This window comes from Tinamus guttatus, unplaced genomic scaffold (assembly GCF_059628265.1).
Source record: "Tinamus guttatus ecotype Peru unplaced genomic scaffold, ASM5962826v1 Tinamus_guttatus_pri_ptg000247l, whole genome shotgun sequence".
In the NCBI taxonomy this organism is placed as follows: Eukaryota; Metazoa; Chordata; class Aves; order Tinamiformes; family Tinamidae; genus Tinamus; species Tinamus guttatus.
In genome coordinates this window covers 4,024,694-4,146,589 of record NW_028288781.1, presented here as the reverse complement: position 1 = coordinate 4,146,589, position 121,896 = coordinate 4,024,694, and the positions used below count along the sequence as shown (strand labels likewise).

Below are 121,896 nucleotides of genomic sequence, written 5' to 3'. Positions count from 1 at the left end.
TGTTCAGCTTTGGACTGGACTTTTTTCACCTTGTGAAAAGTTTGTGCTTTCCCTCCAGTCTTTCCCTAGTGTTCATACCTCACATTCCCTGTCTTAAAGGCTTATATCACCTCACTACTTAAGCAGTTCCCTGTGTCTTAGAGCCTCAGGTGTCATTAGGGCTTTTCTTTTGCTTCCGTGCTATAGAGACCCTTGAGAGATTCCTTCTGTTTTCTGTAGACCAGCTCCTTGCTGGCAAACCTGGGCCTCTTAGGAAAGTGAAGTGTGATAGGGCTTGTACAGAACTACTGACATATCCAGTCTGTTACTGTTACATACAGGTCACATCACAGCTTCAGTCATTGACTTCCTGGGCCTTATTTCTGTTATGTGAAAGTGAAAATCAGAGTGTTTGTGTAACTGTCAAAAAGAAGAATTTTAAGGGTGGTAGCAAAAGGAAGGGGAACAAAGGGATAAGGAGTCTTGGGGTTTCTCATAGTGTCTGCCTTAAGTTCAGTGACTAGAAAGGTCATTCCTTCCCACTTCCCTGCTCTTTCTGATCTCAAAATTCGTTAATTTAACCTAAAGAGTAACAGGTAACACTTTACTTGCCACTCATGCTATCAAAGTTTCTAGCTTTCCCCTTGGGTAAGGCACAAATCTACAGATTTATTTCTTTTTTTTCTTTTTTTTCTTTTTTTCTTTTTTTTTAAAAAAAAAAAGCCTTGCACACTTGGAAAGCTATCTCGTCAAAATTTGTGCATCAAAATGTTTCTTTTCCCCAGTGTTTAAGGCCTGTCCCTGAAATGCTACACACGGTGTAGGTCACTTACTATAATAAAAAGCATGTCTGTGCAGGACAAACGGGGCTTTGGTCGGGGTAGCTCCTGCTTCCTGCTGTATGGGACTACACCTCCCAGAAGCACCCGGGCTCCCGACTGAAAGTGAAAATAAACTGCAAGTCGCGATGTTTTCTTTTTCCTTCTCTCCGTAGCACATGTCGTTTCTCTTTTGTTTTCCCGCCTGCAGCCCCAGCGCGTGCAACATCTACGTAAACGCTGGGAAATCGCTCTCTGGAGGAAGAGGTCGGATCGGGACGCTGCTGGAGCAGCTTCCAGGAGCTACTGCTAGGCCCTCTAGAGAAGCCTGCAAGCGACACTGTGTGTGGCTAGAAGTCCCGACTCTGCAGTGAAAGCTCTTTTCTCCGCGATTCCCACATGCAAGTTGATAACGTGAAACCAGCTGCTTTTCCTGTTGCTACTGCCTCTAGTGCAGAAAGAGAAGCCAGTGCTCTCTGTCCCCACCTGCTACAGTTCCCTTTGCCCGGCCCTAGAGCTGCCTGGTGGGTTTGCGTTACAATGTGGGGTTAGGAGAGGGGTAACGTTCAGCAGGAAACATGGAGGCGGCGGGTAAAGCAGATGGTGGGGAACAGAGTCAGCAAGGCAGCGGCACAGACACTCTTGGAGACGCTTCTATGGACCGCTACTTGCGATCTCAGGGCTTATACAGAAAAAGAGTTGCCAAGGATGGATCTTGTCTCTTCAGAGCTGTGGCTGAGCAGGTAACTGTTTTTTTGAATAAAGCTGCTTTACACAAAAGCATGGGAAGTAGAGAATCTCATTAGTGGATGGTAATTAATGTTAAAATGCAGACAAGTACAGGTCAATGTGACAGTTGTCTGCCAATAAAAGGGAGAAGGTGTCCCTTTCTCCAGGAGAGAGACGTTGCATGTGTACAACATTCATGTACCATTAAGAAAATAAGCTTTTTAATTTTGACATCTTATGTTTTTCATGTGAGATTTCAGCATTTGGGGAAAATAGCTTTGTATAAAATTGTGCAGGAAAGTGAATTTGGCAGAAGGAGCTTAAGGGCTTTTTTCTTAGTTAGGTTGTTTGTTGTAAATTTGGAGAAAAAGAACAATATTATTATTCCTGCTGAATTCTCCCTTCCTTGCTTCAGTGTAACGTAAAGAAAAAAGTGATAGTGTTTTAAATAGAAACCAACAGCAGTGAGAGTTCTGGTGCTTATGTTTTGAGAGTTAAAATACCTGCACTAGTATACAAGTGTGGGTTTTCTTTTGCCTTTTTTGTTTTGTCTTACTACTTTCTCTACTAAGTTTTTAAAGATTTAGGCAAGCAAGCATTATTGTTCTGAAAGTAACTTTTATGTTAAGGGAATAATGAATACATTGATCTCTTGATGAACAAACTTCCTCCTCAGTCCACTGAGACTTTTTTTTCCAGCCCTTAAGTTTCTAATACTTGGTTCTTACTGTCTTGAACAGAGAGTAGAATGCAGGTGTTGTATTGGATTCTGAAGTCCTGCCTTCCAAATAAATGTTTGGACAACAGAGCTACACCTCTTAAATCAAGGGAATGTGACACTTTATCCTTAGGTTTGGCTAGTTTTTGGTTTTGACAAACAGTAATAGATTTATTCATCCCTTCCCGCAGTAACGAAATCTTACTTCATCAACTAAAATTATTTTCAGAGGGATCAGAGAAGGACAACAAATATTGCTCTAATTCTTTCTCTCAGTAAATAGTCCTAGAGTTGAATTTTGAATTTAGTATATTTGAGAATTCTGCTGTTAGTTAATCTTTGGCTGAATAATTGAGATTTTACTTGCATAAATACTTCATTTTTGAGCAAATGTCTTAGCCTGGTCTTACTTCTAAGAATATTTATTTCAAAGCAGTATTTACCATCCAGAAGTTGATTATTTATGCTTTTTCCTCAAAAATCATAAGGAATAGTGTTACTTTCTTTCATTTTTCCTTTTACAGGTGTTATACTGTCAGTCTCGGCATATCGATGTTCGGATGGCTTGTGTAGACTATCTTCGGAAAAATAGGGAGAAATTTGAAGCAGTAAGTATATATGTACTTTTTTAATTCTTCCTCCTCTTAACTATTTAAAAATCTTATTTTATTCCTTCCACCTTTGTAATATGTAGAGTTTGTTGTAGCTGTGTGCTAGTTGATTTAAAGTCCATGCTTCTTGAGTCAACTGACTTGTATGGTAGTAACTTATTTTCAAATCTTAGAAAGAGATCTCTATTACTGGGACTAGGAGGATACTGGGAATAGTAGGAGAACTAATGTTCCTTTGAAAAAAGAAAAGCAAAAAACAAACAAATGTACAAAGCTTTTCAGCTCTTTTAGCCTGAAGTGATACCATCAAAATCTGAATTGATTTTACTTTAGTATGATGTACTTATTAAAAATAACAAAGTGTTCCTATTGTGATAATTAACTACTTTTACAATAAATTTGCCTGCTGAACTCTGTTATAGTTGATAACAAGCTGTTGACATTCTTGCTTTCTGGAACTCAGACTGACCTTTTTGACCATTTCTTCCCTTGATCTGCATTGCTTTGTATTTAGATTGTGAGCTCTTTGAGGACAGTTGTCTTGAGTTTCTGTTGGTAGTTTATCATTAGTACAGCAGGTCATAGTCTATATGACTGCATGCTCTGAAAATAAAAAATATAATTAATTTGTACTTTTTTTAAAATACAGTTCATAGAGGGGCCCTTTGAAGAGTACTTAAAATGTTTGGAAAACCCACAGGTATGTTAAACTTGATTATTAATAGAAAGCAGTACTTTTATTGATAGGTAGTTTTTTTTACTTGAAAAAGTTATTGACCGAGTTTGAGGTCTTTGTGTTATGTGTATGTTCCCTATTGTAAGAAGATATGTTGCTTTCCATATCTCGATTTAAACATTTATCTTTCTCTGAAATGAGTATTGAAATGTTTCCAGCCTCTGGGGAGAAGGGAGGAAAAGAGGGGAAAAAAAAAAAAAAACCCTAAAACAACCAAACAACAAAAACCACCCCAGACAAAAGAAAACCCCACTGACTAGCATTTTTTTTAAGCTGTCCTTGAAGGAAGCACTACGTGAAGAATAAAAAGTTACTGATGTATGGAATTTTAGAAACAATAGTCATGGACTGTTGTTGCACTTAGTGCAGGGTTAACAAATCATAAGCTGTAAAACAACACTTGTACAGCATTACAAAATCTATTTTTTTTTTTTTTAAGATAGGGTTTGTGCATATACTTTTCTATTCTAGAAATTGAAGCATGGCTTTTTTCTAGGTCAACAAAGTCTTTAATTAGAATAGCCAACCAGATGAAGTCAGCTTCTAAAGTGAGTGGTAAAAGGGGGAAAATTTGTCTTTAGCCTATTCTATTTCTATCATGTTTTGTTTGTTCCAAGATGTTTAGTTGTAAGTTCTGGTATTCAGATCCTGTGATTATATGCTGTGCCAGGTGGCAAGGCATGCTATTTTCCAGTAGAACTTACATTTTTGATGCAAGAAATTCACTGTAGAGTAACTTTATCTACCACAGGATCATTTTGGGCTGTTTGGAAGTGGTTTGTCCAATTTGTTTTGTAGTGCTCCATGTGTCTGTGCCAAGATACTTGTGTGCTAGTGCTAGTTGTCTGTGTTTTAGGCAGAAGATTTTTAAGCCACAAGGTTCTTGTTCCAGTTGTTAAAAGACCTCAAAACGAGACGCTTTGAAGGAAGAGATTAACATTTTAAAAAGCACTCAATAAATGTAACGCTTCTCAAAAATCACTTTTGGTACATTAGCCTTCTGTTTATCTAGCAAGAGAAAGATTATGGCATTTTTCAAAGTCATACTTAATCATGGCTCTGCATTTCTGTAGCTGTTTTTAGCTCACTTTTTTTGCTCTTACTGGAACAATTATTGTTATTTCAAAGTGCCTTTTAATCCAATCTTATTATTTTGGCAGAAATCCAAGCTTAGTGTCATTATGTTAATTTTTGATATTAATTCCTTGTTTCTATGTATCTACAGATAAAAGAAGTAAAATACTTGTGTATTTGATTTAACTTTTTTTTTTTTTTTTTTAAATACAGGAATGGGTTGGACAAGTAGAAATAAGTGCCCTTTCTCTTATGTACAAGTAAGAATAAACTTTTGTTTTTTTAACTGAGTTCTGTTATGATGAATTAGTTTGTTTCAACCAATTCAGTTCTTTTTGTTAATTAACCATTTGGAAGACAAAAGATATGACAAATTATAACTCTGTTCTCCAGAAAGTTATACACTTAATATATGCACATTAATATATGGTAAATAATATATACACATTTAAATATAAATATATATATATAAAATTAGGGGGAGTATGTATACACACAGCTGTCAAAGTATTGGATAAAAATAAAGTGGACTTTTGAAAGTGACATCTAATCTTGGATCTGAATAACTTTCAATAATGTCACATGTCTCGCCTACAAATTTGTAAAGGTAGAATCATATGTTTTGTAGTTTTGCTAGTTTTCATATTGTAATTTTTCTTGCTACAGTTGTTTTTCTCTTCCCATTTCCCACCAAGTTTCATCTGTAGAGGAATGGAAACTGAGCTGTCTGGATGTTTTTTTTTTTTTTCTTTACACTGTGTTCTCCATTTTAAAAAGCAAGACCTGTTCTTTTCACCATGTAAATGTGAGAGCCCTGGCAGACATGATTTTTTGAGGTGCAGGGGTTCCTCAGGCCGTCAGGAGCAGTCTCTTGGGCTGCCAGCATGTTCCTTGGTGTGTTTTGGCAGCTGGGTGCCAACTGTTGCCCCCAGCAATTCTGGGTGCAGGTCAGCAGCACAGATGTTGCGTGGACTGTTACAGTTGTGGGAACCCTCTCTGGGAGGTGAGAATTGACTAGCATGGAAGCGACCGTTCCCTCAGTGCCCAGAATGCTTAATTTGGGCACTTTCATTTGCTAGTGCGGGTGTAGCCTAGGTAAGTTGCTCACCTGCCAGGAAAGTGCCAGCATTTCCTGGCTCTCTTGACAAAACAAACCTCTTCTTTCTAGTGGTTTTCCAAGGGGCAAAATACTGTGAATTTCTCCAGGTTTACAGAGCCATTGACTTTATGGGCGTTGCTCTGTTTGCCTCCATTTCATTGGTGTGTTTTACTTGTCACCAGCTCAGTGTGTGCTGTGTTAGTACATTTTAGTGGAGTAGGCCAATGTGTTCAGTTACAGTAAAAAGTTGAGCTCTCTACTCAACCTTACTGACTCTACTCTTCTCTAGGGCGTTTTATTGCTTTGCACAAATTACATTTTATCTTCTTTCTTTGCTGGGAATGGTTATAGAAAGCTTTTTTAGGGACAGTGTATGCGAATCCAACAATCAAGACAAATAGAATAAGATGTAAATTTTATAAGAAAACTACTTAGAATCCTTTTAAAAAGTTGGCATAATAATCAGAAGTGAATTATATCAAAAATTGTGTATTTGAAAGTGTTGTTGAGTCGTGATTAATAATGACTATTGTTGCATGAGTGCTTTTGGAGCTTCTCCACTGAAAAGGAAAAATAAATCAAGTTGATTTAAAAAAAAAAAAAAAGTTACTAAACATGGGGATAAAAATATGAATGGTAACTCTGCAAGCAGTATTATTGCTTGGATGGAGAGAGAAGAGTATAAATAACTTGAACAAAAAACAAATGCTGTATTTTAATCCTTATTAGCTGTATCCATAGTAAGTCTCTTCTGTGATGTTGTAAGCTGAGAACTGCTGTGGTAGACCATGAGCCTCCCTTTGTGTGAGGAAAGGCCAAGGTGCACCGCAGACACAGTATTGCTCAGAAGCCTCACATGCAAAAAACGGGCAGCCTGCCACAAAACTCCTGTGGACAAATGTAGATATATATATTTTTAACTATAAGTCTTCGTTGAGAACACAAAACACATCACAAAAGTAAACCTTTTTTTCTGACCAGAGTCAGTTGCAGTAATATTCTTCAGTATTCTTTCACAGTAAGTGTATTCTAATTAGTACTTTCTTTCTTAGGAAAGATTTCATAATCTATCAGGAACCAGATGCTTCTCCCTCACATGTAACTGAAAATGGCTTTTCTGATAAGGTAAAATTTTTAAGACTATGTTGAAAGATTAAGACTATTGTAATTAACAGCAAATAATGTAAAACTTACTATTCAATACAATGAAATGCTCTGAGAATTCAATTTACATAGTTTATTCTGTATATACTATAACTATTGTACTGATATATATGGCTGTTTTTTAAATACATGTTCCATATTTGAGATGTAGTATGCCTTCATAGTAATGTAAACTTTTTAAATTACTGGTGATAACTGGCTTGCACAGTTACCTTTAAATATGGTCAAAATAATTTAATATAAAGAGTGCCCACTAAGTTTTTTTTAGTGCTTTATTGAGACTTTTAGATATTGAAATTCAACAAAGCATGCTGGCTCAGTAAATGGCATTTAAAAAGTACTGTTTCTGCTAAAGTTGAGTGACATAAACCTTATTTATTTATTTAAAGGTGTTGCTATGTTTCTCAAATGGAAACCACTATGATATTGTTTACCCAATAGAGTATTCAGAAAGAGCTGCTCTCTGCCAGTGTAAGTATTGTGTTAGTTGGTTAAAAGTGTCTATTTTCACCAAAAATCTTGATTCCTGTTGGGTGTCAGTTGGAGGGAGAGAAAAGACTGTATGTGCAGTTGTACTACTATCTTAGAGTAGCCCTATTTTCCAAATTAATTGTTGATGATTGTATCATCTTACGAGTCTTTAATTATTACCATGTTGTGTTTTTGAAGCATGATGTGGGGATATACATATATATATATATATAAAGGAAAAGACTTACTTGCTTCTGAGTGCTTCATAAATGTAGCTCATCACATTTTTGTTTATGTTAATCTGTTGTATTATTTCTGATCAGTGTTCTCATTGCAACCCATTTGTAGAATGCCTTCACTGTTTCAACTTACACTTCAACTTGCTTTTCCAAGTTGAATTAATTTGAAATGTTTCTATAATGGTGGTGTAACATCTCACTTTACAATTGCTTTTGTCCTTTCTTCTCTCCTTCCGCAGCTCTTCTATATGAGCTGCTGTATGAAAAGGTTTTTGATACAGATGTAAAGCAAATCGTTGCAGAGCTTAGTGCTGTTGATGTGACAGAGGAAAGTAATGGTAGCAGTGAAGTATCTGCATCAGATTCAGAAGATGACAACTGCAGGTAACTGGGATTTAAAAGTTAAACTGCCTTTGAACAATGCACATGAAAGATGTCCTTTAAATTCATAGTGGGTAGAGGAATCTTAACAGGTTGAAACACTTGTGTTCAACCTAGTGTGATCCCCTGGGAGAACAAGCACACCGCAGGCTGAGCATGGTAACTTCATGAGAACTACTTAGCTTGCTCATGTAGCTTTATGGAGTTACAGAGCCTAATCCAACTTGTGTTGCTCCTACCTCTTGGGGGTCAAAATCTGTCGGAGAGAGGGCACTTGGGTATAGCTAATGGTGGAATACATCTGGAGCTTGCTCCACTTGTTTCACAAAGATCAAAAAAGAATTAAGTATTTTCATGGGTAGTGGTTCTTTTGCTGGGCCTGGGTGCTCCAGCTAGTTGAGTTTTGGCGTACTGATTACTAAAGTAAGAGTTGTTTTGCAATATAGAAGCAAACTTACATTTATGTCTTGGCAGTTTTTCTTCTGTTGTCTAATGCTGTTCTTAAAACTCTGGCTTGTGTAAAATTCTGTTGAAGCTCTGGAACTTATGCTGTGTTAATGCAGCATATTCCCTTTTCCCACTGAAAAACTTTAAAGCTCTTTCTGGGGTCTTTGCTGTAGTACAGAGTGGCATGTGGTAGAAATATTTTTGAGATGTCAGGGTGTGTGTGTGTGTGTGATTGTTGTGTGGTTGTTTTTTTTTCCTCTCTTATGCTGAAAACCTTTAGAAGATTGCTACAGAAAGAAAACCCAAGTTTCAGGAAAGGGATTAACTTCCTTTCTTGTTTGGAAAAGAAAAAAATTTAGGGAACCTTTCCAGTTAAAATATTCCTGCCTATGGAAACAATTATTGTAGTTAAATGTCAGAGTGGAAACCTGCATTCCTTTCTGTTCTTAGAACTTCCCTGTGGTTCTTAACCAGTAGCATTACTCGATATCGATATTGTGATTCTTAAGAAAATGCTCTTCTAACCTCTGTGGCCCCCTTGCAAAGATGATCATTTACTCACTTGAGAATATCAAGCTTTTAATGTCCTGGATTTAAAAGGAATGTCTTTGTGATGCAAGAGCTTTCAGCCAACTTAAGCCAAATTACAAACATTTTTCTACCTATTTGGAGTCCTGAAGTTTTCAGTTTCTGCATGTCTTAAGCTTAAGTCATCTATATCTTTCTGGAAGAAGTGTGGTGTGCTGTGTGTGTTGTGTTTGTTTGTTTATTTCCTCCCCTCCCCCCCAACTGATGACTAGTTAGGTACATGTAAATTAGACATCATACAACTGATTTAGAAAAATATTGATTTTTAATTATGTATTATAGTAATGTAGTTGTTTAAAAATTTAGCTGCTTCATATAAAGAGATGAGTGTTTCATGTAGTGAAATATAAAGAGAAAGATAGATTAGATACTTTTATCCACTTTCAAGATATTTCTTGCCCTGTTTCAAATTCTTTGTAATACAATACTACCCTAGCATCTTCTGTCACTTTTCAGAAGTAAAGCTACAATGGTTAGCGATATGAATGGATTGAAGTCACTTTCTGGCAACAAGGTATTTGTGTTACGGTTTATTTTTCTCCCAAACAACTTAAATTCTGCTATACTTTTTCAGTGTTTATTGTTGATGAAATAATTTTGAGTTCCTATCATACAGTGCTTAAACTACTTAGTTCTTTGAAAAGTAATGTTTGTATTTGATATCAGAAGTGTCCTTTTATTGCTGCTCAGTTCTAAATTTTGTTCTGGTGTGTTTAAAGGAATCGTGCTGAATTATTTCTTCAAAGCTAGTATATATTGTCAGCTTCTTTTTATTTAAGTTTAAAGCTTGAATACTTAGATATTTACAGTTTTTCATTTATGAATCAATGTAATTGACCACTCCAGCATTTCTGTTTCATACAGCACCTTAAGAGCAATGGGAACCCTACCTTCTTGGTGTTGCCTAAGAAAGTTCTTAAATCACTCAACCCATCAGTTTACAGAAATGTTGAATATGATGTTTGGCTGCAATCCAAGTGGGGTAAGTAAATGAATACTTAAAGTAACATCTTTTGCAAGTTGGTATCTGAAGTGGAGCCTTTTTAAAGCATGCTTCTGTAAGTGTTTGGTATAAGTGGTAGTTTGTATTTTAGGCATGGGTATTCCCCATGTGGTCAGTGTGTAGATTTAGAACGTAAACTACTGGGGTTTGCACTTTTATTAAATTGCTAACGTAATTGTTTTAGTATATGTAAAATAATTCTAATATTTCTGTTGATGTATTTACAGATCAGCAAAAACAAGATTTTTCTATTGCTGCTGGCATGCAATACTCAGTTGGTGATAAATGTAAAGTAAGTAATGCTGCATTTTAGGTGCTAGATGACTCCCCCCCCCCCCCTTGGTTAACAGTTTTGATATATCATTTTGGTTTCTTTCTAAATATTTTTTCTGTGTCTTCAACTGCTTGTACGCTTATTGTGTTCATGATTTGAAGCTTACACATAAAAGGGGTGCTGGAGAATGTAGTCTGATCATTACTGTATAGAAAATTGGGTGCTTAACTGCAAGAGTTATGTTAAATAAGATGACTGATTATGTTAAATTATCTTAAATAAGAGGATTTAGGCTTAAGTATGAAAACAAGTATATGTGGGCTCGCCAGTGCGATATGTCCTTACTGAATCCTGGAGAGTGCTAATCCCTGTATGGGAGGTAGGTGCATTTGAGGTAGTTCACTTAACTCGGGAGTTTTTTAATCATAGCTTTTCAGAGGGACCGAAAGGAAATATAGTTTCCATTAATGTTAAGATCTGCAGATGATTATTTGTAAAGTGGCTTTGTTCTAATGTCATTGCTTGAAGGGAATTACTTGCATTGTCATGCAGCATGAGGACCCTTTCAGATGGTAGCTTTAACAGTCCTGTAAGATCTCTGAATGTTTAGTTTTTATAGACAAGTAACACTGATCCCATATAACCAAAACTTTTCTTTGAAAAGTTGCTGAAGAGTAAATTCTGAAAAATTGGTGGTCTTCATGTTCTTAATGAAACTCATGTTCACCAAAGTTTAATAGAGGAGTTAGATACACTGTGCATACACTGTGTGTGTACACTTTTTTTAACTCTAATGGGGTTTTAATGATGAAACTTGGGGGTGACTTCTAAGAGAAAGGTATTTTTGTTAAAACATATCTTTTAAATTGTTTCATGTAGTTCTGAAAGCTTCTACTTCATTAAGTTATTTTGTTAGGAAAGCACATTCTCTCTCTCTCTCAAGAATTGAAACTTTAGCAAAGTTTGCTTTTGATGCATTTACTGAATTGCTGGTGTTTGTTTCTTTGGTCTGCTGTTGCCTAGAGTAAAGCATTTATTTTTAGTGTTGCCAATAAAGAGTTATATCCTCTCAGTTGATTCTTTGAACCTAATCCTTTTTGTCCTTAATATTTTTAAGGTGCGCTTAGACCATAATGGGAAATTTTATAATGCCCATATTCAAGAAGTTTGCTCAGAGAATGGTCCAGTTGTTGTATTTGTAGAAGAGCTCGGAGAAAAGTAAGCATGGTTTTCTTGTTGGTATTTTTTTTTTTTTAAAAAGAAAACAAGGTAGTTGAATTTGATATTTAACAATGTAGCTAAGGAAGAAGAGATCCTTTGGTAAGAAAACTGAAAATTTTGTAAGAATAGAAAGTTACCTTGCACATTGTTGCCTTTTTCGAGTTCAAGTTGAACTCTATTTGCAACATCTCTTATAAACCTGAATGCCATCCTTTCAAGTAATGTAAACTACTTGGACTTCCTAATAGTATTCTCAGGTAAAAATGCCGTTTTTGTTCTGTGTTCTAAAACATCAGTATAATGTTTTTCAAACCTGGCATCTGTTGCGGTATTTGTGGTTAAATTGCCTGTTAAGTGTATTACTTTTCTAAGATCGCTGTCCGCTTCTCTGTCTCAAAGACATTATAATATTCACTTCACAAGTAATAACTGATGAATTTTACTTCCTGCCTCAAAAAAAAGCCATCACATTTTCATTTTGGTATGTATTTATTATCATACAGTATCTATGTCCTGTTGAATGCTGGTTAAATTTTCATAGTTTTATCAGACCATAACTTAAACAATTTTTTTTGCTTTATTCATTGCTTGAGTATAATCATAAAGATCCATCTGCTTTAATAAACATATGGTGTTAATTGGTATTAAAGCTCCCCTCCTGTCTTCCCTGTCTCTGTTGTTTTTTAGGCATGCTGTCTCACTGAAGAGCCTTAAACCTCTTCCGCAAACCTCTCCTATGGAGGGTTGGAACACTGTGCCAGGGAAGAAGATAAAAAAGTTTTTCCCAACATGGGGGCAGAATGCTCAGCCTGGTATGATTTTTACCTGTCTTTCTGCGATGGAATCCTTACTGTCAAAAGTTTTGTCCTAGACGATAAAAAACTCTCTATAATTTATATATATATAAATATATATATATATTTACCTCTGTATTGCAGATGTAGATTGCAGAGGGCTAAAGAATCAGAGCAAGCTGGTGAAACCCCAGTCAGCACTACCTCCTCGACTTCAGCATACTGTGGGAACCAGGCAGCATCAGTTCCTATGTTCTGGACCCCAGTCTCATCAGACCTCAACTGAGCAAAAATCTTCAAGCAGGAATCCTTCCCAAACTGTAAGGTATGCCTCCAAATAACATTTTCCTTACCTAGGATTCTAGCCAACCTTGTTGTAGCCTGAGTGCCTATTTCAGATGCTTCCCACATGCTGTTTTGAAATACACTTATTGCCCTGATTATTGCTACCATCTTTCTGTTAACTGTTCTGTACTTGAATGCAAACAAACTTCTGGTCTGTTTGACCACTTTTCTGCACTGTAACTCCAAATAGAATTAAGGATGCTGACACTTTTGTCATGTTTCCTGTCACCCCCTGTGAAGGCATAAATATCCTAAAGATAGTTCAGTTAAGCAGTTCTTAAAGATCAAACATTGACTAGTTTGTTAATTTTGTATAGTGATGCTTCTGACATTGAATGACTTTTTCTTGCACTTATGGAAATCTTCTTTCTCAACTTTATTTTATGTGGCAATGGATAAATTAGGGAGATGGTGTGGTGCAGAAGGGGATTAAATCACTTGATGTAGGTATTTGATTTTTTTTTTTTTTTTTAACTGTGATCTAATACCTGTAGTTAACTTTACAGTCTTTCTAAATAGTGTCGAATTGAATAAGTGGTGGGTTAATTCTCTTCTATGTTCTCACAACTTGTAATGAGGAGGAAAGAATATGAATGCATATACAATCACAGGAACAATGCTACATAATTACTCTTTCTTTCTTTCTTAATCCTGAGTTTATTTGATACTAGGTGGTAATTGGATTTTCTTGATGAAGTGATGTGGTCTGTCGTTCTTTACAGAAAACCAGATTGTGAGAGAACTGAAGATCTGAACCAGAATAACAGAGATTGTAACTATTTTGGCCTGTCTCCAGAGGAACGGAAGGAGAAACGGGCTATAGAAGAATCTCGTTCACTTTATGAGATTCAGCAGAGGGATGAGCAAGCTTTTCCTGCCCTTTCTAATGTATGCTTTTTCAACTACTAGTGCTTTTTGTTTTCTTGCGTATCCTTGAACCATTACCTGAGAACTTTGGATTTGCAGCTTTTGCATTATAGTGCAACTGCAAAGTCAGAGGGTATTCTCTTTGCATGTCTTCCTACGCTGAAATTTGTGCATCTGCAATACTCTGAATGCAAGACAAACTGTGTAGCGTCTCTTGCAAACAGTTAGTGTCCACTGTGCACAGTTTTTAGGCATTAAAATGTAGTAGAAGTAGAGCTTCCAAAGCCATGAGCTTTTTTTCTTGTGTGTTGCTTATGTCTTGGGAAAGCTCTGCACTCTTCAACAGAGATTAGAATCAATTTATATGTTGCCTTTTCTGCAGAATCAGAGTTTAAAGGTGGAGGCAGAATTTGTCTTGGAGCACAGCTTCAGGTTAAGAAGTAGCTCAGTAAATGGTGATGTGATGCTTGAATTAGTAGAGATGACTGTTGTTTTCCATTTAGTTCACAGAAATCTTGTTTTGCCTGTAAGTGATTTTTTTTTTTCTAGCCTTAAAACTAACTGATGTGAGAATTTGCATAGTGATATAGATAATGAATTTTTGAGGGTTCAAACTTGCTTATGCTCCAAGTTCAAACTTGGATTATGCTGTTGATGGCTGTGTTTAGTTTTTAAAATAAGCAGATGAAAGTTGTTTCTTTCCTTTTTTTTTTTTTTTTTTTTTTTTTTTTTTTTTTCCCCCCCTAAGCCTAGAGAGCATATCTGCTGGGGAAAACATTTGTGGCCCACATAGGTTTCCTCTAAAAATGCGTGGGGCTTTTTGGATTTAAGTCCTTGGCCAAACTGAAAAGAGAACCACTCTGGGGATAAAAGAGTAGATAAAAGATGAGCCTTTGTGAAAAAGAATTATTTGGATGCATCTTCCCGTCCTTAGACTTCAGTCTCCCTCTAGGTTGTGGTTGTGTTGTATGTATGGACCCCAGAAGGAGGCTGCAGTTTTAAAGTGGAAGTTGTCTTAATTTTTAAAAAAGAAGAAAAACTTTATTTTGTAAGGTAACAATATGAATGCTTTTAAAGGAAACCTCTAAAAATTAAGCAACATGTAAGAGTGGATTAATCTGCATGATGCTAAGTTTTTTCTTCTGCAGAGGAATAAGAGAAATACACGTATGAGATGAAGGTATAATAATGTCATATCAGATGGCAAAGTTTGATCAGGCTTCTTTAAAAAAGAAAAAAAAAATCTAATTTCTACTTTTGTCAACTTTACTTTAGAGTCAGTCAGCTTGTCAAGCTGCCACGCAGACTGTTGATAACTTCAACCAGAAAAAGTTCTCAAATAATGAGAGAAGAAACAGCAAGTGGACTGCTGAAGTGGAAGAGCAGAAGAATAAAGGTAATGTGAAAATATTTTCACAAGTATTGTTTAGTTTGTGTGTTTTTTTTTTTTTTTTTTTCAGTTTTGTCTTCAATCATAATCTCTTGAATTTATTCAAGATGAGGCATCTATTCAGCCACCAAATAGAGGAAAAAGAAATGTTTTTAAAAAGCAACACAACATTGTATTGAATTAAGGCAGCCCGAAGGTAGCCAAGGTTGTGCTTGGGGAAGAAAAAGGGCAGGACTTCCCGCTTTGTGAGTGCACCTGAAGGAACAGGCACCTTCTTGGCATTTTTGTAGTGAAAGAGAAAAATGAAAAGCCAAAATGCAGTGCTATCAGAGCTGCCATACGTTAGATTCTGTTGAAATTGGAGCAAGTGTGACAAAGGGGCAGTGGAGGAGTGCTAAGAGTGCTTACAGGGGTTGGTTAAGAGGAAAAGTGGTTTCAAGTTTTTGATGTGGCAGGGTTAAGGGTTAGCATCAAGTGCTACAGGAATGAGGAGAGGAGAATGTATAATCAAGAATTGCCCTCTCCGCTAATTTTTATGTAAAATGGCTTTTGAATAGTCAAAAGTTGTTTGGGTCTTCTCATCTTCCTCTGCCCCTAACTCTTTGTAGTTTCCCTTTGACTGTAGGTTTTTCTCAGTTTGTGAGGAAGTGGAACCTACAAGTCGTTGTTAAAATTTTAGCTTTCAAGTAGTTGGCAGATAGTCAGTAAATCCTTGCCAAATATTGCTGATTTATTTATTTTTATTTATGTTTGTCCTGTTAACTTTGCTCTATCTGAACACTGAATTTGACCTTAGCTGCTTCTGTTTCTTTCCCTTGACTAAATAAAATTCCAACTCTTTGGTCCCCTCATAGCAGCTGTGATTTTTAAATCCTTTTCACCTTATCACTTTAGGAATGACTCTGCTTTTACCATAGTATTTTTATGGCACCTGTGCTGTAATGGGGTCCAAGGAGCAAATCTTTTCATTCCTGAGACCTCTGAAAAGTAACTTGATTTGCAATACGAAGAGCCTTGATCTAGGAAAGGATAACAGCATCCTGACAGATTTTATTGGCGTGTATAGCATGTATTCATTTTCCTATAGTTTTTTGTGGTGCTCTTGATTGCATTGCTTCTGATAACAGGCTAAAATCTAGGAATGAGCTGTATTTTCCTCAAAATATCTTGAGCCCAGTAGGTCCTGGGGGAATTGGGAGTAATTTCCAGTAATCAACATTGTTTTAGCTAATGGTGTGTAGTCTAAGTGTTGCAGTGACAATGCATAGACTAATTTTTAAAAAATACACACACAGCTGCTATTAAATACATGACTGGGGGCGGAACGTGATGGACTGACAAGCAGAGGTTGTCAGATATGAGCCTAGCTTAAAATTGTGTGTGGGGGAAAGTACGAATTTTATCATATGAAGGTTATGCTATGACTGTGTGTGTATTTGTGCCTGTGTCTTTTTAAACACCTCCCCCTAGCCCCCCCCAGATATTTGCTGGAGCTCAAGATATTAAGCTGCTTATATCAGTGGGAAAGCTTTCTAAATCTGTGGAACACTGAAGCATTCTGAACTGATCTTATGCAGTCAAAAGTAAACAAAACTTTAAACTTCTTAGGACTTGCATATGGAAATCGAAGCATTTTCACTCTAATTGATGTACAAATTGGTTTTTTTTTTTCCTTCACTAGGATAGATGTAGGATGAATGATATGCATTTAAAGCAAAGATGTCTGTCTTACTTTCTTGCTTCCCCCAGGTATCACAAAAGCAGTTAACAACTCTTAATAAAGAATTCATGCAGAATTTTGAAAAATCCTGATTAGAGTAGTTGCGTTAAGCTGCTGCCCTAACAACTGGTAGCTTTGGGATCCTTTGTTACTGGGAAAGAAATGAATTTTGTATTTGCTGGATATGTTGAGGTAATATATGGTGAGGTAAACTTTATTTTGAAGGTTTAATTTTTGGAAAGACAAACTTTAACTGGCTTAAGTTGTAATAGCCATAAATGGTGTAATGGTTCATTTACTAGGTTATGTCTTGGTGTTACAGAGTCAAATTCCAGACACATCCACTTAAGTCAGAAGCTTGAGCCAAATTCATCTGAGGTAATCTTAAAGAAAAGACCAAAATTTCATTTTATTTTTTCTTAATGTTATTGCTTCTATAATACATAATTGGCAGAGCGATAGCTGCCTTTTGAGCTGTGACTGCTGCTGCTGCTTTACAACTTTGGTGAAGTTATTCTAAGATTTGAGGCTTTGTATTGCCGTCAGCTTCCTCAGCCCTTTTAACCTATACTTGTGGTCTTTCTGTGCCATCTGAGTTCTCAAATCTAGGCTATCAAGGGCACTTGTGAATCTAGATTTGCAATTACTTAGGCACAGATTGCACTAGTATCATAGAAGATTTGAGGTTTACCAATAGCTACTATGCTAACAGACCATGATCTCTGAACTTTAAGATTCATGGCCTCTGGTTGGGTCTTATCTCTGCTGCCCTTTCAACAAGCAAAATATTATACTAGTATAATGAAGATTTAATGCTTAGCCCATGTCTTATGTAGTATGTTTCAGTATCCTTGAATGTCTTTAAACAAGTTTTGTTATTAGACTAGCCATGCCTGTTGTTTCTAACTTTGCTTTAGAAGAACAGTCAAGATGAGAGTTATCCAAAAGCTGCTTCTCCTTTGGAACAAGTGAAAAAAGACTCCCCAGTTCTTGTTGAACAAGTAAGAAATATTTGTTTAATTTCATTTTTTTTTTTGGTTGGGAGACTTCAGACAAAGGGGAACTTCATCACAGTCAAGTATGTGTTATTATTGGTAGGTTTTTAATTAGGTAGCAATTACTATGGTGATAATATCAAGATGCCCCACTTTACAGTTAAGAATCTGTTGTGTCCAATGTAAAATGGCAAACCATGATAGAAAAGCAGCTGTATCCTTCTGTATTCTGAGATTGAATATTTCATATCTTTCCCTTAAGTTCTTACTGTCCCTCCCTCAGCATGCTTTGATGTCATTGTAATAGTTTGAGGGTGGCTTTTCTTTTGTCTTGTAGAGATTCACAGAGTCTAAATGTAGTGCTTGTGGTACAGGCACTATAGAGCTCAGTGCACAGTTCTTCACACCTGACATCTCAACTCTTAACTCTCAACTCTTATATGTACAGTTTGTTACACTGCTAGTTAACTGTTGTGATAGTGCTAGTATGGGTAATGCTGAGCCATCGAGCCTTTATTGGTGTAGGCTGGGCTACTTAGGGCTCAGAGACAAGACATTTAGAATAATTCTCTGTGATTCTTTTGTTTCACAGAAACTGACTGACTGCTTGCCCAGTGTGACTCCCGCACCAATCTTTTCTGAGGTGCATCTGCCTCCAACAGTGCCTTCTATACCAACCATTGTGCCAGCTTGGCCAAGTGAGCCAGCAACCTATGGACTGCCAGGTTTGAAGAAACATTAATGCACTTCAGAAACCACTAACCCTGGTGCAGGTTTTAACCATCTTGCTAAACTGAAAATCCTCCCAGGAGGGGTAATTTCAAGTAGCTTCACATCCTAAAGGCAAACTATCTAAGGGGATATAGCTACTCACTGCTCAGTTTGTGGAAGTTCTAGTAGATTGTTTGTTTGTTTTTTGAATTGCCCATACATATAACTCACCTGACTCATTATATGAAATGTGAAGGAGATGAATGTCCAGCTATCTAATGAGTCTGGTCCTCAGCTCACTTTTTTGCAAAACCAGTGCAAAACTTGCTCTGTTCATCCCCTGATGTGTGGAATTGGCTTAGATTCAATATTGCTCATTTAGCTAGGCACTGTATCTTATCCCTCTTTTATCTTTCTGTATGAGAACTGTCTTTGGAGTCAGCATAGCATGTTCGCGTGGTACTTTAGTTGCTGTAATTGTCTTGACATACCTGAGTTGACTGCATCAGTGATGGAAGGTGTGTAGCCCAGGCAATCTGGCCTCAGGTTCAGAGGTGATTAAAAATGAGTAGTCTGAACTAGAAGTTTAAAGAAGTATATGCAAGCTCCCTCTCGTTCTTTCTCCCCCCCCGCCCCCGCCCCGGCCTTTGTATTTTTTTAAAAAAAGTATAATCAAGGTTTAATTATTTCTGGGAAGTTTAACTCTTTATCCCTTCTGAACGCAGTTCTCTGCATTTAGGCAAATCTTCCTGTGTTCAACTTCATGACTCAAATATTTCCTCCTTTGTCTCCCAGAATACTTTTTTTTCCTTTGAAGCTTGCTTTCCCACTGTAACTGTTGTTTAAAGCTGTATATTTGAGGGTTCTCCTTTTTTTTTTTTTTTTTTTTTTTTTTTTCTTCTTTCTTCCCCCACTTAGGTATTCCAACTCAAATACCTGCTCCTTCATTGATGCCGGCCCCCCCAACGGGACCTGATTCTGTTGTATCCCAGGCTCAGGTAACATCTGCTCCAGTTGCTGGAGTTCCTGTGTCAATACAAGCAGTTAACCAGCCTTTAATGCCTTTGCCTCAGACTCTGAATCCTTATCAGGATCCACTGTATCCTGGATTTCCCCTTAGTGAAAAGGGAGAAAGAGCTGTTGCACCCTCTTACTCCCTGTGCAATACTGAGGATGACTTGCCTAAAGGTGAGAAGCTCTCTGACCTGTCTTGCACCATTTTTTTTTTTTCTCATGGGTCTGCTTGAAACCTAAATAAAGGCAACTTACTTGTTCTGTCTTGTGCTTTAAGCCGTTTCAAAAGATCTAGTTTTTGCATTTCCATTACTTTGGGGTGGAAGGGGAAGGAAGTGATAGAGTCATCTAGTCACTTTTCTAGTTGTGCATTAACATTGCAGTTTTAAAGTGATTACACCTAGAAATCTGATATAATCATTTTATGCTTGCTGGTTTATCCCACTGTAACTTGAGGCTTTGTGAATTTATAAGACTTTCTTCAAAGATCTATTTCTTTATACAGTAATGAAAATAATATTTGCAGTCAAGTTTGAAGCTTTTTCAACAATTTCCCTACTGATCTGTAAAAATGTGGGCTTTGGCATATTAAGTATATTGCAAAAAAAAAAAAATTCTTAAGGACATTCTGTGTCTACTGCATAGTGACAGGCATTTACTGACAGAACCTGGAAGGTCAGTTTCATAAATGGTTAAAGTGAAATTTGGATTGCAGGTAAGCTGCAGATATTGTTATGGTGACAAAAGAAGAGTTAAAGATGTGCAAGCAGCAGCAGCTTAAAATGCCAGTTTGTTTGTTTTTTACTGATGTGGAACTTTGTGGGGATTAATATTTGTATTAGATGAAATATGATATTGTAGGTCTTCATGGATTTTTCTGTTTTCTTCTGCAGATAAGAATATTCTTAGATTTTTCTTCAATCTTGGTGTGAAGGTAACTTTCTAAACATACTTATGTTTCTAGGTTTGTAATACCATAAAATGTTTGTATGTGATGCCCCTTTTGGAAGCAGTGCAGAGTGAAAGAGAACCCCCCCCCCCCACACACACACACACACACCTAGCTTCATAGCATGTCTGTGTAGTGGTCAAGCCTTTGTAGACCTTTCTCTGTGGAGGTTCCCACAAGCTACTTGCATGTCTGGCCTACCTATGCAGGCTAAGGGCAGTCTTTTAACTTTTGACTTTTTAAGTAATTAAAATAGTGATTGATAGGCATATGGAGTGCAATTTGAGAGGAGGGGATTGTCCAAAGAGGCAACATGTTATCACAGAAGCAACTGACCAGCCCTAACACAAATGGTATAAGTGTTCCTTTTTCCACATTCTCTCACCTCTTCTCTCAGGCAAACCACTTTGGAAAAACTGTTAAGCTCTCAGGCATGTTTCATGAGACTTTGGCTATAAAATGTAACGATTTTCTGTCATGTTTGCATAGGGAGGGAAGAGAATTAGAGGAGTTGAAAGGAGGAAAGTGTTCAGCACAACATACAAAGAAAAACTAGATTGGATAGCTTTATGTACTTAAGTCTTTTTTTAATTTGTTTAATGGAAAATCCATAAGTCATCAGGAGGTGTGATTGCAATGTAATTTGAACAGTGTTTCATAAGCCTATCTGGGATATGTTTTTTAGGTTGTCTGTCATTTTGGTGCTTCAGCACCATCTACTGGTCAAATTACCCAGTTTTAGTAGTACTTCGGTGACAAAATCTGGTTCAGTAGTTTATTTCTGGGACTCTTCTCTGTGGGTGGCACAGACAAGACCATGCCAGGTTTTGGCCTTTACTCCCTGCCTGGTTCTTAAATATTTTCTTTCCTTGTACCTCCAGCAGCTTTGCGTGCTGTTGTGTGGCCTGAAATGTGGACCTTGGCATTATGCTATTAGTATCATCCCTCTTGCACCAGTTGCTGTCCATGTACAGCGAAGTCTGTGCTGGTGAGCCCTAGCACTGAGTAGTGAAACTGTGTCCCTGCCTGCTGAGGAGGGATGGGGGCCATTCCCTGAGATGGGTGACTTGAGTGTTAAAGTCACCCGTGGCGTTGAAAAAGCTGCAGCTAAAAATGTTGTCTCTGGACAGGTCTGGAGTCCAGGGATTTCCAGACCCTGGAAACTATCTTGCCTAGGGATCAAGTTGGTACCCCTTATGAAAAGGCTTTGAGCAGGCTAATGAGTAGGTGTGTGAACAAATATAGGCTTTAATCCTTAAGGATTGTCCTTGGACAGTGGCCTCATTTCAGGTGTCAATGCAGGTCTATTCTTGAGGTGAGCATGTATGTATGGTATGATTTTATTGTGGTGGTGGTGGGGGTTTTTGCTAAGTGAGCTATTAGAGTGCATTAATAATTGTGATATTTTTTGAAGTGAGTTGGAAATTTATATCTTAAAATACATAACTAAAACATGGCTTACAGCATCCTATTTTTAAATTAATTGCAGGAACTGTGTGATCAAGTTTTTGTTAGTGATAACTGCTGCCTGTTCCTGCTGTATTTGGTGCAAACACAAAAAATGGGAACATGATCCTGAAACCCCAGAAATTATTTGAAATTGAGGGCACTGTGAAGCAAACTACTTTCATTTGTCATTAACTGTTTTGAAGTGGTAAACAACCTGTGTGCTAATACATGTACATGAATATTCAATAGACTTTTTTCTTTTGGTCTTTCAGGCATACAGCTGTCCCATGTGGGCGCCCCATTCTTACCTATACCCCCTGCATCAGGCCTATTTAGCTGCCTGTCGAATGTACGCCAATGTTTCCCTGCCTGTGTATCCGCACAACCTCTGGTTCCAGGAGGCTCTGCCGACTCTGAATGAAAATGAAACCGCACGAACAAACAGGCACTTTCCTCCTCAGAACGAGGCCAGATCCAATGGTCAAAGTTCCCACATTGACAGTCGGTCTCCATCACTGCCTCTGATTATACCTACAGCTCAGGTGTCAGAAAGTCGAGGACAAATCTGTGTGGAAGCAGAGGCTCCAGTGCAGACTCTTCACACAAACTATGATGAGTCCTTGAGAGGCAAAAATATGTTCCCACAACTCCCCTTTGGACACAGTCCCTTTATAGGAGCTGTTCCAATAGCGCCTCCTTTCTTTCCTCACTTCTGGTATGGATACCCAGTTCATGGTTTTATTGACAATTCAGCAGCAAGACCTAATGTTGTCCTGTCACCTGAGGAGAAAGAGGCGACCCCTGGCAGCTCAGCGACCGGGTATTTGGCTAAAGGGTGCAGCCCTCCGCTTCCTGGAGGGAGCTGTGTGGAGCAGCCCACCGGGGGCGGTGGCTACACCGTGGCACCGCTGCCTGTGGCTGGTGCTAGCCGTGAATGCAGTGCCCCGAAGGAATCACTGGCCAGAGCATCCAAGTCAGAGCCAACTTGCACTCCCACAGCTTCTGCTAGACAAGCAATAACTGGGCTGCAAAAACGTACCCCGCAAGCACAGGGGCTTGAGAGGCAGGCAGCGATGCAGAAACCTACTGCTCCACTGTTGGCAGAGCCACCAAAAAATGAACTGAGAAGCACCATTCCTAGCCGTAAGGAAAAGGCTGATAAAGCTAGAGACTCCAAGGGTCCTGGCCATGTACACACAGAAAGCAGGGCACAGAGAACACGCGAAGAAAGCTCCGAAGATGAAAGTGAAGTTTCTGATATGCTGAAAAGTGGCAGGTCCAAGCAATTCTATAACCAGACTTATGGAGGAGGCAGAAGGCCTAGACTCGAATGGGGTTATTCTAGTAGGGGAGGATACCAGTTCCAAAAGAATGAGGAAGCCTGGAAGGGACCGCCCAGCAGAAGCAGAGATGAAGGCTACCAGTACCAGCGAAATTTCCGTGGGAGGCCATATAGAAATGACAGGAGAAGGGCAACGCTGGGAGATAATCAGAGGGGGCATCACGCATAGAATGAATGGATAATTGAGAATTTTAAATGCAAAAAGTCATTTGATGTATATGTTTCAGATCTTAATCTTTTTCTTCATTATACGGCCAAGGTCTTAAGTTTTGGTAAGCAAAGACTTGGAGGACATGAACTCGTAAACTTTTTTTTTTTTTCTTGGGGATTACAAAACCTGTTTGGCTTGGCATTTTTTCTTTGATGTCAGATTAGAAAACATTGATATAGGTTTAGTTTTTGAAATTTTTTCCATTAAGGTTTGTTTGCGATATAAGATGGTTAAATGTGTTTCCTAGAGTGAAAAATTAAAGCATTTGCTGTGATCTGGATTCTGAAATTGATGGTAACATTGCACCAAATATAAATGTGTATTTTATCATCCAATGCCTTAGTTCCGAACTGAGCTAAAGGAATTCTCAGCCTACTGCACTGTTGTCTTTGATATGCTTCCAACCCAAAGGCCTTTCATCTCAAATCTGTCAGACTTGAATGTTTCTCTTCTGTGTATTACACATATGGCAGCCAGCTAACCTTGTGTCTTAGGTATGTTGTATATAGTTCTTTTAATATTTATAGGGTCTATTTTTGAATTTTGAAAAGCATTTGTTGAAATCAAAATCAAGACAAGCAGTCAAGAATAGCTGTGTATTAATTGATAGGAATGGCCATTTCCACCAAGAATTCTTAATGCTGGTGCGACTAGAATGGTGCCTACGCCAACTTAATAATTACAAAGACAATAAAAATGTAGATGCTATGCATTTCCAAAATAATTCTGAATCTGTTATAATAGCAGAAGTTTTTTTAATGCCACTTTAACACTAATGCACTGACAAATCCTAGATGTTTTGTGAGGAGAGATGCATAAAATACATGTTACTTTTTTAAGTTTGTATGATGAGCTACTGTTCAGTATTTTTTGTTGATGCAAATTTGTGTTTTGCATGTACAGCTCATTGCTGGAACTACTTTTTTAAAACCAACCTGGGTATAGTTTCCAAGTGTGCTCTGCTTTTCCCTAGAATTCAGAAGAAAGTGGCTTCTGCCGTATATTTTTACACTGTGTCAGAATTCTGGTTGCTGTTTCTTCTGACCCTGGAAGGATTGCTGCAGTGTTCCTCTTGCCTTTGCAGCTTGGATACTTGGCTGCCCAGACCCTGCGTGTGGTGTACACAGTATTCACACAGCTCTGTTGCTCTGTAAAATAAACTGTTGTGTATATTTTTATATCTCTGTATATACTAGTGTAAGAGGTGATGGTACCCTTTTATTAATGTCTGAGATTGTACACCCTTGGATCAGGAAGACTTGAGTAATAGCTATATGTGAAGAGAGAGAGGGGGGAAAAAAAATCCACAACACTTCAGATGCATGCTGTGTATAAACCCCCTAACTAAAATAAATGTTTGTCCTTCCACTTTTTTTTTTTTCCTTAAGTGATATTTATGCAGTGGAAGTCTGTGGCTTTGTTCTGCTGCTGCAAATAGTTGTGGCTACCCCCTCAACTACAACCAATGAGCAGGTAAGAGAGGGGCCAGGTGCAGCACACAGCAGCACAGGCAGGAGCTTTTTGGCTTCCTTGGTTTTTAAATCCCCCCCTCCTTTGGCTGAGGACGAAGTCAGCACTGAAGCCTAAAGTTACTGTGTGTGTGGTGTGTATACGTACACCCCCTCTGAACAGATAGGGTGGTTTCTTTTCATACTTTATAACCTTCTAAGAATGACAGCTTTTAAAGCCTCATCCTCACTAGCAATCACTGAAATTCATTCACCATGACAGCAGGCACAGAGGGCTGTGCAAGAAGAATGGCAGAACCTACTTACAGATCTTTCTCAAGAATTAATGGTAAACAGGCATGACAGTAGCAGGGGAAGACTGTGCTAGTAAATATTTTACATGTCATTTAAAAATTAAGTTATAAGGGGGGGGGGGCGGCAGGGAAGGGGGCTGTGTTCAGCTTTGCTGCTCTAGGATGGTTAAAAGAAGGCTCCAAAGCACAGAAACTTATTTTCCCCACTTTTACAGGTGATAAATAAAATAGGAGGAGAAAAAAAAACGTTTTTGTTGAAGGATGTGTTGGTTGACTGACCAAAACATCTCTCTTTGCAACCTCTCCCTCCCAGGAAGTTTTGGACTTCTGAATCCCCCTATGTATTATATTTATTATACACTGGATTGAGGGGTAGAGCTTCAGATATTTGCTAACCCTTAACTCACCCCTTTGCTCCTGTACCATCTTCGCATCTTGATAAAGCACTTTCTAGATAAGCACTGTTACAAGCACAGCACATCCAATAGAGGTATCCGTTGCAAAAGAGTTAAATGCTTTTAGTATTTTCTTTAAGATTTTATTCAAGTGACCACTCTGCTCTAGCTCTGGAGACAGAGGACAGAAGGCTAAGCCACAGGCATTGTTTCTTTTGCACCTTTTGCATGTTCCTTGCTAGTATGGAAGTGTCAGGGGTCATATAAAAATACACACACATGCACAATTAGTAATTCAATAATATTTGCACTGTATGAGAGAAGAGTGTTTCCATTTATTTATGAAACCCTCATCCAGAGAGATTCAGCTTTTTTTTAAAATAAGATTAGTTTCTGCCTCTTGTTATTCTCTGCAAGTCTTCATCTTACACAAGAAACAGCTCTAAACATTTTTTTTAAATTACAAACTCCAGGCATGACTTGGTACATGAGTACAATGTATTGAACTGAAAAATCTGGAGACACTTTTGCACAATTTTAGGGTTGTCTCTTTTGAATTATTACAATGAAAATACAGCTGTTACCATATCTAAAAAGTGGCAGTTTCTCAGACTAGAATTAACACTGCTAGGGGCCTGCAGTGTTACACACAGCAAGAGAGTTTAAGCTCCAAAAGCTGAAGTGTCCTAAAACCTGATTGAGTGTTTTAGCCCATGACTGTTCAGACTTCAATTTGCATTTGTAAATGCCAGTTACAGAGATGTTCAGATTCAATATTTAGTCATCCAAGAAAAAGTAGTTTCCACTCTTCTTTTGTTCCACATCCTTGGGAAGAAGAAGAATAAAAATAAAAAAGGCAGTGTTACTTAAAATAGTCTTTGGCAGACTAAACATAGAAAGCTGAAATGAAAGGCACTTATCTCAATGCCATTCTACTTTCCTTATTTCTACTACTCTTTTTATCCTATGTTTATTCTTGAGCACAGCAAGACCACCAGGTTAGTTTTCATTTTGTTCCTTATTTTCAAACCAGGCTTTATATTAAACAATCACAGTTTCAGCACTGTAAGTTCTCTTACCTTGATTGAATTGAGCTTGTTTATTCTTGGTCTGTAATTGTTGGGGTCTCTTCTAAAAGTAATTTCAAGTTGAGATAAAAACTTATTCATTCCAGCCAAAAGCGTCTGAGGACTGTTAAAGAAAAGATGACTTCAGAAGTGGTACAGGAATTTCCCTGCTGAATTTTCAACAGTTTTATACTTCTAACTACAGGTAGTTCTGCAGAGCTAGGCAGGCAGCTTTTATCTCCAGCCAGAGCTCATTGGGGTCTCTATGTATTCAGTCCCATAATGTCTCACACAAGAAGCTGTATCTGCTTCTATCCATCATCTTCCAGCATTATCTGAGCAAGGCTTCAGCATGTCTCCTCAGCATTCCCTATATATACAAAACACTTGCACGCACTGCCATACAATTAGTTGCTTTACAAATATGAGCTGCATCCTTAGTGAGGTATAACGAAACAATATACTGAAGCAGTTAAGTGATAACGATTAAGAACACTAATAACCTTGCACATACCAAAAATCAATGCGTTTATTTCATCTAGTAAATATTAAGTACTTAGTAGTTACACTGATTTGAGAATTTGATTTCTGTTAAACTGCTCCTCAGAAAGTCTCTAATTTGCATGAAATCTATAGAAACAGAAGTCAGAAGGGACAGCTTTTACAGTGTAAAGATCATAGCCTATCTACATGTCACTTTTCTCAGCTCATTTTTAATTCAGTTTAAGTGCAGCTTAAGGTTAGGTAAACAATTTCTGTGTTGTCCTTATGTATCTTGCTTACTAATCCAAACAAGTCTTACCTGTTGGCAAGTGTGTTCTTGGAAGGAATACCATCAAAAACAATCACACGATCAGCAAGGTAAGTGGCCATGATAAAGTCGTGTTCTACCACAAAAGCTGTTTTTTTAGCGTGCAGAATGAATCTGAAACAGAAATAAAATTGAGGGAGAGCTGAGTCTAAGTTTATTTTAGAACTACTGAAGATTTCAGGCAGTTTTCTCATTGGGTATAAATTACCGTTTAATGACTCTAGCAGCCATCAGACGCTGTTCAGAGTCCAAATATGCTGAAGGTTCATCGATCAGGTAAACATCTGCAGGCTTTCCGAGGCAGAGAGCTAATGCAACACGCTGCAACTCTCCCCCGGACAGCGTCTGAACCTAGTGAAGGAGAAGGATCAAAAGTAACCCATATTTAATTGGGGGACAGGTACGGAATTCATGAACCAAAGTTAAGATGTTATCTTGGGCAATTAATACCTCTTGGTCAATGATGTTTTCTATCTGAAGAGGTTTCATTACATCAGTTACAAACTGAGGGTGGGTATAGGCGTCTCTGATCTTCTCATGCAGTAGTTGACGTACGCTTCCCTAGTTAAAGAACAATACTACCACTTAGGTTTATACAGCATACCACAAGAAGAAAGAATTAAAACAGCTTTTTATTCATAGCATAAATAAATTCTACCTGTGTATTAAGAACATGCTTTTTGTTGCTCATACAATACTTAAGTAATAAATAAGGTTTAAACATACTGTAGATTTAGGGCTGATCTTCTGTGGCTTGTAGCTGACATTTAGAACTGGAACTTCACCTATAAAAAAGACAAAATTCCTTACGAAAACAAGAACCTTTCCAATATCATCAAAATGTGTTTCAAATTGAAATATCAAACACTACCTCCTTCATCAGGTGTAAGTCTTCCTGCAAGCATTCGGATAAATGTTGTTTTGCCAGTTCCTACAAAAATGTAAGTTATGTTATCTCTGGCATTCAAGTCATGGACAAAACAGAATAAATCGTTATTATTTAGACTACTTTGACAGCTCCTATATATTCACTTCAAGCAAGTAGCACTTGAAAAAGCAAGAGCAAGTGGAAGAGACACTTAAATATACACCAATTCAGACTTACTGCTAGCTCACCAGGTCAATAAACATATGGCTAATCTCAGTTATTAGGATGGGCTAACAAAGTTACAATATCATTAATATCAGTAACTTATTCACTAATTAGTAGGAGCTTGAAGTTTATGGCATTGATATCTTCCTTAGAGAAGAAGCAGCTCAGCCTCATTTAAACCCAGTAATTCATAAGCCTGCCTCCCAGGCTGAAAAGGGGCTTTAGCAGTAGTTTACAACAGTAATTCCACCTACCGTTTTCCCCTAACATCACCATGATTTCAGAATCGGTGAACTCTCCAGCCACTATGGATAGTTCAAATTCTCCCATCTTTTTTTTCATTCCTGGATATTTGTACATACACATCTTCTTCACCTCTTCTTCATTAGCTGTCTCAGCTACTTTAAAAACCAGAGATGCATCCCGAAACCTTAGATTTTCTGTTGGAACGTAGCCATCTAAGAATATGTTTATGCCTTAAAGGAAGGGGAAAACAAGATTTTTTTATTAAACAAAAAAAAGGCTACACAAAAACAAGGTATGATAGATTTTGATTCTTGGCCAAAGATTATCAGCAGATAAGGAGACTTGAGTTTTAAATGGCATGTGAAAATAGGCAACCAAACCTCTTATTTCAGAACACAGAAACCAAATTAAGTGAACAATAACCTTACAAATAAGCTATAGAAGATTATCCTGAAAGCCTGTAATTAGTACAGTGTGTAGAGTTTAAAGGAACTATTGCTGTTGGAACTACTCCTGTCAATCATTTGAAAAAATCATTTACTACTAACTCTCAACAGTGTTTAAGTCTCAATAATCTCTAAGTGTCATCAATTCAGTTGAACACTACATAAGTGCTATGCAACAATCTCCTGACCTTCCTTTACTATTTCTAGGGTCTTTTACAAAAGCTTTGCAAATACCCAAATTGCACTTGCAGTATTAGACAAAGGGCATTTTAGTCAAGGCTTTAGGACCAAGTTACACATTTAGAGTCATGGAAAACAAATTCTGCACAAATTAAACATTTTTTTCAATTTACTACTGAAAAGCAACATGGCAGGAAGAACACATGTTCACATAACATAAAACCCCTATATTAGCACTTCACCCCTTACCCCCGCATAGGATTTTTTTTTTAAATAAGGATTAAAAGCAACATATGGCAACACTTACCTTCTCTTACACTGAAAGGCATGGTAACAACACCGTAAGCGCTTGGCACACCGTACAGGCAGCAGATAAAGTCAGACAGATAATCCAACACACTTAGATCATGTTCTACAACAATAATGTACCTGAAAAACATGGCCACAAGGGTATTTTTACAGTTCATTACAAAACATTTTTCTTACTTTAGTCTTGCATACTTTAAAGCCACGATTTGCATTTTAATATACATTCTTCATACTAAGTAAGAACAAGGCTTACACCTCTGACAAAAAAAGCTTGTTCACTGTACAATAAGGAAGCATTCTGAATGACAGTTAAAAGCTCATCTTAAATTAAACTGACCGTTTCTGTATGCACACTAACTGAAAGGAACTTGACTGGCTGGAGTAAAAAATGCTTGATATATTTTAAGAAAATAACTCTGAGAAACAGACAGAATAACATTATTAGGGTGAAAAAATAATCATTATATTTTTATGCTCTTAATGACAAAGTTTTCCCCAGTGCTGAATTAGTTACTAGTTTCCAAATTGCAGGTAACAAAATATTATTGGTGTATTTTTAATATCTATTAATGTACCATAGGAAGAAGTTAGCACTTGCAGGGCACAGAACTAGATATTTTGCTCTATCATCATCATCATCTATTATTACAGACTAGCAAAACAGATCAAGTTGATGCTTACCTGTCAGGGTTTATTAGGGATCGAATAGTTATGGCAGCCTTCAGGCGCTGCTTGACATCTAGGTAGCTAGAAGGTTCATCAAACATGAAGCTAGGCCCAAAAGAAAAAAAAACGTTTCACTGAATGCAAGTTAAACATATGCAAATCTAGAGGACCTTAAACGTTAACCTTTCGAACACTAAGTCCACAGAACAGGGAGAAGGAGAGAGCACGCATGCAAGACAGAAGTATGTAGTGACACCTGCCTTGAATCTCTGATAACTCTAATAGGAAATTGTTAAACAGTCCAAGTTCAGTATTACCTTGCCAAAAACTGTAACAAAGTTACCAAATGCTAGAGAAGGCTGCAATCACAAATTCCATGCACTCAGTTCTGATTCAGCTTAAATATAACATGAACTGAAAAGTGCAAAAATACCAATTTTAGGAGACTGGAATAAGGACCTCTTCCAAAAAACAAACAAACAAAACAAAACACCCGCACATCAGTCTTTTGATCTTGTATTCTTGCACCCAAGGAGTCAGGAAACAGAGTAGATGGGACAGTAATTTCCTCGTTGCAAGATAAGAAAAGACGGAAGCAACATGTTCCCAAAGGCGGGCAAGGCTCTCCATTCTGTCCCTTAGTTATTCAGAGAGGAAGAGAAGCACACTGTCAAACAGGATGTATCATTTGGGATTAGGGAAAGGTTATGAAGTTGTGATCTTAAGACAGACCTCTGAACTTGGCCATTTCCAGCCAAATGAACTGAAGTATCAGAAAAAAAAAAAAAAAGGCTCTATATGGAAGAAATCTACATCCCAGCTCCTGAGCTGGCAACACAGAAAGTATCCAAAAAAAACCAATCTGTTTCAAACAAAAAGTATTATATCAAACAGGTCCTCTAACACTAAAAGGAAATAAAAAAAAGACCAAAACTCTGAGAGGAACTATCAAAAGCAGTAACAGATGGAACTGAAACATACATATCTGCCTTCTGAATGCACACAACTGCACAAGCGAATCTCTGAAGTTCTCCTCCTGAAAGGTCCTCTACATTTCTTTCTTTCAGATGGGTTAAATCTGGAGGGGGGGGGAAAGAAAAAAAAAAAAAAAAAAAGTGCTATACCCAACAGATAAAAACAGTTCACTACGTTTATTATCTATAGAAACGTAAGTTGCTTTGGCTTTTACCAATAAACATTAACTGATTAATTTGTACTGCTCTTTCCAAACAGACACAAGAGTTACATTCCCATTTGTTTTTCCATCATATATCTTGTGAACACTTCTGGGCCTAAAAATGAACTATACAAATTTTAAAAATGCTTCCCATTAAACCTGCCTGAAAAGCATATTTCTGATTCTCAGAAAAACTAAAAATGCCCCAAACGTTATAGCAACTGGGTAAAGCCAGTATTTTCTTGTTAGCTTCTTGAGCAGCAAATTCCAAAAATTGACAATTTTGCCAAGAAGCTGAGTGGGACTCCCAGACCACCCTCCTGGTAGCAGGACACATCTCTTCCTTTACCAAAGCAAAACTTGGTTTTGGCTTAGCAACAACTACCTTAGCACTGGAATCTGTTAACAGCTGACTCAAAACACTTTAAAAATGGAATGAGGCTGAACTATACAGATTTTCTTCTCAGATATAATCTTAAGCCATCTGAAAAGAGAGGCTTTTCACACTCAGATATTTTCTTTAAATAGGTATTTTGTTTACACAACAGAAAATGCTAATATTTTCCCAGAACTGTAAATGATCAAGATCAAACTGTAACTGCATTTTTTTTCTAGCATTTCCTACAGTGTAACAATGATTGCACTCATTTGTAATCCTATTAAATAGATTGTATCAAGTGACTTCACTATAATCCATTTTGGACATTAGTTCAGATATGCCTACAGTAAGTTTTAGGCTTTACACCAAAACATTTTTTACTTTTTTTTTAAAAAGTTCAAATTAAACCTACTGTTATATTAATGGCAAATTATATTTTTCCAGTAATTATGAATCTCTCAAGTACTTTCAAATTCACTTCTACAAAGCTACTGACCAAGTTGCTGACAAACAACAGTTTGTGTCTTCGTTTCATCCTTTCTATCCAAAATCGACCCCACTGTTCCCTGAAAGATAAATGGAAACAAATATATATTTCAGATAACAGTTTACTTTTCACACCACCTTATATTACTAAATAAAATCCTTAAACATGTGAGAAGTACTACAGAAGAAGCTCCTAGATTTGTTTGCCAAAGTTTCTTACCTTTGCAGCTTTAGGTATCTGGTCCACATACTGAGGTTTAATTATGGCTTTCAGATCATCTTCCAGAATCTTGGTGAAATAGTTTTGTAATTCGGATCCTCGAAAATAAGTCAAAATTTCTTGCCAGTCAGGTGGATCCTATGGCAGAATTAGAGCCTATGTTTATTTCTATTCTAAATACTTTTAAAAAGTTTAATTTTAAAATTCCAAACAACACATCAAATACATTATGCTTGCAAGATGAAAGAAGCCTTGATAAAAGCTTTGTACCAGCTTACAGCAGTTTCCTCCGCAATAATTTCCTTTTAAAAAAAAAAACGAGGGCAGGAGCTCAGGCTTTTTTCAGCTGCATTGTTGCTAGTTATTTCAAGAAAAGAACATTCTAAATTTGCACAGAGACAGCCAAACTGCTTCCTTAGAAAAACGTGATGGAACTGTAAGAGTCAAACTATGCCACAGGAGAATACATTGGTATAGATTGACCTAACTGAACTTATTTACAAACTGCAACTTGCACAGCATTAGCTTTCTAGGACAACTAATCGATAAAATTGGCCTCGCTGATAAAAAGGCAAAACAAAACCAAACCGAAAAAACAAAACAACAACAACAAAAAAAAACCCCACAAGAAACAAACACCAAACAAACAAAAAAAACACCACCACCCGTTCAGAGCAATAAGCAATCACCCAGGGAAAACCACAACTTCTACAGTGTCATTTCATGCAGCACTCCATGTGGTGCTAAATTAGTTTGATGGTAAAATGGTATAGAAACAAGAGTGACACAGCTGTTATTTCCAGACCACGCAGAGAGGAAATGCTTCATGAATTTTAGAAAAGAAGCAAGGAAGACTGAATTCATACCACATATTTCTGTGGTCATAATGATTTGGTTCTTCACACAAAAGTCTGATTTTGGAAGCATGGTAATTCAATTAAATATATTCAGAGAGTCAAAAGTTTTGCTATTTCTGCAATACTACCACCTGAAACAAGAAGTCCACAAAATAATGTATTTTCATTTATTTTTCCATTATTATTTAATGGAAAGTTGTTATTTTTCTGCAGCTTTAAGTGGCTGGCATGAAATAAGTTATTAAAATACCACCCTTTAAGATAAAGAAAACATGAAAAAGGTTTGAGAGTATTTGTTCCTACAATTGTTCTTTTTGGAAAAGAGTAAAAATGAGTAACCTCAATGGTCATTACTGATTTGAAAGTGAAAAAGGTGATAACTGAGACTATTATCTGATAAAAACAATCACAATAGCTATATATATGTATACACACACATATGTAAGTACAAAATTATTTCCAGTCTGTGCTTATCTTTCTGCACATATATACACACATATAAATATTTAAAACTGTATATAACTATTGTGTCTATATATGTGAGAGAAAGAAAGAGAGATTGATTGGTCTATTTGCCTAGACAGAGAAAGATACTAATATCTCTTTTCTCTAATAATATTTTCTCCTTGGACCACAGAGATAGGTAAACAAACTTTTGTAAATATTTTGCTAGCTGGTTTGCTAGCACAAACGCATAGGAAAAGGGCTTCTGGTTTCCCAGGCAGACTAGGAGTATTAAATGTCTGACTCAAAAAAATACTAGCAAAACCTATAAATATTTAGTCCATATTGCACAATTTGAAGGAGCTAAGGACTCTCAAAAATATACAAATGAATATACTGTGATATGTCTTCACTAACAACTTCTTAAGATAACCTTAAGATAATCTTAACTTCTTAAGATTTTATGAGACCATCTTTCGAAATCAAAGGAAAGAAAACCTGAGAGCAGGTTTAACAGAGTAAGCACTCATATCTGCTAGATTTGTTCAGAGAAAAACACGACTTAAAAGATAGAAACATGCTCTGATACTCTTCTTCAGTGTGTTATAATAATGATTTAGTTTGTAAGCCTTTTAGTTCTTGAATGATTATACAAAGTTTCAAAAAAAAAAAAATCTTTTCATAAACATCCCTTTCTTACTGCTGCTGGATTGAGCAGGCCACTGACAGTTAAGAGGTAAAGTGCCAGCATCCTTGCAAACTCTTATCACTTTCAAAGTTGTGAAAATTCCAAGTGAAATAATGGAAAACATGAAGAAAACTAGAGCTATGTACAATGCCAAATCCATTTTACTGACGATACGTACATCATATTTTCCAAGATTTGGCTTCTGTTTTCCTGCTAGAATTTTCAAGGCAGTTGATTTTCCAATGCCATTGGTTCCAACCAATCCCAGCACTTCACCTGGACGAGGGATAGGCAACCTGTACACAACATCAGTAATTTGTGTAATATTAATTTAATCAGACATCAACATTCGATAGAAATGTAAATGTTACAACCTGCTTTCAAGTGTGTTGATATTTCGCCCTACTTTGTTAATCTGCCAATACAGTCTTTCAATTAAATTAATATTCCTAAAAACTAGGAGACCATAAGTAAGATATAAGAACCATCTGTTTAACAGTATGACCACTCAAATTCCATTTCATTATAATGCTTTTAAATAAGAAAAACAGAATAATCAACATTCATAAAAGGAGTTATTGAGATGGTAACAAAAAAACATGCGTGATGTGAGCTTCTAATTAAAATGATCAAGAAGTTGGAATTTACGCATTTTTTACAGTAATTTGAAAAAAAAAATACCTGTGAAGTTTGAAGGCATTAGCACAATATCTATGTGTTGTTTCTTTCTCCAGGTTACTGGGTAAATTAACAATTGACAGGGCTCCAAAAGGACATTTCTATAACAAAAGTAAGATTACATATTATCGGTGCACACAATTTATTAACAAATTATCTTATGTGCTATGTGTTGTACAGAATATATGAATAAAATATTTTTAAAGGAAAATTTTAAAAGTTTCACTTTGTTTACATAGTCAACTTTTTCCAAAAGAGTTCTATACCACGTTTCCTAAATTAAAGTTAGTAATTTCTCTAGTCAGTGTATGATACAAATACGATACACAACATATGTACTATTGCTCTAGTACAATAGTGTTTTTCTAATGCTTTCCTTTGACACAAAAACAAATTTTATTTGTCACAAAAGCAAATCCTTTCCCCAACCTGACAGCTCAGTAATATGGTACAGTGCTTTGCTTCAAACAAACAATAACTGTTAACGAGATCCAATTACTTAGGGAAACAAAACTGCTTTATGCAGTTGCAATATGCATTAGTAAAGAGAACAGCATAATGAAGTTTCTTTTTTTAAAAAAAAATAAATAAAGCAGCCTAACTTTTACCTTGATGCAAATACCACAACCAATACAAAGTGTTTCTGAGATCCAAGCTATTTTGCTCTGTGATGTGACTTCTATGCAAAGTTTTCCTAGTGAAAAAAGAGTAAAATTAACTCCATAAAGTTTATGATTAATCAGATTTCCTAATGGTACTGCTGAATTTCACAGAGTAATGCGCATTAAATAACTATTATGAAGCCTCAAATCATCTAAAGACCTGACATTATTTTTATAAATAATTTCTGCTTGTAGTGATACTCATCTTATAAAAACTTCATAAAACAAAGACCCATAATGTTACTAAAAATAAAACACCTCCCCCCCCCCCCCAAAAAAAACCCCACCAAACAAAAAACACTTTTGCTAGCTCCTTCTACTAGGGATAGGATACTGCTAAAAATTTCTCCAATTATTTAAATACTTTTTAAAACTACTTCTCTTACCCATTCGAACCACAGGACAACTCTTTTTGCATTCTTGACGGCATTTCTTTGGCTTACACTTGTCATGGTTAACAATAGCAATTCTTGTTAGTTTGTCTGCCATAATGCACAGCTTAAACACATACACCAGTCAGATTACGAGGCGAAGGAATTGAAGACTTCCAGATCTTTAAAAAGAAAGCAAACAGAAAGGAGAAAGAGAACACCATGATCACTGGCAACACAGAGAAGGCCATACTCATCTAATGTTATTGCTGTCAGAGTTCAGAGATGTATGATCCAAAACAGTCTTCAAAGTGAAAATTTGTACCACCATACAGAAAAATAATCCAGTAAATGGGAACAACAGACATGCCATGAAGACATCTGATAGACATAAGCTTCATTTGTACTTGAACAACTACACTTAAATTCTGCATTTCCTAATGCAGTATGCGTAACTATAATAAATTACAATAGAAAACTATAATAAATTACAATAGAAAGCATCTTGTTTATTTTTAAATAGATTATTTCTAGAAGACAAAGCTCTTGAATTACTGAAATTACAAAGAAAAGCATATGAGCAACTGAAATTATGACGTGCATTCCTCTACACAACTGCCTGTTGCCTTGCCTGTTAATTCCTGAAATCACCAACTATAGCTGGGGAAGAAGAGGACAGCAAATACTTTCAGTTTTAAGTCTTAACAGATAAAATTGATTTCCCTCTTACTTAAAGAGTACTGGTAAATTTTTTTTTTTTGATCAGAAATACTCAAAGAGTATTGAAAATAATGGCAATGATTTTATCTTTGTAAGAGCAATCCCCCTCTCTGGATAACGCCCTTGTCTTGTTCCTAATCAAAAATAGAGAAAATAACTGAATTATGAGGCTAATCAGAAGTTCACAAAATGTATGTTTGGGACAGATGACAAACATTTTTTTTAATTATGTCTAAAGACAGACCACCACCATGGACAAACTATCTCTAATTTCAGTTTATGAAATTCAGCTAAAGAAAATGATGGCAGTCATCCAGCTGATGATGCCAATTTGAAACCATTTCAATTCAATGTACTATGTACCAGCAGTTCAAGGATATAACAAATCAAGGAATCTTGAATATTCAAATCTGTGCAAGGTCTTTACTTAAAAAAAAAAAAAAAAAAAAAAAAAAAAAAGGATTCCAACAGTTTTTATTAAAGTCCTTTCCATTAGACAATATTTCTATTTTGTTTTTCCAAGGAGTGCCTAATGTGAGGCAGCCCAAGCTCCAGGAAAGCCTGTGTGCAGAGCAGCCCGACTGTACTGGTCTGTATCCTGGGCAGGGCTTTTCCTGCTAGTCATCCTATCTCCTCGTAAACATCAAGGCTCTTTTCTAGAAGTCCCAGGAGACAGACTGTCTACACTAGTAGACAGACCTGCCACATTTCAGGAGCTACCTTCCCTGCACAACTTCCCAAACCTGTGCTGTGAATCAGCTCCTAAGTAGTACAGGCAGCAGATTAGGGCATAAACTCAGACCTCAGCCACCTCACCTTCCAGTCTGGCATCTTCCCTAAGATCTCAGAAGCAGGAGAGGGAGTGGGTTGCTAAAAGGCAAAGTCAAGCATGGCCTGAATCAACTAAGCTTTTCCACCTACTTCAGTGAGCTTTCTAATCAGTCTTGGTGGGAAAAACAGATTAAGGTTTACACTACTACCTGTTGGCTGACCTCTGCTAGTAAAAAACACCACAGCTTAGAATTTTTTACTTTGTATATGGAAAAACTTATTTATATGGGAAAATGCTTATCTATAGCAATGAGCTTTGAAGGGTCCACAAGTCACAGGTGTTAAGCATGCCAAGCATTTCTGAAGTACTTTATAAACAGGGGAAGAAAGAAAAAAAAAAAAAAAAAAAAGACAAGGAGGAAATAGAAGGATTAAACCAGGATAGAGACATTCATTCATGCCTCCCTGATGCAACCTACATGATGGAAGTGCCAGTTTACTGAAAACTCTTAGGAGGTCCTAAGACATTTTCAGAAGAAAATATTTTATGACTTCTATGGCTTCTGCAATTATTTTTAGGACTATATTAATGTCTAGGATAACTGTCCACAAGAAATACAGCCCCCTCCCCAAAACAAAAAATACAGAACAAACTTAAACTCCTGTATCTTCAAGCAATTTAATAAAAACATTATCCAAAACCAAGCTGAAGTTCCATATTTATATACAATTATTTCAGTGGCATTTAACATACTGAATAGGACTGTTTCATTTCACAGTGCAGACAGCGGCATTCTCAAAGCACTAAATATAGGTCAGCAACACATACAATATGTATATGCTACAATATAGCATACCAGTAATTGTTAGGTAGAGTCAGCAGTTTAAAGGCAGGAGGAACTGGTATTCAGAAGTGTTTAAATTCAGTTCCAAATTTTTATGTTCCAAACGATGAAGGAAAAAAAAAAGTGATTTTATAATTTTATTTTTTTTAACTAATTATGGTGTCATACATTAATTTAATGAATTCTGATAGAAAGACAGCAAGAAAACTCTCCAGGATGATAAGGTGGTGACACCAGGAAGAGAATATGAGGAAGAACAACTGCTAGCAAAATAAAGCATGTAACTAGGCTGTTACAAAAAGACAGCAGTTACCTACAATCTGTGGGAGAAATGCAAAGTCTTGCAGTCATATTTATTTCTTCTTTTCTTTTTTCACAGACGTTAAGAGTTAGACACAAGCACAATGTAATTTGCTGAATCAACTCAACTATGACAAGAGCACAAGCTGTAATAGCGCTGATTCAGAACTCAACATGCAAACGTTAATAATGACAGGGAAGAATTAAGCATAATCAGAGACCAGACAATTCAAAGTTTTAAAGGAGAGGTGTCCTCAGAAATGAGCCATACTTTAGTTACTTGGAGAGAAGAAAAAAAGAAAAAAAGGGAAAAATTCTAATAATTGCATCTCACCAAGTCTAGATGATTCATAGTGGTGAAAAAAGAATAAATAGCATTTTCACTTTCCTCTGAAAATCATTAGCCTCCAGAATAACCTTTCAATTCATCTTTAAAAGAATTACATCCAGTTATACACACAGGTACAAGAAAGCTACAGAATAGATATCCAATGGAAACTTAAGTGAAGGACATGAAAAAATTGTTTTCTTCTTATTCACCTGTACATTTACAAAAGCCAGAACAGAAATAATTGCAAATGTTTAAACTACAAACAGAGCCTACTAAGAATTAGAACTAATCTACTACAGCTTTGACATTTGGTTTGGAGACAAAGGTAATGTTGTACAAGGATAACGTTTTACAAATAGAAGTTTAAACCCATCTCAAACCTCTCTAACATTACTGCATTTATCTTGATATTTTGCTTAAAAGGCACAACATTAATACAAAAAGAAAAACGTTAACATGAAAACCATATGGTGAAGTATGCTGACATGACATGAATATGTTTAACTAGTGTTGAATAGTATTAATTATTTTCCTTTAATATGAAGTGGAATGCATAAGAATAAGCTTATAAACCAGTAACATCACCTACCATGGGAAAAGTAACATTTAAGGATCATTTCTTTCAGGCAGCAATTTAGAAAAACATAGTATAGAAACTTAAAGTTGAACTTGAAAACCATCACAGGAACTTGCAGGTGAAGCACCTAAGCGCACCCAAAGAAGAAGTGCTACCCAGGTCCTACAGAAAATCCCTTTCTGTATTTTTTAGGCATCTTGGAAAAAGACAGCCTTTCTTACTATCACATGAAATCTGCAAGATGTCTTTATTGTTTCACCACGGACTTTAACTTTCTGAAAATATGGCAAAACAGGGCTTTTTTAAAACCTCTACCAGAGAAATTCCTCAGGTTTCCTGATTTTCCCCCGTGAGCCGCCAGGCCTCGACAACCCCCTGTGCTCACACAGGGCTCCCCACACCTGCGAGCCACCCCCACGGCTCAGCTGAGATGCACAGCGATCCCCTCCCCTAGCCCCTTACTGTTTTCACCGGGCTGCTGCAAAGAAGGGACCCAAAAATATAAAAATGAGAAAGCTTCTAAGAAAAGTTGCGAGGCTCCACGCGATGAACTCCCGCACGGGGCGATTCCCGCTGGACAGTGCGGCCAGAGCTCCCCCGGCAGGGACAGAGAATCCTGCCCCGGCCGGGCACCAAGGGCCAGGGGGCTCCGCCGAGAAGCCCGTTCCCTAGCCCAGCCGTTATCGGCGGCGCCCCCGCTGCGCGCTCCGTAAGCCGCAGGCCGGGCCCGCTGCTCCCCGGCCTCCCCCGCATCGCTCCCCCTAGGGCCGCCACTGCTCTCTTGGGAGATCGCTTACCGGGAGGGGAAGGGAAGGGCAGGGGAGGGGGAGCCGCCGCCGCCGCGGGCGGGCCGGGCCAGAGCGCGGAACCACGTCGCCTCCTGCACGGGCCGGCGCGCAACGTGCTCCCGCCGCCCGGCCAAGATGGCCGCCGCCCCCGCAGGGCGGGGCCGCGCCGCGCAGCGCACCATAGAGAGCGGCGGGAAGCGCGGCGCACCATAGAGACGCTGGCCGGTTCAGAGCGAGCGGCATGACCGTGGGCTGGTGACATCATCTCCGAGTGACGCCGCCGCAGAGGGGGGCGGGGCTGCCGTGTGCGAGTGGTGCGTCGGTGGTCGCCGCCGCTGGTGGTGGTGGTGGCGGCGGCTCCCGCGGCTCCCTACGCCTGGCCTGCGGCGGCGGGGATCGGCACCGGGCCCAGAGCCGCTGCCGCCGGCCGCCTTCCCTCGCGCCACCACCGCGCTGCGTGCCTAGTGCATGCGGGCACCTGCGCGAGCGCCCCGCCCCCTCCCCTGCCCTTTTAAACGCAGCTCGCGCCGCGCTCTGCGCGTGCGTGTCCAGGCGGCCGTTAAACGGTCAGCGGGCGCCCGGGAGCGGCCGTTGGTTTTAAACACAGCTCTGCAAGCGCGGCTGGAGGCGCCGCTGCTTGAGGGGGCCGTGTGGTGCCGGGGCTTCGCCTCTCTGCCTTCCCTGGCTTTCGCCGCCGCACCGAGGACCAGGCCGGCGCAGGGAGGTTTCGCCGCGTAGCTCCCGCTCTCCTCAGCGTTGTCGCCGCGGCCAGGAAGGGGGGTGGCGCGCGCGGCTCCAGGTGCCGCGGGAGCTGTGGTGGTGCCCGGCGCAGCGGGCGGCCGCATGCGGTATGCGCGCTCGGGTCTCGGAACAGCGGGCGCGCCGCGTTTCTCGCTTGATGCGTGTCTGCTTGCTTGTCTGTTTAAGCTGTGATACCCTCCTGCCTGCCCTAGTTTGCGGGAGGGAGGGCAAGCGCAATCCATGTTTTGGGTCTGTACTGCTGCTTAATTCCCAGTATTATAACTACTGGGGAATCCAGACATAGCAGAATAGCTAAAGACCTATTCTGAATTGCGATTTTAACTTTAATTAAAGTCCTATATAGCAGTTGCAGGGCTAGTAAACAGGCCTGAGTGGAAGCGGCTTCATTTACCCAAGATTGTTTTATCTTCTGGTTGCTGTATTTTCAAAGACTGTTTTTATCCCTTCCTAAGGAACTCTTTCTGTCTGTCTGTCTTCTGTAAGTAGTATGTATGACATCCACTGTACAAGAGACTTGAGCCATTTTTACTATGTTATGGCTCAAATTAAAATTAAGTGTTCAGAAAGATATTAAGGGAAAAAATCTGAGGAAAAAATGTGTGGGAGGTGACTGTTGCTGATATATCTTGATAATGGAAAATAGGAAATCTGGTAAGATACTGCTTTCTGAATGTGTATTTAGATCTTTAAAAGCTTCAAGATCAAAAGTGGCATCACAAAAACAGCAAAAAAGAAGGGGGGCAGGGAAAGGGATAAAATGAGTGCAGCTAAGTAGCGTAAGTCTAAAAGTCAGGAAAGCTGAGGTATAAAATTTCCTTCCTGCCAGGAAGGATAAGGACAACTGCTTTATAAATCATGGGTATTGCAAAAAGGCTGAAAGAGTTAATGCCTCTTTATTTGCTCTTAATGAAGACATGGTCAGATTCTTGTTAGAATTGTGTATAATGAGACAAAAGGAATGCAGGTAAGAATCAAAAAAGAGCTATTTGGATAGGAGAAAAGCTTGGCAAGCACTGATAAAATTCACTATAGAAAATGCGGATAACTAGCTGCAATATTTTCTGAATTGTTAGAGATTATTTTAAAAACCTGTGCTAGTCCAACCTTTAAAGCCTGAAGAAGTCCAAAGATAGCCTCATGTTTTCTGAAGAGTGAGAACAGAAAATATGAGGAATTATGGATCAGTGATCTTAATTTTGATCCTCTGAAACATTCTGGGGAGGTGTGGGAAGAGAATTTTTTTTTTTTAAGCAAGCAGAAGCCTGTCTAGTTTTGGGTTATTAAGAACATTCTATTTTTTTTTTTTTTGATAATAGACAATGTAGTTAATGAGAAAGCAATAGTAGTGGTGTGTCTTGACTTACAGAGGGTTTCTGCCATTGTTTTGTTTGACATTGTTAAAAACATGCTGCTGAAATGTGGTCTTTTTTGACATGCGTACAGCTGCTTGAGAAATTACTTTTCTACAGCTGACTTGCAAATGATTCACTGTAAAACAGGGATATCATGAAGCATCATCCCAGAGAGCTCTGTTTTGAATATATTTTTATTCAGTTTTCTGCAATGGAAACAAAATGTGTAGCTGAAATACTGAGTGTATGGGGTAGAGTCAGAGTTGGAAATGCTCTTAAAATGGAGAGCTGGTTTGAAGTTGGTGAAATTCAGTTCAGTGGACAGGAGATTTGAAAGCTGAACACAGGCAGGAAAGGAAAGTCAAAGGTAAAGTTAGTGGAAGGATATAATGAATAACGAGCATTCTCCCCTGAGGGATACAGCGCATGAGGGATAGAGTTTTAGTAATTTTATTTGTTTATCTTAACATAGATAAGTGTTACTCTGGCATGTATTAGTGTGAGATTTTTATATATAAAACTAGGCAGGTAAATTCTGTTGATTAAGAGTTTTTGTTGGAGTGGAATCTCTTGAGTATGTAGCTCTAGACACTGTAAGACTATTAGACTGTTTTGTTTGTGAAGGGAAGTTGAAAGAAAAGGATACTCTTAACCTACAAACAAGGTGATTGCAAATCAGAGTCCTCAGATATTTAGGTTACTCTATAAAGGTTACTGAATAACTAGTTGTTCACTTATTATAGAACACAAGAAGAAATCATGTCTCTTTCTAGAGAATAATGCTTGGGTTGGTTATTAGGATTTCAATACACTGAAGTTGGCTCTCTGCAAAAGTAGTTAATAGCTTTTGCCAGAGAGGAAAACAGCTGGACAGACATCTGTTGGGTGCAGTCTGATCTCTAACGTCCTTATAGGTCTAAATTTTAATAATTGTGCATATGCAAACTTGGTGGTATTAGAAATTTTAACTAGTGGAAACTGCTTTGTAGCCCGACAAAGTTTCCTTCTACCTGCATTTGAATGGATCCTTTGCAGAAAAGGACCATGATGTGTCACTCTCTTCTGCGTAATGCAGAAGAGTACATGTGTGATCAGTAAAGGATTTGCTTTCAGATATGTTTCTAAGTCTGTTGTCTACGGGTGTATAAGAATGCCTTAATCAAAAGATGAGCGTATAGTACATTGGAAAGTGCCACAATGGAAGTGCGATATTGCTCCTGTCAATAAAACATTGAGATTATCATTAAGGGAGCAACAAGCCTAATAGTTTTTCAGAGTAACTGATTTGGAAAAGGGGGAGATGTTTTCAGTGCTTCTACAGAGGCAATACCTCCTTCTGTGTTGCAGCATATCCCAAAGACAAGGAGGAAGGCTTTTAGACAAATCCTTTCCACAGCCTGAGGCATCACAGGGTGGGGAAGCAGAGGATGAAGAGGATGCTGATTCTCATTCAATTATCTTTTCAGTCTAAGAAAGTTTCTTTTTTTTTTTTAAGAGCTGGTTCTTCTGCTAGTGAAATGCCAAAATGTTACTGGAGTGTGAGGGCCTTGGTGCAGTTCTGTTTTCCCTGTACCTTTATTGGCTCGCCAGCTTTGTAAATTCCTTGTGTATTAGGAAGCTTCAGCGAAGCTATCCAGAATGTATTGTTGCTTGCTAATGTGGTTAATCAGAAGTTTAGTCATGGAAAAATGCACATCAGTAGTCCAAGTCATTAGTTCAAACACTAATGATTTTCAGTCTATTATAATTCTAATGCATGATTTATGACAGTCTTGCTTGCCAGCAGTGGTTTGGAGCTGAAATCTGGATCTTTAGTAGCTTTGCCTGTTGAAAGGAAAAAAGCTCAGGCTGTGAAAATGGGAAGCTTACACTGCACTTCTCGCTGTATATTCCAGGCCCGCAAATGTATGCTTCAAAAGCGTATGGAGCAGTATAATACGAAAAATATTAATCTGGACAGTGTTAAGTTGTTTAGGACTTAATGTGCCTTGAGGCTTGTAAGATACCTCAACATCATGGTCTTCAGAGATTGAGTGCTTTATTTAAGACATGAATAATTGACTTTCTGAAATAATCCAAGTGAATAATGCAATTTCTGTGATTTACTTTCTTTTAATACTTTTACATACTACTTATGTCTTGAGTTTGTTATTAATTTGACAGTAGCTGTTCGTAAGAACAAAGATGTGATTGAGACTTGGAGTGTTTCTGATACAAGTGAAAAAAGGCGCTGAAAGATTTGCTTGTGATATTTAAAAGCTTGCAATTTATCTTTAATCTGGAAAATTAAATTTTCTATATGTGTTTTTAGAAGTAGGAAGAACTGAAACGCTGCTGTATAAAAAGGAGATCTGAAGTAAATGCAAGTCATCTTTTCAATTGTTTTGTTGTCACAAACTAACAAAGTAATTGCTGCAAACTCTGGATCGTAGCTTAAATCAGCTTGATTTAGACTATTTTCTTAAACTCATGAATGTTTAAGATTTTCTCCTAAGCTTTAATGAGCACATACTGGTTATTAGGGTCAGAAATGGCTGTGTGTTCAGGCCACAGAGTCACAAAATGATTGAGGTTGGAAGGGACCCTTAGAGATCATCTAGTCCAACACCCCTACTCAAGCAGATAGTTGTGAACTGCAAGTGTTTTGTATTTCTTTTATCACGAGGAAAGTTTATGTTCTCAGAAGATCAAAATACTTGTTCAGCATTGTATTTTATTGGAGTTATCAGATTTAAACATGTGCACATTTGCAACTAGAGTAAACTTTACAGTTTTTTAATGTAATTTGTTCTATTTATTAACATGTCTGCATGTCTGTGGTGTAACCAGTGTAATAGAGGGCAGTTGCCTTTAGAAGGGGTTATTGTAAATATCTGGTAGAGCTTTAAAAACAAGTAATAAAATATTTAAATATGGTGATTACCATATTTCTGAGAGGTTGATGTTTGAGCTTTCTGCTTGTGGTCTTCTGTGATACATGTTGCTGCTGGTACTTATTTTTTTTGAAACATGGGTAATTATTTCTTCATACTTTTTAATGGCGGTAATGGCTGTAAGCTTGTATGCTAGTGAGTTGCAAAAGAATGAAAACTCTATCTTCTCTATATATTTTTCATTTCCTAAATATAAAATTATTTTAAGTGAGAACCAGGTAGGAGATGTTTAAGCAAAGTTGTAGGTTAAGGAATTCAGATTTCCTATGTCCTACACAGAACTTCTATCTGCAGACCTATTCTTCTGTAGAAAATGCTGGTTTCTTCTGACTTATGTCATTTTTGTAGTGGCTGAGGTCCGTATGGCTGCCAGAGTAGTTCTGTACCTCATTTTTCTATCTTAACAGGAATACTTTTTGTGATTTAGCAGGATGAAATGTACTGACATCTGTGTTAGCAAAGGATGAGAAAGGTTTCTTAAGTGTTTTATGTTTTAGATTTTTAATGTAGTTCCTTGTATGGAGTTTTTCTCTTGAATCCTTTGAGGAGAAAAACAGTCTTTCAAACTATTTGCAAGGTAGAAGGTGCTTTGTAGTCAATGAAAAACAGTTGTGGTGATAGTTTAGGCAAAGAGACTGAGTGTGATTACTTGAGCAGTATATGTTAATGATTCCAGATGAAGTTGTGAAGTCAAAGATATGGACCATGGATAAATGCCTTGATGACCTATCCATGCCAAGTTAGGGACCTTTTTCTTTGCTTAAAACTATGGTTTCCTATATGATTTCCTGTATTTAAGGAGAAGTATCTTCAGGATGACTGGCTTGCACTTGCTTCTGTATAAGCTGTTGAACTTGAGAGATATGGGGGAGAGGGGAACTGCAAATGTAGGGGGGGAAAAAAAAGAAATACGCAGTACTGGCCTTTTAATCCACAAGAACTGTTATGATTTATAAAAGAAAATGAAACTTGAAACCCTAACGAGGTCTATATTTGTGAATAGAATAAGTAAGGAGTTTTATGAATGTGACAAGTATGCCTTAAATTCTTATGGACATTAATTTTTGCATGTATATAGAATGAAGTAAATGGGATGTGTGTGTATATATATATATGTAGAGAGAGAGAGAGAGGTGTGAGGCGAAAGAATTTAAGCTTTTCTATGAAATAACACATTTATAGTTGCGTGAGATAGTGCAACTGTCTATTTTTCCCATCAAACTGAAAATGTATTGACCAACTTCCTTATTTTCTTTTCTCAGAAATGACTACGCCAAACAAGACACCACCTGGTGCTGATCCAAAGCAGTTAGAGAGGACTGGTACTGTTAGAGAAATAGGCTCACAAGCAGTTTGGTCACTGTCATCCTGTAAACCAGGTAAAAACTTCCCCAAAAAATTGTAAACAGCTGAATGTAGTTTTTTTCTTAGCAAAACAAAAACAAAAATTTGCTTTTCGGTGAGAAGACATACTTTGTTCTTTATCTTTGACTTACGGAATAATAGATCCACAGTGTGGCATTAAAACTGCTTTGGTGTAAACTATATTGGGGGCTATTAGAAATAATTTTGGCCTAGTCTGCATTTGTTGCAGTTTGACAGTGTGTAGTTGTATCAGAAAATCCAACGGTGAAGAAATACATTAGCGAATTGGTTAGTCACTTCCAGAAGAGTGAAGGTGAATTTTTACTGCAGATTGAACTTCAGCTGCTAAGTGAAAATTGCAACTGATGTGGGCTATCAGGAAAAGAATGTGATTAGTAGAAGGCATTGATAGAGTAGGAAGAATGAAGATATGGAGTTCCTTTTTTTTTTTTTTTCTTTTTTTTTTTTCTTTTTTTTCTTTAGTTTGATAAAATTAGTTTTTAGGAATACTGTCACTGAGGTGTCTTTTTTGGTATCTTTGTTGCTTGTTTTAGGTATTTACTAGTTCAAAAAAGTAATAATGTAATTCAATATAAATAGATAAGATTTCAGCCAGATGTAATATTATGATAAAAGAACAATCTTTGTCAATGGCTTTCCTTTAGTTTAACAACGTGATTATAGACCAGGTGTAAAGGCCTGACTATAGAGTATTGTTCTTGCAGTTATTCCAGGTTACTACTTACTGTTTGTAACACCAGGGTGTGCTGAGTGATTTCAAATCTCAGTCCTAAATAGGAGATAAGGATGTAAAGATAGTCTAGTACTAAGGTTTTATTGTCAAAGTTTGCTGTTCCAGTTTTATTACAAAAATGCACCAAAACTTGGGTATTTAGAAATACTTCCTTCCTTGTTATAACATGGGGTATGTGTTTTTTGGTTTATAACTTTGAGAACTGTTATGCTTGATGACTGTGTCACAGGATGCTGAGGATCATAATCTTTTCTTTCTTTCTTAGGTTTTGGAGTGGATCAGTTACGAGATGATAATCTAGAAACCTATTGGCAATCAGATGGCTCACAGCCTCATCTGGTGAACATTCAGTTTAGGTATTAAAATTACTCTGTATGGGCTAGGGCTTTTTGTATAACTTTGTATTGATCACTCTTTGCAAAGGTAGGAAGTTTGAAAGTGCAAGAATTTCTGAACTAATCCTGTTACCTAGCTGGCAGGTTAGCCAGTAAGACTGTGTGTATGTATGTGTATATATGTGTGTATGGACACCTGCACACATGTATGTATATTTTTAATGATGCTATAGCTGCTATGTCTAAGTTAGCAATAAAAGGAATGTAGTAGCTTGTAGTGGCTTCATATTTATTGAAGGTAAAATTTTGATCCTTTGTCTGTAGCTTTCTTTGCCTATAATTTGTAGGGTTGATAACAGTTTTTAAAGCAGGCCTGTATGATTTAATACCTGGCTGTCTGAGACCTTTTCTTACTCTATTATGCTGTTCTTAGAATGCTTTCAATCCCTTTCTTTTACCAAGCTCTAAGATGAGGACAGGCATTTGGGTCATTTTTCTGCTTTGCTCTCTGGGGAACTCTATAGCAAGTATAGCAACAGAGCTCATGTTCAGTAAGCGAAATGCACTAACATGGCATGATATGTCATGTGAGTGTTTTATTGTCATCTTGACCTTTCCTTGGATTTCTTAGTATACTAACATTTGCATTAGGCAGGCAAAAGGTAACAACAAAGGCCAACTGTGTGTGAAGTTAATGTGTAGAAGTACTCAATTGCTGTAGCACTAGAGATCTTAAAAACTAGTAGGTATGTTTTGCTTATATAAAGTTTTACACTTGAATCCTCCTTGTTACACAATAGCAACAAGCTCTTAATGAATATTTTACTTAGAATACTTAACATATCTTTTGTTGCTTCTTGCAGAAGAAAAACAACAGTGAAAACTTTATGTATTTATGCAGACTACAAATCTGATGAAAGTTACACTCCAAGCAAAATCTCTGTCAGAGTAGGAAATAATTTTCATAATCTCCAGGAAATCCGGGTAAGTCAAGGATGTTTCACTTTCTGTCTTAACGGTCCTATTTTACTAGGTCACTTGGTTTAGTAGAGAGGATTTTGAATGTGAAGTATGACAGTGCACTTGAAAGACAAAAGTAGCTGCATTTGTTCTGCTGCTTTCTTTTAGTTTTTATTCTCTAAATGTAGTGCTATTCTCTAAATGTTGTGTGCTATTGCCAATATGGTTATAATAGACTTGATATGCTGCTCCTGGAATGGGAATGAGTGTGATTATATATGTGTGTATATATATATATTTTTTTACTGAACAGGACTATGAAGTCAGTTGAACTTTGATCTCACTTCAAGTATCTACAGACCCCATGCATGGCATACCTCAAAAGGGAGGCTGTGTTTTGTTTTTGGGGTGTGTGTGGTGTGTGTTTCCCCCCCCCGCCCCCCCCCCCAGCTATTGCAATTCTAGGCAAAAAAAAAAAAAAAAAAAAAAAAAAACCAAAAAGCTTAACAGGTGAATTCAGGCTTTCTTCACAAATGGGTTACTTAGCTATTTGTTATCAGCAGAAATCAAATATAGGACTAGAGACTTCAGTTATGACTGTGTTATCCATGGAAGTATCATCCATGAAAATATCTTTGCAGTCAGGTGGCTTTAGCTTTAGGAGGCTGAGTATACTAGTGGTCTTATTTTATTGTCTGATTCAAAGCTCCTTTTGAAGTTCTGGCAGAAAAGCTGGAAATGTAAGGCCTGATCATGAGTTACGCTAAAGTGTTTGTCTTCTGCTGGCTGAAGAATCTTTATATTAGTGACAGTCTGTATAGTTGCTAGCAACTGACTGCAGTTACTATTGTTGTTGAGACCAGAGCAATTGCAACACTATTCTGAAGCCATTTAAAGAAAGACACTAATATAAATTGGATGCTTAATGTAATTCAGTTAGATGTGTTGATAAGATATATTTTATTTACAGCTATTAGTTCTGATCATCTGCAATTTCTTGTGTGTGTGTTTGTTTTTTGTGTTTTTTAGAGTAGTCACTATTGTATTCCTTCTGAAATGTGCATATAATATTTTTTGTCTTCTGTCTATAGGTATTGCAAAATCCAATTTCTAGTTCTGTAAATGTAGAAATTTGTTGCTTAATTTCTAACAGGACATAACAACATGCTACGAAACCATGTTTTGGCTAACATTTCTTTTTTTATGCATACTAGGCTGTAGTAAGTCAAAAGCAGTATTTATCCATGGTGATACCTTATTTAAAATGACTCAAATCTGATCACAATTATTCTATTAGAAAACCTTTCTACAAGCTTCGCTAATAATTACTTTTGTGGGTATGATAGTGTTTTGGTACATAGTAAAAGTAGATTTAAAGCAATGATGATCTTCATAGGAGCTGGCCTTGTGAGCTAATTGGGTATCTCATTAGCAGCAGGTATCTTGGACGATTTTGAGTTACTGTAATCTCATAAGTCAGATTCCTGATCTCAAGAGCTTGACAGCTACAACCTCATACATTGTGGGAGCCTTTAGCTTACCTCTCTTATATGGAGAATATTGCAGAAAGAAGTATCAGCAGTGACTAGAAAAGGAAGATATGAAGTATTTCTTTGGGGGTGAGGAGGTAATTTATTTTTTTATATACTTTTTTTTCCTTTGTTTGAAGACACAAGAAGAGCAATGACCTGTAAGCAGAAGATTGGAGATGCAGTGGGCTTAAGAGGTGTGGTAAACTCATGCCTATTTTACAATGGCACTGAAAATATATTCTTTCCTGATTTGTAGTGTGCTGTCAAGTTTGGGGTATTGTACCTTTGTCCTAAATCTAAGAGCCAAGGGTCTTGCACCATTTATTTTTGTAGTAATGCTTTGAAAAGAAATGAATCCTCACCTTAAAGTACCTTTCGCTAGCTGGGTATTCTGTCTTTTAATTTCCTTAGTTACAGGATTTGGGAATCACATGCTGTATAATAGAGAAAACTCCATCTTTTCCTTGTTAGGCTGTGGTTTTGTTTTCAGAGTGTCCACTAGATGTCATTGTGGTCCTTAATTATCAGTTTTCTGATTTTGTGTCTCTGTCTACTTATCAATAATGGTTAACCTTCTGTGGAAGTTTACTACGACATTCTGCATATAACTTCAGTAACATAAAAAGCTTCTTAAAAAGTAGTAAGCAATCGCTTCTGAGGGTATATGTGGCGTTAAAGACCCACACAAATATAATGCACGTATAGAGATATTTCGAATTTAAATGCTGTTGTTTATAAGCATATTAGTCTACTGCTGTTTTTTCAGGCTATATTTCATAATTTTTCCATCTTAAAAATAAGATTTTATGCACAATGTAATTTATAAAATACTAGTAATCTTTTCTGTATTTCTTTTATACTATATTAATGTGGCTGTAATATGTTGCATGAAACCAGTAATTCTCATTCATATGCCTTCTCTGCCTCAAAACTGAGCAGAAAATATGGTCAAGCTGCTTACCAGTGGCATGTAATACTTTACCATAAAATATTATATTCATGACTAATTTTGTGGCCTTTGTGGTGATGGTTTTTATATGTCTTAATCAAGTTTGATATTCAAAATGTGTTTTTGTGTTATTCTTCAATGCTGAAACTTCATTTTTTCTTCAGCCTCTCTGACCCAAAGTTATGTCATGAAAGCATTGTGAATTCTTCGGTGCTAATCTACTTAATTATACAGTGATTCTGTTGGTTTCAGGACTGATTAACTGAGTGGAAAATCCTACTAACTCGCTTTGCTTTTCCATGGACGCTTGCTTGGCTTGTAGTATCTAATGAAGATACTATGATGCCCTCATGTCTCTTCCTAAAGGTCTAATTCTCAAGGGCAGTATTAGGTTTCAGGTTAGGCTAGGTTTTGTCCCTAATAGGGGATTAGCTTCAGTATATAGAGTCTAGTTTGTAGGTATGTCCTTTTTGGAACTTAAGATGAAGCATTTGAAGCATTTTCTCAATGAAAGATTTTCCTCTGAGATGTCTATCCTGCAGTTGAGAACTGTCTTTGTAATGTGGCAGAATTCCCTGCTGAAAGAGCTACAATTAAGGTGTAGGTGCAGGTGGAAGCTTTCTCTTGAGTCCTTTCTCTGTGTTTGTATTATAGCAGTCAAGTATGAGGAGCAAATAACCTCATTTCTGGTTCCAGAGGTCCTCCATTTAGTGGGACAGTCAATTTGGTCTGCAGTAGCATTTCTGGAGCAGCATCCAAACTTCAGTGCATGATTTGTGTTACTGCACTTTCTCAAAGTGTGAAAGTAATCTGCTGTAAATGATATGAGTGAAAAGGTTACTGCAAGAGACTTCTGATCTCGTCAGGTGACACTGTCTATGTCGGTAACTCTCCAAGACATTCAGGACACCTGTAGTTCATCCCCCTTTAAACAAATCAAGTGCTATGATGTCAAGTGCAAGTAGGATGTCAGAGTGAGTTCACCTTAATGGCTTTGTAACAACAAAGTGCTTGTAAACTCTTCTACCAGCCAGTTCTGCATCTTTGGTATAAACACTCTGAGGTGTGAGACTTTCTGAAAGTGATAACTGACTTTTCATACCAGTTCACATCTGAGAAGACTCTGATGCTTAATTCCAAAACTAAAGCTGTTTATTGAAGTAGAGGCTCTGAAAAGAGACCCAAGAGTTCCATATTCTGCTCTGCCCCTTTATGGAACACTGCCATAGAATGCAGCATACGTGTCTGTGCAGTAACAAGAGAAGGCGATAACATACTTACAGATGAGACACTCTAAGAAAAAAAAAAATCATAGAAAGGGTTTTCTTCTATGCATTTATCTGAAAACATGATCTTTTTGATTTTAGAGCTGTTCCTGTTACGTCTTCTGGTTCAATGTGTGTTTTTCCTCTAGATTACTGTAAAATGAGCTTGATGCTAATTGTATTTTGTTTATGTTGAGAAATACATTCAAACTTTGTGCTATGTATGATTCTGTATAATAAAAATGTTGTTAGAGTTGTTAAAACGTATAGCTTTGCATTTAAGACTTTGAGAGAAATACTTTGCCTATGCACATTTCAGGGATAAAACATTCAAACTGCCACCTGCTAATATATACTGTTTTGGACAGTGACTCCACAAACACTGTTCTTTTCAGAGATTTTCTTCCAATTCATGGTGAACCTCACAGACCATTTTCTAACTGTTACTAATGTGGACCTGATTGGTCTAAGGTTAAATAAGCTGGAATATATTTTTTTTCTGTCTATTAGCATTAATTCTTTACTAAATCCAATTACACATGTGTAAATGATCTAAGACAGAATGACTATAAGTTGCCTCCTATTCCAGTAGAAAGGCACAAAGATGTTTCTGTTGTGATAAAGTCTTACAGTTTTTTGATTTTGACTTGGAGGATGTATATTTCTTAGTTGTTTGTCTGGTCCGGGAGAGCCAACAAGATTTGTGATAGAAACAAACTGTTGTTGCTAGTCATGGTGTTGCTGTGTGGACTCTCATCCTTTCATATTGCCTGAAGGTGATGATAATCCATCTGGAGGATAAGATACCTTGATGCTCAGACCCAAAAGCGAGTGAATTGCACTGAAATATCCCAGTGAGAGAAGAGTGGCAGGCCATGAATATGGTCTGTTTATGCAGTAGGGCAAGTCTGCATGTGAAGAGCATCATGGCTTCGTGCAACTTAAATGAGCAAGATATTTGTCTCTTCTGGAAGCTGTTCAGTCTGAAGTAGTGCTGCTGAAACAGGGTAACTTCCATTGTTAGCAAACAGCCTGTATAGGTGTCCAGTGATCCTCTGCCTCCCAGTGATAGATAAGCCTTATGTGCAAAGAAGGTGCTTTGCCACTGGGGGTCCTTTATAGCAGACTCTGCACTGAAGAATGATGCCAGTTTTGACACTTCTTTTTGGAAGAGGCTAAGTTGCTGTGTGCTTTATTCTTGGAACAGAAGCCTGTTTAATGTGTGGGTCCTTTGTTTCAGTTTGTTTATCAGGCAATATGGCTGTGTTGAGTAGCCATCTATTTTGTTTTCAATTTCTATTTGACCTTTTTTATTAATTTGTGTGTTGTGTCCAGATCCTCCAGACAAGTGCTGCAATGTCCCTGCTGGCATGTTGTTGTTGGTGTTTTTTTTTTTTTTTTTGGGCAAGCACCACGGACAGGGATTCTTCTTTGCTGGTATAACAGATGCTGATCTAGAGCAGGGAATCATCTAGCACTTAAGAACTGCACCTAAACTGAGGAGCTTTTAAGGATGTTAAGGAAGTCTGCACCCCACTTTGGTCTCTTTACTCAAGACTGTCCATTTATTGTGGTGAAGGCTATTTCCAGACCTCTTCTGAAATCCACCAGCTGACATTGTCATCCCGTTTTCTGTATGGGAAGTAAATTTAAATATGAGGAATGAACAAATGCTAACTTGTTATAGGACTACTGAATCAAGAAAATATACTTCTGGGATCTCTGTTCAAATATCTTCTCAGGTGTATTTTATGCTATGTTGCTCTGAACCTGGAGTGCTGACTTGTTACTGTTTTGTTTAGATCAGACTTCAGGTACTTCAGTTAGGAACTCTTCCTCCCTGATCTCAGTTTTCTTCTGTAGAAGAAAAGATGCAAAGATCCAACCCCCAATTGTTTTTCTGATTCAACATGTTTAAGAATTTTTTCAGCCTGCTAACTAAACTTCATAGTAAGTTTGTGAATGGATACATTCAGTTTTAATTTCATTGTCTGCCTCTAGAATACTCCACAGGTGAGGCTATCATACCTGGCTGTTTTGATTGTTATCTTGCTGTTTTGCTAGTTGGCATGGATTTACTGTCTTTTGGATGCAAACAGCATCTGTGGCCTGCATCTGAAATCAGCCAGTACTGGAAATCTTCAAAAGTCTCTTTTAAAAAAAAGAGTCTGCAAAAATCATGTTACCGTTTGTTCATCAGTTCAGTATGGATTTTAAGCTATTCTCAATTGTTCTGCATAACTTTTTCAGAAAAGTTATACTTATAAGTAGTGCTTTAACATTAATTAAATAGATCCTATTGAAATTTAAAATACTCTGTACACTTTTACATTATTCACCAAATTGTTAGCTTTGCAGAATCCATATTTACTTGATTGTTATTGCTGTGATTGTTTCTTGTGCTACAGAGTTCCTGAGTGGTGACAGTAGGTTTTTCAGTTTTTGTGGCAGCTGCACAATGTCCCAACTTGGTAGAATATATCTACAAAAGACTGCCAATTTTCCATGATAATTTAACCTCTTACCTGCTTTATATCTCTCAAGGCGTTAGGGCAAACTTGAATACTGAAGAGCAGTGTACTTTGAGGCTAGCCCCTTTACAGTGACTAATTAGTAAAAGTGAAGAAGAATCTCTGCTTTTCAAGAAGATTTTGTGCAATATAAGCAGAGCACAAGTATGTGATAAGTTTTGTGAGAGACTGGGCTCCATTACTTTTGCTCTTGGCATATTTCATCAGCAGCATGTCTATCACTTGTCTATCATGATTATCATGATATCACATGTCTATCATGATTAAAACTGCTTTTTGGCTTAAGAAAACTTCAGTGAGAGCTGTGTGTTGTGTGTGAGGTTTTCCTCTCCTACTGAATTTCTACATCTGTTCTTGTATGTGTGTGAATGTGTCTTGTCGGATTTTTTTTTTTTTTTTTGCTATTAAAACTTCTGTTATGCTGGTTGCTTTTGTGAAAGCGTGTAGGCCCATTTTATGTAGCCTTTAACCCTTTGTGCCACCAACAGCATCTGCTTTTTTCTTTATGTTTGGATAGAACAGAGATGCTGATCTGTGTGTCTGATAATGTTGTAAACTTTTTGGAGCTCCTAGGGAGAGCAATCAAATGCTCTTTCGCCCATAGGAATGGATCTGAATTAGGTATAATAGATTATATCTATTTAAAACAGTAGCCACTCCTCCACTCCCTGTAATTCAAGCTGTAATCAAACTTACGTACTATCAGGCTGAGGGAATGAAATTGTATTTTTCTTTTACATTCCCAAAATGTAGTGAAACCTCTAGTGGGACAGTTGTGTTTACAAGAGTAACTGGCTGCTTTCAATTTTGGGTTATAAATGTGCTTGCTTGAATAAATACACTGAGCTATCAGACAGAACAACCAATAGTTTGTTGGACTAATTGACCTTGTCAGTATAATAGAAACACTTGCAAATAAAATTCCTACTGCCAGCAAAGTTGCAAATGAACACCCCTGAAGAAGCTGTGTGTATCCTCTAGCTATCTTGGAATGCAGTGATTCAAGCAACAGACGTGGGGGGGAAATCATTAACTAGGAAAAAGTTTTTATGTACCAACATCTTTGAGTAATCTTTTTCATAGCATAAGGCTATATGCATTCCTAAAACACTCTGGATAGGGAAAGTAGACTCCTTAATGTTATATTTTCTAGCAGTTGTTACTACTTCTAGCCTATCTCGATTTCTCTTGTACGATTTGTTTTTCAGGTCTGGTTTTATTGTAGTGTGCCCTTTTTAAAAAAGACAGGGATGTTTGGCTGGTAACCACAGCATGTTGTAATGAGGGTGGAGTATGTTTGTCACTCTACAGTAATGGCTGGCTTGCATTAATGCCAGTGTCCAGCACCATGCATTCTGTAGCAGCATATCTTTCCAAATATGTTTGTGTTGCATGACAATGGAAAAGAATCACAGTAAATAATAAATATGTGGATTTCCAAGCAAAGTGTGCTAGAATCATTTTATTTAACTAGTGATGAGAATCATGCATCTCTCTTAGAGAGAAATATTTCACCCCAGAAATGTCTTCATACATAAACTACTTAAAATGAACTAGTAGTATATATGATGCGTCCTTTATAAATGTTGGATCATTTCACACAGGTCAAAACAGTATTTAAAAAAATGAAAGATATAGCCAACTTCACTGTGTACTCTAAAAATGATTTTTATTTTGGTTAGAAAATAAAACAGGAAAGATGGCATTTGGAAGAAGTCTGGAAAAAGTTTAGTTGGCTCTTGAATAGACTTCAGAGTTGGGGGCTTAAAAAAAAAAAAAAAAAGCTTGGGAGGCTAGAGGAGGAGAGGAAGGATGGTATATTTCACCTTAAGTAAGAGACAATGTGTAATAAGGGATTTTGTGGTTTTACAGCTCGGTGCATGTGTTTGAAAGCTGTTCTCTCAGCAACGTGGGTGGCAGGTTATGCTACCATATAATGTATTGTAGTTGGCTCTCCACACTTGTCAGGGTTAGCGTTCAACCATTCGGAAAATTTTCCCATTGTTCTATCATGTGAACCAAGGCTAGTGTTGAATTCCCAATAACCTTCTGCAGGGGAAAAAAGGAAGCTTAATTAGAAAGTCTGAAATTTGATTAAGTCTGTTAATGTCCTTTTCTACGATTTAGGTGCTTATCTGCAAATGCAGTTAATTTTTCATCAGAAAGCTGAAAAACAAACTTAACACAGCCCTGCAGTTGCTTCAACGCTTTTAAAAGCGTTGTATACTCAGTTCTGTCTGTCTTCAGCATTAACACTCTATTTCCATCTTAAACATGTTTGCTTTAGATGGATCATAGATTTTGGCAGCTACTGCATTTTTAGCAAATAATACTGTTTCTAGTAAGAGTTGCAAAAAAAAAAAAAAAGAGAGAGAAAAAGAAAAACTGTGTGTGAGGTCCTTGTAAACTGAACCTTGGGAACGTTATGTTATTTCTGTATTTTCCCTTCTTTTGTGCTTCTTCTCTATTTGTGTCATGGTTATAAATTTTATCATTTGAAGCAGAGAATTAAAAACACTTTTAGTGATTCCTGTAACTTAAAGAGAATGTTTGTTTTATGTGTATTTTTTTATTTTTACCTGTTATTTCAGAGGCTGGCATGTAGAGAAGTAAGCAATTATGGTATTGAAATTCCATTGTGCCAGCACCTTCAGGGCATAATCCAAAAAAAACAGAGAAATTGCCTGCTGGGTTGTATGCAGTATGCTTCTGTGAACATCAGTGTCTGCTGTTCACACATCATTTTTTACTGAAAGTTCCTGTTGGAATAAAGGTTCTGTGTTTGGAGAGTGAGTGCCCTGGGATATTTGTTGGTCCATGTGTTTCAAAGTTTGTAGGGATTTCTAATTGCAGTTTACCAGGATAGGCTCATTAGATACTTCTTGCAGATAATCATTAATGCTTCAAAAGTTTACAGATCATCATTAATGCTTCAAAAGTAAGAGAAGCAAGCAGAGGTTTGTTTTTTAGTACTATAAATATTATATCAAGGGGAAAAAAAGATGCTCTTTGCCACTGCATTTAAGCATTCTGCTTAAGAACAGAACATGACAATAAGGAATGAGGGGTGTGTGTGTGGGAGAGAGTTGATGGCATGGCAGAAGAGCAACTCAAATATTTAACTTGACTGTTTCAATATTTTATCTCAATTCCTTCTCCCTCTCTGCCCCATTTTAAAAAAATGTGCATTGATTAACTGACACTTAAAACAGCACAGTTGCATCTAGTATTTCAACTGATGCTGAGTTTAAGTGGTTAGGCTAATGTGGACTGTCTTCATGACACTAAATTGAATCACCCCTAGTTGATCAGAATTCAGTTTAACTAAATAACCAACTTGAATTTATTTGATTGTCTTCACTGACTTAATTGTGGGAAGTAAATCCCAGAAGGATTATTATGCGATTTCAGACATCACAGAGGGTTAAATGAGTAGTGAAAGGTCAAATCAAAGATTGATGCTGATCTCCTTTTAGGTGTTTGTAGTAGTCCAGTATAAAAAAATCTTCAAAGAAGAAAGCAAGCCACTGACATTTAATGTGGGTTAAATATAAGAAAAGAAGATATAACAAGAATGAGAATTTCGGGATGTATTAGAAGTTCTATGCTGCTATCTCAGCTGGTACTGAAGCTCAGCATGCATCATCTCTTTCATTTTGGCAACCTATAGGTAACAGCAGTATCTAGTAACACCCTGTGGCTGTCTTTGCCACTTTGCTTTAACAGCTTACTAGTGAGAGTAGGGAAAGTAGCCCCACAGAAGAAACTAGGAGTAAGTTTTTCTGCCATTTTCTGGCCTGTGTGTAGCTTCAAGGGTAGTTCAAGAGAAAATATTATCTGGCAGAGGGTACCTAGAATAAATACAACATTCTTAGGCAAGGTCAGTGACTGTTTTGAATTTAGAACTCTTTTTGAGACTTGCACACTCTCCTTTCGAAAGTTAGTCTTTCTCCCTTGATTGCTAAAATGATCTTTTTTCAGTCGTTTTCTAATGCCTGCATGGAGTTTTGCTCAGAATATCACTAAACAGTGTCTATATGGATTTTTTTGTGAAGTTTTGCAGAAATTGGATATATGTTTATTCTGTTCCCTGTCTTAAGTAGCCCATGGAAATGCTTTCATAGACCTAAAGTATAGGTTATTTTTTGTCTGAGGACTGTTCTCTACCCTGGTCTATAATAATACAATCAAGAATCAGTAAAACCTTTTCCAGATTTTCCAGTTGTTCTGCAGAAGGACACAAATGAGGTGGAATGAGTGGTAATTTAGCATTTGTGTCTTGGCTTGGGGATATATCTTCTCTAGCCTGTTTAATCTAATTTCTGAATTAGGTTTACCCTTTCCTCCTATTTTGTTTTATAATGAATTCTAGAATGTTCCATGTGACATTTTAAAAGAATGCTAACAAGTAAATTTTCTTTTTCCTGAAACTTTTTAAATCACATTCAGCGATTTATTAATCTTATCCTCAGAGGAGGATGGAGATTTACTTGTAAAGAGATTAAGCAGAGTACGTATCCACTAGACTGACATAAATGTAATCCAATTTCAACAGTGAGTTACTTATTTCATATTTGTAAGCAGTAAAATCATGTCCTATAGCATCTCTTCTTTTGGAGGTCAGTAGGCCCATGGTGATCAAATTTCATTTGACAGGTTCTTCTCTTTCTCTTTTCTCCTTTCTTCCCTCCCTCATTATCCTAAAAGAGCATATAAGGTAGAATTGCATTTCTATTCTCATGAGTTTGTCATCTGTTGGATGCAGCATTAAGGCTACCCATGATTATTCTTTTTAGGAGACTTTCTCCTGTGCAGTAATATAATTATCCTAACTGTATAGCTTCATGTAAATTCTTTTTTTTTGAACTGTTGGATCTTAGTGGGTTGGTTGCATTTGGTGTGGTGGCTTTTTTTTTTTTTTTTTTTTTTTTTTTTTTGTCAGATGTGATTCAAGGAATTTTTGACTCCTGGAAAGGAATTAACAAATAGAATTCATTCCGAGTGAAGCAAAGTCCAAAATTGGACCTCCTCAGTAAATAAGGAAACTTAGTCTTGCATTTTCCATATGGGTTGGTGAGAAAACCCAAGCAAGAGGTTAAACAAAGGAAATTTTGTGTCAATCCAAAATCAAATGCTTCCATTGGGCAGCAGTCCTGATTCTGGCTTTGCAAATTCATGGAAATGTAGTAAGGTGGCTTTAAAGCTACCCGCTGAACCTCTGACAGACATGCTCCTATTTCTCCTTTAAACTTCATTCGTAAGAAATATCTTCAGTGAGACATGTTTATGAACTTGGAAATTTTCTCGGATGAGACCTACCATTGCATTTTAAGTTTAGACAAATAGTTTTCATAATCATATATTCTTTGAATTCGGAGTTATAGCTGCTCTGTATTCTTGAACTGTTCCTCTATATTTGCTTGCTAAGCTGGTATACCATAACAAGCCTAGGTAATGTTGCAGTATATCAGATTTGCCCCACTCACCTTTTTGAATGTCTGTTTGGGTCATCAGTTAAATCTTTATCCAGGTGTAAAAGTGTTAACACTTTTTCTGTATTATACTGCTGCAGGAGTTATTTGCATAGATTTAAGGTCTTTAATGTCTTACCTCTAGGAGAGGCAACAGAAGTTTCCAAGCTATCTTCTGTCTTCTGTGCTTCCTCAAACAAATTTCTTTTGTACATTTTTCTTAATAAAGAAATATCTCTCTTGGCGATACAAGATAAACATTTTTCAGTAAGCCCTACTTTCTGTTTTGTTGTTCTCTTGCTGGCAAGGAATGAGTAGGAGATACTTTATTTGGTAGCAGTTAGGTATATTATTTTATTAAGGTTTTGTTTTGCTAACATTTAAGGTCACTCAGGAGCCGCGTTTTTGAGTAACAGATGTTGTGTTAGATCTATATAGTTTTGTGTGACTATCTTCTGGTAGAAGAATAAAAATATGGTTCTCTTCAGTGTGTAGTTAAGAACCCTATTTGCTAAGGGAATAGTTTTCATTGTGTTACATGGACATTCTTTCCTCCTTTCAGGGGGTGTTAGAGATCTGCCTGCTACTATTGCCGTAGACATTTTTTTGTGATGCTCCACATTACTCACTTCGTGAAGCATTCTAACAATGTCTGGGATGCAAAGTGTAGAGCTTAAAATTTAATAGTTCAGACTAAATTTTTTTGGATGAATTGATACAAGACTAATTTGGCATACCTAGATTTTCAGACACTTAAATGTTGAATATTCATTGCATAATTTGACTTTCTTTTTTTCCAAATACTTTTTATAAAACTTAACTGTAGCTATGACTAGAGGGACTTCCTGGGTATAGCTAAACAACTTTGAAAATAAATTATGAGCTGATTTTTTCTGCTTTCACCCAAACAAAATGTTTCCATTATATATGTTAAAACAAATGGAAACTTCATATATTGGAAGAAAAATCAGTTTTTCATCAGTTTGCAAAATCTTATACCTCTGCTAGTAAAAATATTACGGGACCATAACTAGTGATCTTATATTCACTTTGTAATAAATCTATGCAGTGTATCCATTTATATTGTTTCTACTTATTGCTTTTTATTTGATAGAACTCAAGTTAGTTCTAGTAGCAGTCTTCCTAGACATTGATAGAACCTCTTGCTTTATGCTCTGTCTCCTTGTTTCAGGTGATACTTTTTTTTTTTTTTTTTTTTTTTTTTTTTTTGTCTTTAGGGTCATCTTGTGAATGACCACCTCTTGAAATGTAATTATTGTAGGATTTTTTTCTTTTCCAGAGATTTCTAGCTTGTTACTTATAGGAGTTTCTCCTTCCTCCTTTTTCTTACAGTGCTCTGATGTTCTGTTAGGCTTCACAAATGGCAGCTGCCCAAATTACCACCACCTTATGCTTCCATTCAATCTTCAGACCCACTTGTAGTCTAAATTCACCTGGATTTCAGATTCTCGTGTATATGGAAGTCTCCTTTTCTGTAGTGTGTTCCACTGCTCTTCCTTAGTCTGTTTCTTTTTCCTGTATATCTGCTTTTTACTTTCTGCTTTCTCACTCCATGATTTAGCCTGATTCACTTCAGTAAGTGGCTCAAGTGCTGCCATTTTCCTTAAGAGTTTCTTGACTGGCGTGAAAATTGTGAGAGATGATCTTTCTCAGGTAGATGCTGTTTTTGAGGTTTTTAGATGTCAGTGCAGGAGTAGGTTGTTTCTTTTAAACTATTTAGATGAAAGTTTCTGCATTGGGTGGAGAGATGAATGTGCTTAAATGTCTTAGACATTTGAGAACTCAGGATCTCCTTAAGTTGCTGATCACATTGGAAGATGCAAGGTTCTCTGTTTGCTTGGAGAAGAAAATTAGACAAGCAGTCTATACTTTCTCCTCCCTAAAGCAATTAGAGTGTTTGTTATCCAACAGCATATCGGCTGTTGAGTATTTTATTTCCTTGACTATGTAATCTGTGGTATTTTACATTCTGGTTTTGGAATATGTGTTTTGTGTGCTCTGGAAATTATTACAGGCATGTTCAAGGCTTACAAACACATTAATCTTAATCATTAAGGATAACCAGACTTTTCATTTGAAGAAGGTGGAAATCTGGCAGTAGTTTGCAAGACTGAGAATGTTAGTGAATTTGGACAAGCTTTACCTGTTTAGTAAGCAATGGCAGAGAATTTGAGCCATAGCATTTAGCAATCCAGATTTCTTTGAAGTTATTGGAAGTTGCTGCAAAATTCTTTATCTTTGTTCTTAGGGAATTTGATCTTAACTGTAGCTGTAAAAGTTGTAGCAGTGATATTCCAATAGCTAGACTAGATGTGGAGAGGTCTTAGAACGTGAGGTCAGAGAGAACAGTCCATTTGATAAAGAGAATAAGCTGACAGAGGGGCAAACTAGGATGTCTGGTATGTGTCAATGCTTTGCAAGGAGACTTTTGGTAGTTTTTGGGGACAGGAGCAAGAAGGCTTGATTCTGGAAATAATATTGTTAGCACAAAATATTGAGAAATGCTGCTGTATTCTTTCGTGTTCCATAGTTGAATGAACCTGGCTTGAATGAGTTTTGTTCTGTAATGTCTGGGAATAAATTGAATTAAGTTTAAAATTTAACTATCTAAAATCAAAATGATCTGTAGACTTTTAGAACATCATATACTTCAAAAAATAGTTTTTCCTTTTATTGTGACTAGATATAGCATGAGGGAGGGTAAGGAGGGTGAGGAAACTGAAGTCGTTTTATGTCCAGTAATTAAATAAGGCACAGGTCTGCAAATAACATTTTCAAAGACATTTTGAGTAGTACGTTAACCTTAGCTGCCTTTAAACTGTGTGCCTCGTTTCTTTTCTTACGAAACCTTAGGCCACATCCTGACCCATATTTTGGTAAATCTGTCATTAAATGATATTTTGGCCTGTGACTAGAAAGTTTAAATGCAGAAAGTACTACCTGTAGAAATGTCCTACTACTAGGAATTTTTGCCCAAAGTATGATTTGTCACAGTCAGTCTCAGGTTTGTCATAGGGTACTTATCTGTTACATGCTATCTTCTGTATGTAGTAATTTGTCTGTAAACTAAAAAATGAACAGCAAGAACACATTTTAGGGCTGAATTGCTTTTCAAGAGTTAAAAGATGTATGACTTCACTAAATTAGGCTTGCGGGTTTTTTTTTTTTTTTCCTAAAGAATGCAGTGCTGTCTGTACATATGCTAGTAATGTATCTGTAAAAAATAAAATTTGCAGTTTCCTTTCTCACATGTGCATCTGCAATATGATAATTTTATTTGGGTGGTGCCCTGGTAAAAACGTTGTGTATTTTCCCTACATTGTCCCTCTGAGAATGCCTGTATTATGCAGAGCTCAAAGATTTGCAGCAAGTCATAGTTGCTTTTCCTACCATTCACTTCTTGAGACTAGACTCTCCAGGTACTGTCTGTTTCAATGTCTGCAACACAGACTTTAAAAAACTTAGGTACCAGAAGTAGGCAAACTGGAGCAGAAAGTTTGTTTTGGGCTGCATTACTTATTTTTGATGCTGTCAGCCAGACCACCACTCTAGAATGTAAGCTCAAGAATTTTTTGCTGCTTTTTCAGCTTCAGTGTACTATCTGCCAAGCTCAAGGGAAGTAACTGTTTTGCATTTGGAGCCAAGTCCCTGTAGGTCTGAAGGATTTCCCTTGGTAATAGGAGTCTTCTCAGACTTTAATAGCAATGCACCTGCAAACATATGGTGTTCCTAGATACTTTGACAGCTGCCAGCATAGAGCTGCAAATGAGCTCAGGACATGTTTGCTTTTCCTTTCTCTGCTCTTGACTGATTCTTAAATGAATAATGAAAATCATCTATTGTTAAATCAGAGATCCTAACTTTCACAACTGTTATGAATTATGTTGGTTGAAGATAGTATTTCTTCCAGGGATGGGTATCTGTTAAGATTAGATCTGTTTTGAGCTAAAGCCAAACTAGGTTTTGATGGCTAATTACTTAGCTAATTATTGCTGTTTAAAGGCTTGCGTTGACATGTTAGACCTTATGAACATATGCAACTTCATGGTAGACTGTCACTTTCTTTGTATTTATTGATTTAGTCCCTTTGCTTTCCAGAGGGATAAGGTAGAGGGTTTTAATATTTTTCTTATGTTCCAGTGGACAGGATAGAATGAGAGGCACTTCTTTAATGAGAATTTATTGATGTGTCAAGCATAGACCATCACATAAAAGCTCAGGTGACCAATCTATAGGAAAAATAGGTTTGGACAGTTGATTCACAACTCTGGTATCTTGAAAATCCTATCTACCATTTTTGCCTATCTCGGAAACTTTCTGTAAGTTTTGGAATCTGTCACATCTTTTTTTGTTATGAGTTGAGGTGCTTATACATAATCTTTTTTAGATCATTACAATTTTGTATGTGCAGGGTTTCTGTGTTCCCAGAGATTCTTTCTCAGCAGAATCTGTGGCAAATTCCTGATGGTATCTATAGATTCATTTTCTAGAGTCAAGACTTTTTTCAGTCAAATTTCAGAGGATGAAGTATTCCAAGATTGTCACCTAACATCCTATTTTTTTCTTTCCTTTTGCTTGTTTTTCTGCTTCCCAGAGTTAAGTAGATGATAGTTCCTCCAACTGCAATGAAGTAAGACAATTTTGCCTGCTCTTCCATGGTAGCTCTGCATTTGTCAGGCTATTCATCTCTCAGATTGCATGTACCTGATTTTGGGCATACTGCTGGCAGGCACTCTGACCAGATAGGTGCAGGACCATGAGTACAATGTCCTGGTGGTGGTTAGTGAAGTACCATGGACAGGGTCCCTCTTCTCAAGGCATAGGTCTGAACAATCTATATATCAATGTAGGGGACTTCAAGTGAAATGATTTCACCTGTCAGTTTTTCATGTGGGCAATTCAGTAGAGCTGTGGCCATTTTTCAAGTGTCAGTATTTATGATTCTTTATCATCTCATGCTTTTGAAGCTACTGTTCCTTTGGGGGTCCATGTCATGACAGTCTTGGTGTCCCCATTATATGTGTGGTTGTACTTTGTTTTCTCCCATTTGACAATTAAGTTTGTATGTGTTTATTCACCATAGGCTTTTCTAGTCTGAGACTTAATTGGCGTGCTCTCAAGACTTCCATGGATTAAATTTCAATGCTTTGTTTTCTGTAATTTTATTCATGTTGTGGTGTGAAATTCTGTTTGGATCAATCAAATACATTGAGACTACATTGTCATCACAGGAACAGGTTGCCCAGAGAGGTTGAGGAGTCTCCTCTGAAGATACACAAAATCCACTGATACTCAAAACCCACCGTGATTCTGTGCACTGTGCTCTAGATGCCCCTGCTTGAGCAGGGGGGTTGGACTAGGTCATCTCTAGAGGTCCCTTCTGACCTCAGCTGTTCTGTGGCTTCATATCACTGTTTCTGTTGCATGGCCGTGATGAACTGGTATTGCTGCTTAGTTTGCAAGTGAAAACAGTGAGTTGGATTGGGGGTTTGGGGTTGTTGCTGGGTGTGTTTTTGTTGTGTAGTAGATTTTAATTTGGGACCAGTCTTCAAACAGGCTTGTCATTGCTGGTATTGTGTGAAAAAAACTGTTCTTTGTGCAGATCTTTGTCTACACTAGTTCTATCCATCAGTGAAATTTCATATGCACAAAAATTGCTTGTGAGCTTTCAGTTATACTTGTTTAGAGAACTTGTTTGTAACACTGATTTAATATCTCATTTATGCTAAATGTTACATACTGTTTTAAAATAAAATCCTGTGTGGCTTGAGTTCTCTTCCCCTCATTCTGCTCCTTTGCAAGTTGTCAGGTGTATTTAAAATTTGGCAAGTCCTATTTTGAAGGATGAGATAGTCACTCATAGTGGAGTAACACTGCATTAACTGATGCTTTCTTCTTTTGAGGATATAGCTCCTGTCTTTGGGTGTGTATTCACAGTGAAAAACACTCAAGATGGTAGTGAGAACTTTTTGCTTTATAGGAGATTTTATAAAGAATATTTAAATTTGTGAGACTTTTTACCTCTAATTCAGAAATGAGTAAAATAAAAACAAGCTGTGGGTAACTCTGAACATGCATATATTGTCTCTTACAGACAGTTTAATTTTGTAGACTTGGGACATAGGATTATTTGACCATTTATACTTGTACAAATGATTTTGAGAGGATTCAGCAAGATATGCTGAAAAATAAGTGCAAATTGAAATCAGGTTTAATGAACTTTTTTCCCCTAAAGTATTTGGCATTTACATAGCATTTCCATATTGTGTTGCTGCTGCTGTTGTACTGAGCTGATGGAACACTGATCAAAATCAGGCTCAGGTATTTATTTTGTCTCAAATATTTATTGTGCTTGTGTGTGCAATTGTTTTTCTTTTAATCGGATACAATTTTTTGATATCTAGGCATTGGACTGTTTTCATCTTCAGCAGAATATACCAAAGAAAAAGATTCTTTAGAATATTTTGCAGGGATCTTTTCCAACCTCCCCAGTCTTTCCTAAAATTATTTCTCTTGAGTCATTTAAACAAAATAATGCTTATGTATAAAATGAATCTGTAGCATTTGCATGTTTCACTGCCTAATAATAGCTGCTTCTACAGCCTGCCTTCTCTCTGCCCAAAATCTTCTTGAGTGGTGGGCTGAGCTCCTCTTGACTCTTCAAGAACTACTGTTTGGAAGAATGGAAGGCTTCTGTTACCTAATGGACTAAGTGTGATTTCTTGACTGTTTAAGGAGGTGACTGTTTAAGACCACAGAGTCACCTCCTTAGGTGGTCGTTGCTTCCTTAGAGCAAAGCAGTGTGCTTTTCACAGTGCGCTCTTTGAGTATGTTTCTGTGTTTCTTGCTAAGCTGCTCATGTGGTGTCCCTCCTTTGACTCACTTGGAACTTGGGAAGTTTCTTTTGGATCTGCATTGCCTTTTTGCTGGAACTGGTGCATCACTGCTATTAACTGGTTCTCTTCCTTCCTAAGTGAAGTGATGGCTGAAGCCCAAACTCTACTACTTTGTGTGTTGACAGTTTCAATACTGGAATTATGCATAAGTCTATTGACTCTAAATCCTGGTAGCTACATGGTAGGGCATGGCAGTTATGGAAAGAAAATTTTGAAGACAGTCTGCCTTCTTTCTTCTAGCCAGTCATTGTGGGAAAAGTATTTGTGTAGCTGTAGAAACCATGGCTACGCAGGGAAAAGACTTTTCCATATTTGATCCCTTAGAGAAAATCTGTATTGTGATAAATACTTAATTTTTGAAAATGATGTTTCTTTCCTCTACAACTTTTTATTTTTTCTCTGCTTAAAAGAATACATTACTTATTGAAAGCACCTGCTGTTTTGAAAAGCTTTCTTTATGTAATTATAGAGAACTAGTAAAGCATATAGAACTATATCTATGCAGAAACCTCTAGCTTCTACTTTTAATTTCAAAGGTGGCTAAGTCACAAAAATGTCTGAAATATAATAAGGATTCGCATAACCAGTTTTGATACTTTTATGGCGTAAGTAGAAAGACCAAAATTAACTGTCGTTTGGTTTCACAGTATCTTTTGGAGGCAGTCATAGGAAATACATGTTGTCACTTTGATCTAGTAGTGGAGACAATCTAAAATAAAAATATGATGAGTTGCCAGCATCTTAAAGGGAAGTAAGTATGTTGTATTGTGCTAAAGCTGTAAGAGTAGCAGTAACTCTGAGTCTTGTGTTGTGGCATGTGTGTAGGAAGAATGTTTTTTCTCTGGAGGAGAAAAGTGAGATTGCTCTTCTGTTTTATATACACTTGGAGTAACTTATGCCCTTGGAATTTGGAAGCCTGGTCTAACATGGTCTGGAATGTGTTTATAATGGTTGTCAATTTGGAGAGAAAAAAAAAAAACAACACTTGAATGGTTTTATTCTTTCCTAGCCTTCACAAAAGGTATCTTCAGAAGACAGTAGAAGTTATACATTGTTTCAAGGATGCTTGATACTGCGAATAAACAGCTGAATATTAGAAACCCAGTAAAAGTAGCAGCTTGAATTAAATACCCCTTTGAAGAGACCACTGGGCCTAAAGATGGACCAAAAATTTAAGTAGAGAATAGAAAAAGCAATAGAAAAGATGTTTGCCTAAATTGTTCATTTAGGCATGACACAGTATGATTCTTGGGTGTGAAACAACTTGAACTGCTGAAGTGCTGGAGTTCCAACATGTAGCTATAAAGTACCAGGAAATGGGTATTAAATTGTGTGTGACACTAGAATGCTATGGGAATAACTGGGGAATGATCTAAGAAGACCTTACTGTCTTTTATTGGTAGATACTGTTTTAAGTAGTTGACTTTCGAGAGATCATAAAGGAGTTGCTACAGCCAAGACATCCCTGGATAAGAAAGCAGTAAGAGTTTATCCAGTCCTTGTTTCAGTTTATTGACCATCTAAAATTAGTATTTTTAGAAACTAGTGAAGACTTGCCAAATCTTATTACTACTTGGGAGAATTTATTTCAGTCTAATAAAGCTAACTTTTTGAGTTCATATTTTGAAATATATTTTGTGAGGGAAAGGCTGCGGTGTGATGTTGAAATTCTTCAGTCATTTTTTGCTGTCCATATTATAATACCTTTTCTATTGCCTATTTTATATGTTCTCTCACTTGTCTTCCTGCTGTTTGCAGGTAGCATGATTTGCTCAATTCTTTTTTGTCAAGCAAGCCTGCACAGTCTGCAAGCTGTGTGTTGGGGTTTTTTTTGTTTGTTTGTTTGTTTTCCCCTAATTGAGTTATCCAGCTTTAAGTTATTCTTTTGGGTCCAATTTATTTTGGAAATGTGTCTTTCATGACCACTGCATCCATCCTCTCTCCCGTACTGCTGTTAGACAGTTTAAATGTGACAAATCAACAATGAATAAGTAAGATAAATTAGTTCCTAACGTGTTTTTGAAATCTGTGGGTTGGCTAGAGGAGAGTTAAGTGCTGAGGAAAAAGTGCCTCATCTTCTCAGCCATCCTCAAAAGCAGCAGCAGCTGGCTGGCCAGGAGGCACACTGTTGCTAGTTGGCATGTTACAAACTGATCCCAGGTGCCCTTTTGCTTGTCGTACCGACCAGAGTGGAAGCACAGGGTCTGTAGTGGGCATCGGCGATAAATGTGCAGACAAAACCATTTCACTAGCTCTGTTCTTCTGGAAGATCTTGTTCTGTGCAGCTGTTCTACTTTGCCTCAGTTTAGTCAGGGTAGTTTATGCCTATCTGCTGCTCTTAGCCTCTTCATGCTCTTAAGTGAGTTGTATGCTGTCTATTTAGCTTAAATGACTAATGCAAATAGTTTTATGCTGCTGCAAAAACATTGATAATTTTCTTTCTAAAGTGAAGGAAGAAGTATGTATGGATGTTGATTTCCTCTTAAAGTATTGGTATCTCATTTTCTCGTATTTCTGAAGTCTAAAGTCATTTCAATAATCATCTTTTGATGATTTGCACCTTGCATGATCAAACAGTCATTACTTGCAATAGTAACTTTGCCAAATGTATATGGAACTCTGTAGACACCTCTGAACTCAAGACAGTGATGAAACCGTGCTATTATATTTGGGGGAAAAATCCCTTGGTAATATTTTTGCTTTGCTTTTCAAAATAACATGTATTACTGGAGTGAAAGTACGTCCATACATAAAGCTATAATGCACACAGAACAAAAAAAATAAAAAAGCAGTGGAGGCAGAACAGGAGAAGCAATAGATAGGAGTATATAACAGCAGCAAAGGACAGGTGAGTCTGACTTTCCATTTCAATTTTTACCCCCTTATTGTTCATTCTTTTTGTTTTATTTTCCTCTTTGGTGCTTTTTTGGACAATCAGTCATTACAAAATTTAGCTTACAGACTTGAGAGTAAGCTCTTAGCATATTATAGTCTAGAGTTGCAGGAACTGTCCTGCTTTACTAACATTTTGTTTTTCCCCCCCCTTTTTTTTTTTTTTTTTTTTTTTTTTAACTTTTCTGGTAAAAAGTGTATAGATTAAAATCTGGAATTCTTTGTCTATTTAGGTAATTAGTAACATAGCTGATATTTAAAACTTTCCTGGAGATCAGTTAATTGTGACCGAATCTTACTCAATGGATGACCTGCATATGAAAAAAAATTACAAGGCAAAAAAACTTTAAAATGTGGCATTTCTTCATGGTGAACTTCTGCTGGTGAGTCAAGGTAAAACACCATTAAAGGTGGCTAGTGCTTTTAAGGAATAGCATTAACAGCAGAACAACTAAAACGGGTTAGTGTTTATTATTATTATTATTATTATTATTTTATTCTAGGTAGAGCTGCTAGTGACACCTGTAGTGAAGGTTGCACAACCTATCTCATTATTAGGCTTAACTCTCAGTTACTTCATAACTTGCCAAAGTTCAGTTCAGACTGAGAGTTTCCATGCCGGATGTCTGCTTTGGGTTGAATTTTTTTTGAAAGTTTCAGCCATAACAGTTCTGTTCCAAGAATAAGGCTGGTGAAAAGTATGTTTTTGCTCATTTGAAAATATTCTGGTGTCCTTTTTCTTTGGTGGTTCAGTGCCCCCAAGCTCCAAGGCAGGGATTTGAAACTTGGCAAGAGTTCAGCCTTTGTGTTGAAGATGTGCCTTTTGCTTCTTTGTAAAAATTCACTCTAACTTCCCGGCTGGTTTACAAGGCTTTGAAAGATTGCCATTTGCATGAGCTTAATAAGAAATTCTTAACTTCTCAGCAAGCTTCCTTTAGATTCTGTTCACACTGGGAATGCTCCAGGCAGAGCTGAGCTGGGTATTTCATCCTATTTCTGCTACAGATTGTAATGGCTGGAGCTGGCTGCTGACATTGAACTGAGAGCAAACAATCTGTCTTGTACTACTACTGCCTATTCCATGTCATCCATGTCCATGCCTATTCTTTCCCACTGCTGTGGGACCTGGATCCTTTGAAAGATGGAACTCTTTCACTTGCCAGAAAGAACCTGACTTCTCCGGAGGGGAGGAATTAAGAATCATGGTATAGAGGCGGATGGAGGTGTGTATGCAAGAAAGCAGAGACAACCTCAATCAAAGCAGAGACCAGAGAGTCTAGGTCGCATTGGAGAAATTGCTGAAGATATGGGTGATGATTGTGGAACAAGGACTAGTAGCCAGGAATGAAAAAGAAATAAGGACAGATCAAAGACAGGTTGGGATGGAGTGGAACAGATTACCATACCCTTAGGGAAATGGAATAGAGGAGCCTTTATCAGAGTGGATAACCTTCTGGATCTTTAGTAGAACTCCTGATCTCTGCAGAGCTTGTTTTGTCATAGTGAATGTGTATTGTGTTGGCAAAACATCCCCCCTCTTTCCTCTTTCTAGAGGATGCTCCTAGATGATGGTAATTATTAGCCTGTTTTTAAACTTAAGCACTTGAGTGGGTCTCAAGACTTGAACCATTCTGCTGAACTGTCAGTGTCGTGTGTGGTGTTTTTTTTTTTTTTTTTTTTTTTTTTTTAAAAAAAAAAAAAAGGGGGGGGTGGAAGTTACACCTAGAGGAAGTTACATTATAGGAATGCTATTTAGGTAGCCAAGAATATGGTCTTTTTTGGGTTTTTGAGTTTTTTGTTTTACTTTTAAATCTAGCTACCTCAGACTTATTGCACTTAATGTGTTACTATACAGTCTCTAATTCCATCACAAGACTTTTACCAACTTTCCCCATTCCGATCAAATAGTTGCATCTTGGAAGAAGTCAATTTTGAGGATGAGTCCAGGGTTCAACAGTGAAGGATCTCTTCGTTTGTTACAGAATTTGGTACATGTGCAACAAGGGAAGCAGAAGAGATTTTAGGATTTAAAAAAAAGTTGACTTTGTGGCTAAGACATTTGCATGCTGCTTGAAGAGTTGTGAGCAATCTGTGTTTTAGTCATGGTGTTTTTACAAGATGCCCTTAAGCAGCATTATTCATAGGATGCAACTCGTGTGTTCTGCATGTTCCAGTGACTGATTTGAGATTTTCAGAACTGTTTAACCGTAAAGCTGCAAATAAATTTCATGGGAACTAAACATCATACAAAATACTGTTACTAAGATCTTTACAAGATAGATCTGGAATATCTCAAGGGATATTGAAACTAAGGGATATTTGCTCTAAACTGTCTGTTTTCTCTTTTTACGGATGTAGAAATTATTTGTCCCACAGCTGTCAAAAAGCTCAGGAATAAATTGATAGCCTTTTCAGCAGGAATGAAAAATAATATGCTATAAGTACAGCATATGACCACTTCCCATTGATTAGGGAGGAAACAAAGCATAATAAGTATGTATTTAAAAACTATATCTTATTGCAGTAAGGAGGACTTAGTAAAATTACACTGGCAACTTTTACAGCTTTATGACCCCAATAATTCTTAAAATAAGTGTGACTTTCTCTGGGGATGCAATATGCATCCAACTTCCATTTGTAGGAACACTCTTAATTTTGCCAAACTCTTTGGATCTCTTGTGGTTCTGGACCACTGGTCATAATTCTGCTGTTAGCAATATCTGTAGCAAGAAAGAGTACAGATCAGAAATAATTGAATCTAATAAAACTGAGGGTGTCAACATATAGAAAGTGGTATATTCCATGGTTTTCCAGTCTTTGAAAGCTTGGTTATCTATAACCTCTCTCTTTCTTTTTCCAAATCGTAAGTCTTTATCATATAACTTGTTACTGTGAATCTAGTCCCTTCTCAGCATGGACATGGAAAGGATACTTGGTCTAAACAGTTGGCTGCAATCTCAACCATGATAAGTTTCCCAATGTAAGACTGCTCTACAGTACATCATTTGTTTCACTTTGTAAAACCAACTGTTGCCTGAAGTGTAATATAAAAAACAAACAAAAAAAAATCTGTCAGATTTTATAAAGGGACAGGGTTACACAACAAAGCAGCAAAGGGAGCTTTCAGGAAGTCTAGAGGCCCCATGAGACAGTGTGCTGGTATGTCACTGACGTGAGTGAGTTAAAAGTCTAGTGCTTGTTTGTTTTGACATCAATTTCTGTAGAATTAAATTGAAAAGGGGAAAAAAAAAAGAACATACTGCACTTATAAGAAAACCAAGATAAAATGGACCTTAGGATGAAGTTAAATGGCTATAGAGGAATATTAATTAGCTAGGCATCTGTCTTGACACACAGCACCAGGTAACTGCATGTGAAGGCTGTGACCTGTCCTTTATTTGTCTTCTCTGTCACCTTCCTCTTCTCCACTCCCCCAACAATTTAAGGACTTCTGAAAACTAAAAGGTTGTATTGATTTATGTCCAAATATATCATTCCACTGTGATTCAGTTTAGACTGGATTGATCTGGATTGTTTAAACATGCATCATTTCTTTCACCTTCCTGACTAATCTTTTACAGTAATCTTTATTTTACTGCTAGAGCGGTAGAAATGGGCTAGAGCGCAAAATAATGGCCCACTTCTGAACGGCAAAAGCAAATGCAGCTAGTAAATTGAACGGCATGCAGTTACAACAGCAGCAGTAAGCTGTTTGTGAATCTTGAACTGTATTATTTCCGATTCATTTGGAAAATAAAATGACCCATGAGACTCTGTTTCTATGTGATATTTATATAAAGTATGTTAATTGTTCCTGAATGTTTTGTTTTTTTTATCTTGTTTTTTTGGCAGCAACTTGAATTAGTGGAGCCAAGTGGCTGGATTCATGTTCCTTTAACAGATACTCATAAGAAGCCTATTCGCACATTTATGATTCAGATTGCAGTTCTAGCTAATCACCAAAATGGAAGAGACACTCACATGAGACAAATCAAAGTGTACACCCCAGTGGAAGAGAGCTCTATTGGTAAATTTCCTAGATGTACAACAATTGATTTCATGATGTATCGCTCCATAAGGTGAACTTTCTTGATGAGAAACAATAAAAGTTTTCTTGATGACACATATTATTGTTTAAATATTCTAGTATTTTAAAATGTCTTTTTCTTAAATGTAACTATATCTTTACTTGGTAATTTTGAAATAAAAAAATCTTGTTACAGTATTTTGTGGTCTCTAACATTTTATTACTTTTGCTTGGAATCTCCAGGTGTTTTTGTATTGTCTGGGATCAAAATGCCTAGGCTTGTTAAAAGCATATTTCCTACCTGAAATGAATAACCTTGGTATAATGCTTAATCTTTTTTCCAGGTGATTTATTTACTTAATGATCCTGTGTGGGAATAATTGGTTATATATTGCTACTGTTTATTCCTTTGCCCCAAAGCTGGTCAAAAGAGCATTCATTTTGAACAAGCATGATTTAAAGATATTACCTGTCATATTAGTCTGTCCTTACTTATGGTAAGTAATGTGTTCTGTCTTTTACTATGCATTTTTGTATTTTTCCTGCCTTAATATCTCTGTACACACATTAAACCTTCTGTATAACCATAAAGGAGAGCATCAAATGAAGGAGAAATGGACCTTTCCAAGCTACTCAGTATAGTATAGAGATTGATGTAAAAATGTTGAGGGTAGTTTAGGTTGACTTTTTATTGTTATATTTGTGGTGACTTGCCAAACAATGATAGACCTCCTCCAGAGGAGGGAAGACAGAAGTAAAAGGATGACAAAGAAGTGTGAGTACAGGTGTTGCAAAATTATATACTTAATGAAGTACACTATGTTTATTGAACAGCCTTGACCTTTGGTTAAGCTCTACAATTTTTAGGAGGATAGTGATTTTAACATATACTCTTCCTGCTAATGGACATTTTAGAGATGTCAGTCAATGATTAACCTGAATCCTAAGAATCCAGCTGAATTCACTAAATTACATCTTGACTGCATATCCACTACTCTGGAGCTGCAGGGACGGTTCCAGAGATCAAAGATTAAGGTATACACAGGTTTTTAGAGGCTAAGTTTGTAGTTATGTTTTTTTGTTTTGTTTTTAATTCTTGGATATTGTATTCTTGTATTCTTCAGCAGATGAAATCTGACTTTAAAATATCCCAGCATATTGTTTCTACTTTGTCAGAAGTTGTCATCCTCATAGATGCTTCTTCAGATGCTTCTCTAGCTGCTTTCTAAAATTAATCTATGGAATCATCGAGCTTTTAAGTTGGATAAACTTTTATCATGTGGAAGGAAGTAATCTGTGATAAGAATGTGAGAGTGAACAGTGACTTCTGAAGGTAGGTGTATGTTAAAGGGGAGAGTGCTACTGGTAAACTTTTCAACCACTGCCAACAGTAATAAGATGTAGTTGTGCTGGAAAGGCAAAACAAAAATATGATTTTTTTATTACACTTTGTGTCTTTCTCTAATATTTAGTATTACTGCAAACAAGTGCAGTGACCATTCTAAATCCAGCCTAAATGTTTTCCATGTTGTGTTTCATAACACTTGTAGATACATTACACTGGTATTTAACATCTGCACAAGTATACTTTTTATGACATTTTGGTGCTCATGTAAAGGCTGCTGATCTCTAAGTCATGAGATCCTAGAGGATTGTGTCTGAAAATAAGACAAATTACTGTCTTGGTTTATTAATTCAGTACTTCAAATTTGAATTGGTATAAACAAACTAGCCTGCCAAAATATTGCAGGAAGTTACTGCACATACATTGTGTGTAGCTTCCCCTCCCCCACCATGCATCTTCAGGTGCCTAGTTCTCTAGGATCTTGCCACTTAATTTTGATACTTAAAAATGAAACTATCTACACAACTAAACCATTAGGCATAGTGATTTCCTGGAGACTGTCTTTGAAAACAGAAAATTCTTCTAAGGTTTATTTAGTCAAAGCTTATATATTATTCAGCTAAGTGCTTATGTGGAAGATTTCAACAGGTATAGTGAAATAGATGATTGGCAGTCTGTACTAAAGATGTAAAATTGCAAGTCTGTAAGAGCCTGAATGTATTGTGTTAGCTTGTGGTAATAGAAATAACGCACAAAACAGAATGTCCTTGTATCAGTAATGCTGAAGAGTATTAGAATAATTTTGACATCGATGTTTTTAATGAATTTATACTTTTGTCATGGAAACTGGAATATTTTAGCTCAATGCTCCTTCGTTTTTCATCCTCACTTCCTGTGGCAGTCTGAAAGGAAGCTCCTTTGCATCTGACTATTTTCCTTGCCTGCTCCCCTTAACTTCAGAAGGAGATAATGCCTATCACAAGATCTTTCCAGCAGACTCATGAATAAATCCCCAGATTTTTACAAGCTTTGTCTAACTACACATACCTTCTAGAAACTAAGAATATAATCAATGTTGTCTTGTTATTACTATAGCAATATCCAGTAATTTAAATTTACCAAGGAAAAGTTCTTCATGCAACTGAAACAGCAGATTTATTTGCTGTTTCTCTGAGCTGCATGTTGAGAGTAATACTTTTAGGGAGAGATATTCAGGAGGCCACTCTCTAAAGTTGCTTTGTTTTTTTGGAAAACATCCTCTAGCAAATGATTGAATGAGTATTTGTCTACTTTTTTTTTTTTTTCCCAGTGTAGTCAGTGGAAAAGTACTAATTCATTTCAATAAAGTTTTGAATTGGCTTTTTGCATATTTAACTAAAGGTACCTTTTAATTTGTCATTGATTTTCTTGTTTATGAAAGTGAAGTCCTGTGCCTTCAAATTTTTTTGTTAGAATTTGATTAGCAGCGTTATTCTGTACTGACAGTGTTACTTCTCTAACTTGGTTGAGAGCTTTAGTAACTAAAGAAATATCTCTTCCATTTTACATATTTATTATGTTAACAGAATTGCAGACCTCAGCTTAGCTGAGTAGCTGGCAGTTTTTTAACTTCAGACAACATACAAAAATCTTGAACTTGCATGAAATTGCAGTACTGAAAGCAAAATTACTGGGCAGTTGAGAAATGAAATGCAGGAATCATCTTGTTTTAACTTGTACAATGCTTTTTTTGTTTGTTTTCCCCTGTAGCTGCAGTATTGGCTTTCATTATTGAAACAGGCATCAGTTTATAATAAATTCTAAACAGATTTGCTGGAAAATTAGAATGACAAGAAAATGAATAAGCAACAGTAGTATATGTGAATTATTAGGATCAACTCTATTATGTAGCGAATGTGCCACTTTGATTACAGAATCTTCTTCTGCATATATTTTATTTTGTCGTCTTAGACTTTGCTGAATATTGTTTCTTGATTTTTTTTATGAAAAAACACCTGAGTAATCTTGAGTAGTGTAAGATTAATATTTGGAAATAATGGGAAATATTTGGAATATTCGGGAAAGAAGATAAAAGGCCTTAGTTGTAGGAAATCATGACCTGGCAATAGTGTTAAACACCAATTCAAATCAAGTCCTTTAGTACTTTTTCTTTTTAGTAATACGATTTCTACATATAACTCAAATTTCAGTTCTAAACTATCTTTTTATGTTCAATCTGTAGGTAAGTAAGTACGGTTGCCCACATTGTGTCTTTGAGCCTGTAGGATAGAGATGTTGTGGGTTTTTTGCTTTTGTTCAGCTTACTGTATTGCATTAGTAGACCTCAGATGGCTCTTGTTTATTTAGGCGTGACAGTTGTTGCAAGTGTCACCTGTTGCATAATTCTGCAGTTGTCAGAGTTTTCACAAATAGGCATACTCCAAGGCTGTAAGGAGCTTGAAACTCTAATTCAAGCCCAAGTTACTGGGAACCCAACATAAAATGATCCGCCTGCACGTCTTTTGGGTAGTTGCCACATAGGAAATTCTCTGATAATCAAAGGTGTAATTTATGATTAATGTACTGAAGTATAAGATTGAAATCTGAAATTAGCCCTTTTCTGGGACTTGCTTTCCATCCGTATGCAAAAATGGTGAGGAAGTATTTGAAGCATCATGATTTTGGCATATGCTAGTGAGTCAGCCAGATGCCAAGATTGCAAGTGTTCATTAGTAAAAAGGCGTGATCTTTTATGTAGTAAATTAAACACCAGATGAGACTGAAGGACCATGGAGAGCTACCCATTACTGAGAAGGCAAATAATAGTTACTTCATCTAATATGAAGTGAGCCACAGCCCCAAGCAGTATGCCAGTCCCCCCCCCTCTCAGAGTGGCAGCTATTAATAATTATGCAGTCAGTAATTATCAGTAAGTATGCAGACTCCAGAAGTGCAAGCAAATGATACACTGAAGGTTTTGCACCACCAAACTGTAAACTTGACTAGTGCCATGTGCCACTTACAGGCACAATCAGGCTAATAAGACTGCATCTATTACAGTTTAATCACAGTATGTGCTATTAATAAGGAGAATCAGAAGCTTCTCAAGAAATCCTGATGATTTGTTGTTGTCAACATAAATATTTGTCTTTGTTTCAGAAGGACCACTGGGTTCTTTTACAACTCTGGCTTTCAGAATGGATCTGCATTTGTAATATGAAAAGTGAGAGCTCATTGCAGTACCAAGGCTAGCTGTGAATGAAAGAACAATCACACATTCTTGTTCCTACTAAGTCTCTGTATGTAAATAAAATATGGAGATTATTTTTAGTAGATTTTTTTCCTTCAGTTTACCAGACTTACAACTTAAATATAACGCATTGGAATTCACTGGAATGATCCTTCCTTGATATCAGCATAACTGAGTGTGAGAAATGTTTGTTAGTTCTTGGATGGTGCAGCCATAACCATAACCCTTGAACTCGCTTCTAAATTTTATCATTATATGCAAGTGATTATTAAATACTCTGTGATTGGTTGCAAGAATTTGTATTGGTTGCAGTCCTTCAGCTGTTTTATCTAGTTGTTCCAACTACCATGTTGTTTTTTTTAAATGCTATAGGCTTTTGCTGGAGTAAAAGATAATTATATGAAATTTAACTGCTTATATTAAAAGAATGCACACTGTCCTCCAAAAATGGGGTTGCTGAGGCTTCCATGCAAAGGTATTGGGTGGTCTGCTGTTAGTTTAGAATACTCAAATGTCCTGTTTCGTTCAGAAAAGGTGTTAAGGTGCTTATATAAACTGTATAAACAATCATTAAACACTGTTTAATGGAGTAAGTTTTAAGTAATCCTTCACATGACATATTTGCTGTAGTTCTAGGCTGACATTTCAACAAGCTGCTTTAATTTGGCCTAACAATTACCTGTGACAGTTTCTCCATTTACAGCAAAGAGTAAATGTTTCTTACAGCTGGTCAACAGTGTTAGCTGTTTAGTTTAATGAAGGAGAAAAAAATTCAAGTAATGAAAATGATGCTAATGCTGTTAGAGGATATAATCCAGACACAAACTATGTATGAAATGAGAAAATAAGGTGGGATTCACTGAAGGCATTAAATATCTGAACTCTGATCCCCCTGAAGTTAATTACCACTAACCGTTAATTTCTGCAAGAAGCACTTAGGCCCATATTTAATACTTGAGGTACTTCAGTAATTTAAATGAGAGCAAGTTCCTAGCTATGCAGGTAAAAAGTCTAGTGTTGAGCCATTTTAGAAGATTTACTGATATGTTTTCTTAACATACAAAACTCATTTACTCTTAAATTTCAGGTAAATGCAATGGGGCATTTTGCATGTCTCTTGACATCTGGAATGTGATATGTTAAAATCAGGAGGTGAAACTTTGTTGTGAATGCCAATCATAAGACCTGTACACAGCTGAGGCTTTGAGTTGGTTTGCGCCTGTAGATTCAGTTCCAGTTGTGCTAGTTGAAGAGGTCTGCCATAATCCTCACCCTCAGCGGGTTATATCGCCCTCAATTTCCAGTAAAGCCCAATAATAACTTAGATTTACCAGCTCAGCTATTTATGTTTTTGCCTGTTTTCATAATGTGTTGTTTTCTGTGTTTCAACAGCTATTATTTTATTATTTAACTAGCTGAACTATTTAAGTTCATTTAGGAATTGCTTTCACGTGTATGGGATGGTTCACTCATGGCTAATCGGCATGCTGAACGGGTAGTAGCTCCTGGTGGGATGGTATGTGATGAGTGACTTGGCTTACAGGTGGGCATGGAGACAACAATCTTTCTCTTGTCATATGTAGAGCTGGGAGGTGTGCCCTTAACTTCAGTGGTGCTTAGCCTTTTCATTGCTACTTGCTTGAGTGGAAGTTTGGCTGTTGAATAACAAAAACTGGGAAGAAAAAGGACTGTGCTTTATGGAGCCACATGTTTCATGTCAATAAGAAACTCACTGACAATTATTTGAAAGTTTATGCAACTCCTTGATTTGCTTTTGGTTGCTGAAACTAGGCTAGTAAGATCAGAATTTAATTTTCTACTTTTCATCACTTTAATCAATTAAGGCAAATAAGTTTAGTATTTATGTATTAGCACTTGCATCAAAAATTTAATAAAATCAATGAACTGTCCCAAAATGACAAAAGGTACCAATGAAAATATTTAATGTAACCAGATATGCTTAAGTACAAGGCTGTAATGCCCCTGTGGGACAATATCTAGGTTACGTAATTGTCCAGATAAAATATGGAATGGCTGTATCATTTCAGTATTTGTCCTATTTAATCTATAATCTGCAAAAGCATAGGAGCAACAATCTAGAAAACAATTTGATACTCATTCATCCCGGAATAAGCACTTTAAGTAGTGATTTTTTTTTTTTCTTTTTGGAGGGGTGGTTGAGGAGGAAGGGGAGAAGTAATACCTAAACATTTTAATTACCTTCACCAGAAGGTTTATATTTTGCATAGGTATACTTCCTAAAGGCACAGTTGTAACTAAATCTTCTTGTCTCTTAAGATGGTTGTTCGTTGGAGAAAAGGAATTTAGGAATTTTTCTTTAATTTCTAACATAATCACTGTAGCTAAGTTACTTGAGTATTTTCATTGGTGGTTATGAGCATTGTCTGTTTCTTGGTTTTTATTGTCTGCTTTGAAAGTCCTAGTTCAGAATTTCTGAAATATTTAGTGTTCACTGATGTTGCTCAAAGTGAGACTACACTAACTTTAGCATGTGAAGTGTTACATAATGTCAACTACTCTGGAAAAAAAACGGTTATCTCATTCTGGATATCCAAAAGTAGAGGATAATTTTGTCTTAATCTGTTTCTCAAAGCCTTCATCTGTCAAGCAGAGATTAAACTGGGTAACTTCAGAAGAATTCTGTGGAATTAATTTTGGTAGTTTGTCAAGCATTGAAGCTATAGGGATAAATATTCTAGAACAACTTGGAAAATAATATATATGGATGTAGAGTGACTAGAACTGCATGATTTTCAAGAATAAAGCCTGAAATAAGCACCATGCATTTCATTAATGAGTTAACCTGTCAAAAACAGACAAACAAAAAAACCACAGAACAATTAAAGCCAACACTAATCCATTTATATAGGGGACCAGCGTTTACATTTAGTTAGTCTGTTTCTCTGTTTTCTGATATTAGGTGTAGATTTGCTGTTCATAAAGTCATTTTTTCTAAACTCAGCCATTTGTAGTCCTTGTTTCTTCCCCAGTCCCTAAAAGGGGCCCAGTCTGCTCCCCAAGTCGGGTTGTTTTCTCATGCTAGCCTTTAGTTATCCTCTGAGTCCTATTCTCATTCCCCAGAAGTTTCACTACTTTCCCAGATCTATAGTTGCAACTCTTTTGTTTTTTTTTTTTTTCCTCACCCAGTGATGGTTTTCCATGTTAGCCTTCTGAACCACTTGTTCTTCCCCATTTTGCGTAATATTCTTGTTCTGTCCGGGTTTGACTGAACCAGGGCTCTTTCTGTCCTACTGAAGTAGCAAATGGATGGGGTTATTGAGAGTGATGAATGAGATTTTCTAATTTTAGTTCTGGTAATTAACTCAACTGCGAGGATACAATACTTGAGAGTAGATACTATAGAAAATACTTAAATTCGCCGTATAGCTTCATGCTATGTCATGTGTTCAAGATTTTTTTGCAGCATCACATACACCAGCTGTGATTTTGAAGACCATAGTTGCGATGTGTGGGTATCTAATGATGTCTGTTAAGTGTAGTGAGATATAAAGGCTCAGATATGCTCCGTGAAGTTGGTGTTTTCACAGATACTTGCTTTTAAAACACTGTTTGCACTGAGTACGTACAGGTAACTTTTTCAGTCTTGGCAAAAAAGGGCAGATTTTTAGAAACATTGTTTTAGGTACTTCCCTTCTCTGTCCTTTCTTTCCCATCTAACCTCAACAACCCTACTGTAGGACATTTGAGTACTAAAAGTTTCCAAATAAAAGGTTGTCAGAGTATTTCTCTGAAATGGCTGAATAGTTTTTGGCTGAAACTTTCCAAAATAAATTCAGCCTGAGGCAGACAACTGGATTGGGAAATTTCAACTATGAGTTACAATTTGGATTAGTTTTGAGAAACTGAGAAGAAATTTGTGAAGGAGTCAAGCGTGGGTAATGTTTCACATTTTACCAAGTATTGTCATCTAAACGTATTCTTTCTTTGTGTACACTTTACCCTTTCATTGAAAATTGTTCTCTAGTAACCAGCTTCATGGAGGTAATTCTTGCTTGTATTTTCTTTGAACAAGATAAAACTATGGAAGGAAAGCTCTCATGTAGCATAGGGCTGTTAGACTTCAGTACTGTAGAACTATTTTTATATTTAGAATTTATAGAGTAAAAAGTCTTTGAAATTATTTGTTTCCCTAAATTAAATGAAGTAGCTGTAGGTAGTCTCGTTGTATTAGAAGTGTCTCAGTTCTTTCATGACTGTGTGTCACACCCTGAAGTTGTGCTAGAAGTAGCACTGTGATAGTTAGCTCTCTTTTAGCCTATCACTGTCTCTAGCACCATGCTGAGACTTCACTTCTTTAATGTGCTGTCTGCAGGGTCATGAAAGAAGCAAAACCTACTCCTCTTTCCCTGTTCTCTTCAACCAGTTCTGTGAGGAGACCTACTTGCACTGATCTCAAAGCTCTATCATTATAGAGCTTCTTTCTTCATTTTTCTTTGTGTTTTTTTTTTCCACCTTTGTTTTGTTTTTCTCTAACTCTAAAACCCTCTTATTTCACAGGATTTGAACCTGGGATTGCTTTCATTACTGTAGGCCTTTTTGGACTGAGTGATGGATCTTGATTTCTGGCATGTGGCTGTGACCTCTCCAGTCTGTTTTAAATTGCTTAAAAGCTGGTATTTTCTGTCATGCAAGGTTATCTGGCCTTGGATGGATGGATGTTCCCATCATTTTCATTGTCTCAGAGCAACAAACCTTTGAGTACTTTATCTGTCTGGCTGTCTCAGTGTTGCAAATAGGAGGGTTACTGGAGCTTCTAATTCTTGGAACTCCTAGACTCAAGGCTGTATTGAATTAGCAAGGAAGGCCTTGACAAAGGCAGGTCTGATCGTATAGAGACTTCTTGTGTTCTGGTGGTCCTGAAGCACTCAAACCAGAATGAAATCAGCCAGAAACATGTCAGTTTGTCCTTGTGTATCCCACTGAAAGCTATTTAAGACATAGAAAGTCTGTCCTTAGATATTTCATTCTAGCTTCCAAACCACCTATCCAGAGGGCAGTAGGACAGAGGAACAAAAGCTCAGGACAATCTGAATGTAATTTCTTGTTCCACAGACCTGTTAAAGTACTATATGATGTAAAAGCTTTGGGAATTGTTAATGCGATAGGAGGGTTCTCATGACTTACAGTGCTAAGTTCTGTGTGATATAACTTGTGGTTCTTTGACTCTCCCACTGATGCAGAGGTCAGTTTGTACTCTCATTGAGTTGGAAATTTGAAGACAACTTTGAACACCCCTTCTCTGTTTTGTTCTATCTATGCTTCTCTCTTATCCTCTAAACTTTATTTCAAAAGGTAGTGATTGAGCTTCTTATTTTATTCCTAGCCTCCTCTAGAGAATGGTTTGGTTACTATTTGGGGAGGAGGGGAAAAAAAAAAAAAAAAAACTACAAAGATGCGTAGCTGATGTGCTCAGCCTCCTGGTTGTCACCAACCTCACAGCAGCCTGGGCAAGAGGAGGGGTAGTTCAGAAAAGGAACGCAAGATGGGCACTGGGTGTTTCAGCAGCACTTGGCTGCTGCTTCCAACACGATACCCAGATGAGGTTCAAAGCATTGCCATTGAAATGCCGCTGTGCCCGATAGACTTGCTTGCCCTTCCCCTAACAATGTTGTTCTTAACTTCAGAAAAATTTAAATAGAAATGGTGTAAAAGAGGTCTAAAATATTTATTCTAGCAGAGTTTTTTTTTTTTTTTTTTTTTTTTAAAGTAGTTAAACTTGAAGAGTTATTTTTATGGATGTTAGGTGACTTTAAAGACAGAATATTGAACTATCCAGAGCAAGTGCATACCACTTACTGATAGGTAAATGTAAGTTTCAAAGGATTAAAGATAGGAAAAGAAGGAAGAGGAGGAGATGGTGTTCAGAACAGCCCTTAAGGCACTTGAAACTTGGTGAAGGTGTCAGAGGTTCAATTGGATACTGCCCAGGGACTCGTCAGCAACAGGTTGTTGGGCTAAATTAATCTGTTTTAAATGATATTGCTATTCTATGATCTTGACTGATAGAAGTTATTGAACATTGAGCTGTTGGTGAAATTTGCTTAGAACATGAAGCCAACTGAGTGTAGAAATGCTGTGTTTTCAAAATCAAGCTTTGCCTTTCTGTAACTCCCCAAAAATTTTTATAAGGGAACAGTGTGTTTAAGGGAAAAGGAGGGAATAAAATCTCTAACCTGCTTTCTCGTTGCAGCACACTGAGAAAATGGACAGATCTATAACCTTAGTAATATTATATTCTATAGAACTGGAAAGGCGTTGGTTCTTAGTCTGAATGCTATGCTTGTTTTGAAATTTATATAATAAACAATTTATATATGTGTATGTTTTAGCTTAAAATCACACTTTGTCAGATTTGGCTGTTAATAAAAGCTTATGGTGGAATGACACTCGTTCTATCCAGTGAAAATATGAACAGGACCACACAAAATGATTCCACTGTGTCATTTCTTTTACTGCTGTTCCATTAAAATTAACTTGCCACAGAAACTTACTTGTCACTTCCCACTTCTCAAAAATATTGCAAATAGTGTAGTTAAAGCTTTTCTGCTTTTAGCTTTGGTTTCTGCTTGTGCCTAAATTAGCATAGGATCTCTTTATATTCTTCTCTGACATTCTTTTTCGATTGTGTACATTACCTGATTTTAAATATACTTTGTTAATGCAGTTTTTGGCTAATGCTGCTTATGGCTACACCTGTGCTAATTAGACTGTGTGTGTCATACTCATTGTGGTTTCTGTGATCATTGATTCCAGGAAAAAAAGGATCTTGCTCTGTGTTCTTTTGCCCATGACTGCCTTAATATTTACCGAGAGAAGTTCTTCTGGATAGAGTATGGTTTTTGGTTTTGTTTGTTTGTTTTTCCTTGCTCTCTAATTAGTGTATTAAAACTTACCTAGCTCCACTAGGTGAAGTAAAAGGAAAGGTACTTTGTCCTTATGAGCCTTTAGTCGACTGGATAACTAGCTCATCTTTGTATATTTGAGCTCTCTCCTATGGCATGTAGTCCTATGTCATTCTCTTTTCTGCTAGGCTATTCTGAATCTTTAAAGCTATGGGTGTATTATTTTGTTCAACTCCTTGATTCAAATTATTTTCTTGAGAATGGAATTTTTGCTTTTTGAAGAGTGTAAGAACAATGATGTAATGCATACTTATCACTTTTGAGGGTTTTCTAACTAGAATCTACTTAGAAAGTAGGGGAACTGTTTTAGCAGATAAACATTCTGCAATTCAAGCACAGTAAGCATAAATGAAGTCACGAGATATTTGAATATCATCTTGAAACTTGACTATATAGGTGTGGGTAACTACAAATCACTAATGTGCAGAAAGTAAATTTGAAATTAAATCTTTCATGTCATTGGATTAAAGATTTCACCACGGTTAGCACACTAACCTATATTAATCTTAGAAAGAAAAAAAAATTAGCCTGCTTAACAGATGTGAATATTTTTCATGTTTATGTAGTAAAATGTATGTGCTAGCACTGAAACATATTGAGTAGGAGTGATTGTTTTCTGCATTATAGATAATTGGTCAACAGACTTTTTTTTCCTATTTTTAATAGGAAGGTAATCCTATAGGGAGAGGTAGTATCTGGTTCCAGGATCTTTCACAATTTCTGCTTTGTAAACACTACTTTTTTCACTTGTATGGCTGAAATGAATGCAAGATGATACTTAGTCACAAAATGTTTTCATGAAACTGGTATCAATGCTTGAGATGAACCTCAGCTAAGACCTGCAACAAGTGCATTGGTTCAAGTCTGTGGATGACTGTAGTATAGGTGAATTCTAATATTGCATTACTAAATGGATCCCTTTAAAAATTCTAGGTGAATTCAAAGAATCTTTGACTGTAAATTTGGAAGCTTTATTAATTACAGCAGAGAAAAACACGTGTATTTATCAGTGTTCCATAGTGTTCGGATGTGCTGATTTAAAATCAGTGACTGCAGCTGTAATCAATTATCAGTTAGGAAAATCAAAGACAGTTAATACCAAAACAAGCAAACAAAAGATTGGCTTAAATTCTGTACTGCTGTAGTGCCAATGTGTACACTGAAAGCTGCTACAGTACTTGCATTTTAAAAGGAGAATGTCTCCGTTCTAGCATAAGTGTGCAACTGTGTGCCCCCTTAGCAAGATGGGGGCACATCTTGCATTTATTTATATTATTGTGTTATGATGAGGCTTTTTAGCCTCACATGTAATACCACAGCAATGGCAAATCCTGGAATTAGAGAAATTGAATAGGAGGTTGTAGCATTTGATAACTCTCATTGGTCCATCATCGATATGTTCCTTTTTTCTCTAATCATAAGCACCTGTATTTTACTGATACTGGGTGGAATTATTAAATTAATGTATATTTACTGAAGCATAAAAGTTTCTTGTTTCCTAGTGTTTTGCTTAAAATCTGAGGATGAAATAGTTCGTCCTTATTCTGTGTGTGCTAGTATTAGTATATACCCTACTTGACTCTGGAATGAAGAATGTTGCAAGGAAGATTTTAGGATAAGTATTTGTCACATCAAAGTAGGTGTGACTGTATAATAAATTTATACATCCTATAGCATTGTATCACATTCAGCAGAATAGTTAGATGATGTTAAGGCAATCTCCAAAAGATTCAAGCGGAGCATCAGAATTCAAAGAATTGCAAGTGGTAAAAGTGTGCAGAACTGGTGTCCCAGTAGGACTTCTGCTCTGGTAGCACCAGACAGTGAAATGTTAGATGAGTTGTGAATCCATCTAATATAGGTTAGCCACAGGTTAAACCTCTGGGTTTTATTTTTTTATTCTTCAACCTCCTGAACACAAGTTCTTGTATTAAGCCTGATTCAGACTGCATTTCAGCTTGTGAATAATAGCTCCCACATTTGATGACCCTATAAAATTGTTGCATCTTTCTGTGCACATAGTCTCCAGGACCTTCCCTTAGTTTAGCAAGGATGTGAATAACGTGCGTTGGCGTGCACTGCCTGCAGTGCTCACAAGCTGGCAGGCAGGTAATATGAACCCTCAGGACTCCGCTTGAATGCATCACTTCTGCTGTGCTCCTACCCACCGCTGCGCCAGCAGCTGCGCGCTGCGCGTTTTCCCCTGAACTCACATCTTCTGGCTCATTGTCAGGCTGGCCATGCCAGCTGCACCGGCCAGTAAAAGCATATAGGAAAAATAAATTTGTCATAGGAAAAGTACAGAAGAGTGATTACTTTCATGCAAGACTACAGTAAAGACACTGTTAGACTTGGCTAATGCTGAAAAAGAGCTTACAAAATTGGTGTTTTTTGTCAATGGTAGTGTGCCTGAGGACACTTCCACTCAGAGTTAGGACCAGAATTTGTTTTTCAAAAGTGCTGTAATGTAAACATTTTTTAATAACCATATGAATGGATGAGATGCAGCAGAATGGTATCACGATATTCTCAAAGTCTTCTCTTGCCCACCCTTCACTATTAGAGAGACATGAGATGAAAAACTATACGTGATGGTGAAGAAATACTGTGAAGTAATTGCGGTTTCTTCAGTAGTTTATTAGATGTCCAAACAATTTTGCTTTTTCACACACTGTTAATATTGTGATATGAAATAATAGGAAAATATGAAGGTACTGTTGAAGTACATTTCTGAAAATGTGAAAGAAACTCTCAGTAGACTTTTGTGTTTTCATCTTCCCTAAATGTGCACTTACTATTTTCCCTTATTATAGGAAGATCCATTTACTATATAGTAATATTATTATAGGGAAGCCACATGGGATGCTTTTTTCTGTAATAGCTTCAGGATTTCTGTGATTTCTGTGTCCAATTCTTTATCCTTTAAAGAATTTTGAAGTACCCTGCAGAAACTGTGCTATTGAATGCTTTGGTTTTGAACTTCTTAGCCTGGGTGGACTTGTCTATGTAACAATGCAGTAGATGCTGCTTTTTGTTGGTGCTATTAAACATACATGAATCATCTCACAAAAATTATCAGTGCATCTAAAATCAACATTAGAATCATAGAATCATAGAATGCTTAGGGTTGGAAGGGACCTCTAGAGATCATCTAGTCCAACCCCCCTGCATACGCAGGGACACCTAGAGCATGTGGTACAGGACTGCATCCAAGCGGGTTTTGAAGATCTCCAGAGAAGGAGACTCCACAACCTCTCTGGGCAGCCTGTTCCAGTGCTCTGTCACCCTCACTGTTAAGAAATTTTTCCTTAAGTTCCTATGGAATTTTTGATGTTTTAGTTTCCGGCCATTTCTTCTAGTCCTATCAGTGGCCACCACTGAAAAGAGACCATCCCCGTCCTCTGCACTCCCTCCCTTGAGGTATTTATATACACTGATTAGATCCCCTCTCAGCCTTCTCTTCTCCAGGCTGAACAGGCCCAGCTCCCTCAGCCTCTCCTCATAGGGCAGATGTTCCAGGCCCCTGATCATCCTTGTGGCCCTGCGCTGGACTCTCTCCAGCAGCTCCACATCCCTCTTGTACTGTGGAGCCCAGAACTGGACACAATACTCCAGATGTGGCCTCACCAGGGCTGAGTAGAGGGGCAGGATCACCTCCCTTGACCTGCTGGAGATGCTCTTCTTAATGCAGCCCAGGATTCCATTGGCCTTGGCCACAAGGGCACGCTGCTGCCTCATGGTCAACTTATCATCCACCATGACACCCAGGTCTTTCTCTGCAGAGCTGCTCTCCAGAAGGTTGGTTCCCAGCCTGTACTGGTGTCTGGGGTTATTCCTCCCCAGGTGCAGGACCTTGCACTTGGCCTTGTTGAATTGCATGAGGTTTTTCACCACCCAGTTGTCCAGTCTGTCCAGGTCCCTCTGGATGGCAGCGCAGCCCTCTGGGGTATCGGCTACTCCTCCCAGTTTGGTATCATCAGCAAACTTGCTGAGGGAGCACTCTGTGCCTTCATCCAGGTCATTGATGAATAAATTGAACAGGACTGGACCAAGGACTGACCCCTGGGGGACCCCGCTAGCTACAGGCCTCCAACTAGACTCTGCACCGCTGATCACCACTCTCTGGGCCCTGCCATCCAGCCAGTTCCTAATCCACCTCACTGTGCACTCATCTATCCCACACTTCCAGAGCTTGCCCAGGAGGATGTTGTGAGGGACGGTGTCAAAAGCCTTGGTGAAGTCGAGATAGACGACATCCACTGCTCTCCCCTCATCTACCCAGCTGGTCATTTCATCATAGAAGGTTATCAGGTTAGTCAGGCAAGATTTCCCCTTGGTGAATCCATGCTGACTACTCTTGAGCACCTTCTTGTCCTCCATGTGCCTGGAGACAACGGCCAGTATGAGCCGTTCCATCACTTTTCCGGGGACGGAGGTGAGGCTGACTGGCCTGTAGTTGCCTGGGTCCTCCTTCTTGCCTTTTTTGAAGACGGGCGTGACAAAACGCCAATTAAATAGTGCAATTAGTGGTTGTCAGAATGGCCTTCAAACACTGTTGCAAGTACATCAATTATTTAAATTACAAGAGTAAGATCATCTCATTAATTTGTGTTTAATACATTTTATTGACATATCAGAGATCTAATTCCTGGCTGTTGGTCAAGGTCTAATCTATATGTGGCAGACAGCTATTGAAGATCAAGTGGTTTTATTGCACTTTGAGGTGTGTGGGTGGTGGAATGCTGTCACAATTCTTGAAGTCAAAACACTGAGATTAGAAGCTCTGCAGAACATTACAGGTGTTTAGATAGGGCAGTTGCAGGCAACCTTGTTGAAACTTTTATAAACTAATCTGCATCAAAGAATAGGTTTTCCATTTTGCTGGAGAAAGGTAAAATGCAGTAAAATCCTGACAGCAGTAGGAGTTTTCATTCCCTATGTGACAGAAAGCTAGCAAAGACTGCTTTCTCTTCTATCTACCAGTTCCTGATATAAGTTGATGAATGGACTAGAGTGAGAAGGCCTGGGTAAGATGAGGGAATGGAACTGGCAAACTGCACTGTGCCAATTCTTCTCCAGATATAAATTGCCTCATCAGTTTTAAAGTAAGGGAGAGTCTGGGGGTCACCTGTGGCCTGATCACTTTTGAATGTGCTTAATATGAAACTATATCAGGTGCAGAATGTTGCATAAGGCAAGCCAAAAAAGTTTTGTTTTTTTTTTTTTTTTTTTTTTTTTTTTTCAATAAAACAGTAATATGGTAAAACCATAATTTTGTTAGCATAGTCAATATAAGATACTCTGAAGGCTAAGGCTAATACTGGTGTAGCTTATGACAGTTTGTCTTGAGAAGAGGAGGCAATGCTCTTTTGGCTTCGGAGTATAGAAAAACAGGACTTCTATTAAGCATAGAGTCATAGAATGCTTAAGGTTGGAAGGGACCTCTAGAGGTCATCTAGTCCAACCCCCCTGCACATGCAGGGTCACCTAGAGCACGTGGCACAGGACTGCGTCCAAGCGGGTTTGGAAGATCTCCAGAGAAGGAGATTCCACAACCTCTCTGGGCAGCTTGTTCCAGTGCTCTGTAGCCCTCACTGTTTAAAAAAAAAAAAAAAAAAAAAAAAAAAATCCTTAAGTTCTGTGGAACTTTTGGTGCTTCAGTTTCCAGCCATTTCCTCTAGTTCTGTCGGTGGCCACCAGTGAAAAGAGGCCAGCACCATCCTCCTCACTGCCTCCCTTGAGGTACTTATAGACACTGATCAGGTCCCCTCTCAGCCTTCTCTTCTCCAGGCTGAACAGGCCCAGCTCCCTCAGCCTCTCCTCATAGGGCAGATGTTCCAGGCCCCTGATCATCCTTGTGGCCCTGCGCTGGACTCTCTCCAGCAGCTCCACATCCCTCTTGTACTGTGGGGCCCAGAACTGGACACAATACTCCAGATGTGGCCTCACCAGGGCTGAGTAGAGGGGCAGGATCACCTCTCTCGACCTTCTAAATTAATTTTTCTTGGTTGATCAGAGGATCTTATCTATTGATGTGAGGGCTTTGTGGGAGCTGAACTTAGGAATGCCGGAAAGATGTCTTGTGTTGCTAGTTTTCTAATGAACCTTCAGATACTTTAGCTAGAGCTATTTCTTTGATAATCTAAAACTCGACAGAAATTGTGTGTAAAGTATGAAAGCAATTGCCCGATTTCATTGTGTTTTGGTATGTAGTTTGAATGAGGAAAATTCCAAGAGATGCACATCTCAGAAGATTCTCAACATTTTGTTTTTCCACTGGGTTTGTTAAACCATGTGAAACCCCAGGAACTTCAGTAATTCCCATGTCTATATGAAGGTTTAAGTGCTGTCTTAGTCATCCTCCATTTCCTAATGCTTTTTTTTAAAAAAAAATCTCCGGATCTCCTGCTCACTTATTGGGCTATACCTAAAAGCTATAGGATCTATATTTTCATTGATTCCTTTTGAGTGGTGTTTTCTTCTGAGTATTTCTGGAATCACCGATGTCAAGATTTTAATCAGCAATGGTTATAATTTGCAAATGTGTGCATTTATATAAGAGCAGGGAAAAGACTCTAGCCAGGCTTGGATGGGGAAGGGGAAAAATTTAGTTCTGAGAGGTTTTTATCCATTAGTGAGCAGATGGATCTTGGAGACTACCCCCTCAGTCATATTTTGAAAGGAAAAAAAATGTTAGAAGGAACACTGCATCAAAATGTGAATCTCTGCAAAGTTGTGCTATTAATTGGAGCAGTAATTTACAAGGCACTCTATTAAAATGTATTTCAATAGAATTAATGTGTTTGAGATTACTGTGGTGATGGCTGCTTTCCCTGAAAGGAAAACAGTATGTTCTCCATGAGAAATCCCACACAAATGGATGAAACATGGTTTGTGACTTTCACTTATGCTCTCTTTTCCTTTTGGAAAGCATTCCAATTTTTCTTTTGAATTGGCATAAGCTGTTTTTGAGCAACTAACAACTTGTTTAGCTTACTCCACCCTCTTTTCCTGGATTTCTTGTGCTTCCAAATAGTACTGAGAATATGGTTGGCCATTTAATCACTGAATTAAAAGAGCCTTTTGACTATTTAAATCCTTTGCTTACTGCTTTTTGATGTACGCTTTTTGGTGTGTGTGTGTGTGGTTTTTTTTTTTTTTTTTTTTCTTCCCCCTTGGACCTCAGGGATTAAGTAACTTAAATTTATGAACTTGTCCCATTTTTACATGAAGGGGCCAGGACAGATGACAAGTTTCCCAGCAACTGAAAAAGATCTTCTGGCTATAAAAAAACCCTAGTCGACTGAGATTATATGCTTGAATTTTTAGGATTTAAACTGCATTAATTGCCCAGAATTTGGTGTGTAAAGTACTACTAAATCTAGTAGTAGTTTTCATTGATAGGAATGAGCAAATTAGAATGTGGACTTACTTTCTTTTCTTCACAGGTTCTGTTTAGTATCAGCCTCAGGCAGCTTGATTGCTAGTTGGGAATGCACAACAAAAACCATTGCTGACCTTTTTTCTATGTATAGTTCATGTTAGTTAGAAAGCAATCTTTGTACAATCTGTGCTCCCAAGGAAGGGGTTTTACAGTCTTCGTAAGCAGAAGATTGTACATTTTAAGGCAGAATGTGTTTTCTTTGAATACCTGTATATTTATTTAATTTTTCATGTCACATTCCCCTTCAGAATTTCTCCTGACAGGTCTTGGGTTATTTCATGATTAATTTTACTGTAACCTGTACTATTTATAGATTTTGAATACATAAATTGTGACACTATGTACTGTGCTAGTATGAAACATTGGTAACAATTGCTATAAGATGCAGCAATTCACTGGCATTTTTCTTAGAGAAAGACGACATTCTTTGTTGATAAATGTTAATTGTGCTTTAGAGTTTTAAATTACTTGCACTTTTCACTATTCAGAAAATGTTAATTTAGAGTTGAAGAGACTTTCCATTTCGATGGCATTTGGCACATCTCTCTGAGCAGCCCTTTGCATCCTAAGCTGCCTACGTGTGGTGCCTGGCAGCAGGTGTCTGGCAAAGACTCTGTAAACATTTTTGTGTCGTTTATTAACTGGCAACTTGTGAAATGAGTTTCAACTTCTAAGTTTTCAGGTCTGAGCCAAAAAGTAGGGAAAAAAGTGGAACAATACTGAAAAGAAAAATTAAGTAGCTTGTTTCTATACTGGAAAGTATAAGCAGTTCCATCAGAGGTTACTAAACGTCTTCCTTGCATTCACTATAAAGACCTCACTGAAAGTCAGTGGCGCTTTAATTGCTTTTTATTTAAATTAAGTGTGCCAGTTTATCTGCAAATTTTAAAAGACTGTGGTCAATGCTATGGGATGTTAGTAATTCTTCGAGATAATTTTATAGTAAAGCATGTTCAAGTTAAGATATATTAATTTTGTGTTGGCTACCCACACCTTTAGAGCCCAATTCATTTATTTTTTTATATTTGTATTTATATAACTAAAACCTGTCTCCTTTTCAGGACTCTAATGCATGAGTTCAGTGGGATTTTTTGTATTGCATCATCCAGTGTCCCTAATTTTGCTATAATGAGTTGTAAATCTGTGATCTTGATCCTCGACAATGCTGATTCAGTGTTTGGTGATAACCAAAATGCAAATAGAGTTCTAAGGACTGTGCAACAAAACTAGAAAAGGCCAGTAAGACACTGAGTAAATTTTTATAGCACCATTTTTGATGGTACTTTAGAAAGGGAAAGAGCGTGATAGTGACATGAGTAGTGCAGAAATTGTCGCACCTGACTCAGGTGATACTTCCCAGATGTACTTTCCTATGGTTGTCTGAGGTTTTTTTGTCTGAGGTTTTTTTGTTTTGTTTTTGTTTTATTTCCTCCTGTGAACAATCACCATGGCCACCTGCAGGTAGGGCTGGGACTGTATGTAGTGTGTGTGTTTATATATACATACGCAAATACTTGCATGATTTGTTTTGTTCTGTACATTAGCCGAGTAACAAGGACGTATTTGAAAAATTTGATCCAAAAGGGCGACAAGAAGTATTTTGCAAGAAGGCTATAATGTAATTCATCTGCAGAGTTTCAAATCTTGTAGTGTCCTTAAAAAGATTTAAAGCTTTTGTTTTATATATGCAGCTTTTGTATTGGACAGAAGCTTAACTTGGAACTGCCAGAGTGTTGAGAGACGATGTGAACTATGTTTGCACCAATATAAATCACTGTCTCTAGCAGTCGTGCCAAGAGGTGTTTAGGAAAGAAGACACTGGCAACAGTGCTGCTCAGCTTTTGTATTCTCAAAACAACGTGTTTGTTCCTTGAATGCTTTTATGTGCTTGAAGGATTGAGCGGAGATAACATGTTGCCTATAGAGGCCATCTAGGCGAGTTCCCAAATCACAAGACCTGTAATGTGTGTTATAGAGGCTTATGGTGTTCAGGTACTTTGGTCTTTCCAAACCATTAAAGGATAAATTTAGCACTACCAGTCACAGGCATTGAAAAGCTGAGAGCCTCCAAAAGTAGATGCTGTGAATGGCCCTTGTACTGCAACATAATTGCAACCAATTATGCGAGATTAGTATTAAACTGTATGGTCTAATGGAGAGTTACTCAGTGAAGCACAATGTTCATTGGGAGCATAATAGGAAAAGCTTATCACTGGATAAACTGTTAAAGCTAGAAACTCCTTTTCAAGATCTTTTTCAAAATTTCATTAAAATTAAATTGATCCATAATCACAAAATCATTTTGAAGTAGGTTGGTAAGCGAGAGATACTAAGTTTATTGTGTCTCTAAGTTGTTCAGAGTTTAGGTGTCTTCACAGCTCCTTTTTTTTTTTTTTTTTTTTTTTTTTTTTTTTTTTTAATGTATTGGTTGTCTTATGTCATGTTAGCCCTAGCCCTGAAAAATATTTTCAAAGGTGGGAGGAATATGTTGCCTTAGACTTGTTCTTCAAGAACAAGTTAGCAGTCAAGAAATTGCTATTGCATGTTGAATTTTTCAAGTATCCATGCCTTGTGCCAGAGTATCCTTACTAACAAGAATATGAATAAGCATATAGCGCCACTTCTTATTCTGCTTGTAGGGGTTTCGGCCTTTGGTGTCTTTTATAAATGAAAATGTGTTTTTTAAATCAAAGCCATCACGAAAGGGAGAAGAGAACAAAGTGCTTAGAAGTCTTCCATATTCTAAGATAGTATCTGTTCACATAAAATAACAGAATTCCAGAGCTACTGCCCAGCTTCCAGCTGGCAAAAATAGTTTTATTTGCAGTTATAGCAAAGGTGGTGGTTAGGCTGTTTTGCATTGCAGTGTTCCATATCCCATGTTGTATCATGTCTCAGAGTAGGCCAATACAAAATCAAGAATGAAAGAAACAAAACTTTGAAGATATTTTTTTTTTCAGCTCGGTAACTTAATATTTCATCAAGGGCCTTCTGGGAGCTGATCTGAATATACTGGAGAGAAGAGAGCAGCCAGGGAGGAACTCTAATGAACCCTCAGTGTACATTCCTGACGGCATTCAAACAATTTGGCGGCCATAATTTTTTAAAACATTCCAAACACTCATCTCTCATTGTCTTCTGTGGTTTGGACGGGAGATTGTTGATTGTTGGACTGGTTTTGAGGTAGTCCCTTGAGTGAAATTGTGGATCTACCTCACATGTTATCATCTACATTTGCATATAATTGAGACATAAGCTTTTTGGCGATCCGCAAAAGGAATGCTGTAGAGCTGTTGTTAAATTTTCTAAGAACAAGCACAATAGCAATTGCCTTCCTAGGATGTAGGTCAAGAATTTTTCCACCGAATATTCTTTATTAAATCCAGTGAAATCCTCTGGGTGTTGCTGGATATAAGTTAAAGGAAAGACCTGTATTCAAGGCATCCTTTTCTGAACTATGGAGAGTGGGATAATACCAGATTGCCTCTAGATTCTGTTTTAGGAAACCAAAATTATTTCAAGTTTGCCTATTTCTGATTTTTGACCCATTCTCTGAAAAGAAAACAAACAAAAAACAAAAGTTACATCATTTTTGTAAATAACGGCCACGCATGAGAGTGGCAGTGACAGGGGGTGGGAATCACAGAGGCCCTTTGTAATGAACAGATCTCCTGCAGCAAGTAGTAGAGTGAGAAGTAACTTTAGCAATGACTTATACTACATAATACCTCCCATCTGTCTGCAGATGTGTGAGTTTGTTTAAATGTTTTATGGGGTTTTTATTGCACTGTAATATAGTCCCAACCCCTCTGCAGTTGCCAGTTTGGTCACAAAATATAATAAATTTAAAAATACCTAATGCTTCAGCTATTCAATGATTTTCTGACAAGGTCCCCAGTGCAGTTATGGTACCACTCTCTCTGAACTACTTGTGTTTGGGATCTGTAGAATAGCAGTTTTAATTCTCTGCTGCTGCTGTAGCATTTGTCGATTTTTTTTTTTTTTTTTAAAGCCATTTTGAATGTTCTGTACGCATACTGAATCAAAAAATTGCTGTTCTCTGTTCATTCCTTTTAAGTGTTGTGGTAGCATAGGCTAGATGACAACCTTTTAGCCCCCCCCCCCCTTTCATACCAGCATCTTATTTTTCAGTTTCCTCAATTTTGAAATCCTTCTCAAATAGGCAAATAGAGCTTTAGTATTTCAGCTGACAGTTAATGCTCTGAACGAACTTGTGCCACTGAGGATCAAGGAAATAGGAGACACTCACTGGGAAGAGAAGTCTTAACTTTGGCATGAAGTCTCTAAATTTACGAAGATAGAAAGCGGGTGCACATACTGAACTATGAGGGATGTGAAAATTCTGTGAGATTCCTTTAAATGAGGAGAGGTAGGAATAGAAACCTTTGATTTTTGTAATCATCGACATTCAGACCTTTTTTTTTTTCTTCTTTTAAAAAAAAAAAAAAGACTTAAAAAAAAAATCCATACAGAATTATAGACTTCACTGATTTCACACAATTAGTCAATATGTCAGTATGGATCAGGATGTCTTAGACCAGGCTGTATCTTCTGGTCTGTATAAAATTATGAAGTAAAGAATGACCTTTTGTTACAGGTATGCTATTTTATATCACCCTTATGTCAGGTGTCTCCAGTTCAGTAGAGTGGTGGCAGATAGGTCACAGGACAGGGTTTCCTGTAGAACTGCAAGAGTCGATGTGGAATAATGCAGTGCCTTTTTGTTCTTCCCCAGATCAATAATCAACATGCCCGTGTCCCACCAAAGTAGGAATAATTGCCCACACATTTTCAGCCCTTTTGAATGCTTTGTAAATGCAGAGTTGTGTACGTATCTATGCCAACTATCTATGCTCTAGTTTCAGGGTAAAAGATGGCATATATTTACACCTTTTAGTATTAGCAGATCAGTCACAGCTATTCTTATGTGGAAAGGAGTCAATGAGATGTTTAATTCAAGACCAAGTATAACATAATATGAAACACTTCGGTAATTTGCTGTGTTTCTCCCCCTGTGGAAATGAAATATTAGCAATATCAATCTAAGTTGAGAAGAATTTTGTCTTAATTTTGGCCAGATGGAGACATCTTATGGGATAAGGTGGGAGATATTTTCCTCTTAATTACGGCTTTGTGACTCTGGCGAGGAGTGAGTGTGCTAGCTACAGGGACAACATCTGAAGCACATGTCGGTAGGTATCTTGCTTCTAAGGTGTGAGGCTGCTGATGCAGTGCAAAGAGCTGAGAAGTCCCAGGGAAGTCCCAGTGCAAAGAGCTGAGAAGTCCAGCCTGAGAAACAGATGTGAGGGGCATGAGTGATCCCCAGGCTCAGCGGAAGGCAACTCCAGTTGGTGTAAGAGGTAGGGAAAGAAGGGCAGGTTTGGGCTGAAGCTGGCTTTGCGTAGCTTTGTGAAGAAAAGGGCTGATTTTTTTTAGAAGCTTTTCCTCTGTTTGGGGACAGCCAGCCAACCGTCCCCTTTTCTGCTTTCCACCATCCACACAGAAGCTGGGCAGAGGGCCCAGAAACTCCTCCTCTGCTGTACCCGGGTGATGCACACAGGGTGCCAAGAGTCCTCTCCCAAGCAGTCGCAGTGGGAAAGGGCCAGCAGCTACTTAAGAGTGCCCCTTTCTCACAGCACAGATACTTCGGGGGCTAGAAGGGAAGTAGTAGAAGGCAGTTGGGAGTACTGCCAAGTGTCACACATTTGGCAGCTTTGTCACACATTCCTGTAATTTGGGATTTGACTATGCTGCAGGAAGACTTGCAGGTTTCTCCTTGAAGTTTTTCTTATTTACCACTTGGGGCCACTGTGGCACTCTTGAGCAGGAAACATGGAGCATCTCCTCCCTGCAGGATCTGAGGCAGGAAGGACCTCCTGGGAGGTAGCAGTGGCAGCAGTGCGTGGGCAAGACCTTTTCCTCTACTTGTTGCTTTGCTTTGCTGTAGCTCCCTGGAACAACCTGAGCATCCCAGGAATTTTCTATCAGTTCTTCACCAAGCAAGTTCCCTGGCAGCCCTGGGCTAGCACCGACTGATCCTAGAACTTGTTTGCACTAATCTGGTTCAGAGCTCTCCATCCAGCTGGGAGCACCTAATTCTGGTGCCAAGGGTTGTGTAGCTCTTTGCTTTGCCCTCAGGGCAGGGAGTGCTGATGATAGCATTAGCTATTTGGTTCCCAAAAATTACACTGGGGCAAACTGAAGACAAGATTATACAAAATAGTTCAACGGTAAGAGAAAGCTATGTTAGTGGGACAAGCTTGAAGTCATATAATTGCTATTAAGTGTATGTGATATGTTGAGGTAATGAAGTTCTCTGGTGGTGGCAAAAGGACTGGAGTTCTTAGTTAAACAAATAATCAGAACAGCATGCTAACTTTTATTTCATTAAGCAAATGCTGTTTAATTGAATTTAATAAGGCTACAATATTGGTTTTTATAGCAATACCTGAAATGTAGTACCACTTTTATAGATTTATTACATTACTGTTTTAGCATATAGTTAGGAAAGTAGAGGTTTTGTGCATTTGTATTTGAAATATTGTGGAGTTTAGGCTAAATTTTTTAGTTAGATCCATGCTGGTAAGGAGGCTTCCTTAACTATACCTCTTACTAAATGGTATTTTTTTATACAGTTCTCTACATGCTTCTGACAAATCGAGATAACTCCAGAGCCCTCATTGACTTTCATGTCTGTTACAAGCACGTATAGCTTCTTCCATAGAGAACAGGGCAGGGGAGACTATTTCTTTGAAGGAGCTGGGAGAAAGCCGAGCCTGTTTTTCCCCATGGCAATAGGCTCGCTGGCCTGGAGCAGTGAGTCTCGGGGGCCCTGACATCCACTTGAAGCCGAGCTGACCACACTGACCCACCGCAGCTCTGCTGCTCGCTTGCGGGGGAGTGCATCGGGGTTGGTTTTCAATTTAGACAAGATGTTGTGTGAGTCACCCTGCCCCCTGCCCTCCCACCAGTGCTATGAATAATAAACTCGGTGAGAAATTTCAAGCCAACTGATGTGCTGCCAGGGCACAGCTCCTTCTCCCTGCCGTCCTTTCCCCCTCTGCTTCTTGCTGGACCTGCCTGCTCTGTTGTGGGTGGAGGTGAAGCACAGCTGGAAGCGGCTGATGCAAATGACACTCGTAAGTGAAGGAGGAGGGTCTAAATCTGAGCCACCCTGGGGAAAAGAGGCTTAGGTCATAGGAGGGTAGAATGCAGAGTATTATTATGATGAAAAAGTGAAAAAAATTACATCAAGTGTTTGTTTAAGGATCAGAAGTCCTGACCCAGCCCCTTCAGTTTGCCAAATATTACATGAAGCTACATAAAAACCGACTCTAACCTCTTGCAGTCCTCCCATTAGGTCACATTAAGCTTTGGCAGGGAGGATGGCCCTACTTGGTGGTTTTCTGATTTGTGGTTTGAATTTGGCCAACCTTACTTATTTAAATTTATTTTATTTTGTAAACGGTCAATGATAGAGTAAAACTCTAGAGTAAACTTGTTCTAGCCAGCACTTATTGTGGAAACATTTTGTATTATCAAGAGATCTTTGCAGAACAGCTAACAAATTAAAACAAAGCATTTCAAGCACATATTGAAATTCTTTTTGTAAATGAAGGAAATGTACTGATGGCTTCAAGCCATCACTTTCGGTTGTTATCCACTTCCAGCCCCCTGGACTTTAAAAAAAAAAAAAAAAAAAAAAAAAAAAAAAAATCTTTTCACTCTCGCCATGAGGACAGCAGTCCCCCTGTTTGTGGAGCAACCAGGGGAATGAACCAAAACGCGCTCCCCTCCTTTTAACTTGTTAACTTTTTAACAAGTTTGACTTTCCTTCCTTTATGGATGCCTTGGTGAACCCGCTTGCTTACGTGGAGGCTCAGTTTGACTGTTGCCATTGAAGTCTGAAGAGCTTGTTCCAAGCAGGGTTTTTCCTAATGGGAAAGACTATTAACTGTACACATACCTAGCTATATTTTGTCCACTGAAAATAGAATTAAAAATATAAATCAAGCTTGTTGTTTTCTTTTTATGTCTTTTGAATGGAAAAAAAAATGGTGTGTCTATCAGTGATGTTTTCTTTCCCCAAAATATCACTCTTAGGAAGTGATAAATACCAGCAAGGAAATTTTAGTCCCACTGAGCTTAACTGAACATTTTTGATCTTCTTAAATTACAGAGACAGATTATTTTGATATTGAATTGGTAAGTGACTATCTGTGGTACCAGGATAATAGTCCTGTTTATCCTAGGGACTGTGTTCTTCTGCCATACCTTGTTCTGTTATGGCTTTTTCCACTGCAGTTGCCAAACTGTCACTGGAGGAAAATCTCCTAATGCTATAGAAGTAAAATATGTCCTGCATCAAACCCAAATAACAAGAGTTATTAATACATTTGATGTTTAACCTTCTTCCATATAACTTTCATCCATAGATGAAAAACATTGCAAGAAACTGTTAAAAATATTTTTCAGGACTTCAACATTTGTGAAGTGGAATAGTGGTATTTTCCTTGGAAGAGAAATTTGTCAACAATTGACAACATAAACAGCAGTCATGTATAGGAATTAGGCAATAGCCAAATTGTGATGTTATGTATATGTCAATAAAATATCAGATGTCACACTTGTAGGTAATATTTTTGAGAGAAACAACAAAGTTTAAGGAAGTGACTACAGTTTTGACTCAGAAGCGACATTGCCAAAACTCTTGATTTTATTCCGTGTTCAGATTTTGCATTGTATAGACCAGCTTTTCTCTAGTTTTCCTTGTGAACATAGGCTGCCTGCTTAGCAGACTGACAGCCTTGTAATCTGAAGATTATCCAGAGCAGGTACGATGTATACAGCAGTGCTCATGTGCTGTTTCCTGGACTTAGCACTTAAGTTAATCACTCTGCTTTTTGGCAGGGTGAATTAGCCAAGTACTGTGCTTTGAGATGCCTTAGCAGAATTGTTTCTAGTCCTGGAGTTAGCTTGTTGAAACAAGTTTGGATATTCTTATCCTTGCATTATAGTGCCGTCAGCAGTTAGACTTAAAATATATTGTGAAAGTAATTTGAAGAAATATTCTCTCTGGATATATATTCCCATGCAGTCTTTGGGTTTTTGCGTCCCCCATATGACAACTATAGCAATACCTTTCTACTCAAGCACTGGTTATTGATAGCCTGGCTAAAAGTGAAGAGTGACCCAAAAATGAGGGGGTTCCTCCTTTCTCTGAAGCTCTTGAAATGTTCTTTTCTCCAGCTTCATACTTTTGCCTTTGAGAGTGTTTAAATACCAGAAACATAGTGTTGTAGCTGTCATTGACTCTACAGAATTGGAGACACTTTTTTACAGGGAGACATATCCTGTAGCTTTTGTATTGTTCAGACAGATGTTGAATTATTTAAAAATTGCAAAGCTAAAGATTGTTGCAGGGAAAGTCTTCCAAGTCTGTATGGTGTACAATTTGGCTGCCTTATAACAACATTATTTTCATTTCTTTTTGAAGTATCTGGAAAGAATTGACTTTGAAAAGAGCTGTACATAATCACAATCAGTTATCTTTTTGTATGGTCTGTTGAATATATATATATATATATATATATTTATATATAAAGTCACACAACAGTGCTGGCCCTTTTTTTCCTGGTGTAATGACTCAGTACCTATTATGCTATTAAGATAGGTATCCCTGCCATATAATGGAGCAGTATTTACCAACTTTGGTGATCAGTGCTGCATATCAAAAGTATGAGCTACAGCACATAGTGATGCCAAGAGACTGCTTGTCTGCAGCTTTCTGAGATAAGGAATTAACTGTTCTTTCCAGAGCAAGTCAGTGCTGCTGCTATGACCAAGAGGCAGGAGTCATTAGGGAGGTCTTCTTTCTCTAAGATCCCTCCAATCTCGTTACCTTCGGAAGGACTTGAGTTAGAGATTGAATTAGATCTTGCTTAAGACTGAGTTGAATCTGTAACTTCCACAGAATAGAGTTTGCATTCTGTATGGATTTCAGAGGGCTAAGTAGATGAAAATGATGTCTCTGTTCATTAACAAGAATCCTCTGTTGTGGTTTGTACTTTGGCTTTAATGAGTTTGTAGAGTTTCAAAAGCAGAGGTAGCACTATGATATTTCTGAATTAAGGGTCAGTCTGAAAGCACATCAGTTGCTGCAGTTTGTATTTAGCTAACTTACCTGCTTGCCAGGGATTCAGGATCGATGTTAAAGCTGGGTGGTGTTAAAGCTGAGAAGATTATTTGCAGTTATATGAGTGAGTGAAAAACAAGGAATCTAAACAGTGGTTGTTCCATGGGTTAGTGCTGGTGGTTGCTCTTGAACTGCTGCAAAATAACTATTTTGTTCAAGTGCTGTGTGTGTGTGTTTTGGGCTTAGAAAACTGTACACTTAGCTCCCTCAAAAATCTGAGTAGAAATCAGTAGGGACCTGTGCAGTTTATCCTCTCACAATCACATTACTCCATTTGCATTATAGTGCTGTATTTTGATTTCTGAACAACCTTCTCTTGCATTTATACTAATTTTGGCTTTTATTGTGCCCCAGCCAGATTTAACAACTCTCATTTTACTTGCTCACAATCAGCCAGCAAGGTATAATGGCAACCTCCTGAAACGGGAATTATTTTCAGTCCTCGTATGTGATGCTCCCCAGACATGGGGAGGTACTAAATATTTACTGGTTTCCTTAGGATTATTTAGAGCTAACCTCTGAGTCATACCCCTTCATCAAGGTTACAGTATAACTGGTGCACAGATATATAACAGAAGTGATAAAAGGGTAAATGTGACCCGCAGTGGGGGTCCAGTTTGTCATGCTCTTCCCCTAAGGTACGCTTATGCTGCTGCTTTAGCACACTTGCATGTGGGCTTTAGAAACAAGCCTCACAAGTGTCCTGTGCGGCTCTGTGTTTGGGTTTGCATCCCAGTGATGTCTCACAGGACAAAAGCTGGTTTCTTTTAGGGGAAGTTTGTGCTCCAGGACTGCACCTGGAACACTCTAGACCTACTGGGTGTTCAGACCTTGATTTCAAGTTACAGCAAATCTGAAATAGAAGCCCTCACAATTCATATAGCATGGATGTCAGGTCCTCAGTACCAGTTATTTGAATCTATGGATCCACTCCTGTTGTATCACGTGGCTCGCTAATGTTAACATAGCCTTTCTTCTTCCTCATGATGAAGCTGTATCTAGTTTATGCAGGTATGCTAACAGATAACACTTTTTTGTATATTATTCGTATTCTATATCTGTCATAATTCTTAAGCTGCAACAAGGTACCTACACGATACTAAGAAATAGTTTGAAATTTTACTGTGACTATTCTGCTCCTATATGAGTTATGTATGGTGGTATTTTCTTTTTCTTTGAATGCCTGAGCTACCACTTTTCCCTGTTAAGACTCCCCTGTGGTGACAGTAAGCACTGCCAGTCACATGGCTAAGATTCAGAGCTGGGAGAACTGCCATAGTAAACTGAATTTGAACTCTGGTCTTCTCATGCCTCCACTGGGATCCATAACTGTCTAAACGCCAGGTCTGGCCAGAAAATTTTTGTGTTGCAAAATTACTTTTGATGTGCAGCTGGCTATATAAAACTTTGCTTGTTTGTTTGTCCAAATTCCAAAGCTGATTTAAACCACGTATTTTAATAATACAAGAGTTTTAAAAGCTATGAATATTTATATTTTTATTAGTTAATTTGATGATAGTTGAACCCAAGCACTTTTGCACATAGAATGCAACTGATTCATCATAGATTGGTAGCAGGCTGGCGTCTCAGCATATAAGCCATTGTAGGGCAATGACAAGCCTCAAAGAAGTTGCAATTGCCAGGGTTTTGTACATAAACATAAAAGTGCGCATCACTTCTGAATTATTATACATTACTTGTGAAAACGCTCTTTTTTAAACTGTTGAGCACAGAATCTTGTGGATCTTCTGGTGTAAAACAGCAGAGCTTCACTGCGTTCACATGTTTAGCAGTTGAAACCGAGGACCCTGCTCAAGCTCTTTAAGGAACTCGTTAGTGGAAAGCTGATAACACAGTGAGAGAAGAAATGCATTAGAAAATTTGAATTGGTGAGGCACATGCGCATTTTCGTAGAGCATTAGTTTGCTTATTTTTATGTGTTCCGGGAAGAAGTATGATTAAAGCTTATTGTTAAAGCTGATCAAACCACTTGAGATTAGCTTAATTCTATTTTGGTTGCATTCTAGAATTCAACATGAAGCTAGCTAGTATAGTCTCATTTAAAAGCTGTGCTAAGGTTGCCAATAGCGCCTCAGAGAGCTATAATAATTTAGGTAAGTATTTGTGTGCTTCATTCTCTTTCTGTCAGACCTGAAGAGAAAGGTGTATAAGGGATGATTTTTTAGCCACTGGTCAGTCTGTTTACCTCCAAAGATATAGCAAAGACCAACCAAATGTGAAATAGTGCATATCAAGAGTACTTCTGTGTGCATATAGCCCTTTGTGTTTCAGTGCTCACAAAATAGCTTATGCTTTATCACCCAGTTGGCTGCCCTCAGGATAGGGAGGACTTCAGATTGAACCTGCTGACGAGCCTTTCTCTGCTCCTATCTGTATAACCCCTGGCCTCTCCATATGTTCACTTCCTTGTCTGTGTCTATTTTATGGTTTGGGGAAATAGGCCAGAAGCTGTTGTTGCCGGGAGAAGGTGATCTGGGAAAATACGCGGGACTTGAAGACAAATGGAGGCAATTTTAGTTTCCCTGCAAGAGAAAAGAAGCTTCACTGAGGAAACTGAATTGGAGATTGGAGTAAACACACCTTCTGATGTTAACCTTGCTGGCAGAAGGCATCCTGCCATGCTCTTAGTGAGGCACATGTATAAAGGAAAACTTCCTGAAGAATGATTTTTTTCTCATTTTTTTCCAGTTTTGAATGGAAAAAGTCGATACAAAGAGCAACAATATAAGTTGAAAATTGTTATGCTGTAATTTTATACTCCCAGATTTATACACTCACTTTCTTACTGATCTTTGGGGCAAATATAAGGAAGCAGAAGATCTTTTCATAAGAGATTTTTTCCAGTGCTCAATCCTGTTTTCTGAATCATGTTTTCTTTGATTCTTTTCAAAAGGATTTTGATTTAAATTTGAGGCAATAGCTATAGAAATGAATTTGGAAACTTGGAAATTAATACTGTAATTTTAAGGTGATCTAAATTATTTGCAATAAATTGTATACAAGCTGTGCTGATTCTAAATGGAAGAATTTCTTCAGAGTTATAAAATTTTCAGTGTATACTCATGCAGCCTCACTTTTTTTATAGATGACTTGATGATTCATAGTTTTTTGCAAGCTTCCTAAATTATTATTTAAAATATTGCATTTAGCAGTTAAAAATTATTGGTGAGCTACTCACAATAGTATGAAGTGATTCAAGCATGTTATGATTAAAACAGTTTTCCTTTTACGATTCCATTGGATCTCTTTTCCAGTTGAATATAAAATACATATAAAATACAAATACTTACACAAAGTACTTATAAACCTGACCCTGCAAGGACCCCTGAAAGGTACCAGCTTGACTCTTCAGCTGGTGTTGGAAGCAGATGCAATTTGATGCAGTATAAAATTTGTCCAAAAAAGGTAACCCCCTGCCCCTTAAGTATGTGGTCTGACAAAATACACACAGCTGGAGGAAAAAACTGCCAATTACTGTTAATTTACAACAGGTTTCAAAAGCTTGACTTAGATCATGAGTTGAATAGAAGGGGAAACACAGAAGGGTATGGTGCAGAAGTTCAGGAAAGGATAAATGTGGTGGGGAAAAATGGATAAGCAACAACATCTGGAAATGGACTTGAAAGAGGAAACAACCAAAAGTGCAACTAGTAAGAGAAAACAGAATCCGGACTGCAACAGATTAGGAAAGATCAAAAGTAGCCAAGGAGAGGACTTGGTGGTAACGTGACATGCCGCAGCACACAAATGTGGCTGTTCTTTTTAACCTGCAAGACCCCTTAAGTGTTTCTGTAAGTGTGCCACTTGTGTAAGGAGGTGGGTAAATTGCACAGCTTGCAAGGGCATAGGTGAACAGAGATTTGTGTTTGAAGGTGGGAAGTGCGTGGTCTCCCTTGCTTTCTTCACTGCTCTACTATCTGATACCTAGTGCCTGTGAGCTTTCTCTCCTGATGTGAGTACTGAGGTGGTTTGGTAATCACTTCACCAAGCTTGGTGATTAACTATGTTGCGATGTGTCACTAGAGCTTCTTTGGTTGTGTGTGTGAAATGGATTGTTAGATAAATATTACTTTGACAGGTTGGTCATAAGTTATGTTATCATCGCTTTTGCCAGTCATGTGGAGTCAATCATAGCTTTCCCTGGTCATTTTTAAAAAATGCAGCACAATCCATTCAAAACAGCCTGTGAACACTTGGTTTAACTGTTACCACAGGGTTTTGCTCAACCCTCATTAGTTTCTTAAGGCTGAAGTGGTCCATGTTTACGGCACTAGGTATCCATATGTCACTGCAAGCACTGCTGACACTTCTCTAGCACTGTTGGGTGGCCAAGGGCAAGTGTGTATGGGAAAGTGATTAGAAAGGTAATGGTCAGCTCAGTGATTCTTTCTTGCTAAAAGTGACTCTTCGTTTTAGACTACACCTTTCTTCTAGGTTTCTTGATTGAGGAACGGGTTGTGTGCCATGGTACCACAATGAGATTCCTGAAGCTTTGAATTCCTGGGGAAACCCTGTGATTTGCTTATATTTATGAAAGTACTGAAGAGGCTTCATAAGAAAAGGAAACTGCTGTTATGTGGATCAGGGGAATTTAATTTTCATGAGGCTAGTTAGGTAATTTTCCAGCTGTCACCATGTTGTAGAATATCTAATTCATAATTACATCTCCCTAAGGTGGAAGCATTTTACTTTCCCAATCTATGCATTGGTGCTGGGAATTGAATTTGTTGAGGATAACAGGAAAAAAAAATGTAAGGAATAACAAAGTCTGGTTTTGTTCACTTAGAAGATGCAGTATCTTTCTGCAGAAATGCTTCTTTTTGCAGAGACCTTATTTGGAGTCTGAAAATATTATTTAGCTTTTTATTCACTGGAGTCCTTTAGATTATCAGGCTGCATGGGAAAAATTATGCTTTTTTTTTTTTCAGAATAATATGGCTGTGAATCAGATGGAGAGTTTGGGATCTGCTATAGTATAGACAATATAATGTTGAAATCTAACTGTATGTTAATTTTCCTCCATAGATCCTTGATATCTATCTTTGTGACTCTAGTACAGTACAGTAGTACATATGTTAGAGGGCTCCTAGGTAGTCCTATTCTATATTTCCTTGGATTTTTATACTTCTCTTGAAATTTCTTTAGTTTATTATACACCGTGAATTCCACTCAAGCCCAGAATACTTTCCTGGGAAATAACAGTACAGTGAAATTACAAGTTTCAGTCTTTAATGCATGCCTTAGATGTACTAATTGGTCTCATCTCTCTTTGCATTTGATTTTATAGTTCTGCTACTTCAGTAAATATTTTCTAGATTATCAATGTTCTATTAATGAATAATAAATATTTTGAAACTCTGTAGGTTTAAGCACATCAAACCTTGCATGGTGGGCTAAGAACAACAGATGTGCTAGCAGCACTAATAGTGAATGAAAAAGCTGTTCTTTCAGATGAGAGTTCAAACATGAGCAGAATGACACGCTCCAGGGTGAAAACCAAACCGCACTGGTACTGGGCTAGTTGATTATGTGTTTCAGAACGTATTCATATGCTCCACTAGGTGGCATATTTTAGGAGACTTGGTGACATAGTGTTGTCAATACACGAGTAAAATTTTATGGAAAACGTGTTCTTATTTATCTTTTTTTTTTTTTTTTTTTTTTTTTTTTTTTTTTAACCCACGTGTATTGCATATGTTTTAGGCTTTAAAAAGCCTTGATTCTGCTCTGTGGACTAACATTATTTAATCCGATATTTCCTCTTGTGTAATGTAGGCTACGTTTTCAGACCAGTAATACATTAGGAATGTGTTAGTATGCTTCAGACTGTAGTACAATATCCAAAATAAAATGTCACCCATTTTATTAACCAGTGTTTGATGTGAATCCCTTTTCTTCACAATCTTCTGTGGCCCAATAGAACTTTAATGCTACATTTTTCATCCCTTCATTTGGAATTTATGTGTTTTTGTACAGAGTTTACAGTGCAGGATAAAAAGATAGATCACTGGTTCTTGTTTTTCTTCCACCAAAACAGTCCTTTCACCTCCTTCTAACTTTCAATAATTTGTTAAGTCTTGCCTCTTGCATGAGAAAGAAAAAAAATTAATCGCATCAAGTTAAGTTTAAGTTTTACAGGGAATTAATTTATTTTTCATTGGTTTCAAGAGTAATAAATTTGAGGATTGAGGATTACTATCTGCAAATTAAGCTGTGTAGAACTACTTGGTACTAAGTAACTTTTTGAAGCAAACTTCAGTGCTAAAGTATCACACCAGATTAAACATGCACTTATTTTCATTGTATTGTTTTGAGTGTTTATATATAAAGTCAAATATCCATGATATAAGAGAATGTAATTAAATAATTACCATGAAATGCATGAATCTTTTTAGGAAGTTATGTCTCCAATCGTTGATCAGATAACTAAGGAGTAAGTTTTTTTAGACAAGTTAACTGGTGGGTGGTCTTAAAAATATTAATATTAAAAGATAAAATCAAAGAATAAAAGCAGATAGAGTGAAATTGGTTAACCTCCCACTCTGTTTAGAAAAGTATCCTGTTTCAATAGAAGCCAATTTTTTTAAGAACACGACAGCTTTTGGCTATCTCAGCAGGCAAATAGTTTGTGGACATAGGTATGAGAAGCCTCTACGGATGTTTAGAAAAGCCTTCTAGTTTACCTGAGGTTTCATATCAAAGTTGATGTGAGGGACACAACCTCAAATGAGTAAATATCTCAGACCTTTCTCCAAAAATCATGCGGCAGTGCCCTGACGAACTGCATTGGGCAGTGGGACAAGCTACTTTTGCATGGAAAATGGTTCCTTTTCAAAGACAAGGAAGAACCTCCCCCCCCCTCCCCAAACAAACAAAAAAATGCCCATAAAACTTTCTTGTGCCCAATGGAGCTAATGAACTTAGCATGATGATTAAGATAAAGCAGGGAGGAAAAAAAAGGTGTGGAATTTTGCCAGTTGTTGTTTTTCCAGGTGTATAAAGCAACATTTTTAGCTTATATTTTTCAAACTTAAAGGTTATTATTCAATTTCAAAGCTGGCATGCTTCCAGTAACAGAAGTGGTGTGTTTTCAGAGGTAAGAATAATCAACATTGAAAGTCAGGTTCAGATTTTCTTTATTATGCCAGGTTTCTTTTTGGTTCCCTTTCTGTAAATTATATTTAATATTTACTTTAGAGAATTAATTAGCACTTTCAAAGTTATCAAATCTGTGTGGAAAGTGAACAGATAGATATAGATACAGGAACAGAACTCTTTTGGTAGCCGAGTGTGAAGAGAAGAAAAGACAAGGCAGCCATCATTATAAGGAAGATCATTTGCCTCTATAAAAAGTAGGTGTTATGTGTAGGAGGTTGTATTGACTTGCCTAATTTACCTGAATAAAACATCTTTACAGTAGCTGCAGTAGCTTTTGAGGTGTAGCTAGTTAAATCTTGGTTTCCATCTGTAGTTGAGTTTCAGGATTGTAGGCCAATTGCACTGAAAACACTGTAACTTTGAAGAGTTTTTGATAGATCTGTCACTTGCAGTCTCTGTCACAAGAGACCTGGAATTCTTGGAATTTCATACACTTTTTTTTTTTTCCATCTGGGACAGAAGTCAAATTTTGGATGATGAAGGATATTTCTCTCTAAGACCCTTCAAGAGGGAATCCCTTTCAATACTGCTGGTATAAATTGTTTTAATAATCTGTTGCATTATGTATGTAATTAAGTATTCCATTTAGTGTTTAAATATTCCATAAGTTCCGCAACAAATAAATCTTATTGTTTGTATAAAATATTAACGAGATCGATGTATGCTGCAGAAGAGTCATATATTAGTATTTGAATTCTGGTAGGAAGGAATAGATAAAAGTCTTCCAGGCCTTTAAATGCTACTACATCTGCTGCTACAGCAAAGCATTAGTGACATACAAGTGGCTTTGAGTAGTACCTAATTTGACCTAGAGGTGGAAACTGCCACTGCCCATGGTCTCACTCCTAACTGCTGTCCTGCGCAGTCCTGGTACTACAGAGTGCCATTTTCCATACTAGTATCAGAAAAAAATGAGTCTGTAAGATGATGGGATAGGTTTGGACATTAAAAAAACAAAAACAAAAAACAAACAAACCCCCCACAAAACTCTTTAAAAATACTATTTTACAATTACTACCTTAGGTTAGTTTTTTAACATGCTAGATAATAAGTCAATCATAGTTAAGCAGAAGCAATTCACAGCAATGAAATATAAGCAAGGATGTTACTATTCACATCCTTACCTCTTCAGATCTCATTATCCTAGGAATTCTTATTATTAATAATCTTTCATTCTCTTTCACATTTTTTTTTGACCCCCTAATCTCTTTCTACCAGTCTGTCTGCTTCCAGTTCCAGAGTGTTTGTTGCTCTCTAGTTTTTCAACACATTTTCTGTGGCTGAGGAGTTCAGAAAGAGCTAGCCATCATCTCTAAATCCTCTTCTGGAATAAACTGTAGAGGATGATGAAGAAAGAAAAGTTAGAGGGAGGAGACTTCTTAACTTCTTGATCGGAAGAAAATGCAAAGGGTAGTTTTGGTGCTTGTATTTTCTTAAAAATGTAGAAAGGTGGTGCCAAGAAAAGCTGTCTCTTCTTCCCAGGTTGTTCATAATATTCAAAAAAAAAAAAATCTTGATAAAAGTGATCAAGTAACCTCTTTTTTGTAGACATAGTACCTCCAGCCCATCAAACTGTTTTGAATGTGGGAAGTTGTGGTTCACTGCAACCTTACCAAGTTAGTTTCCTAACCTGGAAATGAAAGGAAAGCAGAAGATGAACTGCTTGAGAAACACTGGCATGGAAAGGGATTACCCTGTCTCATTTTCCCCAAACCACATTTTTCTGAAGTTACGCTTCCCCTGCGAGTCCCCACCCAGGCAGCCCTTCTCCTGGATGAGGTAAGGGAAGCCACCATCAAGCTGAGCTGGGAGCCCTCTTAGGCTTTTCTTAGTTGGAAGCCTCTGTTAATTACATCACACCTGGCTATATTTCAGAGGTTAATGAACAGCATCTTGTCAGATTTAATATATCGCACTGCTTTAGTTTACATTGACGATGTAATCATAAATTCCCTGAGCTGTGAACTACACCTTTAGGACTTGCATGAAGTTCTACGAAGGCAAGAAAAAGAAATGACTATAAAGTGTAGCATGCCAGTTTTGAGCAAAACCTGCAGATTTTCTAGGACATTGAGTTTCAAAAGAAGGATTACATACAGACTAAACAGAGAAGAAGTCATAAAAATTTAAAGACATCACAAAACATAACAAAAATAAGATCCTTTTTAGGTATGACAGAATACTAAAGGAAATTTACCCTGAATTATACCACCCAAGCAGACCCATTAATTAACCTAATGAGAAAATATGTTCCATTTCCATGGGCCTAAGCGTGTCAGGAAGCATTTGACACTTCTTTTAAAAGGAGGAGAGGGGGAAAACTTCACCCCTCCTGAAATTCTCAGATTTTTGCTTATCTATTCATACTCATGTTTGGACTACTTAGGCATTTAGATACTGACTAAAATACTGTGTCTAAATATGTCTAAAATAATGTAAGCACATTTTGTACTGTTTTTTTAAAGCTGCATCTCATATATTGAACAGTGAAAAGATTATCATGTCTTGCTGGCAAATCACAAGTGAGAACAAGTTCTTTGTTGTCAAAATATGAAAATGGTAACATTAACTTAAGAATTCTGATATATGTATAATGTTAAATCCATGACCCAATGCTATGCATTCATTTCACCTACTTGTAATTCTCAAGTTGTCAAGAAGGGCAATTTATAGGATCTGGCAATAAAAGCCAGACTTTCAAACTCATCTAGACACCCTTCCTGTGCAAATTATTTTAAGAATCAGCCCATAATTATGATTCTCAAAGTTTTGTGTATATATGTACACATACATACATATAGTACACATACATACATATATATATTTTAATCCTCACGTTATCCTTGTTCCTAAAACATTTCTCTACGTATTGCTTGGAAATTCGCATGGTTAATCCCTGCCTAGAAGCAAATTGAAAAAAATAACTTCAATTTTTTTATTGGGCAGAAAGCATGGAAAATCTCCTTTCGTTGCATGTCTGTGATATAATGGGCACTTGACTCTAAGAATGGGATGCTGTAGGTAGCATCTTGTGCAGAGGAATAGCTGAGGATGGTATCTTGGGTATTCAGGGATTGTAGCTTATCCCACTGAAAATTCTTTTTTTGCAGAAGGGCAGAGTACATTCTAGATTATATATTGCATTCATATTCAATTGCCTGAAAAAGCTTTACCTCACAGGTATGAAGCAGTGAGCTCCCCAGTGTCTAGCTATGTAAAATTCTCAGATAAAATAGCTGTAGGATACTCTTGTGTATATTGGGTATACACTTGTAAGGTACAGGATGCTATTCAAGCCATTATTCTGCAGTCTTTCTTAACTGAAGGGCAGACATAATTATATATGGCTAGTATTACCCATTTCTTCTTCTTCTTTTTTTTTTTTTTTTTTTTTTTTTACTTTTTTCTTTCATGACTTGCTTTAAATTTCTTCAAGGACGTATAGAACTAACCATTGCAAATGGATGGAGCTCACCTGAACTTAAGCTGGATGAAGGCTTTGTTTCAGATAATGGTCAATGTTTTTTTTTTTTTTTTTTTTAGACCCAAATCAACATACTTCTGCAGTAATATAGCAGTACAAAGATTTCAGCTATTTTCTTCTGCTTTGTAACATACTCTAGACATGCTGCTGGAGCAGTTTGTTTTAGTGGTTTTTATTTGCAAGTTGGCTAGTAACAGATTTTCTAAACTAAAATAAAGACATTTTCCCCCTTCTACCACCATTGGAAATAATTAATTCAGTGTTATCTTTTTTCCCTGTTAATTTGAGCTGTAATTCTCTAATCTGTGGAAAGTTTTATTTAACTGAAAAATTATATGTAAAAAGATGCATCGTTGTCTGTGTCTACACTGCAGCATGTAGTGGAAGTCTGAGAGAGGTGTCAAGTAAACAAGTTAAGAAACTGGTCACAGTCAAATATTGAGATACAGAGTTTTACAGGATTCCCTGGGCTGCTGCTGAGCTGCTCCACACGCCCTGATGCCACTGCCAGCCTGTTACTTGTACTCAAGCAAGCCAACTTCCAGTTATGTCAGGCATCTCTGTCCAGCTCAGTAGCCACTAAAAGCTTCAGCGAAAACATGTCTTCACTTTCACTGCCTTTTATGAAGATGGAAAGCACTTCAGCGCTTCTTCTGTTAGCTGTTCAGAGGATGCACAAAAAGATTCATTTCATCTTGGCTTTTAATGTCCCAGAATCTGTCAGATCTTTCAATTTGGCCTTTGTGGGGATATTAATTTGTCATGGGGTTGAAGTTTGAAACTCCTCAATGCCCCACAGTCCTGTTAAAGCTGACAAGCCCGTTATTGGTTGGACTTGCCTTCCAAAATAGCCGGTTATATTCCACCAGACTTTGATCTCTCTATGGGCTCGTATCCTGGCACCACTGAAATCACAGGCAGAGCTCCCGTGGGCACCAGCAGATAAGATTTTCACCATGATCTTTTTTTTTTTTTTTTTTTTTTTTTTTGTAGTTAGACTCTGAAAAAGTCTAACTTCTTTTTCTAAGAATTAACTTCTAGCTCTGAAGTGATAGATTCAGGAGCTAAAATATTTGTGTTGGTACTGCTTCCTTGATAAGTTTTTGTTGTTGCTCTGTTTGATCTTGTTTACCTTGTGAACATGTGCCCGGCAGCTGAAATGAGACTTTTATCAGGTGCATGGTAGCTCTTCCTTCCCTCACACCCAGTATTCCTGGTGAATAAATACTTCGAAGTGATGTTCTGCTTCAGCGAAGGACAAGGGAAGCAGAACGGGCCTTCTCAGCCCTGCCTGTTGCAAGTGGAGCAGTATGCGGCCGGAGAAGCTGATCTGATGGAAAGGCAGAAGAAGAGGGAGCTGGACTCTCATCTGGAAGGAGGATTCTGCTTCTTGGAGTGTGTATGACTGATTTAAAGATATATGTATATGTTTTAGGAGCAGAATTTTAGGCCTTTCTGCTTTCCAAGGAGCTCTCCAGGATCCATCCATTCTTTTTCTCTTCTTTTGACCCTATGATTTCTGTCCTTTCTGGCAGCGTAGTAGCTCCAATTCAGCTGGAAGGACTGCAGTCAGAGCAGTTTCTTGGGAAGTGACTGGAGGATTTCAGATCTGCCTCTTTGAGTTGTCCTTATCAAAAAACTGGCACCACCACCCATGAAGTTAATTGAGGTGTGGACTATGACTAACTTTTCAGGATTTTTGAAGGTCTCAAGTTTGGCAGTTGCATGTCTAAGCTTGGATTACTTTTAGAAGAAGATAAATATCTATCTCCACAATGTTCAGTTACTTCTGAGGATGTATGCCAACCAGAAAAATTTCCAGACAAATTAAAAGGTACTTAGTTGAACATAGGTGCCAGGATGTTTAGGTACTACTGAAAATTGAGTAGGCTACATGGCTCCTTAGGATTCAGAAGAGTTTACATGGCTGGGACCTGATTTAGGTAGACTGGATCAACAGTGCAGAATTTGAAATCTGATGTCTTGGAGGCAGAAGTGGTCACAAGCAAAAAAAAAAAAAAAAAAGAAAAAGCGTGTGTGTGTGTGTATATATATATATATGTATATATATATATATGACCTTTAATAGAGAAGACACTAGGAGTATTTTATCTGGGACTATTTCAAGTGAAGGCCTTAACAGGTCAAACTCTGATCCCAACAGTCCCGCTTGAGTATTACGTGATGTATTACAATGCTGGGCTAATAAAACAAGTGGAGAATTTATAATGCAGTAATAAGTTCAGAAAAATTTAAAATGGCAGTCTATCTCCACACTGAAAATCTAGTAATTCAAAAGAACTTCCATCATAAACAAAAAGCTGTAACCATAAATGCAAAGTAAATACAATTAGATTAATTCACTGGGGTCACCTTGGACACCAATTCATCTTACTACGAAGGAATTTAAACAGAAAAAGTCAGAAAAATGTCAGACAGCTGTATGCTTTGGGATAATTTTAATAACCTAATGAGTAATGAGTTTACTAGTTGTATCCTGTTGCCTGTATTCAAGTCACAGTGCGTCTCAATGACGTCAGGATAATTTTTCTCTTGCATAGCCAACTTCAAAAATATTTACACTGTTGGATAACTTTCTCTCCTTGTTTGCACTGATCTAGAACCAAATAGATTTGAAAAATGCCCTGCGATGCGTGAGGCATTGTGCTTGCGGAGGCAGCTGCATGTTTCTGTCACAGATATAATAGGCAATAGGCATGTGTACCCTGTACAGTTATAGTGCTTAGAAACCTCAAGGTAAGGTTGACATAAGTGCCTCCTGATGGCGTGCTAGGCAAGAGCCTTCACAAAGCTCTCCAGGGATGAATTTCTTAAAAAAATAAAAGAAGTGAGTTTGACCATATTTATTTGATATTACTTTCATAGGTGTAAAATAGGAGTTTATAGTTTTACTTGTCCATTTCCCTTGCTCTGGATCTGCCTCCCTGATCAAGACATTCAATAGCTATTAAAAGCTGCAGCTGTACTAACAGTCCTATGCTTTATAGGAGGCATTTTGCAGCTATTACTTTAAAACAGGCATTCTGTGCCAGTACAGATGTTGCATCCACCTTTCTCATAAGCACTTTATCTGCACCATGGGCATTACATTTCTGAAGTTTTCCTGAAACTGCTGAACACGCTCCAGAGCTGTGATTTATCTGGGCTGGTGTAGTTTAAAGACGTGGGAGCTGGATCTGCACCTGCTCTATTGATCTGACCTGGCAAGTACTGGGGGGGACTGCAGTTGGTGGAGTTTGGGTCTCTTCTTTATAAAACTCATACACCAAACGCTGCGCCACATGTGCAGTTCCCCTTCCCTGAAGTGGAAATTGCTTGCATATATATCATCAAATTCTAATCAAATTCTAATTCTCTAATATTGGAGGGAGAATGTACTACTAGATCTATTGGAGGACTGATGTACAACTGCTATGTTTCCTCCCTCTCTATTTCAGAGAAACCAAGCCCATGTAGTGAACAATGAAATGCTTAAAATCCTGTCTGTAAACAGGGCAAGCTCTGCTGGTATGATGACACTGTTTTGACTGGAAAATTTAATGGCTTTAACCTGATATTTTAAAACCAGTGGGAAGGAAAGTCAGCTACTTAAGGTAGCTGCCTCTTCCGATTCTCCTCCTCACTAGACTGTTATCAGTGAACTTGTATTTATTACAGTAAGTGGCAGTAGAAGGCTGTCATATGCCGCAATGCTTGGCAATAACCTAAGTAGATGCTTTTAGAATATCAAAATTTTAATCAATATGCAAACCATTCATTTAATTATGCCAGCTAAAGAAAATTGGAATTCAGAACAAAATCAGGAGTAGCCCTAGTTTTGAAAGACCAAAACCTAAAAAAAAAAAAAACCTCAAAAAAAAAAAAAAATCCCCACCAAACTCAAACCAGCCAAACAAGAGAGCCACTGTTGATGAGGTTTTTCAAAACCAAAACTATGTCCAGCTTTTGCCTGATTCTACCAGAGATGTATGTCATGTGTAGACATGTCATCAAATATGACTCAAACGAACCCTTCCCCCAAAATAAATAAATGCAACCACATAGACCAAAATTATTCTTTGGCCTTTTAAGAATTCTACCATATTTACTTGTGGTGTATTTTTAATTTAGAGTTAGACCAGGGGTTGAGCTCTTACTTAGTATTTTGTTAAAATAGAGGGGAAAAGCACTTGTGCCATAATTCATTTCATTAGAAACTTGCAAATCTATAGCAATTTAGTGCAGTAGAGTTTAGAAGCAGCTCTGCAATAAAGTAAATAAAGAACAGAAGAATTCAAGATCAACAGGGAGAAGTAAAGAGAAGGCAGCAAAAGGACAGAAGCAGCTTATTTGTGGGAACACATATGTTTTGGGAACAGTAGTTAAATAGTGAAGCAAAAATATTATTAGTACCTGTATTACTAAAATGAGATCTCCCAAATCATACATTTAAGCTCTCTGTTCCATCTGAGGGTTCTGATGACGTTGACAAAGCGTACAAGGTTCATTCAAGAGGCCAAATACACCTTGTTTAATTTATCTAAAGGCAGAGATGAATTTGGCCCATGATGTTTAGGATGTCATCAGAAGCTCTAGATAGAATTACAGTCTTGCTATACACAGTCGAGTGTACGTAACTCTTTATGTAAAATCCATGTGTTCTGTGTTGTAAAAGAAATGAAAGGTAGCTGTTAATTCCAAGGCTTATAAATATGTCAGTGGGTTTTCATAATGTCTTAATAAATTACAAGAGCAAACTCCAATGACTCATGATGTCACCAGAGCTACATGCTGCACTGTATTTACTATAATTATGTACTGTACCTCACAGGTTTCTTTTAATTTCCAACTGAATGCATAGATCCCACTAAATATCACAACAATCCCCATGGATTTGTCTATTTATTTGTCAGCTTTCAATTGTTTTTTTGTTCTGAGCTCCTCTTCAAATTAAGAAAATGCATCTTTTAAATAGATTGTATTTAAAAGAACAGTTGCTGCAGCTGTTATTTTTATTCATTGAGAAGCTAAAGTAAAATACAGTATCAAAATACCCCCAAACTTGGGTGAAGTTCAAATTTTCTTTGGACTGTAGTTCTCTGGCTGGCCACCATCCCATATCACTAATGGTATAACTAGCTGAAAAATGGAAAAACAATTTCATGAAAGTTTCAAGATTGTTTTGGCTTAGATCTGAAATGTAGAGATAGCATCACTACCTTAGTTTCAATAATCCTTCATTCTTCACTCTGGGAAATAAATACAGGTCAGGCTAAACACTTTGAGTAAGTTAAATGTGTTTAATAGTATTTTCAAAATCACTAATGTGAACTTAATGGGTGAATAAGCCCTTGGTTCTTTAGTGTTTCCTGCCTGTATTGGTTTTTACGTTTGCAAATGTTAAGTTGCGAGTGTAGTTTGTGTTTAATTGTCCTGAATAAATGTTGTTCTGTATTAAAGGTACCCCACATACTGAGCTGGCCTGTCTCCACGGATATACTTAGGTGTTGATTGCGAGAGAGCAGAACCTGTTACTTGAGATGGGGAGAAATTGGAAGAATTTTATGTTGCATTCATTTCTATGGCCTATACTTAAACTTACTGAAATTGGAAAGGGTTCATCTGAATTTAACAAACAGCTTTTTGGTAACGTGGCTCTTCTTGAAGATATTAAATAAACAAATTAAAATCCAGAAAGACCCCCAGCATTTTCCCCCTTCTTACTGAGCTGCTTCTCCAAAATGCATACTTCCAATGCCTGTTCATGACATTTCCTTGTTCAAGAAGGTATTTATGTATACACCGTGCTTGCAGTGAAGCAGATATATTTTCAGTATGGAGGTCTTAATTTTGGCTCTTATTTATCTATAATCAAACAAGAAATCCCATAAATTAACACATACTTCTCATTCCAAAAATATTAGCACCGTTCAGTGGCACTTTGTAAAAGTATCTTGTAAGTTGTTCAAATAAAACGAGTGTACATTTCAGAGGACATGTAAAATGCTGGCATTTTGGTTTTGCAGCAAAGATCAAGGAGCTAGTTCAAAATAAAAATTTCTATGAAATTTAAATTATGCTTTTAGACATAATAAAAATATGGAAAAAAATTAAAACAGCACAAGTCCATTATATTGTAAGATAAAGTTTAATATATTTTATTAGCTTAAGGGACACCGAATAACTATCTAACCGGAACTTTAGGCATGCATTTACATAAATATATTAAATTAAGAAAAGCAATTATACACTTAAACGTCCTTTTGTCTAAAAAATTATTAAATCCACAGATTAACAATAAAACCAACTCTATGCATTTATTGCTTCCACATACAACTGTTCCATTTCTCAGATATTACACAAATACATTTGTTAGAATTTATATGCATTATACATATATTATATATTACATAATAGTGTGTATACATACATGGTGTTCAATAATATAATAATAATTTGTACTTTTTATAGCACTTTTCATTTGAAGAGCTCAAAGCACTTTACAAAGATTGATTTCACTAATTTTTAGATGGAAAAGGGCGGCACAAAAATGCAAATATTTAATATTACATAGAATTCGTGACAGACAGTAACTGAATTCTCTTGTCTTAAACTTCAGCCAAATGTAGCCACTTCTAAAAAGAAATGCACATATAGCACATGTAATCTACATAGTTAGACTTGCAAAGGCTTGTAAGGTCTCAGACCAAGAAAGCACTTCCTAAATTAATAGTGTTAAGCACATGACTTCAGTGAGACTCATATGCTTAAAATCACTCGTGTGTGATCACTTGTGTGTGCTCCAGTGCTCTGCTAGATTGGTGCCTGTATGTGTTTAGTAGTATAGTACACTTTATAGAAGGTACTTGCACATAGTTTGAATGAAGACATTTTCTAAGCTGTTTTTCCACATTTCAGATGTACATACAGTACCTGATGGATATTATATAATAAAACTAGTTGAACAGAGGAGTGTTGCTACCATAATGTTCTCAAGTGACTGACTTTTTGTTACTTTCTTTTCCTTCTTTGCTTGACTCTCATTAAAATCTAATTGTTCTCAGATGGGAATTGAGGGCTTAACCTTACAGTATATTTGTGGGGTGCACCTAGTAGCATTGCTGGGGAAAGAGAACTCAGCGGGGTAGAATTACAGCTTCTGATACTGCTGGGGATCACAGTGTGATGCAGCTGCTGACTTAATACCAGATGGGTCCTCCTCTCAATATATCTCGATATGGAAGAAGCCCATTTTGAACACCGATTTTTACTCCACCTGCATTGTTTTAATTCTAGCAACTCCCTTTAAGAATATTTAGAAAATTGGATTTGTCTGTCAATGCCTTGCAATACAAATCACTTTTTTTTTCCTACAACAAAGAACTACAACATCCTACTTAAA

The 121,896-nt window shown here is 37.3% G+C and overlaps 3 protein-coding genes across 3 annotated transcripts; 2 read left to right on the top strand and 1 right to left on the bottom strand.

Moving 5' to 3' along the window:
- The first annotated feature begins 1,237 nt into the window (after positions 1–1,237).
- OTUD4 (OTU deubiquitinase 4) lies at positions 1,238–24,517 on the top strand. The gene is made up of 21 exons (XM_088526533.1): positions 1,238–1,540; positions 2,769–2,852; positions 3,505–3,555; positions 4,879–4,925; positions 6,817–6,889; positions 7,318–7,399; positions 7,878–8,022; positions 9,511–9,568; positions 9,919–10,036; positions 10,285–10,349; positions 11,449–11,549; positions 12,240–12,364; positions 12,491–12,671; positions 13,414–13,579; positions 14,834–14,954; positions 16,991–17,046; positions 17,586–17,669; positions 18,256–18,388; positions 19,293–19,562; positions 20,282–20,322; positions 22,059–24,517. Exons 1-21 carry the CDS (start codon positions 1,376–1,378, stop codon positions 23,295–23,297), a joined length of 3,405 nt encoding a protein of 1,134 aa, XP_088382659.1. The 5' UTR covers positions 1,238–1,375; the 3' UTR covers positions 23,298–24,517.
- A 1,296-nt stretch (positions 24,518–25,813) lies between these two features.
- On the bottom strand, positions 25,814–36,452 carry ABCE1 (ATP binding cassette subfamily E member 1). The gene is made up of 17 exons (XM_010228245.2): positions 36,292–36,452; positions 35,852–35,937; positions 35,247–35,344; positions 34,744–34,861; positions 32,577–32,714; positions 32,367–32,436; positions 31,296–31,392; positions 30,330–30,419; positions 29,647–29,768; positions 28,722–28,943; positions 28,246–28,305; positions 28,101–28,159; positions 27,825–27,935; positions 27,583–27,725; positions 27,366–27,488; positions 26,576–26,687; positions 25,814–26,321 (listed from the first exon to the last, which is right to left on the bottom strand). Exons 1-17 carry the CDS (start codon positions 36,392–36,394, stop codon positions 26,274–26,276), a joined length of 1,800 nt encoding a protein of 599 aa, XP_010226547.1. The 5' UTR covers positions 36,395–36,452; the 3' UTR covers positions 25,814–26,273.
- A 10,393-nt stretch (positions 36,453–46,845) lies between these two features.
- ANAPC10 (anaphase promoting complex subunit 10) lies at positions 46,846–74,726 on the top strand. Its single transcript, XM_010228246.2, has 4 exons — positions 46,846–47,034; positions 48,040–48,130; positions 48,973–49,093; positions 74,479–74,726. The coding sequence occupies exons 1-4, from the start codon at positions 46,920–46,922 to the stop codon at positions 74,707–74,709; spliced, it is 558 nt and encodes a 185-aa protein (XP_010226548.1). The 5' UTR covers positions 46,846–46,919; the 3' UTR covers positions 74,710–74,726.
- The last annotated feature ends 47,170 nt before the right edge of the window (positions 74,727–121,896 follow it).

Excerpts from the sequence above, each read along its gene's own strand:
- OTUD4 (XM_088526533.1), top strand. The coding sequence starts at position 1,376 with ATGGAGGCGGCGGGTAAAGCAGATGGTGGGGAACAGAGTCAGCAAGGC. Across the intron at positions 2,853-3,504 it reads ATAGGGAGAAATTTGAAGCA|TTCATAGAGGGGCCCTTTGA; the intron begins GTAAGTATATAT and ends TTTAAAATACAG. Across the intron at positions 6,890-7,317 it reads AAAATGGCTTTTCTGATAAG|GTGTTGCTATGTTTCTCAAA; the intron begins GTAAAATTTTTA and ends ATTTATTTAAAG.
- ANAPC10 (XM_010228246.2), top strand. The coding sequence starts at position 46,920 with ATGACTACGCCAAACAAGACACCACCTGGTGCTGATCCAAAGCAGTTA. Across the intron at positions 47,035-48,039 it reads ACTGTCATCCTGTAAACCAG|GTTTTGGAGTGGATCAGTTA; the intron begins GTAAAAACTTCC and ends TTTCTTTCTTAG. Across the intron at positions 49,094-74,478 it reads ATAATCTCCAGGAAATCCGG|CAACTTGAATTAGTGGAGCC; the intron begins GTAAGTCAAGGA and ends TTTTTTTGGCAG.
- ABCE1 (XM_010228245.2), bottom strand. The coding sequence starts at position 36,394 with ATGGCAGACAAACTAACAAGAATTGCTATTGTTAACCATGACAAGTGT. Across the intron at positions 35,345-35,851 it reads GTTGTGGTATTTGCATCAAG|AAATGTCCTTTTGGAGCCCT; the intron begins GTAAAAGTTAGG and ends CTTTTGTTATAG. Across the intron at positions 27,726-27,824 it reads AAAACATCATTGACCAAGAG|GTTCAGACGCTGTCCGGGGG; the intron begins GTATTAATTGCC and ends CTCCTTCACTAG.